Source organism: Coregonus clupeaformis, chromosome 36 (genome assembly GCF_020615455.1).
Source record: "Coregonus clupeaformis isolate EN_2021a chromosome 36, ASM2061545v1, whole genome shotgun sequence".
Lineage (NCBI taxonomy): Eukaryota > Metazoa > Chordata > Actinopteri > Salmoniformes > Salmonidae > Coregonus > Coregonus clupeaformis.
Genome location: NC_059227.1, coordinates 28,789,047 through 28,933,225, shown reverse-complemented (window position 1 = coordinate 28,933,225; position 144,179 = coordinate 28,789,047). Strand labels below are relative to the sequence as shown.

The 144,179-nt window shown below is 44.3% G+C and overlaps 1 protein-coding gene and 1 pseudogene across 6 annotated transcripts in view; one reads left to right on the top strand and one right to left on the bottom strand.

Moving 5' to 3' along the window:
• LOC121552344 (A-kinase anchor protein 7-like) overlaps nucleotides 1-32,177 on the top strand; it is a 49,242-nt gene extending 17,065 nt beyond the window's left edge. For 4 of the 6 annotated variants that reach the window (XM_041865192.2, XM_041865194.2, XM_045211351.1 and 1 more), the window contains 2 exons: nucleotides 30,197-30,232; nucleotides 30,823-31,929. In XM_041865192.2, coding sequence (XP_041721126.1) covers nucleotides 30,197-30,232; nucleotides 30,823-31,040 — 254 coding nt within the window. In that variant the 3' untranslated portion in view covers nucleotides 31,041-31,929. Of the gene's footprint in view, nucleotides 1-30,196; nucleotides 30,233-30,822 lie in introns of all 6 variants that reach the window. The other 2 variants (XM_041865195.2, XM_041865193.2) reach the window with 2 other exon arrangements.
• A 40,664-nt stretch (nucleotides 32,178-72,841) lies between these two features.
• On the bottom strand, nucleotides 72,842-122,071 carry LOC121552154 (annotated as a pseudogene).
• Nucleotides 122,072-144,179: the final 22,108 nt, after the last annotated feature.

Sequence of the window (144,179 nt, the reverse complement as noted above, 5' to 3'; positions counted from 1 at the left end):
GCATTGGAAAACCTCCCTGGTCTTTGTGGTTGAATATTAGTTTTAAATTCACTGCTCGACTGAGGGACCTTACAGATAATCATATGTGTGGGGTACAGCGATGAGGTAGTCATTAAAAAATAATGTTAAACACTATTATTGCACACAGAGTGAGTCCATGAACTTATTATGTGACTTGTTACAGGGTTGGAGAGCCCTGCACTAGAGACTCAGTATGTGTGTTCATCAAAAGAGTTGTCTGAACCAATATTAAGCTCTGTTCCTTTTAACTTTGCTCAGATTGTGGGTTGCCAGTGTGGGCCGTGGAGGCAGCGGTGTTGCTCAAAGGCAATCTGATATTTTAGAGGGCTCAGTCATGCTTACACAGTAATCTTATATTTGAGCGATGCCGCTGTGTTCATATCTACCAGCTGCCTCTCTCTGTGGCCTTTTAAATATTATGTTTATTAGGCCTATTTTATAGTACCATGTAGTGTAGATTACAGATCTTAGATTTTACTGATGTTCGTTTAGTAAGTGTAGACCTGCTTAAGCAATCAATATTTCTTTCTGGTTTTGAAGATGAAATAACCAATACTATCCATCCCCTAGCCCAGTGTTTCCCAATTCCAGTCCTCCAGTACCCCCAACGGCACACATTGTTATTGTAGTCCCGGACAAACTCACCTGATTCAACTCATTGAGGGCTTGATGATGATGATGATGATTTTTTATTTTATTTTATATATATAATAGTAATAATAATAAGCTGTGTGTGTGGACACCCCTTCAAATGAGTGGATTCGGCTATTTCAGTCACACCCGTTGCTGACAGGTGTATAAAATCGAGCACGCAGCCATGCAATCTAGACAAACATTGGCAGTATAATGGCCTTACTGAAGAACTCAGTGACTTTCAACGTGGCACCGTCATAGGATGCCACCTTTCCAACAAGTCAGTTCGTCAAATTTCTGCCGTTAGAGCATCCCCGGTCAACTGTAAGCCCTGTTACTGTGAAGTGGAAACGTCTAGGAGCAACAACGGCTCAGCCGCAAAGTGGTAGGCCACACAAGCTCACAGAACGGGACGGGCGAGTGCTGAAGCGCGTAGTGCGTTAAAATCGTCTGTCGTCGGTTGCAACACTCACTACCGAGTTCCAAACTGCCTCTGGAAGCAACGTCAGCACAATAACTGTTCATCAGGATCTTCGTGAAATGGGTTTCCATGCCTAAGATCACCATGCCAAGCTTCAGCTGGAGTGGTGTAAAGCTCACCATCATTGGACTCTGGAGCAGTGGAAAAGCGTTCTCTGGAGTGATGAATCACGCTTCACCATCTGGCATCATGACAGAATCTGCATTTCGAGTCTTGCTCAATACCCCAAATGCAAAGCATTTTCTTTGTTGACAGAATTTTATCGAATATCTTTAACTGAAAGGCTCTTGAGTATGTATCTATTGATGTTTTGTATGGAAAATGTATGGCCTGCTTCCATGTTATTGGGTTGTCAAATACATCTTCCCAATACGTTTGAAATGTTTATGGAATTGCAGATAGGTTATGGAAATTCAAAGTAAATTGGTATATTTCTGAAGTGATTTTGTCATTTTGTATCCATTTTTTATTTTTTTTTATTTTTTTAAAAGTAGAACGGCATACAGTTAAAATGTGCTTTCCTTTCTTCATCTGAACTTTCCATGTGGGGGCTATAGCAGACACCAATTGAGCATGAGTTGTACAAATATCCCCATATGTTCCAAAATCAAACTTTCCGTCCTTGTCCACAATGTAATTTAGAAAATAAATGTTTTTCAATAAAGGATTGCCAACAAAGAGGTTGTCCATCAATTTCAATATTTGTGTTTTACAAAACAAGTTGCTGAATAATTTCTGGAATAAGTAGGTGTGTCTAAACTTTTGACTGGTACTGTAGTTTCTGTATCCAAGACTCCTTCAAGGTCGCAACCAGGGCCTTTAAATTAGTCAGTCTTAGTCCACCCTCTTGAAATGAGTTATACATGTATTTTCTTTTAATTTCTCTGGTTTATTGTTCCATATAAATTTAAATATTTTCTGTTCATATCGTTTAAAAAAAGTATTATCTGGCGAAGGGAGAGACATTTGAAGATAATTGAATTGAGAGACAGCTAAATAATATATTAATGTGACTTTTCCATGGATGGAAAGATGATTGCCTTTCCATGGCAGCAATATTTTGCCAATCTTTTTACATTTAGCTTCAAAATGTACACTACCGTTCAAAAGTTTGGGGTCACTTAGAAATGTCCTTGTTTTTGAGAGAAAAGCAATTTTTTTGTCCATTTTAAAAGAACATCAAATTGATCAGAAATACAGTGTAGACATTGTTAATGTTGTAAATGGCTATTGTAGCTGGAAACGGCAGATTTTTAATGGAATATCTACATAGGCGTACAGAGGCCCATTATCAGCAACCATCAGTCCTGTGTTCCAATGGCACGTTGTGTTTGCTAATCCAAGTTTATCATTTTAAAAGGCTAATTGATCATTAGAAAACCCTTTTGCAATTATGTTAGCACAGCTGTAAACGGTTGTGCTGATTTAAAGAAGCAATAAAACTGGCCTTCTTGAGACTAGTTGAGTATCTGGAGCATCAGCAATTGTAGGTTCGATTACAGGCTCAAAATGGCCAGAAACAAATAACTTTCTTCTGAAACTCGTCAGTCTATTCTTGTTCTGAGAAATGAAGGCTATTCCATGAAATTGCCAAGAAACTGAAGATCTCGTACAACGCTGAGTACTACTCCCTTCACAGAACAGCGCAAACTGGCTCAAACCAGAATAGAAAGAGTGGGAGGCCCCGGTGCACAACTGAGCAAGAGGACAAATACATTAGTGTCTAGTTTGAGAAACAGACGCCTCACAGGTCCTCAACTGGCAGCTTCATTAAATAGTAACCACAAAACACCAGTCTCAACGTCAACAGTGAAGAGGCGACTCCGGGATGCTGACCTAGGCAGAGTTGCAAAGAAAAAGCCATATCTCAGACTGGCCAATAAAAATAAAAGATTAAGATGGGCAAAAGAACACAGACACTGGACTTTTTCTTTGCAACTCTGTTTATTGCCTAAAATGGATCAATTGAAAGTGTGGGTTCACAGCTCCAATCCAGATGTGTTGGTCATTACTGAGATGTGGTTAAGAAAGAGTGTTTTGAACACTGATGTTAACCTTTCTGGTTATAACCTTTTTCGGCAAGACAGATCTTCCAAAGGTGGTGAAGTGGCAATCTTTACCAAGGAACACCTTAGTGCTCGGCTGTCTCCACCAAGTCTGTCCCCAAACAATTTGATTTACTGGTTTTAAGCATTCAACTTTCAAATAGCTCTTTGTTGATTTGTTGCTGGGTGTTATCGTCCACCATCAGCATCAGCCTGTACCGTACCTGCCCTAAGCTCTCTCCTGGCCCCTTACGCTAAGTCTGAATTTGTCCTGCTAGGTGACCTAAACTGGGACATGCTTAAGCCACCTGACCAAGTCCTAAAGCAATGGGACTCCCTAAATCTTTCTCAGATTATTACCAATCCCACAAGGTATGACTCCAAACACCCAGAAAAGGCTACTCTCCTTGATGTTATCCTCACAAAGAATCATGATAGGTATCAGTCTGGTGTTTTCTGTAATGACCTTAGTGATCACTGTTTTATAGCCTGTGTTCGTAATGGCTGCTCAGTGAAACAACCTGTCCTGATTTGTCATAGACATTTGCTAAAACACTTTAATGAGCAAGCCTTCCTTCATGACCTGGCCTCTGTAAATTGGTATAGAATCAGCTTGATCCCCTCTGTCGAAGATGCTTGGACCTTCTTTTTTGATATTTTCAAGTGGTATTGTTAACACACGACCCCATAAAGAAAATTAGAATTAAAAACTGGTTCAGCCCCTGGTTCAACCTTGATCTGGCAAAGTTACTCCACCTCAAGAATTCCATTTGGCAAAAGGCTCAGCACACGCATACTCAAGTTGACTGACTCTCGTTCAGGCGAATTAGAAATAAGTGCACTTAGGCTATCCGGAAGGCCAAAGTGAGTTACTTTAAGGAGCAGTTCTCTCTCTGGGTCTAAACCCAAGAAGGTCTGGAAAACGGTTAAAGATCTGGAGAATAAACCCTCCTCCTCACAGCTGCCCATGTCCCTTAATGTTGATGATGAGGTTGTTACTGACAAGGAGCACATGGCTGAGCTCTTTAATCACCACTTCATTAAGTCAGGATTCCTATTTGACTCAGCCATGCCTCATTGCCCGTCCAACATTTCCTAATCTCCCACCCCTTCTAATGCGACTAGCCCAGATGCTCCTCCCTCTTTTTCCCCCTGCCCCGCTACAAAGTTTCTCCCTGCAGGCAGTCACTGAGTCTTGAGGTGCTAAAGGAGCTCCTTAAACTCGACCCCAAAAAACCATCTGGGTCAGATGGTTTAGGTCCTTTCTTCTTTAAGGTTGCAGCCCCTGTCATTGCCAAGCCAATCTCTGACCCTTTTAACCTGTCTCTCCTCTCTGGGGATGTTCACATTGCTTGGAAGGCAGCCACGGTGCGTCCTTTATTTAAAGGGGGAGATCAAGCTGATCCTAACTGTTATAGGCCAATTTCTATTTTGCCCTGTTTATCAAAAGTGTTAAACTTGTCAATAGTCAACTGACTGGCTTTCTTGATGTCTAGTATACTCTCTGGCATGCAATCTGGTTTCCGCTCAGGTTATGGATGTGTCACTGCAACCTTAATGGTTCTAAATGATGTCACCATTGCCCTTGATTCTAAGCAATGTTGTGCTTCTATTTTTATTGACTTGGCCAAAGCTTTTGATACGGTAGACCATTCCATTATTGTGGGCCGGCTAAGGAGTATTGGTGTCTCTGAGGGGTCTTTGGCCTGGTTTGCTAACTACCTCAAAGAGTGCAGTGTATAAAGTCAGAACATCTGCTGTTTCAGCCACTGCCTGTCACCAAGGGAGTACCCCATGGCTTGATCCTAGGCCCCGCGCTCTTCTCAATTTACATCAACAACATAGCTCAGGCAGTAGGAAGCGCTCTCATCCATTTATATGCAGATGATAGTCTTGTACTCAGCTGGCCCCTCCCCGGATTTTGTGTTAAACGCTCTACAACAAAGCTTTCTTAGTGTCCAACAAGCTTTCTCTGTCCGTAACCTTGTTCTGAACACCTCCAAAACAAAGGTAATGTGGTTTGGTAAGAAGAATGCCCCTCTCCCAACCAGTGTGATTACTACCTTTTGAGGGTTTAGAGCTTGAGGTAGTCACCTCATACAATTACTTGGGAGTATGGCTAGACGGTACACTGTCCTTCTCTCAGCGCATATCAAAGCTGCAGGCTAAGGTTAAATCTAGACTTGGTTTCCTCTATCCTAATCGCTCCTCTTTCACCCCAGTTGGCAAAGTAACCCAGATTCAGATGACCATCCTACCCATGCTAGATTACAGAGATGTAATTTATAGCTCGGCAGGTAAGGGTGCTCTCGAGCGGCTAGATGTTCTTTACCATTCGGCCATCAGATTTGCCACCAATACGCCTTATAGGACACATCACTGCACTCTATACTCCTCTGTAAACTGGTCATCTCTGTATACCAATAAAATATTGTCCCCAACTAAAACGCTTCCAATCACAGTTTAAGAGTGCAGCTTGGGTTTAAAATTGTCCCATCGATGACAATTACAGTTCAGAGCTGCTTAGGCCCCCATAGGCCGAGAAACAAAGCTCTGATAAGAACCGTCAAACCTCAGCTTTCAGAACTACTGGTATTGACAAGAAAATCCCTGTTGCCTTATCTTGTGTTTTTTATTATAGAGATTGCCATTATAACCCCCCGCTACTAATAGATTTGTATTGATCTGTTCTGGGTAGTGGTAGAAAGGGCCCATATTGGTAAGCAGTAAGTAGTGGAGGAAAGATGCGAGGTGAGTTGGACCCATGCTGATTGCGATAACTTCCCCCTGCACTCAATACATTAACATTTCCATTTTAGTCATTTAGCAGACGCTCTTATCCAGTGCAACTTACAGGAGCAATTAGGGTTAAGTGCCTTGCTCAAGAGCACATCGACAGATGTTTCACCTAGTTGGCTCAGGGATTCAAACCAGCAACCTTTCGATTACTGGCTCAATGCTTTTAACTGCTAGGCTACCTGCCACCCCACAACAATGGCCTCGCCCTACCTGCTCGCTCAGAGACTCTGGATATGAAACATGCTGTTGTATCGATCTGATGCTGTTTGTTGTGGGATTATTAATTCTGTGGATGCTGCCACTCGCTAGCTGCTGTCTAGACACCCCTAATGGCCTTGGTGCCCTTCTCGCACACGAGGAGGGAATTTGTAGTAAACCAGGCTGAAGCCATTTTCTCTCGCCATTTAATCTGATGGTGATGGGCTTTCATCTTGGATATAATACAGTCTGTGTTTAGATAACGATCCAATAAGTGGTCCTCAGTGGCTAAGCTAAAGGCTTCATTCAGGCTAAAGGGTTAAAAGGGGTTTAACAGTAATGGATCTAGTCTACTCTAGGCTAAATCGATATGAAATATGTAGCTTATGTGATATATTTGACTGTTATTTGATGCAGACACATTTCTATGATCTACACTGTAAGGCTCAGTAGTCTCTGCACTGTCTGAATGAATGTATTCATTTCTCACACAAAACAAGTCTCTAATTCATTTAGTATCTGTCAGATTCATGCTGTCCAACATTTAAAAGTAATGCTCGGGTGCATTTTACTTTCAATACACGTCGGTAGATCTGATTTAATCAAAGCTTTTATCTTTCAAATGCAACTAGACCTTGTAAATCGGCATCAGTGGGACAGAACTAATAAACACACCGGCATCCTAGCTAAAAGAGCTCTGATGTTATCAGTGTTTAACAACAATAACAGAGCTATGTCTGATATCAGCACAGTCATCTAGACAAGGTCCACAGACAGCTAGACATACCACTTTTCCCCTTTAGTAGAGACTTCAGGCATCTAGCAGTGCTGACGTCCAGAGAGCAGTTCCATGTCATTAGGCTCTAAGCAGGTGTCACCCTGTCACGGCCGTGTGTGTGAAATCCAGGCTGGCCATAGTGTGCCCACATATCCATCTCTCACTCCTCCACAACCACAGAGGTTTTGAATACCAACAGACTAGTTTGAATTAGCTGCTAATCAGTGGAGGCTGGTGACTTGAAAAAAATGAGGAGGATGAGAGACCCACGGTATAGGCGCGGAACGCACGGAGACGTCAGTGTGTTTCAAAAATCATCCGAGTAATTCATTATTTTTACCTAAAGCATTTAATAAAGACATTTTATAGTACAATATTGTGGTCCTCTGTAGCTCAGCTGGTAGAGCACGGCGCTTGTAACGCCAAGGTAGTGGGTTCGATCCCCGGGACCACCCATACACAAAAATGTATGCACGCATGACTGTAAGTCGCTTTGGATAAAAGTGTCTGCTAAATGGCATATTATTATATTATTATGGGGAATGGGAATTACATTTACATTTTAGTCATTTAGCAGACGCTCTTATCCAGAGCGACTTACATGAGCAATTAGGGTTAAGTGCCTTGCTTAAGGGCACATCGACAGATTTTTCACCTAGTCGGCTCGGGGATTAGAACCAGCGACCTTTCGGTTACTGGCACAACGCTCTTACCCACTAAGCTACCTGCCGCCCATGAGAGGGCTACTTATACCGTGTTGGGAAGGGATCACCGCAGTGATTGAATTAGGGCATGAGTTGAGGTGTTCAGAGGCTTGACTTCAGTGCAGGACAGGATTTGACTGGGAAGACAAAAACAATAACACAACACACTACACAGTTAGACAAAATAGCTAAGAATGAGTTAGTCCAAGCAAGGAGTAAAATCATTGATGTGTAATAATGTGATTGTGTTTGTGTATGTGATTGACTCTACATACAGTAATGAGAGAAAATTGATAGGGGTACTCACCGTGCTTGGAGAGCGGGCACATGAGACGTGGCTTCAGTTTATGTCAGGAGAGAGTTGACAATGGTAGTGGAGTGAAGTTGTCATCACCTCTTAATCAGGGAACAGGAGAGGACTTCGCTATAAATACAAATAGCAGATACATTCCATTACAGCCGCGCCATCGTAGGTTTGAAAAACAAGTTTCTCCATGAAGTTAAACACAGACTGTGCATCTCACCCACTTGACACATCATAGTAGGCCAAGAAACGTTCCTGAATAAAGCCCTGATCATCCACATACCTGTCTAACTGACAACTGCAAGCAGACTGGTGGCACCATAGGTCCTAGATTGGGGGGGGGGATTATACTTCTTTATATTAATTATAATTAGACTAGATTAGGAGGGGGATTTCCTCTACCCAGACACAGACAACAACTGATGGACAATAGAACTCACAGGGCTGAGCTTGCTTTATGCATGTTTGCATCATGCAGGCAACTGTAGGCCTTATAAAAAATCTACTCACATCTGTCATCACTATTATGCTGATTGATTCATTCCAGTTAATAATTTTGGATTGAAAACATATAGGCAGCCTAGCCAGCCCAATTTTGAATATAAACAAAATTTGATCACATTCACTTTTTCTCCTGACACACAAATGGACTATAAATACATAATGTAACCAATGAGTTACCCTGAACAAATGGACAGCGCACATAGGCTGTATGCAGCTGCTCTAATTAGTAGCCTACAGTTGATCAGAATGAAAAACCGTCTCGTTTTCATCTCATACAGCATGTCATATCTCTCATGTTTAGGTGTAGCCTAGGCTGCTGCAACATTTATGTAATGAGTTTTTGCTTTTGTCTGTCCGGAGTGCTTTTTGTTATCATCTTTGCTAAATAAATACCAGAGGAAAGTGGAAAACCTACTTTAGCGTGCGCGAAAACATGCGCTGCGTCAACCTCTCTCTTTAATCTAACTTTTAATGGATGATGCGATGGAAGCTATGAAATCATTCAGAATTTATTTCAACATCCCAGAAAAGACCAGTAGAAAGTTCCATATGTTCCGTAAGTAAAGCATCGTAACGCGCAATTACCGCGGCAAGCTCCTTGTAGTTGCACTTGTTAGCGGGAACTTTCCCTCTCGTCATGTACTCTAAAAGCCAATTATTGCATGCCCAAAAACACAGTGGTGTTGATAAGCCGCTTGAGAACATCCCTGTTTCTTCTTACTTTCTCGTTGTGTTGCGCAGTTTGAATACGCAGACTTTCGTCATGATTGTTGCTGCTTTTTCTGATGTGGGCGTTTTATATGCTCCCTGCTTTTGTTTTGCCGTTTAGCTGAACGATAGATGTTCTTCAGGTCACTGTACCCCTCTTTCGCCCAAGGCTGACTTTCCAAAAAGCAGGCAAGGCCAGCAATACAGGCGGCTTGATGAAAGACTCCCTGTTAACCTCCCGAGTGGCGCAGTGCTAGCTGTGCCACTAGAGATCCTGGTTCGAATCCAGGCTCTGCTGTAGCTGGCTGCAACCGGGAGATCAATGGGGCGGCGCACAATTGGCCCAGCGTCGTCCAGGGAAGGGAGGAGGGAATGGCCGGCAGGGAGGTAGCTCAGTTGGTAGAGCATGGCGTTTGCAACGCCAGGGTTGTGGGTTCGATTCCCTCGGGGGGCCAGTATGAATAAAAAAAATAAAAAAATAATGTATGCACTAACTGTAAGTTGCTCTGGATAAGAGCGTCTGCTAAATGACGTAAATGTAACCAGCTATACTTTTGATACCAATTGGTATTGAATGCCCTCACCTTTTTAATCCTTCTTCATGAAACTGGTCTCAGGCAGAGGTCGACCCTCGGTTTTAATTCGCACCTTTTCCGTGTACCCAGAGAATGAAAGGGGTTCTCAACAAAAAGTATACAAAGTTTGCGGTAGCGTTGGCGGCGAAAACTGCACACCGGACCTGGTAGCTAGCTACTGCTACTTGCTACTGAAGTTAGCAAGGCAAATTTAAATAAATTGCACTAACAGGACACTAAAACCAAGAAAACTATTTATAATCTACCTCCTCCGTCTCCTGTAATTTGAAGAAACTAATTTGAATTGAATAATATCATAAAAAATGCTCAACTATCACTTTTCAATCTCTATCCAATAATGTCACCAACTCACCAAGCTTCTCAACACATAGAACCCCCCACCCATAATGCTCTGTGGCACAACCCCAAAACAACACACTAGGTTCATTTTCTGATCCTTATCTTATGATTGGATGGACAACATCCATACTGCAAAAGCTTTGATTGGTTGGAGGTCGTCCTCCGGAAGTGGTCATAATTACCATGTAGGTCTATGGAAGTGGGTGAGGCCTACGAGCATCCTAGGTTTTATATTTATCAATGTAGACAGAGGAGGACAGGAGCTAGCTGTTCTCCGGCTACGCCATGGTGCTACCCCAGAGAGTGCTGTTGAAGTTACTATAGACCTTCATTGCAAAACAGTGTGTTTTAATCAATTATTTGATGACATATGAATATATTTAGTATAGTTTTAGCTAAAAATGATAACTTTTTTAGTGTTTCACTATTATTTCACTGAGGAGGATGGTCCTCCCCTTCCTCTTCTGAGGAGCCTCCACTGCTGCTAATTTAATATTGTATGTCAAGGGTTAAGTGGAGGAGAGGAGAGGACCGTAGTCACCCTTGCGTAGTATTTCACACAGGCTGCCTTCTGGTGGGCCTTGGATGGTGGATGAGCGATGGTGATAGTGGTGAGTGGGGTCAGAGCAGAGCAGTGTGTCTACTGGGTCATAACATAAACAAGTTCTGCCTCATATCATCATCTATATGCCCTCTCTGGACACTCCTTGCTGCCTTACTCTACTGCTTTAACATGGAGATGTAGTCAGTGGTTCTCTGGCCGTTTTGCTCCATATTTCACTGGCTAGTAGCAAGCTTTGAGGCTGCATCAACATTTTTTCCACTAGCTAATAATGAAGTGGACATCAGAGATGAGATGGTGTTCATTACCTGTAGCTAGGTCTGTATGCCCTGGCTCTCTGCCTGACATGTCATTTTTCTATTCTTAGTTTTTGCTGGAAAAGCCACCTCTAAAAGCAATTACATAGTTCAACTATTGAATTGTATAAAAGGATGAAAGTTCTAATAGAGGAGTCGAATAATGGATCACCCAATACTAGCCATGGTAGGGATTGTAATAATAAATAACATTTATAGTATGTATAGTATTTTATAAAAGGATAAGACGGTATTACAAGAAAAGATAACAAAGCAAAATAATACATCTTCAAATACAACTAATTAGAACACATGTACTCAATCAACATAGTGGAGATAAAAACATAGCGAATAGAAGGCACAGTATGTGTGGATGAATTGTGATGGAAGGTGTGGTGTGCATTTTTGTGTTTGAATAAGTGTGGCGTTAAGTGAGTGAGAAAGGAAATGGTTGCATATCCCAGAACCAACGTGTGTCTGTGAGCAGGGGTTGTGAGAGAGAGCTTTCAATTTTGTGCACTCTGGTACCAGAGTGTTTTTGTCTCAGGTGAAGAGGGTGGATCTGATCTCCATCACCTAGGACTTGACATAGATTAATCAAATCTCACATTGTTATAAATTTTTGATCAATCTTGCATGCTTTCTCAAACAGCTGTAACTGTATATGCATTCGTAAATCAGGTCCTTTCTTGAGTTGGGGTCTGGGATGTAACAACCGTTGAGCATCTGATCTTATGGTTGATTGTGGAGGAAAGGGGTTGAGTGTGTTTAGAGTATGTGCGTGTATGTTTATCCCACATCTGTTGCAAGGGGGTAAGGATGTTAGGGAGAATATAGGATGAACCACAATAATTGTTTGCTAAAATAATAATTGCTTGTCAAAAATGTAATGTAATACAATGGCAATCCGGGTTATAGGTTAAAATCCTACACATGAACTGCAGACATTGTTACGCATATTAATTGCTAATGATGGAAAATAAGATATGCAAGATATTTGAATGGATATATATTTTTTAATAGCTATACAGTGGGGAGAACAAGTATTTGATACACTGCCGATTTTGCAGGTTTGCCTACTTACAAAGCATGTAGAGGTCTGTAATGTTTATCATAGGTACACTTCAACTGTGAGAGACGGAATCTAAAACAAAAATCCAGAAAATCACATTGTATGATTTTAAAAGTAATTAATGTGCATTTTATTGCATGACATAAGTATTTGATACATCAGAAAAGCAGAACTTAATATTTGGTACAGAAACCTTTGTTTGCAATTACAGAGATCATACGTTTCCTGTAGGTCTTGACCAGGTTTGCACACACTGCAGCAGGGATTTTGGCCCACTCCTCCATACAGACCTTCTCCAGATCCTTCAGGTTTCGGGGCTGTCGCTGGGCAATACGGACTTTCAGCTCCCTCCAAAGATTTTCTATTGGGTTCAGGTCTGGAGACTGGCTAGACCACTCCAGGACCTTGAGATGCTTCTTACGGAGCCACTCCTTAGTTGCCCTGGCTGTGTGTTTCGGGTCGTTGTCATGCTGGAAGACCTAGCCACGACCCATCTTCAATGCTCTTACTGAGGGAAGGAGGTTGTTGGCCAAGATCTCGCGATACATGGCCCCATCCATCCTCCCCTCAATACGGTGCAGTCGTCCTGTCCCCTTTGCAGAAAAGCATCCCCAAAGAATGATGTTTCCACCTCCATGCTTCACGGTTGGGATGGTGTTCTTGGGGTTGTACTCATCCTTCTTCTTCCTCCAAACACGACGAGTGGAGTTTAGACCAAAAAGCTCTATTTTTGTCTCATCAGACCACATCACCTTCTCCCATTCCTCCTCTGGATCATCCAGATGGTCATTGGCAAACTTCAGACGGGCCTGGACATGGCTTGAGCAGGGGGACCTTGCGTGCGCTGCAGGATTTTAATCCATGACGGCGTAGTGTGTTACTAATGGTTTTCTTTGAGACTGTGGTCCCAGCTCTCTTCAGGTCATTGACCAGGTCCTGCCGTGTAGTTCTGGGCTGATCCCTAACCTTCCTCATGATCATTGATGCCCCACGAGGTGAGATCTTGCATGGAGCCCCAGACCGAGGGTGATTGACCGTCATCTTGAACTTCTTCAATTTTCTAATAATTGCGCCAACAGTTGTTGCCTTCTCACCAAGCTGCTTGCCTATTGTCCTGTAGCCCATCCCAGCCTTGTGCAGGTCTACAATTTTATCCCTGATGTCCTTACACAGCTCTCTGGTCTTGGCCATTGTGGAGAGGTTGGAGTCTGTTTGATTGAGTGTGTGGACAGGTGTCTTTTATACAGGTAAAGAGTTCAAACAGGTGCAGTTAATACAGGTAATGAGTGGAGAACAGGAGGGCTTCTTAAAGAAAAACTAACAGGTCTGTGAGAGCCGGAATTCTTACTGGTTGGTAGGTGATCAAATACTTATGTCATGCAATAAAATGCAAATGAATTACTTAAAAATCATACAATGTGATTTTCTGAATTTTTGTTTTAGATTCCGTCTCTCACATTTGAAGTGTACCTATGATAAAAATTACAGACCTCTACATGCTTTGTAAGTAGGAAAACCTGCAAAATTGGCAGTGTATCAAATACTTGTTCTCCCCACTGTATATATATTGAGGTGAGAGCATTGGAAATGCTTTTGACGGTTGATCTGCTTCTGTTTTGTGGGTGGCACTGTGTGCTGTTTTCAATGGATGGGTCTTGGCCTCTTGGGGGCCTAGGGATCCGGGGGGACGGGGGTGGTATGCTGATCACTGGGATGACGGCCCAACTTGGGATGGGGAGGGGCTTTAGCGGGGGAATTAGTGGAGAACAATTGGAGGGTTACTTAGTAGCAATGCAAATATCATGCTACAGCTATATGGACACTCAATCACTGTGGTATTTTCTATTGGTAAATTTACAACCATATATAATGATAAATAGATTTGAAACTTGTATCCCATTATGGTATGTGGTGAAATAAGTATAGCCAGATAATAACAAAATAACAATATTTACATGGCTCAAAGAGAAATAATATAATATCTATTGTTTACAGGAAACCCATTCAACAATTCTAGATGAAGTTGTGTGGAAAAAGGAATGGGGGGGCGAAATATACTTCTCACATGGACAAAGAACTCAAAAGGGGTGATGATATTAATGAACAGTAATTTCGATCCGAATGTGCAAATTGTCCAAACAGATATGCAAGGTAGATGGATTATTTTAAATATGTTATTGGACCATAAACAGATATGGCTCATTAACCTTTTCAGACCAAATAATGATGATCCACACTTCTTTGATAATATATATATAATAAATTATCAACACTGCAAGCAATTCAAGACACTATTATTATGGTAGGAGATTATAATACCGTTTTAAATAGCTCAATGGACCATAAAGGAAATCGCACTACAGACAAACACCGTCATGCTCTTAAGGAAATCGTGAATGTCATGGATACATTAGAACTAGTAGATATATGGAGGCTTAAATATCCTGATCTAGTGAGATATACATTTTTACATTTACATTTTACATTTTAGTCATTTAGCAGCCGCTCTTATCCAGTGCATACATTATTTTTATTTTTTTCATACCCCCTGTGGGAATAACCCACAACCCTGGCGTTGCAAACGCCATGCTCTACCAACTGAGCTACATCCCTGCCGGCCATTCCCTCCCCTACCCTGGACGACGCTGGGCCAATTGCGCGCCGCCCCATGGGTCTCCCGGTCGCGGCCGGCTACGACAGAGCCTGGATTCGAACCAGGATCTCTAGTGGCACAGCTAGCACTGCAATGCAGTGCCTTAGACCACTGCGCCACTCGGGAGTGAGTCTATACATGGTGGAGACTCAATCAAGCTAGTCGTCTTGACTTCTTTCTTATGTCATTCTCGTTGGCATCAAAAGTTTAAAAAGGTGTTGATAGGGGACAGAATGCGGTCGGACCATCATATAATTGGAATATACATTACTCTTACTGAATTTCCACGTGGGCGAGGATATTGGACATTTTATCAAAGCCTATTGGATGATAATTTGTTTTTAACTAGGACAGAGGAATTTATAACTGATTCTTTCCGACATAACATAGGTTATTCAAGAAAGATCAAGTGTAATATATTATAAAAATAAAGCAAACTGGATGGAATATGGGGGAAAATGCACCAAATTCATTTTTAATCTTCAACATAGGAATGCTACCAAAAATAATTTACTGAACCTGGTTACAAATGACGGTCACCCATGATTCACCAAATGATATTTTGAAGGTGGAAACAAAGTACTTTAAGCATATGTTTTCGTTTCAGTCGCCTCCATCTCCTCTAACTGAAACAAATTGTAGAGATGTTTTTTCTATTGATAACGTAAAATTAACAGCTATACAGAAAGAATCATGTGAAGGTGAAATTACAGAGGAGGAACTTCTGGATGCAATTAAATACTTTAAGTCCGGGAGAACTCCAGGGTTGGATGACATACCAGTCGAGGTATACCAAACTTTTTTTTGATATACTCAGAGGGCAGTTATTAGCATGTTTTAACCACTCCTATGTAAATGGTAGATTATCAGACACTAAAGAAGAAGGTCTGATTTCATTATTACTGAAACAGGATACAAGTGGAAAATATAAAGATCCAGTTCATTGAAAAAATTGGAGGCCCCTTACACTTCAGTGTTGTGATGCAAAAATTCTAGCAAAATGTATAGCGCATAGAATTAAAAAGATCTGCTCTACCCAAAACTACAACCAAATAATTGCAGCATTACCGCAAAAATGGAAGAGGAAAGTGGAAGGGGGAAAAAGTAAGGAACTTGTCTGTCGGCCTTGCATTAAAGAACTTAATTGGTTAAAGAAAATTGTGATAAATACAAAAGTATACCAGTTTCATTTAAGGACCAAAGGATTGACAGCCGTCCCATATAGATTGCAAAATAGTTGGGAAGAGATTTTTGACGTACCGATTCCATGGCATAGTGTTTATGAACTGATACGCAAAACAACGCTGGATTCAAAACTTTGAATTTTTCAATTTAAATTATTATATAAAATTCTTGCTACCAATAGAATGTTATTTATATGGGGGATACAATCTTCCCAGCTCTGCAGATTTTGCTGCGAAGAGACAGAATCATTAGATCATTTGTTTTGGTACTGTCCATTTGTAGCTTGTTTTTGGACACAGGTCCAGGAATGGCTAAAGGATTGCAATATTTACCTGGAGCTGACCCTGCAGATAGCACTACTGGGTGATCTGAAAAGTCATAGTCAATCGATCAATAACATAATAATACTTTTAGCAAAAATGTTTATTTTCAATTTACAATCTGTAAAAACAATAATAATAGAAAGGTTCAGAACTTTTGTAAAACATCACAGTACAGTTGAAAAATATATGGCAAATAGAAATCCAATATGGATGGTGTTAAGAGATAGATGGGAGGTGTTGAATGGAGCTGAAGGATGGGACTAATAACAACTAACAACAACTAATAACAACAAGATAACTAATGTAAAGCATACTGTGTCCATAATAACTATATAGGTTATAGGTTGAGAGCTTTTGTGAAAGAGCACAGTTAGAAAAATATGGCATATAGAAGCAAACCAGATGGATATCATGAAAATGATCGGAGAAAGTTCAGGAGTAAAAACAAACAAAATTTGACTGTGTCCATAAAATGTATATAGTATGTATAAGCTGGAAGTAGAGGTCTAAGCATTGTTGTTCACTAGTTTATTCCAATTTGGGAAGGGGTGGTGTAGTTGGAAAGAAATGAAGGGAAATATAATTTAAAAAAGGATATGTACAGTTGAAGTCGGAAGTTTACATACACCTAGGTTGGAGTCATTAAAACTCGTTTTTCAACCACTCCACAAATGTCTTGTTAACAAACTATAGTTTTGGCAAGTCGGTTAGGACATCTACTTTGTGCATGACACAAGTCATATTTCAAACAACTGTTTACAGACAGATTATTTCACTTATAATTCACTGTATCACAATTCCATTGGGTCAGAAGTTTACATACACTAAGTTGACTGTGCCTTTAAACAGCTTGGAAAATTCCGGAAAATTATGCCATGGCTTTAGAAGCTTCTGATAGGCTAATTGACATCATTTGAGTCAATTGGAGGTGTACCTGTGGATGTATTTCATGGCCTACCTTCAAACTCAGTGCCTCTTTGCTTGACATCATGGGAAAATCAAAAGAAATCAGCCAAGACCTCAGGAAAAATAATTGTAGACCTCCACAAGTATGGTTCATCCTTGGGAGCAATTTCCAAATACCTGAAGGTACCACATTCATCTGTACAAACAATAGCACGCAAGTATAAACACCATGGGACCACGCAGCCGTCATACCGCTCAGAAAGGAGACGCCTTCTGTCTCCTAGAGATGAACGTACTTTGGTGCAAAAAGTGCAAATCAATCCCAGAACAACAGCAAAGGACCTTGTGAAGATGCTGGAGGAAACAGGTACAAAAGTATCTATATCCACAGTAAAACAAGTCCTATATCGACATAACCTGAAAGGCCGCTCAGCAAGGAAGAAGCCACTGCTCCAAAACCACCATAAAAAAGCCAGACTACGGTTTGCAACTGCACATGGGGACAAAGATCGTACTTTTTGGAGAAATGTCCTCTGGACTGATGAAACAAAAATATAACTGTTTGGCCATAATGACCATCGTTATGTTTGGAGGAAAAAGGGGAAAGCTTGCAAGCCGAAGAACACCATCCCAACCGTGAAGCACGGGGGTGGCAGCATCATGCTGTGGGGGTGCTTTGTTGCAGGAGGGACTGGTGCACTTCACAAAATAGATGGCATCATGAGGTAGGACAATTATGTGGATATAATGAAGCAACATCTCAAGACATCAGTCAGGAAGTTAAAGATTGGTCGGAAATGGGTCTTCCAAATGGACAATGACCCCAAGCATACTTCCAAAGTTGTGGCAAAATGGCTTAAGGACAACAAAGTCAAGGTATTGGAGTGGCCATTACAAATCCCTGACCTCAATCCTATAGAATATTTGTTGGCAGAACTGAAAAAGCGTGTGCGAGCAAGGAGGCCTACAAACCTGACTCAGTTACACCAGCTCTGTCAGGAGGATTGGGCCAAAATTCACCCAACTTATTGTGTGAAGCTTGTGGAAGGCTACCCGAAACGTTTGACCCAAGTTAAACAATTTAAAGGCAATGCTACCAAATACAAATTGAGTGTATGTAAACTTCTGACCTACTGGGAATGTGATGAAAGAAATAAAAGCTGAAATAAATAATTATCTCTACTATTATTCTGACATTTCACATTCTTAAAATAAAGTGGTGATCCTAACTGACCTAAGACAGGGAATTTTTACTAGGATTAAATGTCAGAAATTGTGAAAAACTGAGTTTAAATGTATTTGGCTAAGGTGTATGTAAACTTCCGACTTCAACTTTATGTGTGTATGTATGTATGTATGTATGTATGTATGTATGTATGTATGTATGTATGTATGTATGTATGTATGTGTGTGTGTATATGTATATATATATATATATATATATATATATATATATATATATATATACATACACACACACACACACACACACACACACACACACACACACACACACACACACACACACACACACACAGTGGGGAGAACAAGTATTTGATACACTGCCGATTTTGCAGGTTTTCCTACTTACAAAGCATGTAGAGGTCTGTAATTTTTATCATAGGTACACTTCAACTGTGAGAGACGGAATCTAAAACAGAAATCCAGAAAATCACATTGTATGATTTTTAAGTAATTAATTTGCATTTTATTGCATGACATAAGTATTTGATCACCTACCAACCAGTAAGAATTCCAGCTCTCACAGACCTGTTAGTTTTTCTTTAAGAAGCCCTCCTGTTCTCCACTCATTACCTGTATTAACTGCACCTGTTTGAACTCGTTACCTGTATAAAAGACACCTGTCCACAGACTCAATCAAACAGACTCCAACCTCTGTTGGCGCAATTATTAGAAAATGGAAGAAGTTCAAGATGACGGTCAATCACCCTCGGTCTGGGGCTCCATGCAAGATCTCACCTCGTGGGGCATCAATGATCATGAGGAAGGTGAGGGATCAGCCCAGAACTACATGGCAGGACCTGGTCAATGACCTGAAGAGAGCTGGGACCACAGTCTCAAAGAAAACCATTAGTAACACACTACGCCGTCATTGATTAAAATCCTGCAGCGCACGCAAGGTCCCCCTGGTCAAGCCAGCGCATGTCCAGGCCCGTCTGAAGTTTGCCAATGACCATCTGGATGATCCAGAGGAGTAATGGGAGGTCATGTGGTCTGATGTTACAAAAATATAGCTTTTTGGTCTTAACTCCACTCGCCGTGTTTGGAGGAAGAAGAAGGATGAGTACAACCCCAAGAACACCATCCCAACCGTGAAGCATGGAGGTGGAAACATCATTCTTTGGGGGTGCTTTTCTGCAAAGGGGACAGGACGACTGCACCGTATTGAGGGGAAGATGGATGGGGCCATGTATCGCGAGATCTTGGCCAACAACCTCCTTCCCTCAGTAAGAGCATTGAAGATGGGTCGTGGCTGGGTCTTCCAGCATGACAACTACCCGAAGCACACAGCCAGGGCAACTAAGGAGTGGCTCCGTAAGAAGCATCTCAAGGTCCTGGAGTGGCCTAGCCAGTATCCAGACCTGAACCCAATAGAAAATCTTTGGAGGGAGCTGAATGTCTGTATTGCCCAGCGACAGCCCCGAAACCTGAAGGATCTGGAGAAGGTCTGTATGGAGGAGTGGGCCAAAATCCCTGCTGCAGTGTGTGCAAACCTGGTCAAGACCTACATTAAACGTATGACCTCTGTAATTGCAAACAAAGGTTTCTGTACCAAATATTAAGTTCTGCTTTTCTGATGTATCAAATACTTATGTCATGCAATAAAATGCAAATTAATTACTTAAAAATCATACAAAGTGATTTTCTGGATTTTTGTCGGCAGTGTATCAAATACTTGTTCTCCCCACTGTATCTAGCTAGGAAAAAAGTATTTAGTCAGCCACCAATTGAGCAAGTTCTCCCACTTAAAAAGATGAGAGAGGCCTGTAATTTTCATCATAGGTACACGTCAACTATGACAGACAAAATGAGAAAAAAAATATCCAGAAAATCACATTGTAGGATCTTTAATGAATTTATTTGCAAATTATGGTGGAAAATAAGTATTTGGTCAATAACAAAAGTTTCTCAATACTTTGTTATATACCCTTTGTTGGCAATGACACAGGTCAAACGTTTTCTGTAAGTCTTCAAGGTTTTCACACACTGTTACTGGTATTTTGGCCCATTCCTCCATGCAGATCTCCTCTAGAGCAGTGATGTTTTGGAGCTGTCGCTGGGCAACACGGACTTTCAACTCCTTCCAAAGATTTTCTATGGGGTTGAGATCTGGAGACTGGCTAGGCCACTCCAGGACCTTGAAATGCTTCTTACGAAGCCACTCCTTCGTTGCCCGGGCGGTGTGTTTGGGATCATTGTCATGCTGAAAGACCCAGCCACGTTTCATCTTCAATGCCCTTGCTGATGGAATGAGGTTTTCACTCAAAATCTCACGATACATGGCCCCATTCATTCTTTCCTTTACACGGATCAGTCGTCCTGGTCCCTTTGCAGAAAAAACAGCCCCAAAGCATGATGTTTCCACCCCCATGCTTCACAGTAGGTATGGTGTTCTTTGGATGCAACTCAGCATTCTTTGTCCTCCAAACACGACGAGTTGAGTTTTTACCAAAAAAGTTATATTTTGGTTTCATCTGACCATATGACATTCTCCCAATCCTCTTCTGGATCATCCAAATGTACTCTAGCAAACTTCAGACGGGCCTGGACATGTACTGGTTTAAGCAGGGGGACACGTCTGGCACTGCAGGATTTGAGTCCCTGGCGGCGTAGTGTGTTACTGATGGTAGGCTTTGTTACTTTGGTCCCAGCTCTCTGCAGGTCATTCACTAGGTCCCCCGTGTGGTTCTGGGATTTTTGCTCACCGTTCTTGTGATCATTTTGACCCCACGGGGTGAGATCTTGCGTGGAGCCCCAGATTGAGGGAGATTATCAGTGGTCTTGTATGTCTTCCATTTCCTAATAATTGCTCCCACAGTTGATTTCTTCAAACCAAGCTGCTTACCTATTGCAGATTCAGTCTTCCCAGCCTGGTGCAGGTCTACAATTTTGTTTCTGGTGTCCTTTGACAGCTCTTTGGTCTTGGCCATAGTGGAGTTTGGAGTGTGACTGTTTGAGGTTGTGGACAGGTGTCTTTTATACTGATAAGAAGTTCAAACAGGTGCGATTAATACAGGTAACGAGTGGAGGACAGAGGAGCCTCTTAAAGAAGTTGTTACAGGTCTGTGAGAGCCAGAAATCTTGCTTGTTTGTAGGTGACCAAATACTTATTTTCCACCATAATTTGCAAATAAATTCACAATGTGATTTTCTGGAAAAAAAATTCTCAATTTGTCTGTCATAGTTGATGTGTACCTATGATGAAAATTACAGGCCTCTCTCATCTTTTTAAGTGGGAGAACTTGCACAATTGGTGGCAGACTAAATACTTTTTTTCCCCACTGTATGTATGTGTATATATATATATATATATATTTGCGAGAGAAAAAATTTATATAAATAAAAATAAAAGGATGATTGGATTTTCACTTACAGCATTCTGTTGCACGTTGACATTTTTGATCTGTTGGTGTGATTTTTATTTGATCTTTTGGGTCTGTAGGTTAGCTCATTAAATGTGAATGGCAGTCGTAGTGCTTCAATTTGTTGTTTTTTAAAGCCGATAAATAAAACTGTTGTCGGCCAAAATGACCAAGAGAAGATAAAAAAAGTCCTTTTGCAAAAAGCTTTTTATTCATTGATTGAAATACCAGTCGACGTAATTACGCTTGACCGTCATGCTTATCAGTCTATAGGGTAATTTGCATAGTTTAGTGGCCTTGTATTTTTGTTAGGCATCATGTATCTTATGTATCCAACACAACTATCACACGCCCAGCAAAAAGAGCCTATTTTGAGCAGGATTTCTCCTGCAGCTCCTCAGCTGGTTGCTACTGCAGTAAAACATGGGCCTTTATTATCCCATTAACTGTGCAACAATTCTAAATGCAATCCTGTGTGTAAAACAGTTTTGGTGCACGATTAAAAATAGCTACTATTTTTATTTCTCAACTGGTAATTGAAGCCTGCCTCCCATTCACCATTCAAGTGCAGGCAACAGGCTATCAGCGTGTCACCCACCACTTTACAATGTGAGCTGGAGGCAGTATGCATTTTGAAAACATACAGTGAGGGAAAAAAATATTTGATCCCCTGCTGATTTTGTACGTTTGCCCACTGACACAGAAATGAACAGTCTATAATTTTAATGGTAGGTTTATTTGAACAGTGAGAGACAGAATAACAACAACAAAATCCAGAAAAACGCATGTAAAAAATGTTATAAATTGATTTGCATTTTAATGAGGGAAATAAGTATTTGACCCCTCTGCAAAACATGACTTAGTTCTTGGTGGCAAAACCCTTGTTGGCAATCATCAGACGTTTCTTGTAGTTGGCCACCAGGTTTGCACACATCTCAGGAGGGATTTTGTCCCACTCCTTTAGCTCCCTCCACAGATTTTCTAGTGGATTAAGGTCTGGAGACTGGCTAGGCCACTCCAGGACCTTAATGTGCTTCTTCTTGAGCCACTCCTTTGTTGCCTTGGCCATGTTTTTTGGGTCATTGTCATGCTGGAATACCCAACCACAACCCATTTTCAATGCCCTGGCTGAGGGAAGGAGGTTCTCACCCAAGATTTGACGGTACATGGCCCCGTCCATCGTCCCTTTGATGCGGTGAAGTTGTCCTATCCCCTTAGCAGAAAAACACCCCCAAAGTATAATGTTTCCACCTCCATGTTTGACGGTGGGGATGGTGTTCTTGGGGTCATAGGCAGTATTCTTCCTCCTCCAAACACGGTGAGTTGAGTTGATGCCAAAAAGCTCAATTTTGGTCTCATCTGACCACAACTCTTTCACCCAGTTCTCCTCTGAATCATTCAGATGTTCATTGGCAAACTTCAGACAGGCCTGTATATGTGCTTTCTTGAGCAGGGGGACCTTGCGGGCGCTGCAGGATTTCAGTCCTTCACGGCGTAGTGTGTTACCAATTGTTTTCTTGGGGACTATGGTCCCAGCTGCCTTGAGATCATTGACAAGATCCTCCCGTGTAGTTCTGGGCTGATTCCTCACCATTCTCATGATCATTGCAACTCCACGAGGTGAGATCTTGCATGGAGCCCCAGGCCGAGGGAGATTGACAGTTATTTTGTGTTTCTTCTTTTTGTGAATAATCGCACCAACTGTTGTCACCTTCTCACCAAGCTGCTTGGCGATGGTCTTGTAGCCCATTCCAGCATTGTGTAAGTTTACAATCTTGTCCCTGACATCCTTGGAGAGCTCTTTGGTCTTGGCCATGGTGGAGAGTTTGGATTTGGATTGATTGCTTCTGTGGACAGGTGTATTTTATACAGGTAACAAACTGAGATTAGGAGCACTCCCTTTAAGAGTGTGCTCCTAATCTCAGCTCGTTACCTGTATAACAGACACCTGGGAGCCAGAAATCTTTCTGATTGAGAGAGGGTCAAATACTTATTTCCCTCATTAAAATGCAAATCAATTTATAACATATTTGACATGCGTTTTTCTGGATTTGTTTGTTGTTCTTCTGTCTCTCACTGTTCAAATAAACCTACCATTAAAATTATAGACTGATCATTTCTTTGTCAGTGGGCAAACGTACAAAATCAGCAGGGGATCAAATACTTTTTTCCCTCACTGTACTTCATTGTTTTATTTCATATTATGAGGCATGTCTTACCTATAGGCTAAATCCTACCACGGAAACGTGGAGGCAATTATTTTATAAAGACTTAGGTGGCGCTTGAGTTTCATGTTTGGGGAAGCTTACAATGTATGCTACCATTTCTACCATTCTGCGTGCCAGTTATGATTTTCATGTGCACATTTTTGTGGATGAGTTTAATTTCAATAATAACGTTTTCGTTTCTCAAAATCATTGTCCTTGTGGTTAATCATATATTTCTGAATTTCAACTAATGCGTGATCACCAGCCTCTGCCGTATGGACACATTGATACACCGTGATCCATTGGCGGCTAAAGAAATGAGTGCATTGTAACTCATAGCCTATAGGCCAATGCAGGAGTAGGCCTATAACTTCCATTGCTCTTTCACACAGAGGATTGGTGATTATCGAGGGGGAGATTGTTGGAAAGATTTTTCAAATGGCTTACTGTGAGGAACTATAGTTTTGATATACACTGAGTGTACAAAACATTAGGCACATAATGCACACATACACAATCCATGTCTCAATTGTCAAAAGGCTTAAATCCTTCTTTAACCTGTCTCCTCCCCTTCATCTACACTAATTGAAGTGGATTTAACAAGTGACATCAATAAGGGATCATAGCGTTCACCTGGATTCACCTGGTCAGTCTATATCATGGCAAGAACGGGTGTTCTTAATGTTTTGTACACTCAGTGTATGTAATGGGAAATTGATTTTTTTTTAAAAATGTAAAGGGCGAACAATTCACACAATGAAACAATAAATTTGCAAGAATTGGCGGGAGACGTTTGAGCCATGCGCGCTGCCCAGATTGCGGGCTTCACATTTGAAACAATCCACAGCTATTTTTTTAAAGAAGCTAATGATCCTCAATTCCTCTGTGGCTAAGTCAGGCTTTCTGGTGAAGTGTTTTGAATGACTGAATTTATTTCTGTATAGACAGGAGTAATTGTATGTATTTTCAGTTGCTTCCCTATTGGACCCACCGCTATGCCATTTCTCTCCTGTTCTATTGGTTTTCATATCAACTGTCTTTCGTAGTCCAGAGCCAAAGGCACAATTTTCATCACTGCGCTGTTTAGAATGGTGTTTTCCCGCTAATTGCATTTTGGCAAATGTTTGAAAATTACATTTTATTGGCTGCTTCATTACATGAGTTGCATGTTCTGTTAAGATGCATTACCATAATCTAAATGTGATTTCTTTAATTCAGAGAACCGTGGGTGGATGCCCTAATGGGTTACTCACCCAATGCATATGGGTCTGATACATTTCTCAAATTGTCGGTAAATTAAAATCTTCCCAGTCACGTTGTCCGGTGCCACATTTTCCTAACGGAAACCCTGACTCACACACCCCTCCCCTCTCTATCACAGAGCGAGCGCAGCGTTCAGCCTCTCGTTCACTCCTTCATTCACTCACTACATCTCAGGCGGTGTGGAAGCTGTGCTGGATTTGACCACTCATCCGTTTGCAGTGGAATACAGTAGGGATTGATAGAGAGGGGAAAAGAAAGAGAGAGAGAGGTGCGGCCATGGGGCAGTTGTGTTGCTTTCCCTTCTCCCGAGCGGAGGAGAAGATCAGTAAGTGTATGTCTGTCTGTCTGTCTTATGGTTTGCATGTGGCTGGGACTCTAAATCAGATCTATAGGAGAAATAAACGGGCTCATCATTAAATTGTGTGTACCTGTGAGTGTGTGTGTCTGTGTTTCTATCGGAGTGTCCATAATTGTGTTTGTAGTGTGTGTGTGTGTGTGTGTGTGTGTGTGTATGTGTGTGTACTTGTATTTGCACTTTAGGTCTTATCTTGGCATTGCGGAGGAGTTTATAGTCCAACGACGTGCACATGCCATAAACGTGCGTGCTCCTGTCTCTGTAACTAGTGTGTAGATGTGGAATTGGGGCTGTCTGTCAAAGTGCCAGTTTCTCTTTCTAAAGCTGCTGTGCGCTAACAGCCTCTCCAACAATGGGCATTGCAGCACTCTTAGCGCTGGCAGCTCCCATGCTGCCAACCAATTCATTTTTCATTTCTCAAGACATTTTTATGAATTGGTCCAAAGGTCTTTCCAGTCTGGCAAAGCTAGGTTAAATTGGGATGTCTTTTTTGATTTGGCAGGATTTTCTGTCTGCATTCTTTCTCTGTCTCCAACTCTATGCAGCCCTTTCTCTCTGAAACACTGCAATCAGAGAGCTTGCCTTGTTCTGAGAACCTGTTTGCCCTACTTCTAGCTAGAGAGAGGGGGAGTGAGAGAGGGGGCTTCTAGCTAGACAGAGGGGGAGTGAGAGAGGGAAAGTAGAGGGATGGTAAAGGGAGAGAGAGTGAGAGGGGTGAATAGGTTTGTTGTAAGAGGTCAGATGCTTGTTGGGTGATGTGACTGTGATGTCGCCACACCTCGTGAGCACAGCTGGATGCGAGAAGCATGTGCTTGTTTGGCCGCTGGCTGTCCGTGTGGATACTGTGAAAGGGTGTCTGTATTTTCCCACAGAAAAAGGGGGCTGTCTTTTGTTCCACCGGCACAAACTGTGAGCCCTGAGCCTCTGACAACCCCGACAGGGCGACATAATGGCTTTGGGATTTTAAAAGGCATCATGGCGGGGAGGAGTTGGGGGTAGGAGGGGATGGGGGAGATGTACCCAGCTAGAGCTGATCGGTATGCCTGGTTTCACACTGCAGTTAGTAGCCACTGGAGGAGAAAAGAGAAAAGCCGGGGGAGTGACTCAGAACACAGACACACAGAAAATCACAGTGCTAGTTGCCTTATTTGTATCTGTGATACAATTCTTGTTTCCGTGTGTTCTACACTGCATCCATATTGGGAGAGAACCCTTGATTGGTTTCTTGCTATGGCCTAATGGCATTATGTTGTCCTGATTTGTTGCTGCCTGTCTGCATTCCTCTCTGTCTTTCTGACTGCTTTAATGCGTCCACTGTGGCCTTGGTGAAGAGGGCACTCCTTTTCTCTCCTGCCATTTGTTTTTTTTACTCCCTCTCATACTGGCTGTCTCTCTTATGACATACATAGCCTTTGCTAACCTCGTTAGGACAGATTGGAGTTGGGACCCAATGACAACCTTGTCATGCCACCAGGTCCCCTGTCGCGTCATTTCCCTCAGATGACCTGGTGGTTTAGGAGGAACTCTCCTCTCAGGATCTCCCTAATGGAGCTGCCGTTTCCTCAGGAAATACCTCTAGGCAGGCTCCACCGCACCGCTCCCCCTCCCAGGGATGGAGAAAAACAACTTACATTTCTGGCATTTCTAATGAAATGTCTGGCCACAAGAGTGGAGGAGAGAGGGCAACGGAGAGACGGGCTGAGAGAGTGGTGTTCGATACCTGCATAGTACAATACTCTCAAACTCATTCTAATGCTATCGCCATGATTACGAGCCTAGGACAGTCTGGGTTTGGGCTTCCCTCCTCTCAGTCCAAATGAAAAGGTGAACCACTTCTCTCTCTGATATGCCCTGCTGGCCAGCTCTTAATCTGTCAGCCTTATCTCTCACACTATTATGGGTGCTGAGGGAGCATTTACTGCTCTCATAATGTTGTGCAGCAGCTAATGGAATAGAGTTTAGCCTCTCAGGCTGCTCAATATTCTGGTTAGATTAGAAGAGAAAAAGTCCGTAGTCTACAGTAGTTCTATGGATGTATCAGTGCATTCGGAAAGTATTCAGACCCCTTCACTTTTTCCACATTTTGTTACGTTACAGCCTTATTCGAAAATGGATTTTTTTTAAATCTCATTAATCTACAGACAATGTTTGCAAATGTATTACAAATGAAAAACTGAAATACCTTATTTGCTTAAGTATTCAGACCCATTGCTATGAGACTTGAAATTGAGGTCAGTTGCATCCTGTTTCCATTGATCATCCTTGAGATGTTTCTACAACTTGATTGGAGTCCACCTGTGGTAAATTCAATTGATTGGACATGATTTGGAAAGGCACGCACCTGTCTATATAAGATCCCACAGTTGACAGTGCATGTCAGAGCAAAAACCAAGCCGTGAGGTCGAAATAATTGTCCATAGAGCTCCGAGACTGTATAGTGTCGAGGCACAGATCTGGGGAACGGTACCAAAACATTTCTGCAGCATTGAAGGTCCCCAAGAACACAGTGGCCTCCATCATTCTTAAATGGAAGAAGTTTGGAACCACCAAGACTCTTACTAGAGCTTGCCGCCCGGGCCAAACTGAGCAATCGGGGTAGAAGGGCCTTGGTCAGGGAGGTGACCAAGAACCCGATGGTCACTCTGACAGAGCTCCAGAGTTCCTCTGTGGAGATGGGATAACTTTCCAGAAGGACAACCATCTCTGCAGCACTCCACCAATCAGGCCTTTATGGTAGAGTGGCCAGACGGAAGCTACTCCTCAGTAAAAGGCACATGACAGCCCGCTTGGAGTTTGCAAAAAGGCACCTAAAGACTCTCAGACCATGAGAAACAAGATTCTCTGGTCTGATGAAACTAAGATTGAACTCTTTGGCCTGAATGCCAAGAGTCACGTCTGGAGGAAACCTGGCACCATCCCTACGGTGAAGCATGGTGGTGGCAGCATCATGCTGTGGGGATGTTCTTCAGCGACAGGGAGACTAGTCAGGATCGAGAGAAAGATGGACGGAGCAAAGTACAGAGAGATCCTTGATGAAAACCTGCTCCAGAGCGCTCAGGACCTCAGACTGGGGGCGAAGGATCACCTTCCAACAGGACAATGATCCTAAGCACACAGCCCAGAAAAAGCAAAAGTGGCTTCAGGATAAGTCTCTGGACTTGAACCCGATCGAACATCTCTGGAGAGACCTGTAAATAGCTGTGCAGCGACGCTCCCCATCCAACCTGACAGAGCTTGAGAGGATCTGCAGAGAAGAATGGGAGAAACTCCCCAAATACAGGTGTGCCAAGCTTGTAGCGTCATACCCAAGAAGACTCAAGACTGTAATCGCTGCCAAAGGTGCTTCAACAAAGTGCTGAGTAAAGAGTCTGAATACTTATGTAAATGTGTTATTTCAGTTTTTATTAACTAAATAAGGGGTCTGAATACTTTCTGAATGTGCTGTATGCATACCTAGAGATAGAATGACTAGTATATAGTTCTATTGATGTATGCATACCTAGAAATAGAATGACTAGGATATAGTTCTATGGATGTATGCATACTTGAACCATGGAAGTCCACAGAACAGAGAGACAGTGTACAATACATATATGCACGACCTATGTATTGTACACTGTCTCTCTGTTCTGTGGACTTCCATGGTTCAACGTGTACTCTCCTGCCTTGATTGAGTTGATATGTTTTTCTTCACACTTCTCATAACTAACTTCTCCTCGTGTCACTAATATAACAGCACACTCTTTATTCTAATCTTCACACTGTAGGTAAAAAAAAAAAAGGTCATTACTTTGCGGTTTAAAGAAAGCGAATTATTTATCCACCTTTGCTGTAAGTATTTAATTAAATGTCTTTGGAGATGGAGACTCATCCCTATGTGACGACCCTCCCACTCTGTCTGCCGAATTCGCTCTATGTTCTTGTTTTCCTTAATAGGATGTCGGTGGGCGGAGCCGGGAGGGTCGTCAGAGAAATGGGAAATGAGAAATGATAAATACACATTTCCCCTGTTCATTGTGGAGACTCTCTCCATGCAGACACACTGTTTGATTTTGGTTGTGGCATTTGTGTGGCTGTATTGTTTGTGGCATTTGTGTGGCTGTATTGTTTGTGGCATTTGTGTGGCTGTATTGTTTGTTTGGTTGTTTGCTTTGGCACCTTTCAACACTCCTCATTATCACATCTATGCACGCATCCACTCACTTACACTACTGATTACTGACTACACACACCATTGTTAATTGTATAAGTTTGCTTTAGTTAATAAATATATTTTGTTATTCCTTATCTCCACGTTGTCTCCCTATTTGTTATGCGCTACGAGCCGGTTCGTGACACTAAGAGAAAAGAATATGCTTAACCTTTCTTAATCTGACAGTGGTCCTCTGTGTACAAGACCATAAAACACCACATAAATCAAATGTGTGAAGTATTATGAGTACTTTGAAGTACTATTTCAAAATGAGTGTTGACATTTCTCAAACTTATCATTCAATGCTGCAATAAAGGTATGTTCTGTCAATCAATCAAAATGTGTATAGCCAATAAAAAATAATAATAGGCTAATTGCCACACAAACTCCTCTGATTGTAAGAATTGGAGTCTGATTTGAGTTGAGGAGTGCTATTCTGTTGCTAAATGGCTATTGTTTGTCTTGCAGATCTTTTTCAGAGTGGGCCTCTGGCTGCTCGGACAAGTACGTGTCTCTCTGTCTCTCAGTGGGCTCTCTGAGGCCCAAAGCACCATTTCATTTAATGCACTGTATTCTCCTTGACTCCCTCCCTTGACATGTTATTGTGTAACTAGCTGACTGACTCACAAACCCTACTGGAGCAACAGCATGAAAGGATGACACCAGTGTTTGTCCTGCTTTAGTCTCAGCTATCTTCTCAGTGCTCTCACTGTCAATACCAAATCCCCTGTCACTCTAATGCACCATCCCAACACGAATACACTCTAACACTGGCAGACTGTCACTGATACAATAGCTAACAAGAGAACATTACTGCAGGTACGAAATATCTCATGCAACTATAGCCACAATAAATTCACAGATTCCCTTAATCACAGATCGCTTAATTGCACAAATGTACTTCCCAGTCTCTTTGTGAATGTGCTTTGATACTGTATGATCTTACCATCACTACTAACTGATCAACTTTGACAGAAGTTGACACTGAGCTGGAATAGAGCAAGGGTAATATAGCCTAGAGCAGCTGTGCATGGTGTGAGTATTAACAGGGTGTGGGAGTGACGCTAGCTGTTGTGGTGTCGTTGGTTGTGTAGGTGTCAAGAGGGGTCCGGAGCCTGACGATGAGGAGCTTGTGAGCCTGAGTAAGAGGCTGGTGGAAGACGCCGTGCTGCTGGCCGTGCAGCAGTTCATGGACGAGACTCCGCACAACGGGGCCGCGTCATCCGACCCGGCGCGGCCCTCAGACAACCTCAACACTAACGCTGTCAACACTACCATCACCACCACCGACACCACTGCCAGCAGCAAGTGACCACAGCCAATTCCCCCAGGCAGCACTGGATCCTAACCAGTCAGGCAGGCAGTCACCCAGACAGCGAACCGGCCCAGTAGCCAATGGGCAGTACTGTTACTGGATCAAGCCCAGTTGAGGTGTTTTACTAGACAAGGAAGAAAGGTTTTGGGGACAAAACTCTTGATTGAGTGTGGAATCCATATGTTGTTTTTTGTGTACCTTAACATCTGGTTGTCACCCGCTGCTCAAGGTAGCCTCCCTCCACACAATCCCTCCTGTCATGTCTATCTGTCCATCTGTCTAGTGTGGACCTTTGTTCATTCTTGTTTTATCAGTGCCCTGGGAGAAAGAATTGGCCTTCTGAAGGAAATTTCTGTTCTGATTAATGTGCTGCGTGGGGTGTGGGTCGTCCCAACGCTTAGAGTGGAGCTGACATGACATGACACGACACACACTACAGACTGATCTTGGTAAGGTGAGGCTATACCTCGGCCCTCCACGAGGTGCAGTCAGTACAAAGACATTCAGTCTTTCTACAAAGCTAAAACAAAACATCACTACAAAATGAACTGCAACTCAAAAACCTGAGACCAGGGAAAATGAGCTGGACTATGCAGCTGGACAATATTCTGTGAACTATGTTTACATGATCCTGTCTCATCTGTGCTGTATGTGGCTAAACCTTGAAGGATAAATGAAGAGTGGGTCCCATGTGCTACCTGTGGTAAAATATGCTTTAAAAAATGTAATTACAAAAAGGTTGACCTACCAGCGATGAGGATCATGTTGGGTTTGTGTTTGTTTGTTTGTCCCCTGTAGGAGAGGCTGGTGATGCAGCAGGCCTGGTTAGGAAGGCCCGGTGCACACAGAACCAGTCTCTATCTCAGAAACTACAGGACATAAAGGAGCTTCTATCCCAGTCGGCTGTCCGAGCTAGCATCCGCCGGGAGATCTCTGGCACACAGAGGAGTCCCTCTGCACCTGACTGACTGACAACACTCCCAGCTCCCACCAGCATGGCGGAGACAGCACCAAGGAACTAGAGATACTGTAGTGGGCTACTGTACTACACACAGTAGATCGATACAGTGCATTCGGAAAGTATTCAGACCCCTTGACTTTTTTCACATTTTGTTACATTACAGCCTTATTCTAAAATGGATTAAATTGTTTTTTTTTACCTCATCAATCTACACACGATACCCCATAATAACAAATCAAAAACAGGTTTTTCAAAATGTGTGCAATTTTATTAAAAAAACAACAACTGAAATATCATATTTACATAAGTATTCAGTACTTTGTTGAAGCACCTTTGGCAGCGATTACTGCCTCGAGTATTCTTGGGTATTACGCTACATGCTTGGCACACCTGTATTTGGGGAGTTTCTCCCATTCTTCTCTGCAGATCCTCTCAAGCTCTGTCAGGTTGGATGGGGAGCGTCGCTGCACAGCTATTTTTAGGTCTCTCCAGAGATGTTCGATCTGGTTCAAGTCTGGGCTCTGGCTGGGCCACTCAAGGACATTCAGAGACTTGTCCCGAAGCCACTCCTGCGTTGTCTTGGAGCGCTCTGGAGCAGGTTTTTATGAAGGATCTCTCTGTACTTTGCTCCGTTCATCTTTCCCTCGATCCTGACTAGTCTACCAGTCCCTGCCGCTGAAAAACATCCCCACAGCATGATGCTGCCACCACCATGCTTCACCGTAGGGATGGTGCCAGGTTTCCTCCAGACGTGACGCTTGGTATTCAGGCCAAAGAGTTCAATCTTGGTTTCACCAGACCAGAGAATCTTGTTTCTCATGGTCTGAGAGTCCTTTAGGTGCCTTTTGGCAAACTCCAAGCGGGCTGTCATGTGTCTTTTACTGAGGAGTGGCTTCCGTCTGGCCACTCTACCATAAAGGCCTGATTGGTGGAGTGCTGCAGAGATGGCTGTCCTTCTGGAAGGATTATCCCATCTCCACAGAGGAACTCTGGACCTCTGTCAGAGTGACCATCGGGTTCTTGGTCACCTCTTTGACCAAGGCCCTTCTCCCTTGATTGCTCAGTTTGGTCGGGCGGCCAGCTCTAGGAAGAGTCTTGGTGGTTCCAAACTTCTTCCATTTAAGAATGATCTATCATTCTGTTATGACCACTGTGTTCTGTGATCAGCCACTGTGTTCTTGGGGACCTTCAATGCTGCAGACATTGTTTTATACCCTTCCCCAGATCAATGCCTCGACACAATCCTGTCTCTGCGCTCTACGAAAAATTCCTCGACTTCAGGGCTTGGTTTTTGCTCTGACATGCACTGTCAACTGTGGGACCTTATATAGACAGGTGTGTGCCTTTCCAAATCATGTCCAATCAATTGAATTTACCACAGGTGGACTCCAATGCTCGGTGCTGGTGCCCCCTGTATATTCACATTTACATTTTAGTCATTTAGCAGACGCTATATAGCTTCGTTGTTGTTATTTTATTGTTTGTTTGGTGAATATTTTCTGAACTATTTCTTGAACTGCATTGTTGGTTAAGGGCTTGTAAGTAAGCATATCACGGTAAGGTCTACACTTGTTGTATTCGGCGCGTGTGACAAATATAATTTGATTTGATTTTGAATCAAGTTGTAGAAACATCTCAAGGATGATCAATGGAAACAGGATGCACCTGAGCTCAATTTTTGAGTCTCATAGCAAAGGGTCTGAATACTTATGTAAATAAGGTATTTCTGTTTTTTATATTTAATACATTTGCAAAAAAATCAACCTGTTTTGTCTTTTGTCATTATGGGGTATTCTGTGTAGATTGATGAGGAAAAAACATTATTTTATCAATTTTAGAATAAGGCTGTAACGTAACAAAATGTGGAAAAGGGAAAGGGTCTGAATACTTTCCGAATGCACTGTACAACAGTACAAACACAACAGGAAGTACATAGTGGAAGTTTTTCTGTATGATTCATTTTACATATTTTAAAAGAATGTGTTTAATTTTGAAAAGAGTAGAAAGAAACTAGTAGGCAAAAAAAAAGCACAAATTATTAATTTCAGTTTTTTTGTGTTTTTTTGGGGGAGTTTTTTATACATACTTTTAGCAAAGGATATGCTTAAAATACCACTTCCAAAGTGGCCTTAATAAAGACTGGGGCTAATCATTTTGAGGCTTGTTTTTGTTTATCTTTTACATAATTTCACCAGAACCTTAATATATGCTTTGTGTCACAGATGTGTCATGGGATGCTACAACATTGTCTGCTGCCTTGCTCATGGTCTCCACAGTCGAGATGTTGTTCTGTATAACAGGTCTGCTGGATGTCAACTACAGTTTGTGTATCATGTCTAGCCACAAAGAACCATAACAAATCAGGATATGAAGATTGATTTAACAGTTTGTTTCCTATGTTGTTCAGTGAGTCTGAAGCCATGGGGATGTGGGTTTTAGATGAAGATTTGTTTTTATTTAACCAGGAAAAGACTTGAGGTTAGAAACCACTTTCTCGAGGGGGACCTGGAATCTATGGTGTCTATCTTGGGCGATGGGAAAGTTAAAGGCAAAGATCTCTCCCTCTTAGGTGCTGTGATGAAGAGCCTTGTAATGCACACTGCACCCTCATATTGGGATTTCCTCACAACAGATGGGTCATTGACTTCTTCCTGTATTTTAAAAGCATCTGCCTCAAGCTGCGTTCTTCAGTTTTTTTACTGATATACTTATATTTTTGGCCTTCGCCCTCAAAGCTCCCTTTCGCCTCAGCTCTGGCACCATCTGCCAAAGCAGGGGGAAAAGACAAAGGAGTGCACAGAGTGAGCGGAGCAGGATTGGCAGGCTGTGGGCTGAAACTATACTTTTATGAATCTTTGGTGCTGCCTGCTCCGATCGATACACACTCCCTGCCAGAGCCACTACACTCTTCATAAAAAAGGTGCTATCTAGTGCCTAAAAGGGTTCTTCGGCTATCCCCATAGGAGAACCCTTTGAAGAACCCTATTTGGTTCCAGGTAGAAACCTTTTGGGTTCCATGTAGAACCCTTTCCACAGAGGGTTTTACATGGAACCAAAAAGGGTTCTACCTGGAACCAAAAAGGGTTCTCCTATGGGGACAGCCGAAGAACCATTTGGGACCCCTTTTTCTACGAGTGTAGTCTTCAGATCAGTCTTTATCGTCATAAACTCCCCTTTACTCAATAGCTCTCAGTATGATATGACCACTGCATTGAAGCCACTGGGTCATTCTTGAATTGTTGTTGGCATTTGCGTCCCTTGGCTTTGCAATCATAAAAAAAACCCAACAAAGACAGTTACACATCATACATGTTTTTGTTTATTTTACACTGTTTATCAATGATAAAACATAATGCAAGTCCTTTATACCGCAAAACTATGTTTATGCATTGTTTAAAGTACTTAGGGTAAGCAAATTGTCTTGTCCCACTCCCAGTAATGATGTGTATAGTTGTAGTGACATGTTTTGGGGATTTAGAGATATCTATCTATTATTTTGAATTCTAGAAAGTGAACAAAAGTATTTAAGATGTTGTATAGATCAATAAAAACAAAAGGCTATTAAAATATATATTTTTTGCTAGTATAATGTCTGTCCCTCAGTTTTATGTAATTGGTGTTACCATCTTGAATATCACTCACTACAACGATTCCCTCCAGTGGAAAACTGTGTCGGGGGAGGGGTCTATATTAAATAAAATTATTAGCTAATCACACCCTTTTAGTGTGTGTAATAAATTCTATTGATAATTTTGTGTCTACAGTGCATTCGGAAAGTATTCAGACCCCTTGACGTTTTCCACATTTGTTACGTTACAGCCTTATTCTAAAATGGATTTAATAGTTTTTTCCCCTCATCAATCTACGCACAATACCCCATAATAACAAAGCAAAAACAGGTTTTTAGAAATGTTTGCACATAATTATTCAGACCGTTAACTCAGTACTTTGTTGAAGCACCTTTGGCAGCGATTACAGCCTCGACTCTTCTTGGATGTGACGCTACAAGCTTGGCACACCTGTATTTGGGGAGTTTCTCCCATTCTTCTTTGCAGATCCTTTCAAGCTTTGTCAGGTTGGATGGGGAGCGTCGCTGCACAGCTATTTTCAAGTCCGGGCTCTGGCTCGGCCACTCAAGGACATTCAGAGACTTGTCCCGTAGGCACTCCTGCGTTGTCTTGGCTGTGTGCTTAGGGTCGTTGTCCTGTTGTAAGGTGAACCTTCACCCCAGTCTGAGGTCCTGAGCACTCTGGAGCAGGTTTTCATCAATGATCTCTCTGTACTTTGCTCCGGTGCCAGGTTTCCTCCAGACGTGATGCTTGGCATTCAGGCCAAGAGTTCAATCTTGGTTTCATCAGACGATAGCATCTTGTTTCTCATGGTCTGAGTCCTTTTAGGTGCCTTTTGGAAAACTCGAAGCGGGCTGTCATGTGTCTTTTACTGAGGAGTGGCTTCCGTCTGGCCACTCTACCATAAAGGCCTGATTGGTGGAGTGCTGCAGAGGTGGTTGTCCTTCTGGAAGGTTCTCCCATCTCCACAGAGGAACTCTGGAGCTCTGTCAGAGTGACCATCAGGTTCTTGGTCACCTCCCTGACCAAGTCCCTTCTCTCCCGATTGCTCAGTTTGGCCGGGCAGCCAGCTCTAGGAAGAGTCTTGGTGGTTCCAAACTTCTTCCATTTAAGAGTGATGGAGGCCACTGTGTTCTTGGGGACCTTTAATGCTGCAGACATTTTTTGGTACCCTTCCCCAGATCTGTGCCTCGACACAATCCTGTATCGGAGCTCTACGGACAATTCCTTCGACTTTATGGCTTGGTTTTGGCTCTGACATGCACTGTCAACTGTAGTACCTTATATAAACAGGTGTGTGCCTTTCCAAATCATGTCCAATCAATTTAATTTACCACAGGTGGACTCCAAGTTGTAGAAACATCTCAAGGATGATCAATGGAAATAGGATGCACCTGAGCTCAATTTCGAGTCTCATAGCAAAGGGTCTGAATACTTATGTAAATAAGGTATTTCAGTTTTTTACTTTTAATATATTTGTACAATTTTCTCAACCTATTTTTGCTTTGTCATTATGGGGTATTGTGTGTAGATTAATGAGATACATTTTAGAATAAGGCTGTAACGTAACAAAATGTGGAAAAAGTAAAGGTGTCTGAATACTTTCCGAAGGCACTGTAAATCCAAAGTGTCACTTGGTGTTAATTTAAATGAAAGGAGATAACATTGAGCAAAATTATTCATCATATCACTTTAGTAAAGGATTTTTAAAGGGTTCATCACCTTAGATTTGAGCGTCCGTGGGCTCCATTTAAGAAAATCCTCAACTTTAAAATGTCTCATTGGTCTTACTACTGATACTTTAAGTCATTAAAGTGTGATAGCGTTTTAACTACTTTGCAGATATTAAACAAACAGTCAAAAATATCAAATTCCCAGTTTATGCTACAAAACCAACTTCATAAGAGGTTTTAAAAATAGGTTATATTTGCCTCAACATTCCATGACGTACACTAAGGCATTGTTGGCTAAATATATTGATTCAACTCAATACATGATTAATATAATTCACCAATACATTTCTTGGTAGTCCAAAAAAATATTCCTATCAGGTTGTAAATCACAGCTGGCCTGGTACATTGTTTGCTGCCTCCATTCGGGATGCACGGTTTCAATTTCAATGGCTCAATATTTTGGACCAAAATGGACGAACGTAACAAAGGCTGGGAATGACAATACAATCAAACTAGCAAGGCCAATGATCACATGTCAGTCATAATGTGGCTAATAGGCTAGCATATCTATTTATGTAGAAGCTAAAAACATTGAGCCTAACGTTAGCTAGATTGGAGGAGTGGGTGAGTGACTGACTTTTTCCCCCATATCGTTTTTCCTTGGCTATACACAGCTAGAGATGCAGGTGTCATTTGGTTAGCTAGCAAGAACTTGAACTACTGTTATCCAGTTAGCGTATCTCTTGTGTTGGCAAATTCACTCTGGCTATCTACTCCAATTTCAGAGCACTCTCGTCTGAGTGTGCCAGAGCGCAGAATAACTGATGAATTTACGAACGAATATGACCAGTGTCAGTAAACGTAGGCAAAGAAAGTAATAGTTAGTCACAAACGCTCTAGATAACATGTAAACAGCCTAACCAGCTCTGCTAGGGTGAGTAAAATGGTCAGAGTAAGGTCTTCTCTCATTTGTGTCTGGAAGTAGCTAGCTAGCAAGCTGGCCAACTTTAGACAGTTATCTTTGGGTGCTTGGTTGGGACAAGCATGTATTTTTGGCAGGCAAGCTGCAGAAGGACGAGTAGGCAACAATTCCCCATAGTTTATCAGTGCTATTTTGACTACCAACTAGCTGAAAATGTTTGAGAGGGTTTATCTAATGTTCCTTCATTAATGTCTTTCTCCGGCTAGCATTAGTTGTGGATCTTGTTGATGTGAATAACTGTGGGAGAGAGCCTACTTTTTCATGGTTGTTTGATCAATAGGACTGTAAAGTTCCCAAATGTAAGAGGACTCCCAAGTGGTATTGACATATTTGCAGAAATCCATTCAGGTGTATTTTTTGGCGAATGCGTTCTAATGATCTAAAGTCGCACTGTAGCAACTGCCTGTAAACACACAGTCCAGTTCAAAGTGAATGATGGGAGGCCTGTGTGCAAATGGCTTGTTTGCATAAAGGCCTACTGTAGCTCTGATTGGCTATGGCGCACCGGTCTGCGTAGACTGGTCCTGGATGAGACAAGATGTTTTCATTAGGTTTTATTTACTACTGTGTCTATTAATTGTCCAAAAGCACGGCCGCTATTGCTATAGAATTTTCACAAATGCCTTAGTATACAGTACGTAACAAACATTCTAAGAATTTATGAAAACATGAAAATTACCATATCTAAGTGCTCGCTTGTCAGAAAATGTTTAAAAAAGTGTCATATTCAGGGCCTCCCGAGGGGCGCAGTGGTTGAAAGCACTGCATCTCAGTGCTAGAGGCGCCACTACAGATCCGGGTTCGATCCCGGGCTGTGTCGCAGCCGGCCGCGATCGGGAGACCCATGAGGCAGCGCACAATTGGCCCAGCGTCGTCTGCGTTAGGGGACGGTTTGGCCGGCCGGGATGTCCTTGTCCCATCGCACTCTAGCAACTCCTTGTGGCGGCTGAGCGCATGCACGCTGACTTCAGTCGCCAGCTGTACAGTGTTTCCTCCGACACATTGGTGCGGCTGGCTTCCGGGTTAAGCGAGCAGTGTGTCAAGAAGCAGTGCGTCTTGGCGGGGTCGTGTTTCGGAGGACGCATGGCTCTCGACCTTCGCCCCTCCTGAGTCCATATGGGAGTTGCAGCGATTGGACAAGACTGTAACTACCAATTGGGGAGAAAGAAGGGGTAAAAAGTACTTGCATTCGCCAAGTCTTATTCTTCCTAGGGGTGTATATGGAAGAATTATTCCGATCTAATGTTGCTAAAATGCTGTCAGTCCCACTTTAAGCTGTCATATTAGTTGATTTAGAAGGGGAAGATGTACCTAAATACATTTAAATAAATGTTTGTATTTTATTTTAAAAAATATGCCATGCCCAAATGCCACTGCAATTCAAGAACAACCCCACTGTCTGTCATGGTGAAGGCATAACAGCCACACAAAAGTTAAATGTGTCATGTTATGATACCAGTCCCAAATCAATTTATTTCAGTATATTTGTAATCCATGTTTATGAGTGAAGTCAGAGTTGAGTGTTTCATTGTTATCTGGTGGCTGAATTCTACTGTCGATACTGGGGTCATATAGCAGACATTTGCTCTTTACTCTCTACCTTTTCTCTAAGGTTGTGTTTTATGATGCACTAGCTGGCTGCTTTACAGCCCTGTGTAGAAGAGACCTTGTGCAGCTAACCCTGTGAGCAATTTATTTTAATGCTTTTAAAATTACCTCCATCCTCACCACTATTATATCTCTACTTATAAGACTCTGAAATTACTGATAGTCCTGATTTGAATCGTGAATAATGATTGAGAAAGTTAGAGGGTCAAAGATCATACCCCCAAGACATGCTAACCTCCCCTGTTATTGTTAACGGTGAGATATTAGCATGTCTTGGGGGTATGATCTTGGACCCTCTAACTTTCTCACTCATTGTTATTCACGATTCATTCAGGATTATCCATTATCATGGTAGCATCCAAATTAATTTGGAAGTGTTTAGAAACATATTATATTCTTATTTATAATAAAAGTGACTCTAAAATGACACTACATTATTTATCATTGATTTCTTTTGGGCACAAAGTAATCTGAAACACAACCTAAACAAACTGCAAATGCATCCAACAAGTTTGTAAAGTCACAACCTTGATGTAGTCATTGCGTGCTACGAATATGGGACCAAATACTACATTTCTCACTACTTTATTAATAAGAAACTTTAGGGGTGTCAATAATTTTGACCCCTACCTTTTTGAGAAAAAAAGTATTACTTGTTTCTCTGAGCAATTCTATTAATATAAAATAATATAATTTCCCAATTTTTGTAGAGCATACAATATAGCTCAGTATTTTAATTATTTATTTTATACAGTCATTATTGGCAGGTCTGTGATTTCCACCTCATTCAACTGCATGTTGTTAGGTTAGGTAGCGCCTTGTGAATATTTCTGCTCTCTGGAACATATTTTAACTTTTTCTCATATCCCCAATGTTTGTATTCCATTCATTACATATTCATAAACAGAACTTTCCTGTTTTTGTTAATTATTAGTTAATTATTAAAACAATCTCTGTCAGATCTATTCTGAACTAATGGACCTAAAGCAGGAAGAGCTAGATTAGAGCTTTTGGTTTTACAGTGATGGGTAACAGATAGAAATAGCCCCAGAATAATCACCCCTCATTAGATGTACAAACAATAATGTAGCATTTTTCTTTTCATGGCATGGACAAGGAAGCCATTAGTGGCACCCCTACCCCATAGATAATGAAGGCCACTTCCCAGCAGTTTCATTGAGAGTTGAGTTACTGCTGTTTTGACAACAAAGACAAAGATCTATAAATTGATTGTGCAGAGATGATTTTCTCAGGAACAAAACATAACATATACATACACATACTGTCAGTGAATAATTAACCTGCATGAGGCTGTTTGATTTGTGTTAAATGAGGGGAGAGCTGATATTTTTCTCGCTTCATCAATTTCTTATTGCTACTAAGGATTTTGGCGATGCACCAAATAGAACTATCACATTTACGATCCATACGATCCTCTCTTTCATTAGAAAAATAAAAGCTGGTAATCCTGGGTTAGCATGTGTTTATTGTGTTAGTGTATTTTCCCTGTTCCAGTCAGGCCCCCTCCAGGCTGTGCATGCTTCTGCCTCATGATGCCATGTGGAAACTTTAGGACTGGAGAAACAGGCACACAGCAGGACACGACATACTGTACACACAGAGATGGTGCTTTTTCCTTTCACCACCATCCAAGCCTTGGAAATAAAGATTGAACAGCAAGTTTTCTGCATTTGTTTTAATTCCCCACATTCCAAACATTGTTGTCTGTCCTTTTGTTGATGCTTTCTGACCACAGAGAGAGGGGTTACTGTCAGCGAGCTGCTGGCTTCAGTGCACACAGCAGGCAGAATAAAGGCTGAAAACATTGTGTGTTGAAGTGCCTAGATCAATTAAATAGCTTTCTGTATTAATATCCTTGAAATACCATGCCTGATAGTAGCAAAATGATCAACAACAACAAAAATACATTCAATACATTAGTGTGAGAATTCTTCCCCTTCAATTCAACAGTTGAAGAAGTCTGCTATATCCTACATTACTCTTGCAGACACCCTCTCCAACTCTCTTCACAAAGCTCTGGTTCATGGGAACTCCAGAATTAACACACAATGAAACCCTCATCTCTCACATCTCTGGGAACACTTCAGCGCTCCACCCATCCATTCTGACCTGTGGTGTACCACATCCTTGGGCTGCAGTGGTGGACGAGAGAGAAAAGAAAAGCCTTTTTTTTCTCTAATGTTATTACCTCTACTCCGACAGGAAAATTAGCCTTGTCACCAGCCACTGCCTCCACAGCCTGACGAACATGAGAAGATAGAGGAACACCGAACCCTCCCGCTCCGTTTCCCGCTCCCGCTTATCTCCACCCAGCCCAGTAAGGACACTGGGAAGCCCAGATTTAAAGTAGGGATAGAGCCAGTAGGGAGAGAGAGGAGATCGAGAGGCAGCAGCCCTGCCACAGCAGACTGTCATATCCCTGTGATCTCAACTAGCCTAGTGGCTCCTGCGGCAGTGAAATTCCATCAAGAGAGCTGATCTTTCTTAGGTGATAAACTGTACTGCTGTTGTAGACTACTGCGTAGTGATGGAACGATGTGATAGCCTGATACGGTATGCTTGTTTTGATAGATGTATTTACTACAGGTAGCCAGGTAGGTAGATCCCTGACATTGAGGAGTACTTAATTCCCTCTGCCTCCATTACTGACACATGACTCACAACCCTACTGCTACCAGTAGAGTAGGTTCATGCATCACAGAACTGCTAAAGCACTCTTTGTGACGGTGTTCACATATATTTGACGAGTGTTCAGATAGTGGGTCTGGTTAAAGTCTTGATTTAATCCAGCACTTAAATCGCTGTGTCTGTGCTCACAAAGCCATTTATTCCAGTAAATCAGCTTAGCCTTACAATGGTCAGTGGGTATGAAGGCCACTAATGGCTCAACATTACTTTCATCATCCCTGCCTTAGGGAGAGAGAGGGAGGGAGAGGTGATGATAGAGCACGAGAAGCCCCCATAGCTATAATGCCATTTATTTTCGATTTCAGCCCACTATTATCCCTGACCATGAAAGCAAATATTTTCAAGTCTCTTCATAGCAAAGTCAGGCAGACTGAAAGGGTTGAAACCATCACCAGTCTAAAGTGGATAAAGATGTTATTCCTGAGTGAGTGAACCTAGCTACTTAAACTACCTGTAGTAAACAAAGCTATCGCAACAAGCATGCTATATCACACTATCACATTGTTCCATTACTACGCAGTAGTCTAAAACAGCCGTACAGTTTATCACCTATGGTCAGCTCCTCTGTTGATGCAATATCACTTCCACAGAAGCCACTAGGCTAGCTGAGATCACAGGGCAGCCCACATGACTTACTACAGAATTATGTAGTAAATTGTAGAATACTTAAGCAATAAGGCCTGAGGGGGTGTGGTATATGGCCAATATACCACGACTAAGGGCTGTTCTTATGCACTACTCAATGCGAAGTGCCTGGACACAGCCATTAGCCGTGGAAAATTGGCCATATAGCACAAACCCCGGAGGTGCCTTATTGCTATTATAAACTGTTTACCAACATAATTAGAGCAGTAAAAATAAGTATTTTGTCATACCCGTGGTATACAGTCTGATATACCACGGCTGTCAGCCAATCAGCATTCAGGGCTCGAACCACCCAGTTTATAATGTAGAATACTATACTAAACACTGTAATATCCCTTGATCATGTGTAGTGCTTACTATAGAATGTTGTAGTATACTGTAGAATACTATAGTAAATACTACAGTATTAACCACAAAAAATCTCTGTAGTAAATACTACAGTAATGTCCTCAAAAACACTACAGTCCGCAAAAACACTACACCTTTTTTAACTATAGTAAATACTACAGTATGTAATTAGCATATACCCTGCCCATTCCCATTCCCCATATCCCAATTTGTGCCACCCATGAGTGAGAAACCTACATGCCAAGTATAGACCACATAGTGTGTTCAATACACAGTCCTACCTACCTACAGGTTATGCTATTTTAGTATTTCTCCAGTAGGTTTCCTCAACGAGAAAGCATCCACTTCTTTGTCACAGATAATAAAACAAAAACACTAAATACTACAGTATATTACAGTCCGCAAAAACACTACAGTAAATACTACACTATACTATAGTCCGCAAAAACTACAGTAAATACTACAGTATACTACAATCCGCAAAACACGACATTAATTACTATAGTATATACTATAGTTTTCTTTTACTACAGTATTTATACTATAGTTAACTGTAAATACTACAGTATACTACAGTAAATACTACAGTATTACAGTATTAACTGTAAAGCCCACAAAAACACTACAGTGAATACTTTAGTATTTATACCATAGTATACTATAGTATTTTTTCATTTCGTAGGGCTGTTGCCTCTCTATCCCTCCTTTAAATCTGGGCTTCCCAGTCTCATTACTGGCCTGGGTAGAGATAAGAGGGAGTGGGAAACGGAGCAGGAGGGTTCGGTGTTGCTATATCTTCTCAGGGTTGTGCATCCACGGATATCATAAAGTGCAGCTGCAGCACCATTTTAGAGCGACACCTCCATTGACTATAGAATTTGTCTTCCTCCTTTCTCTCTCTCTTTCTCTTTCTCTCTGTTTCTCGCTCTCTCTCTCCATCCATTTATCTCTCCGTCTGCAATAAAGCCAATTAGTGCCCAGCTAATGAAGTGGAGGCTGTGATGACTTCCTGTGGAACATGTCTCTTCATCCTCCCTGGCTCCCCTCCATCCTCCCCTCCATCCTCCCCGGCTCCCCTCCATCCTCCCCAGGCTCCTCTCCATCCTCCCCTGGCTCCCCTCCATCCTCCCTGGCTCCCTTCCGGGGTGAGATCTAAAGCTCCAGCCCTGATAGAGACCCCTAGTCAGAGTTGTGATAGATCTTTATCACTCCCTATTACACAGCCAAGGCTGGGGAGCGAGATTTGTTGCCATCCTCGCAATGTGACAACATGGCTGTGGGAGAGAAGAGGCCGTCCAGATTATAATTACATTTTAGTCATTTAGCAGACGCTCTTATCCAGAGCGACTTACAGTTAGTGAGTGCATACATTTTCATACTGGTCCCCCATGGGAATCGAACCCACAACCCTGGCGTTGCAAGCGCCATGCTCTACCAACTGAGCTACACGGGACTACATGAAGGGAGAGCTGTTGTGAGGGAATAACATTCATTAGAATAATATTGTTGAGGAGATCATGTGAGGCCCACGCGGCTCTAGCTGCTGCCTCCCTCCACTGTGTTGCTCTAACACACCGCAAGCTCAGTAATACATGCACTCATCTTGTGTGCCTCATCAAACCGCTTGAAGATGTGTATTTCATCATCCTACCGCATAACTAATCTCCACAGCACAGCACCGCTCCAACAGGGGAACACAACACAGGCAGCCAGATATCTAGAAGGCACAGTGTGCTGCACATGAGCATGGTGTGGTATCTCACTGTGTGTGTAGGGATGGGGGACGATATCTATTCAGTAGCTCAGGGAACCCTAATTCGAATCAGTACTCTTCCTGTGGGATTGTGCTTCTGGAAGAGCTGTGATATCCATGTAACATTACCTCACAAATTAGAGTTCAGACACTTAACCTTAAAGCTGTGAGGATACACAAAACCATCATGATGACACATAGGTTTACGAATAAAATAGTTTACAGTTTGTTCATGATTAATCAAGCTAATGAAAATAGATTTTATCTTCAGACTTTATTGATATGAAGATGGTGTTACTTGTCTAATAAATAATTACATGAAGCCTGCCAGTAGCAGAGTTTACTTTCTCCCTCACAACCAAGATGCCAGAACAAATATCTTAATCTGCAGAGAATGTCTTGGCTTGGTTACTGTGGGAGATCGGGCCAAGTCTTCAGTTTCCCCTCTGAGGCAATGCCTAAACCCAGTCTGCAGTCTGAGGGAGTGCAATGAACAGAAAAGCACAGAGACATATACTAGCGCATGTATTTATATTTCTCTGGAAAATAATCGCTTTTAACAAACAATAACGCAACCTTGAGCTGTACTTGGAACCAAGCATGTGGATTCCAGATCCACCTACACAAAAGTATGTGGACACACCTTCAAATTAGTGGATTCTGCTATTTCAGCCACACCCGTTGCTGACAGGTGTATAAAATTGAGCACACAGCCATTCAATCTCCATAGACAAACATTGGCAGTAGAATGGCCCGTACAGAAGAGCTCAGTGACTTTCAACGTAGCACCGTCATAGGATGCCACCTTTCCAACAAGTCAGTTCATCAAATTTCTGCCCTGCTAGAGCTGCCCCAGTCAACTGTAAGTGCTGTTATTGTGAAGTGGAAACGTCTAGGAGCAACAACGGCTCAGTGGTAGGCCACACAAGCTCACAGAACAGGACTGCCGAGTGCTGAAGCCTGTCCTCGGTTGCAACACTCACTACCAAGTTCCAAACTGCCCCTGGAAGCAACGTCAGCACAATAATTGTTAGTCGGGAGCTTCATGAAATGGATTTCCATGGCCGAGCAGCCGCACACAAGTCTAAGATCATTGGACTCTGGAGCAGTGGAAACGCGTTCTCTGGAGTGATGAATCACGCTTCACCATCTGGCAGTCTGACGGACGAATCTGGGTTTGGCGGATGCCAGGAGAACGCTACCTGCCCGAATGCATAGTGCCAACTGTAAAGTTTGGTGGAAAAATGGTCTGGGGCTGTTTTTCATGGTTCGGGTTAGGCCCCTTAGTTCCAATGAAGGGAAATCTTAACGCTACAGCATACAATGACATTCTAGATTATTCTGTGCTTCCAACTTTGTGGCAACAGTTTGGGGAAGTCCCTTTCCTGTTTCAGCATGACAATGCCCCCATGCACAAAGTGAGGTCCATACAGAAATAGTTTGTTGAGATCAGTGTGGAATAACTTGACTGGCCTGCACAGAGCCCTGGCCTAATCGCCCAACATCAGTGCCCGACCTCTTTTATTTTTTATTTATTTAACCTTTATTTAACCAGGTAAGCCAGTTGAGAACAAGTTCTCATTTACAACTGCGACCTGGCCAAGATAAAGCAAAGCAGTGCGATAAAAACAACAACACAGAGTTACATATTGGGTAAACAAAACATAAAGTCAAAAATACAAACAGAAAATATATATACAGTGTGTGCGAATGTAGTTATGGAGGTAAGGCAATAAATAGGCCAAAGTGCAAAATAGTTACAATTTAGTATTAACACTGGAATGATAGATGTGCAAAAGATGATGTGCAAATAGAGATACTGGGGTGCAAATTAGCAAAATAAATAACAATATGGGGATGAGGTAGTTGGGTGGGCTAATTTCAGAATGGCTGTGTACAGGTGCAGTGATCGGTAAGCTGCTCTGACAACTGACGCTTAAAGTTAGTGAGGGAGATAAGAGTCTCCAGCTTCAGAGATTTTTGCAGTTCGTTCCAGTCATTGGCAGCAGAGAACTGGAAGGAATGGCGGCCAAAGGAGGTGTTGGCTTTGGGGATGACCAATGAGATATACCTGCTGGAGCGCAGACTACGGGTGGGTGTTGCTATGGTGACCAGTGAGCTAAGGTAAGACGGGGATTTGCCTAGCAGTGATTTATAGATGACCTGGAGCCAGTGGGTTTGGCGACGAATATGTAGTGAGGGCCAGCCAACAAGAGCGTACAGGTCACAATGGTGGGTAGTATATGGGGCTTTGGTGACAAAACGGATGGCACTGTGATAGACTACATCCAATTTGCTGAGTGTTGGAGGCTATTTTGTAAATGACATCGCCGAAGTCTAGGATCGGTAGGATAGTCAGTTTTACGAGGGCATGTTTGGCAGCATGAGTGAAGGAGGCTTTGTTGCGAAATAGGAAGCCGATTCTAGATCTAACTTTTGATTGGAGATGCTTAATGTGAGTCTGGAAGGCGAGTTTACAGTCTAACCAGACACCTAGGTATTTGTAGTTGTCCACATACTCTAGGTCAGACCCACCGAAAGTAGTGATTCTAGTCGGGTGGGCGGGTGCAAGCAGCGTTCGGTTGAAGAGCATGCATTTAGTTTTACTAGTGTTTAAGAGCAGTTGGAGGCTACGGAAGGAGTGTTGTATGGCGTTGAAGCTCGTTTGGAGGTTTGTTAACACAGTGTCCAATGAAGGGCCAGATGTATACAAAATGGTGTCATCCGCATAGAGGTGGATCCGAGCTTCACCAGCAGCAAGAGCAACATCATTGATATACACCGAGAATAGAGTCGGCCCCGAGAATTGAACCCTGTGGCACCCCCATAGAGACGGCCAGAGGTCCAGACAACAGGCCCTCCGATTTGACACATTGAACTCTATCTGAGAAGTAGTTGGTGAACCAGGTGAGGCAGTCATTAGAGAAACCAAGGCTATTTAGTCTGCCAATAAGAATGCGGTGGTTGACAGAGTCGAAAGCCTTGGCCAGGTCGATGAAGACGGTTGCGCAGTACTGTCTATTATCGATCGCGGTTATAATATCGTTTAGGACCTTGAGTGTGGCTGAGATGCACCAATGACCAGCTCGGAAACCGGATTGCATAGCGTAGAAGGTACGGTGGGATTCGAAATGGTCGGTGATCTGTTTGTTAACTTGGCTTTCAAATACTTTCGAAAGGCAGGGCGGGATGGATATAGGTCTGTAACAGTTTGGATCTAGAGTGTCACTCCCTTTGAAGAGGGGGATGACCGCGGCAGCTTTCCAATCTCTGGGGATCTCAGACCTTACGAAAGAGAGGTTGAACAGGCTAGAAATAGGGGTTACGACAATTTCGGCAGCTAATTTTAGAAAGAAAGGGTCCAGATTTTTCAGCTCTTTCAGAACATCAGATGTCTGAATTTGTGTGAAGGAGAAGCGGGGGGGGGGCATGGGCAAGTTGCAGCGGAGGATGCAGAGCTGGTGGCCGGGGTAGTGGTAGCCAGGTGGAAAGCATGGCCAGCCATGGCAAAATGTTTGTTGAAATTCTCAATTATTGTAGATTTATCGGTGGTGACAGTGTTTCCTAGCCTCAGTGCAGTGGGCAGTTGGGAGGAGGTGACTTTACAGAGTCCCAAAACATTTTGGAGTTAGTGCTACATGATGCAAATTTCTGTTTGAAAAAGCTAGCCTTTGCTTTCCTAACTGATTGTGTATATTGGTTCCTGACTTCCCTGAAAAGTTGCATATCGCGGGGGCTGTTCGATGCTAATGCAGTACGCCACAGGATGTTTTTGTGCTGGTCAAGGGCAGTCAAGTCTGAGGAGAACCAGGGGCTATATCTGTTCTTAGTTCTGAATTCTTTGAATGGGGCATGCTTATTTAAGATTGAGAGGAAAGCACTTTTAAAGAACAACCAGGCATCCTCTACTGATGGAATGTGGTCAATATCCATCCAGGATACCCGGGCCAGGTCAATTAGAAAGGCCTGCTCGCTAAAGTGTTTTAGGGAGTGTTTGACAGTGATGAGGGGTGGTCGTTTGACCGCGTACCCATTACGGACGCAGGCAATAAGGCAGTGATCGCTGAGATCCTGGTTGAAGACAGCGGAGGTGTATTTAGAGGGTAAATTTGTCAGGATGATATCTATGAGGGTGCCCATGTTTACAGATTTACCTGGTAGGTTCGTTGATAATTTGTGTGAGATTGAGGGCATCTAGTTTAGATTGTAGGATGGCCGGGGTGTTAAGCATATCCCAGTTTAGGTCTCCAAGCAGTACGAACTCTGAGGAAAGATGGGGGGCAATCAGTTCACATATGGTGTCCAGGGCACAGCTCGGGGCTGAGGGGGGTCTGTAGCAAGCGGCAACAGTGAGAGACTTATTTCTGGAAAGGTGAATTTTTAGAAGTAGAAGCTCAAACAGTTTGGGCACAGACCTGGATAGTACGATAGAGCTCTGCAGGCTATCTCTACAGTAGATTGCAACCCCACCCCCTTTGGCAGGTCTATTGAGACGGAAAATGTTGTAGTTGGGGATGGACATTTCTGAATTTTTGGTGGCCTTCCTAAGCCAGGATTCAGACACTGCTAGGACATCAGGGTTGGCGGAGTGTGCTAACGCAGTGAATAACTCAAACTTAGGGAGGATGCTTCGGATGTTAACGTGCAAGAAACCAATGCTTTTACGGTTACAGAAGTCAACAAATGATAATGCCTGGGGAGTAGGAGTGATACTGGGGGCTACAGGGCCTGGGTTAACCTTTACATCACCAGAGGAACAGAGGAGGAGTAGAATAAGGATACGGCTAAAAGCTTTAAGTACTGGTCTTCTAGTGCGTTGGGTACAGAGAAAAAAAAGGGCAGGTTTCCGGGCGTTGTAGAATAGATTCAGGGCATTATGTACAGAAAAGGATATGGAAGGATATGAGTACAGTGGAGGTAAACCTAAGCGTTGGGTAACGATGAAAAAGAGAGCATCACTGGAGGCACCGATTGAGTCGGTCTCCGCGTGTATGGGGGGTGGGACAAAGGAGCTGTCTAAGGCAGGTTGAGCTGGGCAGGGGGATCTACAGTGAAATAGTACAATAAGAAATAACCGAAACAGCAATAAGCAAGGCATATTGAAATGGGAGAGAGGCATAAAGCAATCACAGGTGTTATTCGAGAGCTAAGACAACAGCTCTCGAATAACACCTAATGGCGACAAAGTTTGGGCTGAGGCTAAACATAAACAGGATGCGGTACCGTATAAAGGAACAGTCCAGCAGGCATCAGCTGTATAGCTGAGTTATCATAAGGTCCGGTGAACAGCAATAGGAGAGTTCGGAGGTAGTTCGGGGGCTCCTATAGCACTAGCGAGCAAGAGGCCACGGCTAGCGTGTGCTAGCGGGCCGGGTCTAGCAGATGGATCTTCGTGGTCGACGTCGTAACGGGAAACTTGTTGTAATTAGATCAGACGATTTCGTCGGCAGACTAGTCGTGTTGGATCGGCGGGGCTCTGTGTCAACACTAGAGAGGTAGATAGCCGGGAGAAGGGCCTGGCTCGCGGTTAGCTTGAGGCTGATTACCCAACAACAACGTCCATTTGATTGCAGCTACAGTGTGGAGAACAAGTATTTGATACACTGCCGATTTTGCAGGTTTTCCTACTTACAAAGCATGTAGAGGTCTGTAATTTTTATCATAGGTACACTTCAACTGTGAGAGACGGAATCTAAAACAAAAATCCAGAAAATCACATTGTATGATTTTAAAGTAATTAATTTGCATTTTATTGCATGACATAAGTATTTGATACATCAGAAAAGCATAACTTAATATTTGGTACAGAAACCTTTGTTTGCAATTACAGAGATCATACATTTCCTGTAGGTCTTGACCAGGTTTGCACACACTGCAGCAGGGATTTGATCACCTACCAACCAGTAAGAATTCCGGCTCTCACAGACCTGTTAGTTTTTCTTTAAGAAGCCCTCTTGTTCTCCACTCATTACCTGTATTAACTGCACCTGTTTGAACTCGTTACCTGTATAAAAGACACCTGTCCACACACTCAATCAAACAGACTCCAACCTCTCCATAATGGCCAAGACCAGAGAGCTGTGTAAGGACATCAGGGATAATATTGTAGACCTGCACAAGGCTGGGATGGGCTACAGGACAATAGGCAAGCAGCTCGGTGAGAAGGCAACAACTGTTGGCGCAATTATTAGAAAATTGAAGAAGTTCAAGATGACGGTCAATCACCCTCGGTCTGGGGCTCCATGCAAGATCTCACCTCGTGGGGCATCAATGATCATGAGGAAGGTGAGGGATCAGCCCAGAACTACACGGCAGGACCTGGTCAATGACCTGAAGAGAACTGGGACCACAGTCTCAAAGAAAACCATTAGTAACACACTACGCCGTCATGGATTAAAATCCTGCAGCGCACGCAAGGTCCCCCTGCTCAAGCCAGCACATGTCCAGGCCCGTCTGAAGTTTGCCAATGACCATCTGGATGATCCAGAGGAGGAATGGGAGAAGGTCATGTGGTCTGATGAGACAAAAATAGAGCTTTTTGGTCTAAACTCCACTTGCCGTGTTTGGAGGAAGAAGAAGGATGAGTACAACCCCAAGAACACCATCCCAACCGTGAAGCATGGAGGTGGAAACATCATTCTTTGGGGATGCTTTTCTGCAAAGGGGACAGGACGACTGCACCGTATTGAGGGGAGGATGGATGGGGCCATGTATCGTGAGATCTTGGCCAACAACCTCCTTCCCTCAGTAAGAGCATTGAAGATGGGTCGAGGCTGGGTCTTCCAGCATGACAACGACCCGAAACACACAGCCAGGGCAACTAAGGAGTGGCTCCCTAAGAAGCATCTCAAGGTCCTGGAGTGGCCTAGCCAGTCTCCAGACCTGCACCCAATAGAAAATCTTTGGAGGGAGCTGAAAGTCCATATTGCCCAGAGACAGCCCCGAAACCTGAAGGATCTGGAGAAGGTCTGTATGGAGGAGTGGGCCAAAATCCCTGCTGCAGTGTGTGCAAACCTGGTCAAGACCTACAGGAAACGTATGATCTCTGTATTTGCAAACAAAGGTTTCTGTACCAAATATTAAGTTCTGCTTTTCTGATGTATTAAATACTTACAGTGCTCTGAAAAAGTATTTGCCCCCTTTCTAATTTCGATAACGCGTTGTGCAGACAGTGCAGACTGGCGGATAATAGTCCAGGCTAGAGCTGGCTGGTAGGTAGTGCAGGCCACGGACAATGGTGAGAAACCGCTAGCGGTGGCTAATGGCAAGTGGCTAGTTAGCTGGCTACTCCCGTCCGGTAGACAGAGAGGTAGATAGCCGGGATATGGGCCTGGCTCAAGGCTAACTGGTGCTTGCTTCAGGGGCAGTGGTGATTAGCCAAACAGCAACATCCAATTCGGTTGCGGCTAGCTAGTTGCGATCCGGTGTTAATGTCCAGTGATTCAGTTATTCCGGCAGAAAATCCGATGTTCTGGGTGAAAACTGCTAACTGTGGCTAATAGCAAGTAGGTAGTTAGCTGGCTAGCTGGTATCAACTGGAGATTCTAGATAAAAGGTAAGTCAATAATAGAATCCGTTCCACATTGAGTGAGGCGGGTTGCAGGAAAGTATATTTTGTAGAAGGATGAAAAGTGTGATAGGGAAATATGTACGAAAAATACAAAAAATACAAAAAACAGGCTATTTACACAGACACACAAAAAAGAACACGACCGCACTGCTATGCCATCTTGGAAGTGGATGCATGGGAAAACACAGGACCTCACTAATGCTGTTGTGGCTGAATGGAAGTCCCCACAGCAATATTCCTACATCTAGTAGAAAGCCTTCCCAGAAGAGTGGAGGCTGTTATAGCAGCAAAGGGGGGACCAACTCCATATTAATGCCCATGATTTTGAAATGAGATGTTCGACGAGCAGGTGACCACAAACTTTAGTGTATTTTTGGTGGCTGTTCTGTTCTCGAGAGGGGCACATGCCTTTCAGACAGCCTTGCCTTCGATGCCTCTCTGTCTCGATTAGGGCAGTTGTGTGTGGGTAGACTGGGCACTATTCATCAAGTGTGATTACCAAAATGAGTGCTTGTCATCTTGAACGCTCCCCCAAAACTCCTCTCTTCCTGATTATAATTCCCTCATAAACACTCCAGAACTGCCTGAGGGCTGGCCTGCCTAATTACCTGATGCCTATTTCATTGTGAAAAAATGACTAAGTCCCCGGTAGCGATGATGGATGCCACACTGTGTACAAGTTGGAGGAGTATTACTTTAACAGATCCACCATGTAATCATAATGGTATTCAGTCTACAGACCTACAGTATGTCATTATACTACAGTGTGCCTGCCTGGTATATAACTGCATCTGCCAGCTAGAAACAATAGGAAGCAAAGTCAAGAATTGTCCCTCGGGGACAATAAAGATCTATTGAATTAAATTGAATGTCTGTTGAATCCCTGTAACACTGCTTTGTGCTCAAGTAGCCTTGACCGTGTTAGCTAGTCAATGGTGACCGCATGACTCTTGTATGACCATCCTGAAGGCTCCTCTGAACTCTGTTTGCTCTGGCTTTGTTTCTGTCTCTTGTTCACATTACACTGTCATCACTGTAGATTAAACTCTACCATTGTTCATGAGACACTGCATTATCTCCCTCCCTCCTTCCCTATCTTTCTCTCTCAGACACACACACAAGCACTCAAGCGTGGATAAATACACACTCCTGTACACTATCTCTGGACAGTAGCCCACATCTCCAGGCAAAGGCTGCTCTTTGGGGAGTGAGGGAGGGAGGCTGGGAGAGCTAGAGGCTCATCTCTGGACTGAACAAGCCTGCAGCCGGAGAGAGGGGGTCTGGTCTGCCTCCCTCTAGTCCTCTGGAGGCTTATGTGAGTGCTTGTAGCAGAAGTAATGAATAGCAAGTTTAACAAGGCACACGGTGCAGGCAGATTACATGCCAGCCATGAGGGGGGCAATGACAGACAGACAGGCAAACACCAGGTTGACACAAATCCTCCTTGATGCACCCTGTTACCATGGAAACCCTGGCTGGCGGTGAAAAAATAGAGACTAAGGATGGAGGGGGAAATATGCAGTTTTCCATTCCGCTGCAAATGACTGGAGTTCACTAGAGGCCAGAGACCACGGCCTAAAATGAATACCTGCCAAATGCGGGTAGATTTTGGCATTGGCAGGTAAAATGTATATTTCACCAGCCACATTGGTGTGTGGTCAGGGCTCCACTGCGAGCATTTCACTCGCATTTGTGAATAAAAAATATTCTAGTATGATAACATTAATAGTCAAATAAATGCTCGCTTTTTGTTTTATAGCTGGTAAATTAATCGATGAAAAAAAAAAAAAGATGAATCCTATATAGCCTATTCCACCTCGCGCTGGAACACTGCCTGGCTGGGGGCTGTGTGCACGTGAAGAGCTGAGTGAAATATTCATTTTTAGAAGCGCTGCGCACAGGCATAAAAGTGTATCTTATTTACTTGAAACGAAAGTCTACTGAAGTGAGACTTTGTCCATCTGTTTCTTGCCTAGTTCCATTATTTTGTTCACAAGCTAGGTTGTTTCTCTATGTTTTAGTTTCAACTGCTAGGGAAGAGAAGACAACGCTTCTACTAGTCAGACTCAATTTCACATGCACAAACATGACTCTAGTCGCGTTAGCGCAGTAAACTCCCGCCCTTAAGGAGGGAGATACATTTTTTTGTCTCTGTGATATTTTGGTTAAAAGACTCAGGTCACAAAAAATGAAATGAAACAATATACTGATAGATTAATTATTAATGACTAATTATTACACCCTGAAACTGTGTATAATGTCTTAGAAATGTGTGAGTGTAGGACCAGTAAAGGCTATGGCATTGAGCCACTATTTAGCAATGTGAGTAAGAGTTAGGCCAGACAACAAAGACAACTGAGAAACTAAGATAAAGAGGCCTCCCAATTTAGGGAGGGGAGAAACTGTTATGAAAACATGGTGCAGAATATTGTGAGAACGGCAATAACTGAGTAAAGCAGGGAGTAGGATATGTGTGTGTGTGTGTGTGTGTATGTATGTGTGTATGCATGTGTGTATATGTGTGTGTGTGTGTGTGTGAACTGAAGGTCAGTAGAGCAGTTTTAGAGTGGAAAACTACAGCCCACCTACAGAGGGGAGGGATTTCTTTTTGTATGACGTATGAGTATAAAAGATGGACTCTGAAATTGTGATGGCAGAATTCTCAATGAATAAATATCTCTGACTATGCAGACCGGGACTCTGGCCGTTACTTAAATCCCAAAAGACTTACAACCTTTTGGGAGACGCACAGAGACACTAAAATAGTTTGTTAAATAATTCACATAACAGCTTGGTCCTTCTGAGCCGGACTCCAATACCCTGTTTCTGTCATTCCAGGTAACTCTGAAAACCGTCGACGGGCGAATGATACATTCGTAAATAGAAAGTCCTGCCCTTTGACATTAAGGGTTAAAACAGGCCAGAGGACACCTGATTAATGACAGAGACGGTGATGGAATCCAAACCTACATTGAATCTCGGCTGCAAGGATAAGGTCAGTAGTCTTTATTCATTACTTGGTGAAATTGATTTGAGAACTTGCTAAAATATTGAAAAGTAGCAAATTGATCAATGCGTAGCCATTTTAAGTGAAATGTAGGGGACTGTCAGGAATTATCAAGATTACATTGTGAGGATAGACTCCTCCGTAGAGTAGGAGATAATTCTGGGGGACTAGTCAACCTGTTGGTGGGTCCGTAACGATTCACGGTAATAGGCCATTACCAAAAGAAACTACCCGGTGTTGAAATAGAAGGAACTATTAAAAGTACACCTATGGGATGGAACCTGTAAGAGATTATTGAACAGTCAACAAATAATCCGGGTTAAACAAATACAAAAAGTACACCAGAAGGAATTAAAATAGCATGTGTGTGAGAAATAGAATATTAGTAAAGTCAAAAGTCACAAACAACTGTAGATTTTGCTGTACCTCTATCCGTTCTGGAGCCTTATAAACTCCAGGTTACCGATATAACACCAATAATCATGTAAGGTTGTATACGTGTGAGACCTAATGTTTGCTCAAAAGTCACATGAATAATTCCAGGTGGTTGTATAGAGGAGGGAGAACCCATTCCTGTTGTATGAGACTGTTAGGAATTATCAAGATTACATTGTGGGGATAAATCCCTCTGTAAAAGTATGAGATAATTCTGGGGGACTAGTCAAGATTACATATACATATTACATATACATTCAAGGTGTTGTTGTGTGAAGCTATTTTGAATTACTTGTTAAATTGACTTGTTATATAGAAGAGGTGGCTAAGGGATTTTTAACAGTACCAACCATGGGGGGGGCAAATCCTCACAAGAGGTCCCAGAATTTACTGGGGACGAGAAATACTTGATGTACAGTGGGGGAAAAAAGTATTTAGTCAGCCACCAATTGTGCAGGTTCTCCCACTTAAAAAGATGAGAGAGGCCTGTAATTTTCATCATAGGTACACGTCAACTATGACAGACAAATTGAGAAAAATTATCCACAAAATCACATTGTAGGATTTTTAATGAATTTATTTGCAAATTATGGTGGAAAATAAGTATTTGGTCACCTACAAACAAGCAAGATTTCTGGCTCTCACAGATCTGTAACTTCTTCTTTAAGAGGCTCCTCTGTCCTCCACTCGTTACCTGTATTAATGGCACCTGTTTGAACTTGTTATCAGTATAAAAGACACCAGTCCACAATCTCAAACAGTCACACTCCAAACTCCACTATGGCCAAGACCAAAGAGCTGTCAAAGGACACCAGAAACAAAATTGTAGACCTGCACCAGGCTGGGAAGACTGAATCTGCAATAGGTAAGCAGCTTGGTTTGAAGAAATCAACTGTGGGAGCAATTATTAGGAAATGGAAGACATACAAGACCACTGATAATCTCCCTCGATCTGGGGCTCCACGCAAGATCTCACCCCGTGGGGTCAAAATGATCACAAGAACGGTGAGCAAAAATCCCAGAACCACACGGGGGACCTAGTGAATGACCTGCAGAGAGCTGGGACCAAAGTAACAAAGCCTACCATCAGTAACACACTACGCCGCCAGGGGACTCAAATCCTGCAGTGCCAGACGTGTCCCCCTGCTTAAGCCAGTACATGTCCAGGCCCGTCTGAAGTTTGCTAGAGTGCATTTGGATGATCCAGAAGAGGATTGGGAGAATGTCATATGGTCAGATGAAACCAAAATAGAACTTTTTGGTAAAAACTCAACTCGTCGTGTTTGGAGGACAAAGAATGCTGAGTTGCATCCAAAGAACACCATACCTACTGTGAAGCATGGGGGTGGAAACATCATGCTTTGGGGCTGTTTTTCTGCAAAGGGACCAGGACGACTGATCCGTGTAAAGGAAAGAATGAATGGGGCCATGTATCGTGAGATTTTGAGTGAAAACCTCCTTCCATCAGCAAGGGCATTGAAGATGAAACGTGGCTGGGTCTTTCAGCATGACAATGATCCCAAACACACCGCCCGGGCAACGAAGGAGTGGCTTCGTAAGAAGCATTTCAAGGTCCTGGAGTGGCCTAGCCAGTCTCCAGATCTCAACCCCATAGAAAATCTTTGGAGGGGAGTTGAAAGTCCGTGTTGCCCAGCGACAGCCTCAAAACATCACTGCTCTAGAGGAGATCTGCATGGAGGAATGGGCCAAAATACCAGCAACAGTGTGTGAAAACCTTGTGAAGACATACAGAAAACGTTTGACCTGTGTCATTGCCAACAAAGGGTATATAACAAAGTATTGAGAAACTTTTGTTATTGACCAAATACTTATTTTCCACCATCATTTGCAAATAAATTCATTAAAAATCCTACAATGTGATTTTCTGGATTTTTTTTTCTCATTTTGTCTGTCATAGTTGACGTGTACCTATGATGAAAATTACAGGCCTCTCTCATCTTTTTAAGTGGGAGAACTTGCACAATTGGTGGCTGACTAAATACTTTTTTTCCCCACTGTAATTAAAATGGAATCCAGGGATAGAAGAAATCTCCATTATGTAACCAGGTGGAGGGAGAGGTATGGTTTTGAGGGACGTCTAGACGCAGATAAACTCAAATCCATGCTTAAACAGATACATAAGGTGTGTAAAGGAGAAAGAAGCAGTGAGAGAGAGAGAGAGTAGGAGGGGGCCAGTACCCCCAGAGAGAGAATAGGGGCTTTAACTGTAACAAGGGAGGGCACTTCGCCAAAGAATGTGAGGCCCCGTGTAAATACTGTGGCAAGATAGGCCATAACTTTTCCCGCTGCAAACATAAAGGAGAGGGCAAGAAGGGAAACCGGGGAGAGAAAAGAGAGAAAAGAGAGAAGAGCGAGAGAGAAGTCCATCCCCCAGCTTTGAGCGTGAGGAAGAGGAAGATAAGGCGTGACTAGTCCTTGAGGGAGAAATAGTAGACTCTAGTGAGGGGAAGACTAAGGAACCCTTTGATCCAAATTGTGAGGTGTTTGAATTGGCTACTATTGACTTAGCACTTCAACAGGAACAGAAACCTTATTTGACATTGACAGTAATGGGTAAGAAAATTCAATTCCTTTGTGATACGGGAGCCTGCAGGACAGCAATCTGTGCAACAGACAAGCCAGATGGAGTCAGGATTGATGGGGAGAAAATTCTGCCTCTGGTCATCAATTTATTGAAAGGTTATCAGCCCCAATAACTCTAAAACATGACCAATCAGGATGAGAGGCAACCATACCCATCCTGATATCTAAGCTGTGTCGGGTAAATTTACTAGGACGTGATGTAATGACTAAATTGAATGTGGCCGTCATTTCTACTGAGAGGGGAATGAAAGTACACATAGTCAGAGACAATATGGTGGTCTGTGGGGAAGGGGAGCCATGTTATTGGTATAGGCAAGATTTGTTAAGGGGGGGAATAACTGATAATCCCCGAACCTTGATGGAACTTGCTGATGATGTAGTACCAGGCCCCACTAAAATGTCCCCCGATGACCTACACTGTACTCTCTGGTATAGCAAACACCCAGGTCCAGATGCAATCTATGAGGAAGCATTATTTAAAACCACAGAAAGGACTATAGCCTTGAAATGGTTTCACTATGACAACACCCACGCAGCAGTGGAGGTGGAACTAGGGCCCCAAAGTTCAGGGAAAGATGGAGCCCACATGTGTCCCTAGCAAAGGAGCCAGCAGAGTACTGGAAAGACATGGGCCAGTGGGTATCCAAGGGTAAGAGGATCACTGATTGGGTCAATATTGTGAGTGGCGATCAACACAGCCCATCCACAGATAGTACATTTAGATGAGAATGGCAGATGCTGAGGAGAGGAATACCTGTTGACAGAACAACAGGAGTCAGACTTAAAATAAGTTCAAGAGCATTTGTGGTCCCGGGGTCCAGCAGACGTAGGATTAATAAAAGGGGTAATTCCAGTACAGGTGATACCCAAATCTAATCATAGGCCATATCAGAAGCAATACCCTATGAAATCAGAAGCAATAAAAGGTTTGCAGTTTACCAAGAGCAGATTGGGAGGGACCTTGAGGGAGGGCCAATTCCCGGGGAGATAGTGAGGCCAGAAACAAAGGTGCAGTGTCCTGGAAATCACAGTCTGTTTAGTTTTTTTCAGTTCTGCTGGGAGTACATTTGATGATGGGGTTTTGTGTTGAATTAGAGACAGTGAGACTATTAGTCAATACCTAGGAGAGAAGAGAGGTTACGGTAGCAAAGACAGACAAGAAGGAAATGGTAATAGTGGAGACAGGAGTGAGTGGAAGTATTACAATTGTGACAAAACGGGACATTTTGCTAGAGAATGTGAGGAACCGTGTAGTTACTGTGCAAGGAAAGGGCACCAGTTAAGAAACTGTAGGCAGAAGGGGAAGAGAGAAATCAGGAGTCCTCATGACCTGGCTGTTTGGTTGTTGTTTTTTAATTGGGGTTTTCAAATAAAAAACAACACACCTAGTATGATGTTTATAAAGGGTTGTTGTTTCAATTTTGGGGGGTTTTCAGCAGGTCAAGGGTGATAGGTCTTGGAGGAGCACGCACAGTGAATTTTATGGAGTTTTTCGGTTTTGGCTGAGTTTGGGGTATATATGATTTCTTATGAGAATGAATGTCATGAGGACTTAATGAACACTTGGGATAAGTAACATTTATTAAATAAAAATAATAATGGTAATGTTTGGTATACTATGGGATGGAATTTCAATTGCCTCTGAACTCTGTTTTAACTTTCTGGTGTTAATTAATCATCCACACTGGTAAATTCTAAAGGCATGAGAGGAGGACTTTAAGATAGTTTATTTTACCAATAAATAAAAATAAGGGATGGCAATTGGATGATAAATTACCAATATTACCTAAGTGATTGTTTAGATAGGTGGTAATATTGACACATGGGCAGTGACATGTGTCAAAATGAGGGATGGATGGTAGAACAGATTAGACAACACTTTGTTGCACATGGGATTACTAATTATAAAAAAAAAAAAAAAAAAAAAAAAATTGTTCAAGATGTGTTATCTGTGCTCAAAATAATCACCAGGGCAGACAAAGGGCACCTCATGGTGAGTATCCTCCGGCTAAGTACCCTTTCCAGCAATTGGAAATTGATTTTATAGAGTTATCACGGAGTGAAGGAAATAAATTTAGAGTAACCCCAGATAAAGATGGGTTATCCCCCTTTGAGAAAGTGTTTGGAAGACCTTACAGAATGCCACAGTTGGCAGGACCAGACAGGCAGACATAGAACTAGAGAGCACCCTAGCAGAACACGTGAGAAGATAATTTATTAACCACACCCGTATGTCAGAGGTTTTGTGCCCCACAGGTGAACTAAAGGAGAAGGTGACCCACTCTATCTAACCAGGAGACTGGGTGTGGATCCAGTCCCTAAAGAAGAAAAACTGGAAGCAGCCCCGTTGGGAAGGTCTATATCAGGTCCTGTTGGTGACGGCCTTCGCTGTAAGAATCGCCGAAAGATCCACCTTGGTGCATGTTACTCACTGCAAAAAGGTAAACCCAGTTACACCTGACGAACAAACACAGAGTTAGGAGAAAGAACCGATCACCACTAGGGCTCAGGGGTTGGCTCCTTAACGAAGATTCCCTTACCCTGTCTGATCATCCCTGTGTGAGTTCGATAGAAGGTAAAGCAATGGGTTGGCCTCTGGGGTCTGACATGTTCTCAGGGCGAGGGTGGGGATTCACAGGTCTCCTGACGGTAGGTAGCTGTCTGATTGTGGGGGCCATATTCCTAACACACTCAAACCCTCCTGATCCGCCAGAAGTAGTAGTTAACCTAACAACAAGTTGATAAAATAATACCTTAACACAGTCTATGAAGGCATAGGAGACAACTAGACGTAGGGAAAGGGGAAGTACTAGGTACTGTAGGGAAGGACATCACCATATGTATGTCACCATGTATATCCTGGGACTATGTAGTTGCTCATACCGGGGGGGATATGTCAATCTCCATACACAGTTTAAGGACAGGTGTAGTATTGTGAAAGTAGGGAATTACCAGAAATGGCAGTGCGACCCATATAAGGGTAGGTACTGTCTGAAAGTCTGAATTACGCTAAAACAGGTTACAGACCTGAACAAGTGAGATATCCTCTTCAACTGGGGCACCCTATATTGTAAACCTCTCTGAGGGAGGTAGTCAGACCGGGGCTGTGGTGAAGGTGTCTTGTAGTAACTTGCACTATCTGTATCCCCCGATAACAAAGTCACCCCGACCTAGGTTGCCTCTGTTTGAAGTCTCAGGGGATTCTTATTGTTTTTCTAGGACTAGTAAGATAGGATACAGGGTTGGGCATCTTAGCTCCTGCTCCCACACAGAGAATGTCACAACTAAAGAGACCATGACTAATCTCTCCTCTTTGTTGCAGCCAGAGGATTTTAGGAACCAAAACCAGGCCCGTGCTGACATCTGATGGTTGTGTGGTGATAACAGATTGTGAACTCACCTACATACGCAAACAATCAAACGTGTCAGAGACTGGTGAGTTGTCACGTAGAAAGTGGGACCTCCTCCCGGGATCCTTTGATGAAAGGATATATATTGATGGGATAGGAGTACCTCGAGGGGTTCCAGAAGAATTCAAAGCTAGGAATCAAATCGCAGCTGGGTTTGAATCAAGTATTTTCTGGTGGTCAACAATTAATAAAAGCGTAGGTTGGATAAATTATATGTACTATAACCAGCAAAGATTTATAAACCACACTCGTGATGCAATAAAGGGATTAGCTGAGCAGACAGCGGCAATTAGCTTAATGACATGGCAGAATAGAATAGCTTTAGATATGCTTTTGGCTGAGCGGGATGGAGTTTGTGTTCTGTTTGGATCTATGTGCTGTACTTTCATCCCCAACAATACAGCACCGGACGGGTCCGTGACCAAAGCGCTTCAGGGACTCACCACGCTGGCGAACGAACTGGCTGAGAACTCTGGTATTGATAGCTCCCTAAACGGTTAGTTTGATAACATATTTGGTAAATGGAAAACTATTGTTGTAACTATTCTGGGTGAAGTTATAGCTTCTATGGGTATACTTGTTCTTTGTGGAGGTTGTCTTATTCCCTGTGTCTGAGGGTTGGTGAGCAAGGCGGTTTCCCAACAGATGGTGAGATACGGCCCAATCCCGGACTCCGACCTAAGGAATGAAGGATATGACCTATCAGGCTTGGTGGAGGACGACGACGATCCAGATAATTTGAGACTGGATGTTTTCCTAGAACTATAAATCTCTAGTTTAAAAGTTATTGTAATGATCTTTTGTGTATTAAAGTCTCGTTTTAAGTATGATGTACTAGTTACCATTGCTAAAAAGTAACGTTACGCTTTTAATCATGGGGTAACCCTGATGAACCTGTAATGTTTTTATATGCAAACCAACTTATATACTTCAATGAGTGTGATTCATTTCTATAACAACATATATTTTGTATGTGTGTAATATTTATTCAAAGGGTGGAATTGATAGATTAATTATTAATGACTAATTATTACACCCTGAAACTGTGTATAATGTGTTAGAAATGTGTGAGTGTAGGACCAGTAAAGGCTATGGCATTGAGCCACTATTTAGCAATGTGAGTAAGAGTTAGGCCAGACAACAAAGACAACTGAGAAACTAAGATAAAGAGGCCTCCCAATTTAGGGAGGGGAGAAACTGTTATGAAAACATGGTGCAGAATATTGTGAGAACGGCAATAACTGAGTAAAGCAGGGAGTAGGATATGTGTGTGTGTGTGTGTATGTATGTGTGTATGCATGTGTGTATATGTGTGTGTGTGTGTGAACTGAAGGTCAGTAGAGCAGTTTTAGAGTGGAAAACTACAGCCCACCTACAGAGGGGAGGGATTTCTTTTTGTATGACGTATGAGTATAAAAGATGGACTCTCAATGAATAAATATCTCTGACTATGCAGACCGGGACTCTGGCCGTTACTTAAATCCCAAAAGACTTACAACCTTTTGGGAGACGCACAGAGACACTAAAATAGTTTGTTAAATAATTCACATAACATATACCACATTACTTCCTACTAGTAATACATGTATTGTTTTGGAAACATTCCAAAGCATGCTCATCCGTTTTTTTGTGTTTTGTTGGTGTAATTTTAGCAGGAAAGAATATTGGGGCTGGTAAAAAATCTGAGTGGCTGGTAGATTTTGTAATCTACCTGCCACAGTGGCTGGTGGACCAAAAAGTAAAAGTTATGCCCTGCCAGAGACACATACATCTCAATAAAATAATGAACTGTGTTTGGTACTGGATCCGGGGAAAATACAAACACATGCTTTGTCTGTGGGGGAAGAGAAATGTTCCATCAGGTTAAGGGTTACCTCAGTTCATATTATGGAAAAGAGGATGAGTTTGCTCTAAAACATAAGGTAGAATAGCAGTTCCTACTCCCTATCTTAAGTCCCTATCCCCAGCAGGAAGGAAATGGTTATATAGTCACAAGGCCAAGGGAGATGGAGATGAGATCAGGCAGAAGGCTCAATCACAGATAGAACAATGACGCAGATATTTCACTGGATGTATAAATGTGAAGCTTCCGCTTGGCGTTTCCACTCACTACCAAATATGGTTGTGAGAGGAAGCCCAGTGGCCGGCAGTGGGAGAAGATGGAAGGAGATGGATTTTGGCTGACATTCTGCAAATGTTCTCATTGATGAAACATTTGATCAAATCAAATTACATTTTATTTGTCACATGCACCGAATACAACAGGTGTAGAATACAACAGGTGTAGACCTTAGCGTGAAGCTGTTAAGAAGCCTTTTGGACCTAGACTTGGCGCTCCGGTACCACTTGCCGTGCGGTAGCAGAGAGAACAGTCTATGACTAGGGTGGTTGGAGTCTTTGGAAATTTTTTGGGCCTTCCTCTGACACCGCCTGGTATAGAGGTCCTGGATGGCAGGAAGCTTGGCCACAGTGATGTACTGGGCCGTACGCACTACCCTCTGTAGCGGCTTGCGGTCGGAGGCCGAGCAGTTGCCATACCAGGCTGTGATGCAACCAGTCAGGATGCTCTCGATGGTGCAGCTGTATAACTTTTTGAGGATCTGAGGACCCATGCCAAATCTTTTCGGTCTCCTGAGGGGGAATAGGCGTTGTCGTGCCCTCTTCACGACTGTCTTGGTGTGTTTGGACCATGATAGTTTGTTGGTGATGTGGACACCAAGGAACTTGAAGCTCTCAACCTGCTCCATTACAGCCCTGTCGATGAGAATGGGGGCGTGCTCGGCCCTCCTTTTCCTGTAGTCCACGATCATCTCCTTTGTCTTGATCACATTGAGGGAGAGGTTGTTGACCTGGCACCACACTGCCAGGTCTCTGACCTCCTCTCTATAGGCTGTCTCATCGTTGTCGGTGATCAGGCCTACCACCGTCGTGTTGTCGGCAAACTTAATGATGGTGTTGGAGTCATGCTTGGCCATGCAGTCGTGGGTGAACAGGGAGTACAGGAGGGGACTAAGCACGCACCCCTGAGGGGCCCCCGTGTTGAGTATCAGCGTGGCAGATGTGTTGTTGCCTACCCTTACTACCTGGGGACGGCCCGTTAGGAAGTCCAGGATCCAGTTGCAGAGGGAGGTGTTTAGTCACATGGTCCTTAGCTTAGTGATGAGCTTTGAGGGCACTATGGTGTTGAACGCTGAGCTGTAGTCAATGAACAGCATTCTCATGTAGGTGTTCCTTTTGTCCAGATGGGAAAGGGCAGTGTGGAGTGCAATAGAGATTGTGTAATCTGTGGATCTGTTGGGGCGGTATGCAAATTGGAGTGGGTCTAGGGTTTCCGGGATGATGCTGTTGATGTGAGCCATGACCAGCCTTTCAAAGCACTTCATGGCTACCAACGTGAGTGCTACAGGGCGGTAATCATTTAGGCAGGTTACCTTCGCTTCCTTGGGCACAGGGACTATGGTGGTCTGCTTGAAACATGTAGGTATTACAGACTCGGTCAGGAAGAGGTTGAAAATATCAGTGAAGACACTTGCCAGTTGGTCCGCGCATGCATTGAGTACACGTCCTGGTAATCTGTCTGGCCCCGCGTCATTGTGAATGTCATCAGCAGGGTAGATTATAAGGCATCAGTTTAGGAAATGACAACTGTGCCTCTCTCTTGCAGAGGCTTAACAATTTCCTATTTCAAATTGTGACTGCAAATCAACTATCTACACTGATTGTACTAAACATTAGGATCACCTTTTGTCCTCAGAACAGCCTCAATTCGTCGGGGCACTCTACAAGGTGTCGAAAGCGTTCCACAGGGATGCTGGCCCATGTTGACTCCAATGCTTCCCACAGTTGTGTCAAGTTGTCTGGATGTCCCTTGGGTGGGAGACCATTGTTGATACACACAGGAAACTGATGAGCATGAAAAATCCAGCAGCGCTGCAGTTCTTGACACAAACTGGTGCACCTGGCACCTGCTACCATACCCCGTTCAAAGGCACTTACATTTTCTGTCTTGCCCATTCCCCCTCTGAATAGCACACATACACAATCCATGTCTCAGTTGTCTTAAGGCTTAAAAATCCTTCTTTAACCTGTTTCCTCCCCTTCATCTACTCTGATTGAAGTGGATTTAACAAGTAACATAATTAAGGGATAATAGCTTTCACCAGGATTCACCCGGTTAGTCTATGTCATGTTAATGTTTTGTATACTCAGTGTACATCAACTCAACTCATTGTCAACTTGTTACGTGCGTGCACTTCTTACATGCAGTGAGAGTGGTATGGCCGGAAAGAAAACATGAAGAATGTGGAAATAGCATTGATTGAACACAGCAGGAAAAAGCCATAGCCATTAAACATCGACGTCTGGTGACGCACTCTGGAATACATTTCATGCATATTTCCTGGCGTCCATCTCACATCCGCGGCTCGTTGATTTGTGCCATTTGTGACTGTGTCACGTAGTTAATGGCCGTCCTGTCATCCAGAGCAGGGCTGGCTGTCTCTCCAGTCTTAATGACAGCTCTGGCCTGATTACTCTTCATCAGGAGTCCCAGGGGCAGAATGCAAGGCAGCAGATGGAGGGGATGGAGCTGGGGAAAGGTTAGGGTGCTGAGGCTGAGCGTCTGAGAGACTGGAGGGCTGAGATGTTGGTCCAGCCCAACCTTTTGATTGTCAAATCAAGTCTTATGAGTTTCCATGACCATGCATCACTTGCACTATGCAGAATAAAACAACAAATGTTTTACTGACACATTTTAATGACAAAAATAAACAATACAATATCCTGCACTAGGCAGTAGCAGGCACTGCAAGAAGCCCCTGGAGTGATGTGGTGCCTGCTGTGATTGGTTGAGATTTCACAATGCTCACGTTGCAGTGTAACGCTCACGTCCCTTGACCCCTTCCCCACCCCTACAGCACCAGTTAGATGTCAATGACATCACTCAGCAAAACGTCTGTCACTCAGTCAGTCTGCGTGTCTATAAGAATCCTAGGGCATGGAAATTAATTACTAAGGTTAAGTAAATACATGATACAGTGAGGGAAACAAGTATTTGATGAAGTGTACCACTGACAAAGAAATGATCAGTCTATAATTTTAATGGTAGGTTTATTTGAACAGTGAGAGACAGAATAACAACAAAAAAATCCAGAAAAATGCATGTCAAAAATTTTATAAATTGATTTGCATTTTAATGAGGGAAAGTATTTGACCCCCTCTCAATCAGAAAGATTTCTGGCTCCCAGGTGTCTTTTATACAGGTAATGAGCTGAGATTAGGAGCACACTCTTAAAGGGAGTGCTCCTAATCTCAGTTTGTTACCTGTATAAAAGACAACTGTCCACAGAAGCAATCAATCAATCAGATTCCAAACTCTCCACCATGGCCAAGACCAAAGAGCTCTCCAAGGATGTCAGGGACAAGATTGTAGAGCTACACAAGGCTGGAATGGGCTACAAGACCATCACCAAGCAGCTTGGTGAGAAGGTGACAACAGTTGGTGCGATTATTCGCAAATGGAAGAAACACAAAATAACTGTCAATCTCCCTCGGCCTGGGGCTCCATGCAAGATCTCACCTTGTGGAGTTGCAATGATCATGAGAACGGTGAGGAATCAGCCCAGAACTACACGGGAGGATCTTGTCAATTATCTCAAGGCAGCTGGGACCATAGTCATCAAGAAAACAATTGGTAACACACTACGCCGTGAAGGACTGAAATCCTGCAGCGCCCGCAAGGTCCCCCTGCTCAAGAAAGCACATATACAGGCCCGTCTGAAGTTTGCCAATGAATCTGAATGATTCAGAGGAGAACTGGGTGAAAGTGTTGTGGTCAGATGAGACCAAAATGGAGCTCTTTGGCATCAACTCAACTAGTTGTGTTTGGAGGAGGAGGAATGCTGCCTATGACCCCAAGAACACCATCCCCACCGTCAAACATGGAGGTGGAAACATTATGCTTTGGGGGTGTTTTTCTGCTAAAGGGACAGAACAACTTCACCGCATCAAAGGGACAATGGACGGGGCCATGTACCGTCAAATCTTGGGTGAGAACCTCCTTCCCTCAGCCAGGGCATTGAAAATGGGTTGTGGATGGGTATTCCAGCATGACAATGACCCAAAAAACACGGCCAAGGTAACAAAGGAGTGGCTCAAGAAGAAGCACATTAAGGTCCTGGAGTGGCCTAGCCAGTCTCCAGACCTTAATCCCATAGAACATCTGTGGAGGGAGCTAAAGGTTCGTGTTGCCAAACGTCAGGCTCAAAACCTTAATGACTTGGAGAAGATCTGCAAAGAGGAGTGGGACAAAATCCCTCCTGAGATGTGTGCAAACCTGGTGGCCAACTACAAGAAACGTCTGACCTCTGTGATTGCCAACAAGGGTTTTGCCACCAACTACTAAGTCATGTTTTGCAGAGGGGTCAAATACTTATTTCCCTAATTAAAATGCAAATCAATTTATAACATTTTTGACATGCGTTTTTCTGGATTTTTTTGTTGTTATTCTGTCTCTCACTGTTCAAATAAACCTACCATTAAAATTATAGACTGATCATGTCTTTGTCAGTGGGCAAACGTACAAAATCAGCAGGGGATCAAATACCTTTTTCCCTCACTGTAGATGATTACCCTAATCCTCTCCTCTATGAGTTAATTTCCTATTCCAATGTGACATTAGTGTCCTTGGAAGGTGAAAGGCTCCTTTAGGAGAGAGTAGCCTTGTGCGTCTGAATGAACACTGGACTCATTCCCAAGAAGTTGCTTTCATATACTCTTTCTGAAAGAAGTACCACTCATACATTACTGTGCATAGTATCCACCTCAAATTACTTACATTCCAGTTAGCACAGGGCTTGCATCAGTGCCGACATGAAATCACACATTCCCCCACTGACTGCTAGTGCTGTCATGCTGTTTGCCAGAGCCCCATCTCCAACTTGGTAATATCTTAAGAGACTGCTTTAGCAGCAACACCTAATTTACTGTCGATGTCTGAAAAATAATTGAAAAAATCTACTGGCACTGAAGGTAGCAGGCAGGCAGTGATAAGGCACGATTGACCCAAATTATACATTAATTTATGGGAGATATGAAGGAAGTGCTTGGCATAATAACACAAATTACATATCTAAAGGACTTTACTGACATATCACAACTGGTAAATCAAATAAACACAGGCACAGTCAGCCCCTAAAAAAACCACTAGCAACACTGTAGTTTTTTCTATTTATAAGAGAATACTATATGAAACACCCTCAAAGGACTAGACAAGGGAATCCACAAGAGGTTAATTATGATAATTCAATCAAATCCACTTGACTACTTCTTACTCTGCTTGAGGAGTTCCAGAGCATCCTCAGAGCCACTTTCAATCAATCCTCATTCAAATCCATTCTCATGTTTTCACACATCTCACTATGAGTGGATTGACTCACTCTAACCATGTGGAGATAGTGTTGTTAACACACTAAGCCTCTCCAGTCAGTTTGTGTTTAAAGAACAGTGATAAGTGTTGTTGACCCTGTTCTGACCTTAGTGCTTGTGCATCGACATACAGATGCAGGATCTTAATTTGAGACAGTTTGATACAGCAGGAAAATAATCCTGCAACAAAAGGAAATGTGAAATATGCGAATTATAATTAATGGAAATTTTTCACAAGAAAAAATCTAGTCTGAAATTTCTACGTGAAATTACAAACTTCAGAAGCCTTTTTAAACCTCAAATACACTTCAAAGTTATCCTGCAACAGGGTGATCAAATTAAGATCCTATATCTGTACAGACATCTGGCAGAGGTCCTGAGCTGACAGAATACAGATCCTCTACAGAGCTCAGCACAGAATTACACAGAGGATCAGACAAACAACCATCCAACACAGACTACAGAGTACTAAGACATTTTATTGTTTTTTATTTCATGTGAAAAATACAACATAAATCACCTCTTTCATGATTAAGTGGGGAGTCACAAGGCACTGGACCATCTCATGTTATTACAAAGGAATAGCAATAACAGAGCGAGAAGCAGTCATCAACTGTCATCTTTTATATACACACTCTAGGAGACCAATGTTTGCAGAGGAAACACTTGTCTTTTTCCAATACACTCCTCAACAAGACCTATAAAAAAAGCACTATAAAGCTAAAGGTTATAAAAAGTGAATGTCTGTGATGTGTAACAGTTAATGTCCTTATCTGGTTGTGCTCTGTTGTGTTTGGACTGACTGGCTGTTTAAACTTTGGAACATACCACATCACTGGGTTGTTGCATGGTCAGTCACACTCCATGAATGTGTAGGTCAGGGTTGCAGACAGACAAGATGACCAGACTCTCGAGGTCATCTTGTCTGTCTACAACCCTGACCTACACATTCATGGTGTGTGTCCATCTCAATACTTCAGCTGGTGACAGTGGGAGCATGGCCATGGGGCTGCCCGTGCCACTGGGGGTGTGTCGTCACCGGGCTCTGCCGTCAGAACGCTGCGGCGCCCTTTGAGATCTCCCACGTCTCACGCTCCCCCTCCCACACTGATGGCATTTCCATCTGCTTCACAGTAACATAATCTCAGCAGGCCATAGCTCTGCTGTCATTTCACATGACAGTCCGTCAGTGGCACAGGAGCAGGACAGGCACTTGCTGACACTTTAGGGAGCACATCTATTTGGGCTTGAAGTCCAGCGAGGCCTATAGGTACACTTCAACTGTGAGAGACGGAATCTAAAACAAAAATCCAGAAAATCACATTGTATGATTTTTAAGTAATTAATTTGCATTTTATTGCATGACATAAGTATTTGATCACCTACCAACCAGTAAGAATTCCGGCTCTCACAGACCTGTTAGTTTTTCTTTAAGAAGCCCTCCTGTTCTCCACTCATTACCTGTATTAACTGCACCTGTTTGAACTCGTTACCTGTATAAAAGACACCTGTCCACACACTCAATCAAACAGACTCCAACCTCTCCACAATGGCCAAGACCAGAGAGCTGTGTAAGGACATCAGGGATAAAATTGTAGACCTGCACAAGGCTGGGATGGGCTACAGGACAATAGGCAAGTTGCTTGGTGAGAAGGCAACAACTGTTGGCGCAATTATTAGAAAATGGAAGAAGTTCAAGATGACGGTCAATCACCCTCGGTCTGGGGCTCCATGCAAGATCTCACCTCGTGGGGCATCAATGATCATGAGGAAGGTGAGGGATCAGCCCAGAACTACACGGCAGGACCTGGTCAATGACCTGAAGAGAGCTGGGACCACAGTCTCAAAGAAAACCATTAGTAACACACTACGCCGTCATGGATTAAAATCATGCAGCGCACGCAAGGTCCCCCTGCTCAAGCCAGCGCATGTCCAGGCCCGTCTGAAGTTTGCCAATGACCATCTGGATGATCCAGAGGAGGAATGGGAGAAGGTCATGTGGTCTGATGAGACAAAAATAGAGCTTTTTGGTCTAAACTCCACTCGCCGTGTTTGGAGGAAGAAGAAGGATGAGTACAACCCCAAGACACCATCCCAACCGTGAAGCATGGAGGTGGAAACATCATTCTTTGGGGATGCTTTTCTGCAAAGGGGACAGGACGACTGCACCGTATTGAGGGGAGGATGGATGGGGCCATGTATCGCGAGATCTTGGCCAACAACCTTCCCTCAGTAAGAGCATTGAAGATGGGTCGTGGCTGGGTCTTCCAGCATGACAACGACCCGAAACACACAGCCAGGGCAACTAAGGAGTGGCTCCGTAAGAAGCATCTCAAGGTCCTGGAGTGGCCTAGCCAGTCTCCAGACCTGAACCCAATAGAAAATCTTTGGAGGGAGCTGAAAGTCCGTATTGCCTAGCGACAACCCCGAAACCTGAAGGATCTGGAGAAGGTCTGTATGGAGGAGTGGGCCAAAATCCCTGCTGCAGTGTGTGCAAACCTGGTCAAGACCTACAGGAAACGTATGATCTCTGTAATTGCAAACAAAGGTTTCTGTACCAAATATTAAGTTCTGCTTTTCTGATGTATCAAATACTTATGTCATGCAATAAAATGCAAATGAATTACTTAAAAATCATACAATGTGATTTTCTGGATTTTTGTTTTAGATTCCGTCTCTCACAGTTGAAGTGTACCTATGATAAAAATTATGCTTTGTACGCTTTTACATGCTTTGTAAGTAGGAAAACCTGCAAAATCGGCAGTGTATCAAATACTTGTTCTCCCCACTGTAATTGGGACGTACCTCATGACTGGAGGACAGTTAATCCAGGCTGGGCTGCTGGTGGGCCTGACTTCGTGAGGAGAGTTAGGAGCAGACCTAGTGGTGAGAGACAGGACCAGGCTGGAGGGGTAGAGGACAGTTGGGCTGAGAGTTCAGAGAGCTGCTGGTACCAGGATTAGAGGGGTGGAGAACAGCTAATCAGGGGGCTGCTGGTGGACCAGGACTAGAGGGGTGGAGAACAGCTAATCAGGGGGCTGCTGGTGGACCAGGACTAGAGGGGTGGAGAACATTTAATCAGGGGGCTACTGGTGAGTCTTACTTGGGAATGAGGGAGAGCTGTCCGATGCTGGAGTGGTGCCAGATGGCGTGGACCAGGGCCAGCACGTAGCTGCAGTACATCTCAGAGTAGGACTGGTAGCAGGCGGTGAAGTCCAGCAGTGCGAAGGAGTACCCCACCCACTCAGTCTCTGATGTGAGGCACGGGCTGCCCAGCACACTCACGATACGGTCCTGCTCGACCACCCTGTAAGGCTCCTAGAGAGGAAAACACACATACACACAACGTTAAGCTCACTTTTCAGACTTTAGAGACGCTTCCAGACAGAAGTCTGGAGGACGGATGAAGTAGATGTTTATTTGGGTAAAGCTGTCACTCTTGTCTAGCTGCCCAGAATTTCACTGTGAGCCCTAAAAGATCACAATTTATGGACCTTGTCTTTCATGGATAGTCGAAACTTGATCGTGCGAATGGGAAAAACAAGTTTGCTGTATGCCGTGAACTACAGATTCCTGGCGCAATATTTTGATGATCTGTAACAAAGCCTTTATGCTAGTGTGTGTGTGTGTGTGTGCGGACAGAGAATAATATTACAGGCAAGGCGGTGATCATCAGGCCGATAGCGTTCATCCAGGCAGTTATATTCTCCCGAGGCACCAGCGGTTGGCTGTTAGAGGGCACATGACATCAGAAGGCCAATCAACACACAACATAACACCAAACAGACACCAAACAGATAAAAACACTGTCATCTAGAGGGGCACACAGGTCTAATTAAGCTCTGCAGAAAACTAACACACTGCAGTGACTCAGCAACACTTCAAGATGACTCATCATCCATTCCTCACACAAGGGCTTCTGCATAATAATACAGACTTTACACATGCATCAACAGGGCAGTGCAGTCAGAATATATATATATTATTTTTTTGTTGATTTTTTTATATAGCCTAGAGCCCGTTCTCAGACTTCTCCCACTCTCAATGGTTGGTTAGCGGCCCCTGTTTGACCTACGAGCCTTGACCCCATGCTGACCTCTTGAGGACGACGCTGAGCAGGGCATTGCCAACGTCCTTGCGGGGCACTGCCAGGGCCATCAGCTCTACACAGGTGGTGTGCAGGGCGTGGGCGGCCGGGTTGGGGAACTCATTGAAACCTCCAGTCACAGTTCAGGAACGGCCCGGGGGACTTGCCAGCCATCGGTGAGATGGGTCAAGGCCTATACTGAACATTGGGACTGCAGTGCACTCTACACAACATTCTCTACACAACATAATGTGCTAAGACATAGCACATTAACACATTAATGATTGCAGATTTCACAAGTCTCTCACTCCTTCATAAATCTCAACAGAAGCTCAGAGACAGAAAACAATGACCGATGATGATTTGGACATAATATTCATTAATTTAAATGTTACATTTTAGTCATTTAGCAGACGCTCGTTATTTTTTTTCTACCCCTTTTTTCTCCCAATTTCGTGATATCCAATTGGTAGTTACAGTCTTGTCCCATTGCTGCAACTCCCATACAGACTCGGGAGAGGCGAAGGTCGAGAGCCATGCGTCCTCCGAAACACGACCCTGCCAAGCCGCACTGCTTCTTGACACACTGCTGCTTAACCCGGAAACCAGACGAACCAATGTGTTGGAGGAAACACCGTACAACTGGAACACGATGGGACATGAACATCCCGGCCGGCCAAACCCTCCCCTAACCCGGACGACGCTGGGCCAATTGTGCGCCGCCTCATGGGTCTCCCGGTCGCGACACAGCCCGGGATCGAACCCGGGTCTGTATTGATTCCTCTATCCGTGCTCTTTTGAGATGTTACTATTACTATACAGAGATTATTCTGCCTTTGAAATCCTTGGGTGGGCTGCCTAAGCGTTTTCCTAATTCCAAAGTGTACATTTAATTTAAAATAATTATATACAGTGGGGGAAAAAAGTATTTAGTCAGCCACCAATTGTGCAAGTTCTCCCACTTAAAAAGATGAGAGAGGCCTGTAATTTTCATCATAGGTACACGTCAACTATGACAGACAAAATGAGAAAAAAAATCCAGAAAATCACATTGTAGGATTTTTAATGAATTTATTTGCAAATTATGGTGGAAAATAAGTATTTGGTCAATAACAAAAGTTTCTCAATACTTTGTTATATACCCTTTGTTGGCAATGACACAGGTCAAACGTTTTCTGTAAGTCTTCACAAGGTTTTAACACACTGTTGCTGGTATTTTGGCCCATTCCTCCATGCAGATCTCCTCTAGAGCAGTGATGTTTTGGGGCTGTCAATGGGCAACACGGACTTTCAACTCCCTCCAAAGATTTTCTATGGGGTTGAGATCTGGAGACTGGCTAGGCCACTCCAGGACCTTGAAATGCTTCTTACGAAGCCACTCCTTCGTTGCCCGGGTGGTGTGTTTGCGATCATTGTCATGCTGAAAGACCCAGCCAAGTTTCATCTTCAATGCCCTTGCTGATGGAAAGAGGTTTTCACTCAAAATCTCACGATACATGGCCCCATTCATTCTTTCCTTTACACAGATCAGTCGTCCTGGTCCCTTTGCAGAAAAACAGCCCCAAAGCATGATGTTTCCACCCCCATGCTTCACAGTAGGTATGGTGTTCTTTGGATGCAACTCAGCATTCTTTGTCCTCCAAACACGACGAGTTGAGTTTTTACCAAAAAGTTATATTTTGGTTTCATCTGACCATATGACATTCTCCCAATCCTCTTCTGGATCATCCAAATGCACTCTAGCAAACCTCAGACGGGCCTGGACATGTACTGGCTTAAGCAGGGGGACACGTCTGGCACTGCAGGATTTGAGTCCCTGGCGGCGTAGTGTGTTACTGATGGTTGTTATGTGGGCAGCTTGTCTCTCCCTTTTCTGTTTCCCTTCCTCCTTGTTTTGTCCCCTCTTTTTCTGTTGTATCTGTATGTGTGTTTGTCCCCTTTATGTGGGTGTGTCTGGAGTGGATCAGGGGGCGTGCTCAGGATCTGCCTCTCCTGTGCAGCTGCGGGTTGTTTCCAGTGATTCCTGCCTACGCAGCTGCATCCTATTCTCTCATCAACCTGCACTACTTATTCCTGGGCATGGCTCTCCACCGGCGCCAGATCGTTGTTCTTACCAGAGCGGTAACTTGGCTCACCAGTAAAGTTATTTTGTCTTTGTCTTCAGCCTGGCTCTCCACTCTCCTTAACCTGTCGTTTGTTTTGTCTTTAGTTTCGGACATATCTCCCAACCTGCCTGCCTTCCTGCCTGTCGGTCTGCCTGCCTGCCTGCCTGCCTGCCTGCCTCAGCCTCTCCTTCCTCCGGAGCCGACTAGCTCACTCTGTTCCTTTACTTCAGTTGTTTTTGGACTAAGACAATTTTAACTTTGATTAAATATTTTTGTTTCTTCCACTCCCTTTGTCGTGTTGTTTCTCTGAGTGCTGGGTTGAACCATAGCCTAACAGAACGATCTGGCCATGGACCCAACAGAGAAACAGCACGGGGCAAACAAAGACAGCTTCCAACAAGCTATCCAGGCTCAAGGAACGTTGCTAGGACAGCATGACCAGTTGATTCGGACTCTTGTGGAAGATAATCATCAACTGCTGAACCAGGTGACTCAGTTAACTACACACGTCTCTAAATTGTCTGTTATCAGTTCTCCATCTCTCTCTGACCCCCAGTTTGATGCACCCCAAGTTGTTTCCTCGGACACTAGGCAGGCTTCGTTCCGTCGGGAACCCCCTGTCACGTCGCCTGAACCGTTCAATGGAGAATTGGACAAGTGCCGGGGATTTTTGCTTCAGTGTGACTTGATTTTTCGGCAGAGACCACTGTCGTTTTCTACTGATTCATCTAAGGTACATTATGTTCTGGGGCTGTTAAGAGGGAAAGCTCTGGTTTGGGCTGAGGCTGTGTGCTCAGATCAAACTTTGACTGGATGGACTTTTGCTGATTTCTCTGCTAAATTGAAGACTGTTTTTGACCATCCTGACCATGTGGGTAATTCCTCCAAGATACTTTTTAATTTGAGGCAGGGTTCTAACAGTGTGGCAGAGTACTCTATTGAGTTCTGGACATTGGCAGCGGACTCCAAGTGGAACAATGTGGCACTTCAAGGAGCATTTCTAAACGGTTTGAATGAAGCCATTAAGGATGAACTGGCTGCTCGTGATGAGCCACATGATTTACATTCTCTCGTTTCCCTGTCCATCAAGCTAGACAATCGGTTGCGGGAGAGGCGTCGGGAGAGAGGCGATCGGCCACATCTAGGAGGACGAGTTCCCCAGCCTTCAACCACTCGAGTCTCGCCTCTCCGGAGTCGGCAGCTTCTTGTTCCTGATTCCATCCCGAGCACAGAGGAGGAACCTATGCAAGTGGGTCGAGCTCGACTACCTCCAGCAGAGCGGCAACGGCGCCTCCAGGCGGGTGAGTGCCTGTACTGTGGAGACGCCACACACATTCTGGCTACATGCCCTAAGCGGCCAAAAGACAAGGCTCGCTCGTAACGGTGGGTCTACTTGCGAGCCCAGAGTTAGATCCTGAACCCATCATTCCCCGATTACAAGTACCTGTAACCTTACGTTTCCAGAGTCATTCCCTGCCACTCTCAGCTCTCATAGACTCAGGTGCAGAAGATAACTTTATTAGCCACCAGTTCGTTACACAAGCTCGTATCCCCATGGAGCCACTACCTACCCCCATTCGGGTCACAGCCCTTGATGGGCGCCTCCTCGCGGAGATAACTCATCAAACCACCCCCGTTTCCCTAGTGATTTCTGGCAATCATTGTGAAAGCATTCAGCTAAGAGTTATGTCTGGCTCAGCTACCTCCCTAATCCTTGGCTTCCCCTGGTTGGCTCTTCACAACCCACAAATTGATTGGACACGTCACACCATTCTCAGTTGGAGCACTAACTGCCATTCCGAGTGCCTGAGGTCAGCGGTTCCCCCCACTAAGTGTAACCCAACTCCTCCCTCAGCTCCTCTTGATCTGTCATCTGTCCCCAAAGAATACCATGACTTAGCGGAGGTTTTCAGTAAGGACAAGGCTCTGTCTCTACCACCACATAGGCCTTATGATTGCCCTATTGAACTGCTTCCTGGTGCTCCCTTGCCCTCTAGTCGGTTATACAATCTGTCCCGACCGGAAAGAGAGGCAATGGAGCAGTACATTGGTGATTCTCTGGTCTCGGGCATAATCCGTCCCTCGACGTCTCCTTTGGGTGCAGGTTTCTTTTTCGTGGAAAAGAAGGACAAGTCGTTACGCCCCTGTATCGATTTCAGGGGTTTAAACAACATAACTGTTAAAAACAAGTATCCCCTTCCACTCATCAACTCAGCTTTTGAACCTCTGCATGGCGCCACAGTGTTTTCCAAGCTCGACCTCAGGAATGCTTATCACCTTGTCCGAATCCGAAAGGGAGATGAGTGGAAAACCGCTTTCAACACTCCACTGGGACATTTTGAGTATTTGGTCATGCCCTTTGGGCTTTCAAATGCCCCTGCGGTTTTCAAGCCATGGTGAACGATGTTCTTAGGGATTTTTGAACCGTTTTGTCTTTGTATACCTGGATGATATTCTTGTTTTTTCCAAGTCACCCGAGGAGCATGAGTCACACGTCCGTCAAGTCCTTCAACGGCTCTTGGAGAACAAGCTGTACGTCAAAGCAGAGAAGTGTGAGTTCCACAAACAGTCTACATCGTTCCTTGGATTCATAATTGAGAGCGGGCAGGTGAAGGCAGACCCCGAGAAGATCCGGGCAGTGACGGAATGGCCCACACCCACCACCCGTAAGCAACTTCAACGATTTTTGGGCTTTGCTAACTTCTACCGTAGATTCATTAAGGGTTTTAGTAGAGTGGTGGCACCCCTTACAAGACTCACATCTCCTAAAGTCCCTTTTCGGTGGTCCCCTGAGGCGGAGCAGGCGGTAGGGGTTTTGAAGGAACTGTTTTCCACCTCCCCGTGTTGATACACCCCAATACCTCTCTGCAGTTTGTTGTGGAGGTGGACGCGTCGGACTCAGGTGTGGGAGCAGTCCTCTCCCAGCGCTCCCCACTGACCAAAAGCTTCACCCCTGTGCTTTTTTCTCCAAGAAATTGTCACCCACAGAACGGAATTACGACGTTGGAAACCGGGAACTGCTGGCGGTCAAGCTTGCACTGGAAGAATGGCGGCACTGGCTGGATGGAGCAGAACTGCCGTTTGTGGTCTGGACTGACCACAAAAACTTGGCTTACATCCAAGCCACTAAGAGACTCAACTCACGCCAAGCCAGATGGGCCCTGTTTTTTAGTAGGTTTAACTTTATTCTTACATACAGACCGGGGTCAAGAAATGTTAAACCAGATGCTTTGTCCCGCCAGTTTGCTGACCCTTCGGAGACCAGCGAGCCTGAGGCAGTCCTGCCTTCCTCATGCGTCGTGGCGGCTGTTCAGTGGGAGATCGAGTCTCTTGTGAAGACTGCACTTGCCACGGACCCGGGACCGGGTGATGGACCTCCCAACCTACTCTTTGTTCCCGAGACGGTCCGGTCTCAGGTGTTGCAGTGGATTCACACCTCCCGTTTGCTGGTCACCCTGGGATGAGACGCACGTTGACGCTGCTTAGGAGACATTTTTGGTGGCCTTCAATGGAAACTGACGTTCGGGCTTTTGTGGCAGCCTGTTCAACCTGTGCTCGGGGCAAAGCCTCCCATCAGTCCCCGCCGGGGCTGCTGCTACCCCTCCCAGTTCCCAGCCGTCCCTGGTCCCACATTGCCATGGATTTTGTCACCGGCCTACCCAAGTCTGAAGGTAATGATACTATACTTACCATTGTGGACAGATTCTCTAAATCTGTCCACTATATAGCATTACCAAAATTACAGTCTGCCAGTGAGACAGCGGACCTCCTAGTCCAACATGTATTCCGTCCCCATGGAATACCTGTGGACATCGTATCTGATAGAGGCCCACAGTTTACTTCCCGTGTTTGGAAGGTTTTCTGTTCTGCTTTGGGTGCTTCCGTTAGTCTGTCCTCAGGGTTTCATCCCCAGACCAACGGTCAAACAGAAAGAGCCAACCAAAACCTCGAAGCAACCCTTCGTTGTGTGGCTGCTCAACATCCATCATCCTGGGCCAAACATCTGCCCTGGATAGAGTACGCCCACAACTCCCCTCACCGCCTCTGCCACCGGTCTTTCACCCTTCGAGGTTACCATGGGTTATCAACCCCCTCTGTTTCCTGCTCAGGAGAAGGAATTGGCTGTTCCTTCGGTTCAGGAGAACCTCCGCCGCTGCCAGAGAGTGTGGAGCGACGCTCGGGAAGCATTGCTTCCGGACCACCGACAGGAACAAGACAACAGCGGATAGGAGCAGGACTCCCGCACCTGTGTTTCATCCTGGTCAAGAGGTTTGGCTGTCATCTAAGAACGTACCTCTTCGTACCAAATCACGCAAGCTGTCTCCTCGGTACCTGGGTCCGTTTGTGGTGGAGTCCATCATTAACCCCGCTACGGTTCGTTTGAAGTTGCCTTCAGCCATGAAGATACACCCTACTTTCCACGTCTCCCAACTGAAACCTGTGTCCTCCAGCCTTTTGTGTCCGCTCGGCTGATCCACCTCCACCTGTTCGCCTCATTGACGACCATCCGGCCTACACCGTCAGTAGGCTCCTGGACTCTCGGAGGCGGGGTAGGGGTCTCCAATACCTAGTCGATTGGGAAGGTTATGGACCAGAGGAGAGGTCTTGGGTCCCTAAGCGTTTTTGTGTTGGATCCTCAGCTGATCACGGACTTCCATCACGACAACCCTGACAGGCCTGGTGGGTCGCCAGGTGGCGACCATTGAGGGGGTACTGTTATGTGGGCAGCTTGTCTCTCCCTTTTCTGTTTCCCTTCCTCCTTGTTTTGTCCCCTCTTTTTCTGTTGTATCTGTATGTGTGTTTGTCCCCTTTATGTGGGTGTGTCTGGAGTGGATCAGGGGGCGTGCTCAGGATCTGCCTCTCCTGTGCAGCTGCGGGTTGTTTCCAGTGATTCCTGCCTACGCAGCTGCATCCTATTCTCTCATCAACCTGCACTACTTATTCCTGGGCATGGCTCTCCACCGGCGCCAGATCGTTGTTCTTACCAGAGCGGTACCTATGATGAAAATTACAGGCCTCTCTCATCTTTTTAAGTGGGAGAACTTGCACAATTGGTGGCTGACTAAATACTTTTTTCCCCACTGTATATTCATTAATTTTTGGGGTGGAAAAACACTTTCAGTGTAAACTTAAAACTGCAATATGTAACCTTTTGGGCAACCCAACCAAATTAACATAGAAATGTGAGTTATAGGTCTGTCATTCTTATTTAAAGCAGTTATAAGAAGCAGTAGATCTGTTCTATTGTACTATTTCTATGCTTCCCGTTCTTAAGTTTCGTTTTTGTGTCTTTTACTTTTGGTTTTGTACACCAGCTTCAAACAGATGAAAATACAATATCTTTGGTTATTGAAAATACATTTCACAGCGGTTCACATGTTACTGTGATGCGTGTGATAGAAGGAGTCAGGCGCAGGAGAGTAATACGCATCCAAAGAGTTTATTCCGTCGATAAACAGTTGCGCAAGCATGCGACAACAAAACTCAGGCACAGGGGAAATATCTACCCTGGCAACAACAAGGTAAGGTTAGCTCAACCGAGCTACACACAGCTCACTACAAACAATCACCCACACAGACAAGGAAGCAGAGGGAACACTTATACAATGACTAATTGGGGATAAGGACCAGGTGTGTGTGATTAATTAGACATGACAAGTGGAGTGATGATAAATGGATCGGCAGCAGCTAGAAAGCCGGTGACGACAAACGCCGAAACCTGCTCGAACAAGGAGGGGAGGCAGCCTTGGCGGAAGTCGTGACAGTACCCCCCCCTTGACATGCGGCTCCAGCAGCGCGCCGCCCCCTGCCTCGGAGACGGCCAGGAGGACGCGGAGCAGGGCGAGCCGGATGGCGACGGTGGAAATCCCGTAACATGGAGGGATCGAGGACATCCCTCACCGGGACCCAGCACCGTTCCTCCGGACCGTACCCCTTCCACTCCACGAGGTACTGAAGGCCCCCCACCTGACGCCTCGAATCCAGGATGGAACGGACCGAGTACGCCGGGGCCCCCTCGATGACCAGAGGAGGTGGAGAGACCTCCCGCTCCTCAGACTCCTGGAGCGGACCAGCTACCACCGGCCTGAGGAGAGACACATGAAACGAGGGGTTAATATATGTGACCTCGTTGACTCTCCTCAGGACTTTGAACGGCCCCACAAACCGCGGGCTCACCTTCCGGCAAGGCAGGCGGAGGGGCAGATTCCAGGTCGAGAGCCAGACACGATCCCCCGGTACAAAGACGGGGGCCTCACTGCGTTGGCGGTCAGCGTTGGCCTTCTGACGACGCACGGCGCGTTGGAGGTGAACGTGGGCAGCATCCCACGTCTCCTCCGCGCGCCGAAACCAGTCATCCACCGCAGGAGCCTCGGTCTGGCTCTGGGGCCACGGTGCCAGAACCAGTTGGTAACCTAGAACACACTGGAAAGGAGTTGGGTTAGTGGAGGAGTGGCGGAGAGAGTTCTGGGCATATTCTGCCCATGGCAAGAACACCGACCACTCCCCCGGCCGGTCCTGGCAGTAGGACCGCAGGAACCTACCCACGTCCTGATTTACCTGTTCCACCTGCCCATTACTCTCGGGGTGGAACCCAGATGTCAGGCTGACCGAGACCCCCAGACGTTCCATGAACTGGGGACCTCGGTCAGACACTATATCCTCTGGTACCCCGTAGTGCCGGAAGACGTGAGTAAACAGGGCCTCCGCAGTCTGCAGGGCTGTGGGGAGACCGGGCAGTGGAAGGAGGCGGCAGGACTTTGAGAAGCGGTCCACAGCGACCAGGATGGTGGTGTTACCTTGGGAGAGGGGAAGATCAGTCAGAAAATCAATGCTAAGGTGAGACCATGGTCGTTGTGGAACTGGTAACGGTTGTAGCTTACCCGCTGGGAGGTGCCTAGGTGCCTTACTCTGGGCACACACCGAGCAGGAGTACACCCTCACGTCCTTAGCCAAGGTAGGCCACCAGTACATTCCGCTCAGGCAGTGCACTGTACGACCGATACCTGGGTGACCAGAGGAGGGTGACGTGTGTGTCCAGAAGATCAGACGATCACGGATAAGAGCAGGCACGTACTGCAGCCCAGCTGGACACTGCGGTGGAGATGGATCTGTGCGTAATGCCTACTCTATATCCGCGTCCATCGCCCATACTACCGGGGCCACAATGCAGGAGGCCAGGAGTATGGGGGTGTTGTCTCTGGGCCTCTCCTCTGTGTCATACAGCCGGGACAGTGCGTATGCCTTCACGTTCTTCGTACCCGGAATGTATGACAATGTAAAATCAAACCGGGTGAAGAATAGGGCCCACGTGGCCTGGCGAGGATTCAGCCTCCTCGCTGCCTGGATGTACTCCAGGTTACGGTGGTCCGTCCAGACGAGGAAAGGGTGTTTTGCCGCTTCGAGCCAATGCCTCCACACGATCAAGGCTCGGACAACAGCCAACACCTCCCGATCACCAACGCTGTAGAATGCACAGGGGCGGAGCTTGGGTGGCGTACCCAAGCATTGAGACAGGACAGCTCCTATCCCAACCTCGGACGCATCCACCTCCACTACGAATGGTAGTGATGAATCAGGGTGGGCCAGTACTGGGGCTGAGGTGAACAGACCCCGCAGTTTGCTGAAGGCCAGGTCAGCCTCAGCAGACCAGCGGAGCCGGGACGGTTCACCCTTCAACAGGTAGGTAATGGGAGCTGTGACCTTGCCAAAGCCCCGGATAAACCTCCGATAGTAGTTGGCAAAGCCAAGGAAGCGCTGCACCCCCTTAACTGTGGTTGGAGTCGGCCATTTACACACGGCTGAAATGCAATCTCCCTCCATCTCCACACCTGAGGTGGAAATGCGGTATCCAAGGAAGGAGACGGACTGCTGGAAAAACATACACTTCTCTGCCTTAGCATAAAGGTCATTTTCCAACAGTCGGGCCAGCACCTTGCGAACCAGGGACACATGCTTGGCGCATGTAGCGGAATACACCAGGATGTCATCAATGTAGACCACTACACCGCGACCAAGCATGTCCTGAAACACCTCGTTCACAAAGGACTGGAAAACTGAGGGAGCATTCATCAAACCATAGGGCATCACCAGGTATTCATAATGCCCCGTGGTTGTGCAGAATGCTGTCTTCCACTCATCCCCCTCTCGGATACGCACCAGGTTGTACGCACTCCTGAGATCTAATTTGATGAAGAAGCGCGCCCCATGCATTGATTCAATCACTGAAGGAATGAGGGGGAGAGGATAACTAAATCTTATCGTCTCCCTGTTCAGTGGTCGATAATCAATGCACGGGTGCAGACCTCCGTCCTTCTTCTTCACAGAGAAGAAACTCGAGGAGGCAGGTGAAGTGGAGGGACGTATATACCCCTGACGCAGGGACTCGGTGACATATGTCTCCATAGCCACCGTTTCCGCCTGTGACAGGGGGTATATATGACTCCTGGGAGGTACAGCGTCTACCCTGAGGTTTATCGCGCAATCCCCCGCATGGTGAGTTAGTAACTTAGTCGCCTGCGTTTTAGAGAACGCTTGCGCCAGATCACGGTATTCGGGGGGAATGCGCACGGTGGAGGTACTATCTGGACTTGGTTGCACCATCGGAAACATCTAGACACCTACCCTGACACTCACACGACCACCCCGTGAGAGCCCTCTGTGGCCATGAGAAGGTGGGGTTGTGGAGTGCTAACCAAGGGATACCTAATACCACAGGGAAAGCAGGAGATTCAATAATCGAAAAAAAATCACCTGCTCAAAATGATTCTCCTGGGTGATCATGGTGAGTGCTATAGTGACTTCCGTAACAAATCCGGACCCTAATGGTCGACTATCGAGTGCTCTGAGGGGACGTGGAATGGAGAGGGGAACCAATGAAATGCCTTGACGGCGTGCGAATGCCCTATCCAAAAAGTTCCCAGCTGCGCCTGAATCGACTAGCGCCTTACACTGGGGAACTACCATGTGATCGGGAAAGTGAATAGGTAGGGTACAGAGCGCAACAGAGGGCTCTGAACAAGTGTGGGTGTTCGATACATGGGGTGATGCGTGAGTGTCCTGCCTGCCGCCTCCAGGCCCAAAAGAACGTTGACTACGACGTGTGGTGGATTGTCCCTTCGTGCCACCAGAGTGGCACTGTCGCTGTCCTCCTCCACTTTCTCGGCCGGCGGCTCCACCCAGCTCCATCGGCTTGAGGTCCGAGTCTTCCGGGGTGGAAACAGGCAGACCCCTACCAGGACGTCCTCTGGCTGCCAGCAGGTTGTCCGACCGAATGGCCATGTCCACCAGTTTATCGAAGGACAACATGGTGTCCCGGCAGGCTAGCTCCCGTCGGACGTCCTCCCGCAGATGGCACCGGAAATGGTCGATCAGGGCCCGCTCGTTCCACCCGGACCCCGCTGCCAGGTCCTGCGTGGTCCTCGTCTCCTGCCTCAGGTGGACCAGTCGCTCACCCGCCTCTCGACCCTCGGGTGGTCGAATACCGCCCCGAAAGAGGCGAGCGAACTCCCTGTAGTCCTCCAACACGGCTCCTCCTTCGTTCCACACCGCGTTGGCCCACTCCAGGGCTTTCCCACAGAGGCAGGAAACGAGGACGGACACCTTCTCCCGCTCCGATGGTGCTGGCCTGATGCTGGCGAAGTTAAGCTCCAATTGGAGGAGGAATCCCTGGCACAGCGCAGCTGTCCCCTCAAACGCCCGTGGTCGGGATATCTGGATCCCTCCTGGTGCTGGGGTGTAGGTGGCTGGATCCGGTTGGCCAGCTGGTCTCGACAGATCGGGTCTGCTCCTCTCCAGGCGTTGGACGACCTGAAGAACCCGATCCATCGCTTCCCCCAAGCTGGCCAGCATCGTGGAGTGCTCCTGGACCCGTGCCACGACTCCAGGCATGCGCTCTTCTCCCGCTGACTCCATAGCGGGTGGGTGATTCTGTGATGTGTGTGATAGGAGTCAGGCGCAGGAGAGTAATACATCTCCAAATAGTTTATTCTGTCGATAAACAGTTGCGCAAGCATGCGACAACAAAAGTCAGGCACAGGGGAAATATCTACCCTGGCAACAACAAGGTAAGGTTAGCTCAACCGAGCTACACACAGCTCACTACAAACAATCACCCACACAGACAAGGAAGCAGAGGGAACACTTATACAATGACTAATTGGGGATAAGGACCAGGTGTGTGTGATTAATTAGACAAGACAAGTGGAGTGATGATAAATGGATCGGCAGTAGCTAGTAAGCTGACGAACGCCAAAACCTGCTCGAACAAGGAGGGGAGGCAGCCTCGGCGGAAGTCGTGACAGTTACAATGATTCTCTACATTATACATCGCTTGTTTTGTCACATAAACTGAGATCAGGCAAACTATTTGAATTTTTTCAACCAGGAAATGGAGGAGTGATTTCTGCATAATAACGGACCTACAGTACCAATCAAAAGTTTGAACACACCTTCTCATTCCAGGGTTTTTCTTTATTTTTTACTATTTTCTACATTGCAGAATAATAGTGAAGATATCAAAACATTGAAATAACACATATGGAATCATGTAGTAACCAAAAAAGTGTTAAAAAAATCAAAATATATTTTATATTTGAGATTCTTCAAATAGCCACCCTTTGCCTTGTTGACAGCTTTGCACACTCTTGGCATTCTCTAAACCAGCTTCACCTGGAATGCTTTTCCAACATTCCTAATGTTTGGTATACAGTGCCTTTGGAAAGTATTCAGACCCCTTTACTTTTTCCACATTTTGTTACGTTACAGCCTTATTCTAAAATGGATTACAGAAATCTACACACAATACCCCATAATGACAAAGCGAAATCAGGTTTTTAGAAATGTTTGCAAATTTATTAAAAATTAAAAACAGAAATACCTTATTTACATAAGTATTCAGACCCATTGCTATGAGACTCGAAATTGAGCTCAGGTGAATCCTGTTTCCATTGATCATCCTTGATGTGTCTACAACCTGATTGGAGTCCACCTGTGGTAAATTCAATTAATTGGACATGATTTGGAAAGACACACACTTGTCTATATAAGGTCCCACAGTTGACAGTGTATGTCAGAGCAAAAACCAAGCCATGAGGTCGAAGGAATTGTCCGTAGAGCGCAGATCCGGGAAGGGTACCAAAAAATGTCTGCAGCACTGAAGGTCCCCAAGAAAACAGTGGCCTCCATCATTCTTAAATGGAAGAAGTTTGGAACCACCAAGACTCTTCCTAGAGCTGGCCGCCCGGCCAAACTGAGCAATCGGGGGAGAACAGCCTTGGTCAGGGAGGTGGCCAAGAAACCGATGGTAACTCTGACAGAGCTCCAGAGTTCCGCTGTGGAGATGGGATAACTTTCCAGAAGAACAACCATCTCTGCAGCACTCCAACAATCAGGTCTTTATGGTAGAGTGGCCAGACGGAAGCCACTCCTCAGTAAAAGGCACATAACAGCCCGCTTGGAGTTTGCCAAAAGGCACCTAAAGACTCTCAGACCATGAGAAACAAGATTCTCTGGTCTGATGAAACTAAGATTGAACTCTTTGGCCTGTCTGCCAAGTGTCACATCTGGAGGAAACCTGGACCCATCCCTACGGTGAAGCATGGTGGTGGCAGAATCATGCTGTGGGGATGTTTTTCAGTGGCAGGGACTGGGAGACTAGTCAGGATCGAGGCAAAGATGAACAGAGCAAAGTACAGAGCGATCCTTGATGAAAACCTGCTCCAGAACGCTCAGGAGCTCAGACTGGAGCGAAGGTTCACCTTCCAATAGGACAACGACCCTAAGCACACAGCCAAGACAACACAGGAGTGGCTTCCGGACAAGTCTCTGAATGTCCTTGAGTGGCCCAGCCAGAGCCTGGACTTAAACCTGATCGAACATCTCTGGAGAGACCTGAAAATAACTGTGCAGCAACGCTCCCAATCCAACCAGAGAAGAATGGGACAAACTCCCCAAATACATTTTACATTTTACATTATTTAGCAGACGCTCTTATCCAGAGCGACTTACAGGAGCATTTAGGGTTAAGTGCCTTGCTTAAGGGCACATCGACAGATTTTTCACCTAGTCGGCTCAGGGATTAGAACCAGCGACCTTTCGGTTACTGGCACAACGCTCTTACCCACTAAGCTACCTGCCGCTACCTAAGCACAAAGTCAAGACAACGCAGGAGTGGCTGTATGTCCTTCAGTGGCCCAGCCAGAGCCGGGACATGAACCTGATCAAACATCTCTGGAGAGACCTGAAAATAGCTTTGCAGCAACGTTCCCCATCCAACCTGACAGAGCTTTAGAGGATCTACAGAGAAGAATGGGAGAAACTCCCCAAATACAGGTGTGCCAAGCTTGTAGCGTCATACCCAATAAGACTCGAGGCTGTAATTGCTGCCAAAGGTGCTTCAACAAAGTACTGAGTAAAGGGTCTGAATACTTATGTAAATGTAATATTCCAGTTTTTTATTTGTAATAAATTAGCCCAAAAAAAAAAAAAAAGGTTTTTGCTTTGTCATTATGGGGTATTGTGTGTAGATGAATAAGGGTGAAAAAAACAATTAAATCAATTTTTGAATAAGGCTGTAACCTAACAAAATCTGGAAAATGTCAAGGGGTCTGAATACTTTCCGAAGGCACTATTTATCGATGTTTGCCCGATGCTGCCTTTCATCTCTCATTCTCTGCTGGGCTCGCAATATCAAGTGCGCCTATAGTGTGGTCTCAATCAAGTGATCCATAGCCTATAGGCTATAGGCTACGAAATGCATGCTCGGAGATGGACAAAGCAAAGTTATATTTCTAAGATAGTGTAGTGTATTAAGATTATGACTTTGTTAATGTTTTCAAGTGGAACCTGAGGGGATGTTTATTTAGGTTCAAAGAGAGCCGTTTTTAGGGTGACGCCCCATACAAGACAGGGGATTGGACAGTAGAGGGAGCCACCCATATTTTTGTATATCTTATAAGTATAGGCTAGAGAGAGAGAACGTTAGAGCAGACATTGCAATTTGGGAACCACTGCTCTCCGGGTGGTCATGACATCCGTAAACGTATGCTGAAATCTTGTGATATGAATAAACCTTATGATCAAAGTTCAGTATGAGCGGACTCCTTTGTTACAGCAATAACTAGCGACACTTTAACTCAACACTACAATAGCTCCTGGGATATTCCAACCCTGAGCCCCCGCCTGCTCTGCTCTTGCTGATCAAAAACGTTTTTGTCTGCTGCCTAACCAATGCTGTGCTGTGTAGGCCTACGGTGGCAGTTCAGGAGGAGAGTCAAAGGCTTCTTCCACTCTCTTGCGTGCGGACTAGCCTATAGCCTATGTTCTGTTCAGTTTGAGAAGGAGAGCACAAGAGATGAGAAGGAGGACCGGAGGTCAACTTTGATAGCTTGCTACTACTATAATTGATTTTTTTTAAAAATTTAAACTATGTTTCTTGCCCATTATGTATTTATCAGAGTTATTGACCTCACAATAAGCCAGATTAGAGTAATTTACATTGTGGTGCTGAAACTTGAAGCAGCAGCCGTGGCACAATCAATCAGAAATGGACACCTCATGGTGCTGTAAGTAGGCAAATTCTAGTAGACATCATTAATTTAAACACCCTTCATTTTAATGAGACTTTACTAACAACAAGAGGGCTTTGTATTGTAGCCTATTTCTTCCCATTTCATAAATAAGGGGTAGGCCTACCTGTTTGACAAACGAAATTAGGCTATAGGCTGTCGGTCAATCCCTCCACCCACCATGCACTCTTTAAATAGCCTACCTCCGAGTTAGTGAAAGGCTGTTAAGTTAAAACCAGGACTCGAATTGAGGGGGTTTGAGAGGGTTTGAGAGGGTTTCTTCTTAAAGAAAATGGCAAAAAGCACAGGCCTACCCCTTATTAGCTTAAGATATTTAAGAAAATAAAACAAATCTGATGATATAAAGTGATCTATAACAGCGCTTTGGTCCGCGATGCTTTATGCTAAAAACAAGCTGTAAAATACCTGGGAAAGACGTGTCTCCGAGGCATATGGGAATATCATCGTTTAGTTTCTTTGACATTCAGAGGCTGAGCTACAACCTTCTATAGCCGAGGAGACATAACATTTACTTTGCTTGGGAAGTAATCTAATTCTGTCACTATCAATTGATTAAGCTATTCACTTTCTGTACTATAGAAGATGTTTAAACCCAGACAGCTTTTAGGGAAACACTTGTGGCCTTCTCTCGTTGGGTTAAGCCACGGAAGAAGAGTAGCCAGCAGTTAAAGCTTACATTTTTCTGCGCCGGTAGGCCTACTCTATCTCGGGTGGAAATGTAGGCCTAACTTTTGAAAGTACCTTGCTCAGATTCCTAATGTCATCTCGGATGTAATTATTTGCAAACAGGGACAGTTTTGTTGCAAACAAGACACACTGATTTGGCATTGGAGAAATATGAAAGGATGAACACATTGGTCTATCTCTCTGTCCATTCTTAGCTTGTAATTTCAGTAATTTGTGTGGTATTAAAAAATATTCTGCTAATATGTAAAATGATGTAGAATTGCATTAAATGTTTATAAAATTCATTTTTTTCTCGGACCTGCAAATACGAAGATAGATTCATGCAAGACTTTTACTATAAAGGAGATCTTTCCAACCCTACTCTTGTTCACGGTGTGCTATCAAAATTCCTGCGTTGCCATGTAATTCTCACAGGATGAAGAACAGTTTCTAAAACTGCATATCTAAGGCTCTGGTCTTTCAAAGACGTGAGGGTTAACAGTAGATATGTTCTCTGCTATCCACTTTGTTTAAAATAATTATTTTAGGTATAGGGGAGGATCACTTTTCCAAGCGTTAAGACAGGGTTTAGTTAAAATATATTTTGCTAAAGGGAGGGCCATCCATTTTCATTTCAGAGAAGTCTGATTTTCTCCATGTAACCCTTATTATAAATAATGTTCACTCCCTTACCAGACACAAGATGAGTCTGTCCAGCGTGACAATGTTGTACTTCCACACCATGTCATTGAGGATCTCGATACACTTGTTGAGCTGCTGGCCACCGGCTGACGTGGAGAACTCATAGACCAGGAAGTCTGCAAACGTCCTGACATGGGCCACCAGAGCCCGCGCTCCGATCCTCTCCAGAACCCTGGGGCAAGACAGGACACACTGCCTGGTCAGGAGGATGGCCTCACCTCACAACGAACGCACGCACGCACGCAAGCACACATGTCAAATGGACATAATGCACCATAACATGGCTCATTGTTTACCATGAGTCATCATTACTAGTGAGTGTTCCTCTGAATTCAAAAGGCCATCTATCAATAACATGATTATCTCATGATTCAATGCAAAGCTGTTATCTCAAACACTATCAGCGCCCTTAAACAATCAACACAAACAACCACCAAACAGCTTTCCGACACCATCTGCCTCTAGTGCATGAGTGTGTGTGTGTGTTCCCCTCAACAGCATCCAGAGACAGGGCGCCTGGGGCCCACAGCAGCCCCTTCCTCTTCCCAGTGGTAGTGCCCCCTGGGGACCCCTTCCTACCACCACACCTGGCCCTACCACAACCACCACCACTGGCATCTCCCAATCCCCCAGGCTCCAGCTTCCTGGTAGACAGGCCCTATTTAGAGAACAGGAGGATAACAGTTTTACTGTACCAGCTCTGCTGCATTACAAGACAGTCATTAGCAGACTTCCAGTCACTGGAGGAGCGAGAGCACTTTCCCCTCCAAAGCCCTTTTGAAAAATACCTGAGGCTTTCACTGGCGGTAAATGATATTACAAATGGCGGCGTGCGGCACTCAACACAATGCTCCAAAAAGCCCCCCATGATTGCCTTCTTGAGGAAAGCCATCACTCTCTGCAGGGTAGTGACATAAAGAGCAGGTTTACAATAGAAAAGGCTTTATTCATTCCTCACACTCAAACTCTGTGGGGTGGGGGGGAGAGGGTGCAGATTCTTTCCTACAGATGAGAGATGGAGAGAGAGAGGGAGAATTGGAGAGAAAGTGCCAAGGAGGGAGAGAGAAAGAAAGATAAAGAGCGAGAGAGAGAAAGAGGGAGAGAAATATAGAAAAAGAGAGGGAGGGATAGAGAGAGGGATAGAAAGTGCTAGGGAGGGAGTCAGAGCGTTTAATAACTTTCGCAGAAACTCTGTCCGGAGGGTTACACAAATAACAGCTCTTCACAGCCACATTTTCACTCCTCCTGCCTGGTGATAAGCAGAAGGGCTCTGCTCTCCAAACCCCTCAAACCCCTGGCCTGCAGAGAGAGCAGACATCAGATAGCACATAGCCTCTGTTGAACAGTAGCACTCAGCACATGTCCTGCCATGTGGCTCCAGTGATTGGTTGTGAGGCTGTGCTGATTTTCACACTGAGAGGGAATCCACAACAGCACTTTAGCGGCACGGCGCTGGCTGCAGGTTGTCAGTCAGACTCCACGACTTATGCTTCAGAAAGCACTTTAAAACTGCCTCGCTAGTACAGACTGGGCCTGTGGAAAAAATTTAAAAGATGATGGTAGCGGCAGGAAAGCTGTATCGGTGCTGTCAGAGATAGTGGAGAGTAGAGATTCACATTTAGCCAAGTGTAGTTCTCTTTCAGCGCTCGTGATTAGAATGACTAGTGGGATGTTGAGGAGAGGGGTATGTGTGTGTATGGTCAGGCTGTTTCCATCCACACAACGTACAGTTATAAACATGGGTGTGCCGATCTCGTCAAACTAGTATTCGTATCCGTCACACTTGATACTCATAATCGGATTTACTCGTGATCGGAAAACCCAGAAGTGTGCTTTAAATGCCTGTAAAGCCTATACTTCAAGTGCACATTAATGCACTATCACTCAGCTCAGAGGGTTTCCATTAGTTACCACAGCCACAGAGTAGAAATGGGCTATATCGTAAATATTAATGAAAACTAAATTTGCATTTGGGTCTTAATTTAAGGTTAGGGTTAGGCATAAGGTTAGCAGTGTGGTTAAGGTTAGGGTTAGGCATAAGGTTAGCAGTGTGGTTAAGGTTAAGGTTTAAAATTAGATCTTAAGAAGAGAAATGGTAGAAATAGGCAGGGTTTATGAGTTTGTGGATGTGGTAACTAGTGAAAATGCACATGATTCACTTACTTCAGGACTGCCCAACCCTGTTCCTGGAGCGCTACCATCCTGTAGGTTTTTGCTCCAACCCTAATCTAGCACACATTATTCTAATAATTAGCAGGTTGATAAGATTAATCAGGTTAGTAACACCTGGGGTTGGAGCGAAAACCTACAGGAGGGTAGCTCTCCAGGAACATGGTTGGGCAACCCTGACTTACTTAGTTCTATTCAATTATCAATGAAATAGGCTAATAAATAGCCTAATGCATGTCTGGCTACTCCTGCCTGCATTTATTCCAGACACAGATTTAGATGAAGGTAGGCTAATTCGCTTGCCCCATATATTGTTTCACTTTCTAGAGGAGCAAAACTTCTCTCCCTACACTTAGCCTATGCCACAACATTTGTACAATCAAAATGAACTATATTTTTACATTTACATCATTTAGCAAACGCTCTTATCCAGAGCGACTTACAAATTGGTGCATTCAACTTATGATAGCCAGTGGGACAACCACTTTTTTTTTTAATGGGGGGTGGGGGAAGAAGAATTACTTTATACTATTCCAGGTATTCCTTAAAGAGGTAGGGTTTCAAGTGTCTCCGGAAGGTGGTCAGTGACTCCGCTGTCCTGGCGTCGTGGGGGAGCTTGTTCCACCATTGGGGTGCCAGAGCAGCGAATAGCTTTGACTGGACTGAGCGGGAACTGTGCTTCCGTAGAGGTAGGGGAGCTAGCAGGCCAGAGGTGGATGAACGTAGTGCACTCGTTTGGGTGTAGGATCAGAGCCTGAAGGTAAGGAGGTGCCGTTCCCCTCACAGCTCCGTAGGCAAGCACCATGGTCTTGTAGTAGATGCGAGCCTCAACTGGAAGCCAGTGGAGTGTGCGGAGGAGCGGGGTGATATGAGAGAACTTGGGAAGGTTGAACACCAGACGGGCTGCAGCGTTCTGGATGAGTTGTAGTGGTTTAATGGCACAGGCAGGAAGCCCAGCCAACAGCGAGTTGCAGTAATCCAGACGGGAGATGACAAGTGCCTGGATTAGGACCTGTGCCGCTTTCTGTATAAGGTAGGGTCGTACTCTGCGAATGTTGTAGAGCATGAACCTGCAGGATCGGGTCACCGCTTTGATGTTAGCGGAGAACGACAGGGTGTTGTCCAGGGTCACGCCAAGGTTCTTTGCACTCTGGGAGGAGGACACAATGGAGTTGTCAACCGTGATGGCGAGATCATGGAGCGGGCAGTCCTTCCCCGGGAGGAAGAGCAGCTCCGTCTTGCCAAGGTTCAGCTTGAGGTGGTGATCCGACATCCACACTGATATGTTTGCCAGACATGCAGAGATGCGATTCGCCACCTGGTTATCAGAAGGGTCTGTTGCAGAATGATCAGAATGATCTGTTGCTCGGTAAACATGCCTGGGCGAAAATAAATAACAATAGCAAGCAAGCATGGGGTTGGATCACAACATAACGACAGACATCAGCAATGGAATAATTATACGGACAGACAAAGTAGGCCTACTGCCAAGTAGACAGACAAAAACAACCATATGGGCTCAGCAAAGTCAACAGGAAATAACTAGATTGAACAACAATGACTAGCTACGGATTCTGATTCATACACAATGTTTGGAGAATGGGAGACTTGTGCCCTGAGATGAGTGACTGAGTGAAACAGAGCCACACGTGTGTCTGTCTGGGGAAATGAGAGCAGAGGGAGACTGACTTGTTCTAATCCAATCGTTGCAGCAGGCTCAACCGATACCCCACCCTGTTTCTTTACAGACAGAAGAACTAGCCAATAGTTGTTTAGAGCACACAGCGCTTCACACTGTTTGAGTGAAAGAGAGATGCGTGCTGACAGCTGAACATTTATTTTTTACGATCACAGATCATTAAAAAAAATACCTCCTTCATATACGTTACGATATTCGTTTTGTCCGAGTACTCGGCACACCCCTTGTTATGAATATAACTACTGTTCCCTGAAGGACGGACTGAGGTATAACATACTATGGTGAGTCAATGACCAATCCTATTCACCTGAAGCAAACTGAAATCATGCCTAACGGGCCAAAGCCCCGCCTTCCTGGCTATAATACAGGGCCTCACATCCGTTTCCTCAATTCAGTACCGCTCTTCAGCGAACCCAAACCCCCTGACGGCGCGGGGCCAAAAAAATGTATACCTCGTTCCCTCCTTCAGAGAACGTACAGTTATATTCATAAATTTACTTTCCCTTTCAGTTGGTCACTCAGTACTACGGGGACATACATTCACGCCCCAAGCCGGCTCAGAGGGTACCAAATTAGGAGACCCACGGCAGCCCAAGCTCACACACAGGTTCCACCAGCTCCAAAAAAGGGTTACAGAAGCCACCTTTTTCCCCAGTACTTACCCGAGAAGCCTGAACTGTCATAACCTCATGAGGCCTGAACATTCAGAGCCCCATATAGGGAACCAGAACCTATAGGGAACCACAACTTGCCTATGCACACTGACATGCTGCCACTGTAGTCCCTAGACCCCACGGTTCCAAGAACAATACTCACCTTGCGAGCCTGAAATGTCAGAACTCGTACAAGGAACCGCAGGTCCAAAACAACAGAACACCTGTCGTAACTTGGTAAAGCGCGCATGCGCGCTGCATAGCATCGACCAGAGTCGATGAACCACAGCAGCCCGAGTCTCAAACCCACAGGAAACCTGCAGTAACATGGAAACTGTGTGCTTGCGCGCTGCCACATCAGTGCAAGGCTCAAACCCACAGGGCACTGTGGTAACCTGGATAAATGCGCAACCTGCACGCTGCCAAACACCCACTCCCGGACCCAGCCATAAGAACACTATGAGCCACACAGGGAGCAGTTACATCCAAGCATAAAACCTCAAAGGTATGTGGAGAACCCTAACTCGCTGCAGCACAGATATCACCAATCCTCATGCCCCTGAACACTGCCCAAGAAGCCGCCACACCCCTATTAGAGTAAGCACACACACTGCTAGGCAACCCTTGTCCTTTGCCGTCATATGCCAGGGAGATATGCCTCCACAATCCAATGAGAAAGACGCTGCTTAGAGCTGGATTAGCGAGACATACAAAAAGCTGGTCACAAATGCGGATATCCTTGGTCCTATCTATATAAATGTATGTGCATAAAGCGCGCCCTGGACACTAGGGGTGTGACATTTAAACGAATTTGGCATTGTTAACGTTTAGAAAAATTACTAACCACAGTGCAGTTATCACAAAACTACCACTAACAGGTCCCGATGATAATCATCATAAAGGTAAACATTTAAATTAAACAAATACCTAACGCAACAATGCTGTAAGTAGGAGAAATGCATCTTTCAAATTATTTGCCATGGATATAAAGAGCTCCGAACATCATCATCGGCTGCCACAGGAAAAATGGCAGAGAGTGAGAGAGAGAAGCGACAGCAGCAAAGTCTTGAATGACAATACTTTGAGAAGTTAAATGAGAAGGTGATGAAATGCAAACTTTGCGAGGTGAAATTGGGCTACAGTGGCAGTACAGGTGCAATGCTGAAAGGGAGGCACCGTGAGACCCAGCCCGTTGCTGGCAGCAGTGCGATAAGGGACAGAGTGAGAAAATCACAGTGCTGATTACAGAAATGATTGCAGTTGATATGCAGCCATCAATGGTAGAGGATGTCGGCGTCACTGCCCAGACTACAAGATGTCATGTCGAAAAACCGTGACAGTCCTGGTGGAGAAACTTTACAGCAGTAAGGTGAGCGCCGTCTGGTAGGTAGCCAGGACCGTGGTGGATTGAACTGCATTGCCCCCTAGCGGTCATACGCAGAACCATATCTGATTTGTGAATTCCCGTCACATCCATCACTCTTGACAACTGTGTTTCTGAACATGTGGAAAGAACTGTGTGTTCTGATACCTGGCCCACACCGGGTTTGAGACCTCAGCAACCAGTAACTTGCCCCCATTGACCAAGCCACTTGGGAGCACTGTTACCACAGTAAATGCTTGGGGAGGAGGGCCCCGAGTCAAACAACCTTGTTGGCGAAACTGGTTCATTCAAATACATCCGCCTGTCCCTCTCAGGAATCCAGAGAACCGGCGCTGTTTATTCGGAAGCACCGTGCTAGGATTAGCCCCTTGTTAGTCTCTGGAGCGAAGTAACTCGCCACTCATCTGCGAAATCTTTAAACCGGGGTAAGCGACGCTTCACCGCTGCAGGGACAGGAGGTAAAATAACTTCATCCAAACCTGGAGGAACTCCGCTTCGAAGGTGCATTCACCACCAATTGTTCACTCTCCTCCGCCAAATCCAAAGATGACTGATGTCATCCGATTCACACTTTGAAAACCCTCCAGAGCCAATCAGGGATAGTGCATCATCCTCGGAATCCAGACTCTGAACACTGCCAGAGAAACCGGAATGAGCTTCACTTGACTGGGATGACACCTCTATCAACTCCGACCACCAATCTTCCTCACAAAGTCAACCCGACTTCCAATGGAAGTTGAAGCCAGCCGGAGACAATGGTCACACAAACTGGTCCCAGCCAAGGCCTCCTGAGCGTGTGTCCACCCCAGACAACAGGATAGCACTCGTGAGTATCTATTTTTATTGTGAAACCACATGCCCTAGGGCACGGTCGGACGTTCAAACTTGGCTGGTTAGTCTTACTCAAGCCTGAAAGCACTTTTTACACAAGCAGAGCAGAAAGTAGTTCGCTTTTAGCAAACAAAAAAACCTATACCAAGACCCAAAACTCACAACATCTAGGGGAACAACTACTCTCTCCCCACTAACAGACACCTAAGTCGGAGCTGAATCTCGTAGCCTTCATGATTGGTCGTTGACTCCCCATAGTATGTTATACCGAGTGACTGACTGAAAGGGAACTGTCCTTTGTCTGGAGAGGGAGCAGCTGCACCACAGGGAGACCATGCCCTCTATTCCCCAATCACTTAAAATTAACAGAGCTCATCCAATCACAATCATATTATCAAAAATGTTAACCTTATTACAATGGTCCCAGATTACCTCATACTATTTATTAATGATATGTATAGATTGAAATAAATTGATTAGGCCCTAATCTATGGATTTCACATGACTGGGAATACAGATATGCATCTGTTGGTCACAGATACCTTTTAAAAAGTAGGGGCGTGGATCAGAAAACCAGTCAGTATCTGGTGTGAACACCATTTGCCTCATGCAGCGCAACACATCTCCTTCACGTAGAGTTGATCAGGCTGTTGATTGTGGGCTGTGGAATGTTGTCCCAGTCCTCTTCAATGGCTGTGTGAAGTTGCTGGATATTGGCGGGAACTGGAACACGCTATTGTACACGTCGATCCAGAGCATCCCAAACATGTTCAATGGGTGACATGTCTGGTAAGTATGCAGGCCATGGAAGAACTGGGACATTTTCAGCTTCCAGGAATTGTGTACAGATCCTTGCGACATGGGGCTGTGCATTATGTTGAAACATGAAGTGATGGCGGCTGATGAATGGCACGACAATGGGCCTCAAGATTTAATTTCCACAGTATCTATGTGCATTAAAATCGCCATCGATAAAATGCAATTGTGTTTGTTGTCCGTAGCTTATGCCTGCCCATACCATAACCCCACCGCCACCATGGGGCACTCTGTTCACAACGTTACCACACAACACCCTTTCACATGGTTTGCGGTTGTGAGGCCGGTTGGACGTACTGCCAAATTCTCTAAAACAAGGTTAGAGGGGGCTTATGGTAGATACATTAACATTAAATTATCTGGCAACAGCTCTTTTTGACATTCCTGCAGTAGGCATGCCAATTGCACGCTCCCTCAAAACTTGAGACATCTGTGGCATTTTGTTGTGTGACAAAACTGCACAATTTAGAGTGGCCTTTCATCGTCCCCAGCACAAGGTGTAATGATGTAATGATCATGCTGTTTAATCAGCTTCTTGATATACCACAGCTGTCAGGTGGATGGATTATCTTGGCAAAGGAGAAATGCTCACTAACAGGGATGAAAACAAATTTGTGCAAAGAAATTGGGAGAAATAAGCTTTTTGTGCATATGGAACATTTCTGGGACTTTTTATTTCAGCTCATGAAACATGGGACCCACACGTGCCGTTTATATTTTTGTTCAGTATATATACAGATATTCTATCTATCTATCTATCTTATCTATAGTGCATTCGGAAAGTATTCAGACCCCTTGATTTTTTCACATTTTGTTACGTTACAGCCTTATTCTAAAATGGATTAAACATAACATTTCCCTCATCAATCTACACACAATACCCCATAATGACAAAGTGAAAACAGGTTTTTAGAAATTTTAGCAAATGTATACAAAAAAACAGAAATACCTTATTTACATAAGTATTCAGACCCTTTGCTATGAGACTCGAAATTGAACTCAGGTGCATCCTGTTTCCATTGATAATCCTTGAGATGTTTCTACAACTTGATTGGAGTCCACCTGTGGTAAATTCAATTGATTGGACATGATTTGGAAAGGCACACACCTGTCTATATAAGGTCCCACAGTTGACAGTGCATGTCAGAGCAAAAATCAAGCCATGAGGTCGAAGGAATTGTCTGTAGAGCTCCGAGACAGGATTGTGTCGAGGCACAGTGGCCTCCATCATTCTTAAATGGAAGAAGTTTGGAACCACCAATACTCTTCCTAGAGCTGGCCGCCCGGCCAAACTTAGCAATTGGGGGTGAAGGGCCTTGGTCAGGGAGGTAACCAAGAACCCGATGGTCACTCTGACAGAGCTCTAGAGTTCCTCTGTGGAGATGGGAGAACCTTCCAGAAGGACAGCCATCTCTATAGCACTCCACCAATTAGGCCTTTATGGTAGAGTGTCCAGACGGAAGCACTCCTCAGTAAAAGGTGTCGTAGAAATATTTAACTCAAAAGTAATTAACTCAAAAATATCTCTCAAGAAACAGGAGCTTGTGAATCCAATAATCAGACCTTTATTATCTAATAACAAATGCCGAGATGTTCCATGGAACAACTGTCTCTCTCTGGCTTAGACATCCCTTTTATACACACACACAAATGCACAAACAAGCGTACATGGCATATACAGTTACCCCCTTATGGCAAATTCCTAACTTATTTTAGTTCTACACCATCCTTATTTTTCAACGTCCAGCTGCCACACAATGTCCACTCCAAAAGGTCATGAATGCTTTTTTCTAAATGAAGCCTCTCATTCTATCATTCTATTGGATGTGTGGCTTAGGCCTCTTCTTAAAAAAGAACTAACGTAACGCATACTGTTGAGAGCTTTTGTGAAAGAACACATACATTCATTTGAAACACAGCATATACTACATGGCTATATTCCTTATTTAAGCATGTATCTGGATTATAAAATATTACATTTTAGTCATTTAGCAGACGCTCTTATCCAGAGCGACTTACAGTTAGTGAATACATATATATTTTTTTTATACTTGCCCCCCCGTGGGAATCGAACCCACAACCCTGGCGTTGCAAACGCCATGCTCTATCAACTGAGCTACATCCCTGCCGGCCATTCCCTCCCCTACCCTGGACGATGCTGGGCCAATTGTGCGCCGCCCCATGGGTCTCCCGGTCGCGGCCGGCTGCGACAGAGCCTGGATTCGAACCAGGATCTCTAGTGGCACAGTTTGCACTGCGATGCAGTGCCTTAGACCACTGCGCCACTCAGGAGCATGTTTATTATATTTTACCTTTGGCATCTCCCTACATTTGCCTTAATGATACATAAAATACTCCTATATAATCCCCCCTTTTGGGACTTCCAACAATGTCCCAAAAATACAAAGATTAATTTTTTTAATGAATGTAAGCATGTGCATTTACTTATTCTTAGCCTTGCCATATGTGGTTACATTTTACATGCATATATTTAAACCAATATATATTCCTCATTACTTAACCCATCCTGATGAGGACCCAAAGCCCAGTCAGGAATTGGTTACAATAAAGTCTGGAAGGTTTTCCTCTAGATTAACCTCCACATTTTTCTATTGGGCTTTGTAACCATGGCAAGCCCACCCACCCCCAGGAACAACTCCATACAAACATTCAGGATTCCCAAATGGACAGTCCATTGGTCCTCCTTTAACATTACAAAACTTCCCATATTCATTTACATACTGTCCTGGAGCTCCCTGAACTGGGTGTATTTCTTTGGCTGAACTAGTAACAATGGTCTGTACAGTCATTTGTTTTACTGTGGTTTGAATCAAAAGTGATTTTAACAGAGGTAGTATACAACAAAATACTACTCCCATCACTACAAGTGATATTCCTATCATTATTGCCATTTTTGTAAACATTGCACCCCATTTTCCCAAAGTTAATTCCATCCAGTCCCAAACATGAGCATCATACCCAGCATTATCCTTAACCTCTTTTCGTAGTCCTTTGAGCTTAGTCATTGCTTCAGTGAAAGAACCATCCGGGGCAGTATTATTGGGGATAAAAGTACAACATTCATCTCCAAACATAACACAAACTCCACCTTTTTCCGCTAATAGCCAGTTTAGAGCCTGCCTATTCTGCCATGCCATTCTACTAGTAGCCTGTACTTGCTCTCCTAGAGCTGATAATGCAGAGTCTGTGTAATTAATAAACCTTTGTTGATTATAATAAATATAATTGATCCACTCAAGGTTTTTGTTGGTTGAAATCCAGACAAATATTGATTCAAATCCTGCTTTAATTTAATATTTTGCCTTATATTCATTTGGAATTCCTCTGGGTTGACCTATTGCATCTAAATATACATTGGGGTCATGTTCATATGATCTTTTTACCCTTTTATTATTATTCTGTGCATCCCTATTTGTTGTTTTGTCTACCTCCCACTCTGATATAACCACCTCCTGAAGCATTTGTACTCTAGAACATACTCCCTTCCATCTTTTAGGCAAAGTAGCTCTAATCTTTTGTTCTCCACATACCCAAAAGAAATCTGCCACTGCCACCGATTGATCCTCATAAGGAAAAATCAATGGCATTGCCAGTGTTTGCTTTTCACATTCCCCAGGGTCACCCGGCCCTCCAGTTGTAGCTATTACCCCAGTACTTGATCCTGCTGCCTGATAAACCGCTCTGTGGGGGGTATCTGCATTCCAGGACATATCTTTATTTAGGTGCCATGTGGTCTCACACTTTCCCTTAAATTTTCCCAAATCGTGCTCCCCATCCGTTTTATTGTAGCATTCATAATTTTGATTGTAATCTATACAGTATTTTTCCGGTGCTTCCATTTTTCTGGGCTCTATCCTGATATCAATTTTTTTACACCACTCTCCCCATCCTACTTGATTATAGAATCTGTAATGATAGGGATTTCCCAAAAATTATAAACATTCTGCAGGACAGTAGGGCCTTTCTCCTCTTTTAAGATGACAGTAGCTTCGTTTAAAGTTAGCACAGTCCTTGTAACTGTGTGGACTTGGTATTACTATTAATTATTTTAACGGAGAAGGAGCATATACTAAACAATTCGTTTTTCTATTAATTATTTTAGCTGAATATTGTGCCCATTTGTACCAATCATTTTGCATGGCTCCCTCCCATAGCCTTTCTATTTTTGTTGATGCTTTCATTACTTTCGGTATTACTGTTGGGGCTGAAGTAGATTGTCTATTTTCCTGATTTCCCCAATTAGTTAAAGAATCCCATACATTTGGAAAAAACCCAGTTGTTTCTATTTTTTCTAATCCTGTCTTTGTTGGTTCTACTACTATAGTAATTAGTGGTCCTTGGGTAACGATCATACAGTGGGGAAAAAAAGTATTTAGTCAGCCACCAATTGTGCAAGTTCTCCCACTTAAAAAGATGAGAGAGGCCTGTAATTCATCATAGGTACACGTCAACTATGACAGACAAATGGAGAAAAAAAAATCCAGAAAATCACATTGTAGGATTTTTAATGAATTTATTTGCAAATTATGGTGGAAAATAAGTATTTGGTCACCTACAAACAAGCAAGATTTCTGGCTCTCACAGACCTGTAACTTCTTCTTTAAGAGGCTCCTCTGTCCTCCACTCGTTACCTGTATTAATGGCACCTGTTTGAACTTGTTATCAGTATAAAAGACACCTGTCCACAACCTCAAACAGTCACACTCCAAACTCCACTATGGCCAAGACCAAAGAGCTGTCAAAGGACACCAGAAACAAAATTGTAGACCTGCACCAGGCTGGGAAGACTGAATCTGCAATAGGTAAGCAGCTTTGTTTGAAGAAATCAACTGTGGGAGCAATTATTAGGAAATGGAAGACATACAAGACCACTGATAATCTCCCTCGATCTGGGGCTCCACGCAAGATCTCACCCCGTGGGGTCAAAATGATCACAAGAACGGTGAGCAAAAATCCCAGAACCTCACGGGGGGACCTAGTGAATGACCTGCAGAGAGCTGGGACCAAAGTAACAAAGCCTACCATCAGTAACACACTACGCCGCCAGGGACTCAAATCCTGCAATGCCAGACGTGTCCCCTTGCTTAAGCCAGTACATGTCCAGGCCCGTCTGATGTTTGCTAGAGTGCATTTGGATGATCCAGAAGAGGATTGGGAGAATGTCATATGGTCAGATGAAACCAAAATATAACTTTTTGGTAAAAACTCAACTCGTCGTGTTTGGAGGACAAAGAATGCTGAGTTGCATCCAAAGAACACCATACCTACTGTGAAGCATGGGGGTGGAAACATCATGCTTTGGGGCTGTTTTTCTGCAAAGGGACCAGGACGACTGATCTGTGTAAAGGAAAGAATGAATGGGGCCATGTATCGTGGAGATTTTGAGTGAAAACCTCCTTCCATCAGCAAGGGCATTGAAGATGAAACGTGGCTGGGTCTTTCAGCATGACAATGATCCCAAACACACCGCCCGGGCAACGAAGGAGTGGCTTCGTAAGAAGCATTTCAAGGTCCTGGAGTGGCCTAGCCAGTCTCCAGATCTCAACCCCATAGAAAATCTTTGGAGGGAGTTGAAAGTCCGTGTTGCCCAGCGACAGCCCCAAAACATCACTGCTCTAGAGGAGATCTGCATGGAGGAATGAGCCAAAATACCAGCAACAGTGTGTGAAAACCTTGTGAAGACTTACAGAAAACGTTTGACCTGTGTCATTGCCAACAAAGTGTATAGAACAAAGTATTGAGAAACTTTTGTTATTGACCAAATACTTATTTTCCACCATAATTTGCAAATAAATTCATTAAAAATCCTACAATGTGATTTTCTGGAAATTTTCTTCTCATTTTGTCTGTCATAGTTGACGTGTACCTATGATGAAAATTACAGGCCTCTCTCATCTTTTTAAGTGGGAGAACATGCACAATTGGTGGCTGACTAAATACTTTTTTCCCTCACTGTAGTTACATTAACTATTTCAGGTTCTTCTTCCTGTCTAGATTGGTGTTTGGAAATAGGATCAATGTCCATTGTTGTTACACTATTCCCTTCTAACCCTTTAATGCTAACTATTTCCAATATGTACTTTGCATTATTTTCTTGAATCAATTCCTTAAAAGTAATTTCCCAACTAGTGTCTCCTTTGTTAACTTCTATTTGGCAGCCATATTCATCCCAGATTGCTTCTCCTCTTGTTTGATAATTAGCCCACCCACAAAGTGATTCCTCCGGCAGAGGTTTTATCCTACGTATTGAAAAGGATTTTTGAGTTTCCATCGCTGTCAGTACTTGGGCTGGAATAGAAATACTGTTTCGAGCTATTTCCAAAGGTACGTGCTTTTTTATTATATTTCTTATTTTAGCTTCCGGAACCAATTTCTTAAGTACTGATGAAATCATGAGATGTTTGGCTTGTTTTATATCCGTTATTTTTCCATGTCCATTCCCTTTTAGCTCTACTTCTACACAATGATTTTTTAGGCATTTTATTCTAAACATTGCATATCCTTCAATCTGACATTTCCCCAAGCTAGGCCATCCTGTATACGATACTTGTTCTTTATTCACAACAACAATTCTTCCTGGCCCAGTAAGACTATTTCTGGAATATTGTATAGTTGTAGGCAGACTCATCACCATCTCTCCCAGGTTAACTGCTATTACCGTTAGAGCAATTCCACAGTTCTTAAATTGTCGGAGACCATGTGAGGGCAGAGAAGTCAATTGTGGGAAAGTCCCTTTCCTCAACAGCAGAGGAGGTCAATAGAGTCATCTATTCTAAAGTTCTAGCATTGGTAAGGACAAACTTCCCTTGTTCTATTAGTTCCACTATTTTATGGTGTGTATGTATTGTTACCGGGTATCCCATAGTAATTGTGGACGCTTTGTCATATGCATATTGTAATGCAGCTAGACCTTGATAACAGGGTGGATATCCCTGGGCAACAGAATCTAGTTTAGAACTATAATACGCAATAGGTTGTTTTCGTCTTCCACTACATGTCTCTTGCATAAGTACCGCTGTTGCATACCTATCACATCTGTTTGCCACATACAACAAGAATGGTTTTGTGTAATCTGGGGCTGCTAGAGCCGGAGCTGACTGCATCTCCTTCTTCATTGTTTCAAACGCAGTCAATGCATCACTGTTCCATTCCAGGCTTGCTCTGAGGTCTAGTTGTCCTGCTTCTTTCATGATTTCTCGCAGAGGAGCAGTTTTAATCGCATACTCCTCTATCCAGAGTATATGTGTATTGCTTACCTTTGTAGGTAAATGCAAACAAGTGTCTGCACTCTTCTGCCAGGGGCACACTAAAAAATGCTCCACATAGGTCAATCACTGTGAAGTACTTGGCTTCTGGGGGAACATTGGTGAGTAGCGTATGAGGGTTTGGAACATCAGCAGGCCAATCTTGTACTATATCATTTATGGCCCTTAAGTCATGTACCAGCCTCCACTTTTTCCCATCTGCTTTAAGGACTGGCAACAAAGGTGTGTTACAACAACTTTGCGTTTCTATCAGTACTCCTGCTTTTATCAGTCCCTCAATTGTGGCACTGATGCCCTCTTCTGCTTCAGGTTTCATATGATATTGAGCCCTCCAAGGGGGCTTAACATCTGGCTTTGTTTTGACAAACACAGGACTTGCTGATTTTACCAATCCAACATCTGTATTATGTTGTGACCATACCTCATGAGGTATGTTTTTCTCAATTTCCTGTTTTTGCCGGTCCTCAAATTCTGTTGCTTCCCCTAGCTGTGTTAGCTGTTGGCATGTAACTTCCTCTTCTCTTGGGTCCCCAGTCATTATTGTAGTATGGTGTATCTTGATTAAGGCTTTATCTTTTGAGTGATAAATCAGTGAATTTTCTGTCTTGTTCCATTGAATTGTTTTTGCTCGCTTCATCATGGGGCCCAAATCCTTGGCCTCCATTCCCTTGTTAACCAGCAAGGTAATGTGTGGGGTAGCTTCAGAAATATTGTACCATTTCTCCACAAAGTCTGAGCCATCCATGTTCGTCACCTCCATTGCTGCTCCTTGTTTTCCTATAATTATGTACTGAGACATTATAGGTACTGATTTCCCATTTGCATTTAACAACCACAGTTGCTCTAAAAGATCATCACGATAGGGATCATATTGCATGGTGCAGTGAAATTCTGACTTTCCTCTTTCTGCTTCTGGTATCTGAGCCTGAATAAACCTACCCCATTTCTTGACTACCCTATCTACTTCTGTCTCAATATCCCCTAACCAATAGACATTTGCTGTATCCTGTTTCATTACCATTTGTAAGTTTAACCCTGCCCTGTCTATTAATACCCCTTCAGAGGAACATCGAATTTGTATACCCATTTTGCATAGGGCATCTCTTCCCAATAGATTGACAGGGGTGTGTTCTGATACAAGTATAGGGAGGGTTGCGGATTTGTCATCCGCTGTCAGGCGAACTGGAGGTGTCATTGAAATGAACTGCGTTTGTCCCGAGAATCCTATAGTTTTGGCATATTTGCCAGACATGGGGAGGTGTGAGGCATAATTTGGACTTACACAGGTGTAAGTGGCTCCAGTGTCAACCATCATGGGTGTGCCTCTGTTCTCTATTTGAACCTGCAACATAGGTTCTTGATCAGCTCGTGTAGTTAGTACTGGAAACTGACCCTCCCCGGTAGGATTCTCTGGGCACCCCTAGTACCCCTGATTGGGCCCTGCCCATGGATTCACAGGACCTTGGATTTGTTGCTGATTTTGTTGCCAGCCGTTAGGTTGCTTTGGTTGCCAGCCGTCAGGTTGCTTCCAATTATTTTGGTTTTTGTTCCCCTGTTGTTGCCAGGGGTTTGTGGGGCAGTTTCGTCTGGTATGCCCTGGCTGCTGGCATCCCCAGCAAATTCCAGTTGGCCCTTGTGGGCCCCGATTTCCTCCTTTCTGATTATTTTGCTGAAATCTTAGCTGTTTATTGTTATTATTCCATTGCCGGGGTTGTTGTGCATACACATTCACTACTGGTGCTGTGGGTTGTACTTGGGCCTGTGGCGCAGGAGGCAGATATGGCCCTTCTGGAGTGACTGCAGCCATCATTCCTGTTTCATTCGCAGGTGCTGTTACTGGGGCCTGGATTTTCTTCTTCCCTCTGTTTGTCAGTTCTTCCAATTGGAGTTGAGTCAGTTTCCTCTGACTGTCTCTCCCCTGCTCCATAAGTCTCTGTTCATCCTTTCTGTGTTTTTCTACTGCATGAATCACATGGTCACAGAATTCTTTGTGTGTCTTTGAGGTCAGTCCCACCACATCCTCCAGCCTGCTCCTTACTGATTGGGGCATGGCCTCTATTATTGAGTTTCAGAATAGAGTTGTCATCAGTGGGTCCCCTTCTGGATCTCGTTCTGTTTCCAGTCTCCATCGTTTCATCTGTTCATGTAGATAGGCAGCTGGATTCTCAGTTTCTCCCAGTGTCCCCCCTTTCAGTGACTTGGGGTCAATTCTCGCCGGGTATTCCAGTCTTAGTGCTTGCCAGACTTCAGGGCGGTGTGAATCAAAGTCCATCCCATCTCCTTGTGGGTCACTCACTTCTCTACTCAGGTCACTGTTCCCCAGTATATCCTCCATTTTTGCCTTTCCAACCACCCTTGCCAACAGTGCCTTCAGATCCCCCACAGCCAGCAGTTTCCCCATGGTTTGTTCCTCAAAAGTCCTAATCCATTTTCCTGCCCCATCATGCAAATCTGGCAGACGGGCAACCAATCCTTCCAGGTCCTGTGATCCCCACGGAACTAGTGAGCCTGGGTACCTTTTATTAGAATTGGATATTGTCCCTTGTATTTTTCAGGTCTTCTTAATGTTCTCCTATTCCACAATCTTTCTTCCCTTACACCTTGATTGCAACCTCCCCATATTTCAGCTGCTGCTCCTTCTTCCTCCTCCATCACTCTGCCTGTCCGCTGTCTTACCTCACTTTGCTCCCTCTCTTTTTCTTCCTTTTCTCTCAACATTCTCCTCATCCTGTCCATTTCTTTCTCTATTAGTTTGTTTGTTACTTCAATATCTGCCATTTCTTCATCTGAGAGTTCTCCATCATCTCTCTTCGTCATTTTCATTCTTCCCAATGCTTCCCTCAGCTCTCCATAGCAATCCAATCTGTTTGGCTTGATTTCTGCCCTTCGCTTGATTCCTTCTGTTTTCTTTTGAGTCTTTTCCCATCCTTTGGGAGGATGTAAACAAAGGTCTTTCTTCTTCCATTTCTATTTCTCCTTTTATTGATATTACTCCGGACACCTGGGGATATTGTCCACAAACATATGGTGGAGGTCCCACAGACCAATCTGCTTCTTTTTGTTTGTTTTCTCATAATCTTTTCTCAACATGTTTCTGGCTTCTTGCATGTTCTTTAGCAATCCTTCTCCTTCTATTTTGAACATGATGAGTACTTATTTTTCTCTTTCTCTTTTGGCGCTTCTCTTCTTTCCTGTGTTTTTTGCTTTATGTTTTTTTATTATCAGTGTTTCCATTTCCTCACACACTGTGACATCAAATGTTCCTCCTTCTGGCCATTTGGTGCCCATTTTCCTGGTGCGTTTCTCCCATTTTTCAGATGTTTTTGCTATTTCTCCCTTACCTAAGGGATACCTAGCACTCAGTATTTCTACTGCCGTTTTATTCATATTTATGACCTATATATATCATATATATATATATATCTATATACATATATTACTATTTATTATTATTATTTATTTATTTTTTACTTCCTTTTTAATCTATTTTTGTATTTGTCCTATTTATTTATTTTATTTCTCCTTCTTAATTATTTTTATATTAGTATTCGCTTTTATTGTTAAACTATTTGTGCTTCCTTGATTATTGTTTGGTCAGAACTTATTTATTATTAATGGGTATTCGACAATCTCTTTATATAATAATAATAACTCCTATTGTCCACTTTACCTTTGTGTGGACACCTCATAAATCTTCCCCTTGCTATTGTGTTATCTTAGCATTAAATCACTCAGCTATATTCTTTCTGTAATAATAAAATAATATTTCTGATGTCCACTTTTCCTTTGTGTGGACACCTCATAAATCTTCCCCTTGCTAATGTTTTATCTTAGCTTTAAATCACTCAGCTATGTTCTTTATGTAATAATAAAAGAATGTCTTCTGATGTCCACTTTTCATTTGTGTGGACACCTCATAAATCTTCCCCTTGCTAGTGTTTTATCTTAGTTTTAAATCACTCAGCTATGTGTGTTCCTACCTCTATGAGCATCCACACACCATTCACTCTTTCTCTCCTGGTGCGAGACCGGGTGTGTCCTTCCTATCAGGTTACACTTAAGTAACGGTCCAGGAAAGGTGCGTCAACCTTTCCCCACCAAGGACAGAGATTTTCACACTCACTTGCACTCTCACTCTTTCACACACTTTTCTAAGTTACCTGTAAACTTAACCCCTTCTTGATACACTTCCTCGACACAAGAAAACAGTTTTATACAGGATTTATATTTATTTAGCCCCCTAGGTGATACACTTCCTCGACACACCCGGACTTATACCTATCCTACGCTTTCCTAAGCGACCTGTATATTCTACCCTTCCTCTCTGATTCACTTCCTCGACACAGAGAAAAAGCGATATTTCCACAGGATTTCACCTACCTAAGCAGTCCTAAAAAACAATTCACTTCCCCGACACGTTTTAAAGCGTTATTCGTAAGGCTTTCTAACATGTTATTCTCTAATCGCTCAACCAGATGGACAGCCACCCGTGCTGAAATGACCCAGACAAATTGATCAGCAAGATGAATCAAATGAATCGACCGAATCGAACAGACGCATCAGATGAGCAGCCAAGTGACCCCGATGATTGAATGCACGAATTGAGCAATAGAATGAAACAGATCGATCAGACTGTCCAGTTGAGCAACCCGAATGAGACAGATGAATCATCCAACTTGACCACAACCAATCAAATCACAATGGATTAAACAGAATGACCAGCAGGACGAACAACTGAATCAAATGACTTGAACAAGCGGTTCAGACGAACAACCGAATGACACCGACGAGTACAAGACGCGTCAAAACAGTCGGTTTGTCAAACAGATGCAATCATACTGACCAAATGATCAACTCAAACGAGACAGATAACCCACCCCACTCAACCACAATGACTGACTCACACCAACTCAAGCAGACCATCCATCCATCTACCGAGCTGATCTATTTAAACTATTTTCTACTTATTGTAACCCTCGAGGCTTTTCATCATTTAACATGCATTTTAAATCCAAAAGCTCCCAGTCTCTAATTTTCTGGTTCTTACATTTGGAGAGACCTACTTAAAATAAAAATAAAAATAAATATGCCATTTAGCAGACGCTTTTATCCAAAGCGACTTACAGTCGTGCGTGCATAAATTTTTGTGTATGGGTGGTCCCGGGGATCGAACCCACTACCTTGGCGTTACAAGCGCCGTGCTCTACCAGCTGAGCAGAGGACCAGTGCAGCTGAGGCCGGGCCCGGGAACAAACCACACAAACTTTATACTATATAAGTAAGAACTTGGCTTACCTTTTTTTTTTTTTAAGCGGACGCTTTTGTTTGTATGGTCCGTCCAAGCCGTTTCACAACCGCAGATTCACCGTCTCTGACCCCTGTTTTGACTCCTGGCAAGCTCGCCATTTATGTCGTAGAAATATTTAACTCAAAAGTAATTAACTCAAAAATATCACTCAAGAAACGGGAGCTTGTGAATCCAAAAATCAGACCTTTATTGTCTAATAACAAATGCCGAGATGTTCCATGGAACAACTGTCTCTCTCTGGCTTAGACATCCCTTTTATACACACACACAAATGCACAAACATGCGTACATGGCATATACAGTTACCCCCTTATGGCAAATTCCTAACTTATTTTAGTTCTACACCATCCTTATTTTTCAACGTCCAGCTGTCACACAATGTCCACTCCAAAAGGTCATGAATGCTTTTTTCTATATGAAGCCTCTCATTCTATCATTCTATTGGCTGCGTGGCTTTTAAAACACAGCATATACTACATGGCTATATTCCTTATTTAAGCATGTATCTGGATTATAAAATATCAAACATGTTTATTATATTTTACCTTTGGCATCTCCCTACATTTGCCTTAATGATACATAAAATACTCCTATAAAGGCACATGACAACTTGCTTGGAGTTTGCCAAAAGGCACCTAAAGGACTCAGACCATTAGAAACAAGATTTTCTGGTCTGATTTAACCAAGATTGAACTCTTTGGCCTGAATGCCAAGCGTCACGTCTGGAGGAAACCTGGCACCATCCCTACGGTGAAGCATGGTGGTGTCAGTATCATGCTGTGGGGATATTTTTCAGCGGCAGGAACTGGGAGACTAGTCAGGGAAAGATGAACGGAGCAATGTACAGAGAGATCCTTGATGAAAACCTACTCCAGAGTGCTCAGGACCTCAGACTGGGGTGTAGGTTCACCTTCCAACAGGACAACGACCCTAAGAACACAGCCAAGACAACGCAGGAGTGGCTTCGGGACAAGTCTCTGAATGTCCTTGAGTGGCCCAGCCAGAGCCCAGACTTGAATCCGACCGAACAGCTCTGGAGAGACCTGAAAATAGCTGTGCAGCGACACTCCCCATCCATCCTGACAGAGCTTGAGAGGATCTGCAGAGAAGAATGGGAGAAACTCCCCAACTACAGGTGTGCCAAGCTTGTAGCTTCATACCCAAGAAGACTAGAGGCTGTAATCGCTCCCAAAGGTGCTTCAACAATGTACTGAGTAAAGGGTCTGAACACGTATGTAAATGTGATAAACCTGTTTTTGCTTTTTCATTATGGGGTATTGTGTGTAGATTAATGAGGAACCCCCCCAATTTAATCAATTTTAGAATAAGGCTGTAACGTAACAAAATGTGGAAAAAGTCAAGGGGTCTGAACACTTTCCGAATGCACTGTGTCAATCAGCAAAAAATATAATAAGAACAAATCAACAGCATATGGTCCTGCTACGGTAAGATCATCATAGTTGAAGAGATGTTGAACCTGAAATGTTGATGAATGTCCATAGTCAAATTAATTAATTAACAAATAAAATTGTTAAGTCTTGTGCCACCAGTGTGTGATAATGTGTCAAATAGAATAGAATAGAAAATAAGTGAATACTTTGTGGTGTACCTGAAGCAGATCTGGTTGATGTGGTCAGTCTCCAGCAGCATCTTCCACAGCAGACACAGGAAGAGGGGTGGCGATCCCTGCATGGAGAAGTGGGTGATGATGTCGTTCTCGTTGGTCATGCTCTTCCTGTACTCCTCCTCCACGTTCTTCTTCAGGTTGAAGCGGCTCTCCTTGGGAACTTTGTTCTGCTTGAAGAACGCCTGGGGGAATACACACAGAAATGTATTTTTCTTTCGTTCTGTGAAGACAGATACTAATACGTTCCACTGAGACTTTATGTCTGTCTGGCATCCGAAAAATATGAATGGACTCCGTTTGTGTAGTAGTACCATTATTAATATAACATATTCACTTAAGCCTCCGGGTTGGGATTTACTGTTGTGATTAGGGTTGCAAAATTCCAGGCACGTTCAATAAATTCCCTGGTTTTCCAGAAATCCTGGTTGAAGGATTCTGGATTTCCTGTTTATTCACGGGGTTTCAGGAAAACCAAGGAATTTATTGAAAGTTCCCAGAATTTTGCAACCCTAGTTGTGATATGATTCTCTGAGTCAATAATTCTTTATGGCCGCCTATGTAGACATAAACCCTAAACCCAGTCAGGTGACTATCTCTCTGTACCTGAAGAGGAGCAGGGAAGCAGCGGAGGGTGTGAGAGGCCCAGTTGTGAGGAGTGAAGTTCAAAATGGTCTGCAGGATGTCCTTACACCACGTACCCTGGATGGAGTCAGAGCCTGTGAAGAAATCTGGGACACAGAAAGCAGAGGAAGGAAAATTAGTCTTGGGTTAGGAGAAGGTTTTCTTAATGCTAACCTACTAATTAGCATTAAACACTGACCTATAATGAGTTTTACAGCCATTATATGAGGGCACGGTTGAGCTCCTCAGATTCAGCTGACAGCACTGTTTTGGGGTCACTGAGGAAGCGGGTGAACTGAGGCTGAACCTCTGAACTCCCTAACGCTGTGATCAACCTCAGGGCTGTGCTCTCAACACTGAGGACACAGAAACAGACAGACAAAAAGGTTACTTTTATGTGACTGTAAAAGCTAGTGGTTATGTTGCAGAAAGTTGCGCATTTGCAAAGAGCTGACCCATTTCGGTGTTTCTATGGAACGTTCTTATTGAATTGGCAAAGATTGAATTACTTCGGCTCAATCCTTCCCAGCCTGAAGTATCTGGTCGGCATGATTGTAATGAGCTATGGTCAGAAAAACTACTGGCCCTTACAAACCTGGTCATAAAAACTCCTGTCCCTACAAACATGGTCAGAAAGACTCCTGGCCCTTACAAACCTGGTCAGAAAAACTCCTGGCACTAAAAACCTGGTCAGAAAAACTCCTGGCCCTACAAATAGCGGATGACTGTGCCTGATCCTGTGGTTACTGACCAAGGGTGAAGCTGGTTCTGGTTGGTCTGGGGCACGGCGGCCAGCGAGTGCGGGTGGCTGAGCAGCTGGACGCGGTAGTGGGGCTGGATATGCTGCATACGGTAGCTGAACATCTCCAGCAGAGTGTGAAGGATGCCCCGGGCATGGGACTTGAACACATTGGGCAGGAGCTGGCCTGGTAAAACAGGACATCATGTTATTATAGTTAGAACCTCATATTGAGCCATCTGTTATTCATACAGTGCCTTCAGAAAGTATTCATACCCCTTGACTTATTCCACATTTTGTTGTGTTACAGCCTGAATTCTAAATGGATGAAATATATTTTTTTCCTTACCGATCTACACAAAATATCCCATAATGACAAAGTGAAAACATGTTTTTAGAAATTTTTGCTAATTTCTTGAAAATTAAATACAGATATATCTCATTTACATAAGCATTCACACCCCTGAGTCAATCAATACATGTTAGAATCACCTTTGGCAGCTAGTCTTTCTGGGCAAGTCTAAGAGCTTTGCACACATGTATTATTATTTTTCAAATTCTTCAAGCTTTGTCAAGTTGGTTGTTGATCATTGCTAGACAGCCATTTCCAAGCAACTAAGCCACTGTAACTAGGCCATTCAATGTTGTTTTGGTAAGCAACTCCAGTGTATATGTGGCCTTGTGTTTTAGATTGTCCTGCTGAAAGGTGAATTTGTCTCCCAGTGTCTGTTGGAAAGCAGACAACCAGATTTTCCTCTAGGATTTTGCCTGCGCTTAGCTCTATTCCGTTTCTTTTTATCCTAAAAGAAACTCCCTTGTCCTTGCCGATGACAAGCATACCCATAACATGATGCAGCCACTACCATGCTTGAAAATATGAAGAGTGGTACTCAGTGATGTGTTGTGTTGGATTTACCTCAAACATAAAGCTTTTTATTCAGGCCATAATGTTAATTTCTTTGCCCCATTTTTTGCAGTTTTACTTTAGTGCCTTTTTATTTATATTCAGGCTTCCTTCTTTTCACTCATCATTTAGGTTAGTATTGTGGAGTAACTACAATGTTGTTGATCCACCCCCAGTTATCTCCTATCACAGCCATTAAACTCTGTAACTGTTTTAAAGTCACCATTGGCCTCATGGTGAAATCCATGAGCGGTTTCCTTCCTCTCCGGCAAATGGATGCCTGTATCTTTGTAGTGACTGGGTGTTTTCATACACTATCCAAACTGTAATTAATAACTTCACCATGCTCAAAGGGATATTCAATATCTGCTTTAATGTCTACCCTTCTTTGCGAGGCATTGGAAATGCTTTTCCAACAGTCTTGAAGGAGTTCCCACATATGCTGAGCACTTGTTGGCTGCTTTTCCTTCACTCTGGGGTCCAACTCATCCCAAACCATCTCAATTGGGTTGAGGTCGGGTGATTGTGGTGGCCAGGTCATCTGATGCAGCACTCCATCACTCTCCTTCTTGGTCAAATAGCCCTTGCACAGCCTGGAGGTGTGTTGGGTCATTGTCATTTTGAAAAACAAATGATAGTTCCACTAAGCCCAAACCAGATGGGATGTCGTATCGCTGCAGAATGCTGTGGTAGCCATGCTGGTTAAGTGTGCCTTGAATTCTAAATAAATCACTGACAGTGTCACCAGCAAAGCACCCCCACACCATCACACCTCCTCCTCCATGCTTCACGGTGGGAACCACACATCCGTTCACCTACTCTGTGTCTCACAAAGACATGGCGGTTGAAACCAAAAATCTCCAATTTGGACTCACTAAAGGACAGATTTCCAGCGGTCTAATGTCCATTGCTCGTGTTTCTTGGCCCAAGCAAGTCTCTTCTTATTATTGGTGTCCTTTAGTAGTGGTTTCTTTGCAGCAATTCGACCATGAAGGCCTGATTCACGCAGTCTCCTCTGAACAGTTGATGTTGAGATGTGTCTGTTACTTGAACTCTGTGAAGCATTTATTTGGGCTGCAATTTCTGAGGCTGGTAACTCTAATGAACGTATACTCTGCAGCAGAGGTAATTCTGGGTCTTCCATTCCTGTGGCGGTCCTCATGAGAGCCAGTTTCATCATAGTGCTTGATGGTTTTTGCGACTGCACTTGAAGAAACTTTAAAAGTTCTTGAAATGTTCCAGATTCATGTCTTAAAGTAATGATGGATTGTCATTTCTCTTTGCTTATTTGATCTGTTCTTATCATAATATGGACTTGGTCTTTTACCAAATAGGGCTATCTTCTGTATACCCCCCCTACCTTGTCACAACACAACTGATTGGCTCAAATGCATTAAGAAGGAAATAAATTCCACAAATTAACTTTTATCAAGGCACAGCTGCTAATTGAAATGAATTCCAGGTGACTACCTCATGAAGCTGGTTGAGAGAATGCCAAGAGTGTGCAAAGCTGTCATCAAGGCAAAGGGTGGCTACTTTGAAGAATCTCAAATATAAAATATATTTTGATTTGTTTAACACTTTTTTGGTTACTACATGATTCCATATGTGTTATTTCATAGTTTTGATGTCTTCACTATAATTCTACAATGTAGAAAATAGTAAAAATAAAGAAAAAACCATTAATGAGTAGGTGTGTCCAAACTTTTGACTGTATATATATATATATATATACAGTGGGGGAAAAAAGTATTTAGTCAGCCACCAATTGTGCAAGTTCTCCCACTTAAAAAGATGAGAGAGGCCTGTAATTTTTATCATAGGTACACGTCAACTATGACAGACGAAATGAGAGAAAAAAAATCGAGAAAATCACATTGTAGGATTTTTAATGAATTTATTTGCAAATTATGGTGGAAAATAAGTATTTGGTCAATAACAAAAGTTTCTCAATACTTTGTTATATACCCTTTGTTGGCAATGACACAGGTCAAACGTTTTCTGTAAGTCTTCACAAGGTTTTCACACACTGTTGCTGGTATTTTGGCCCATTCCTCCATGCAGATCTCCTCTAGAGCAGTGATGTTTTGGGGCTGTCGCTGGGCAACACAGACTTTCAACTCCCTCCAAAGATTTTCTATGGGGTTGAGATCTGGAGACTGGCTAGGCCACTCCAGGACCTTGAAATGCTTCTTACGAAGCCACTCCTTCGTTGCCCGGGCGGTGTGTTTGGGATCATTGTCATGCTGAAAGACCCAGCCACGTTTCATCTTCAATGCCCTTGCTGATGGAAGGAGGTTTTCACTCAAAATCTCACGATACATGGCCCCATTCATTCTTTCCTTTACACGGATCAGTCGTCCTGGTCCCTTTGCAGAAAAACAGCCCCAAAGTATGATGTTTCCACCCCCATGCTTCACAGTAGGTATGGTGTTCTTTGGATGCAACTCAGCATTCTTTGTCCTCCAAACACGACGAGTTGAGTTTTTACCAAAAAGTTCTATTTTGGTTTCATCTGACCATATGACATTCTCCCAATCCTCTTCTGGATCATCCAAATGCACTCTAGCAAACTTCAGACGGGCCTGGACATGTACTGGCTTAAGCAGGGGGACACGTCTGGCACTGCAGGATTTGAGTCCCTGGCGGCGTAGTGTGTTACTGATGGTAGGCTTTGTTACTTTGGTCCCAGCTCTCTGCAGGTCATTGACAAGATCCCCCCGTGTGGTTCTGGGATTTTTGCTCACCGTTCTTGTGATCATTTTGACCCCACGGGGTGAGATCTTGCATGGAGCCCCAGGCCGAGGGAGATTGACAGGTCTTTTGTGTTTCTTCCATTTGCGAATAATCGCACCAACTGTTGTCACCTTCTCACCAAGCTGCTTGGCAATGGTCTTGTAGCCCATTCCAGCGTTGTGTAGCTCTACAATCTTGTCACTGACATCCTTGGAGAGCTCTTTGGTCTTGGCCATGGTGGAGAGTTTGGAATCTGATTGATTGATTGCTTCTGTGTACAGGTGTCTTTTATACAGGTAACAAGCTGAGATTAGGAGCACTCCCTTTAAGAGTGTGCTCCTAATCTCAGCTCGTTACTTGTATAAAAGACACCTGGGAGCCAGAAATCTTTCTGATTGAGAGGGGTATCAAATACTTATTTCCCTCATTAAAATGCAAATCAATTTATAACATTTTTGACATGCGTTTTTCTGGATCTTTTTGTTGTTATTCTGTCTCTCACTGTTCAAATATCCTACCATTCAAATTATAGACTGATCATTTCTTTGTCAGTGTGCAAACATACAAAATCAGCAGGGGATGAAATACTTTTTTCCCTCACTGTAACTGGTTGTGCCACCTGTAGCTGCAATGACTGTAACCAAATGCTTCCTGTAGTTGTTGATCAGTCTCTCACAGCTCTGTGGAGGAATTTTGGCCCACTCTTGCATGCAGAACTGCTTTAACTCAGCGACATTTGTGGTTTTTCAAGCATGAACTGCTCGTTTCAAGTCCTGCCACATCTCAATTGGGATTAGGTTGGACTTTGACTAGGCCATTCCAAAACTTCAAATGTGTTGCTTTTTATAACCATTTTCATGTAGATTTGATTGTGTGTTTTGGATCATTGTCTTGCTGCATGACCCAGCTGCACTTCAGCTTCAGCATACAGACAGATGGATGGCCTGACATTCTCCTGTAGAATTATCTGATACAGAGCAGAATTCATGGTTCCTTCTATTAAGGCAAGTTGTCCAGGTCCTGAGGCAGCAAAGCATCCCCAAACCATCACCATGATTAACCGTTGGTATGAGGTTCTTACTGTGGAATGCAGTGTTTGGTTTTCGCCAGACATAATGGGACCCATCTTGTCCAAAAAGTTAACTCAAGTTTGCCAAAAAGCACCTGCAAGTACCTGGATGGTCATCAAGAGTCTTGGAAGAATGTTCTATGGACAGATAAGTCAAAAGTATAACTTTTTGGACTGTGGACATATTTAAAAGAGATCTTAAAACATTTTTAGCTTTGCTTTTCCTTTGAATGCTTTTTAGTCATTCAGTTTGTGTCATTCTTTTGTTTTGTATCTTAGGTGTGTTGTGTAATAAATATTTCAGCTTTTATCTTAATTGTTTTGTGTTTGTTTTTTCCTGTAAAGCACATTGCGTTAGATTCCATGTCTGAAATGTGCTGTAAAAATGAAGCTTGATTTGATTTGGAACATAGCAGACCCAAATGTCCGCAATAGAGCTGACGTGACTCCTTTTTCAACAGTGAAAGGCATGTTTGTTCTACATTATGTTTTATTTGAACATTCCACAATGTTGTGCACTGCTGAACACAGCCCAGGACTTACTGATGAATCCCTTGATGCACAGGGACTCTATCTCCATGTAGACCAGCAGTCTGCTGTAGGTCTCCACCAGGGCTGTGGCCAGCGCGATGCTGGACTTGGCGTGGACCAACTTGATCACCCGCGTGGCGATGCTGTGGATGAGGCTGGAGAGAAACAGGACATTTAGTCAGATTTTATTTATTTATTGAGTTATCGCTCACCTTTTTTATTAGGCTTTGATCACTAAACTGTCAGAATACTGCATATGCAAGTGTTGATCTTTTTATTGTAAAATCAATGAGCACTGAATCCTCTGCGAAGCCGGCAGAGCATATTTTTCATGGCTTAAAAAAGATGAGCCCACTCATCTCTGTAAAAATAGCTTTTAGGTTGAAATGGATAGATGCTGTTTACACTCATCACCACCACTCTCTATCCTTAGTTCTAAATGGCAACTAACAGCAGGGAAAATACAACAGTCATCAACAAGAGAGGGAGGAAGACTTCACGCTTTAACATGCTCATCTGTTATTTGTGATGTAGCACAGAGTAATTTCCTTTCATACACACTGGGCTACACTGAACTGAGTGAGGGGAAATGACGACAATGTTTAAATGTTATGTTTAAATATAGACTCATTATCTAAAACTCATTCCGTTTTAAATAGGGCAGTATAAATGTGAATAAAATTGACATGGCATGTCCTTAAAAAACCACGACAGGGATCCAAAGTACTGTATTTTTAAGTAGATTATTTTTAGCACAGCATTTCAAGCAGGGTGTTTTTTTACTTAATTAAAAACATCATAGGACGCATCCTCAAGTCTTCCTGTAAGCCTCTCGTAGGCTGAGGATATTCCATTTTTACTTCAATAACCCCTAATAAGAGCTCTAACTACACTGATCACAAATAAACGCAATATGCAATAATTTCACAGAGTTACAGTTCATAAGGAAAACAGTGAATTTAAAGAAATTCAGTAGGCCCTAATCTATGGATTTCACATGGCTGGGAATACAGATATTCATCTCAAAGGAGAAATGCTCACTAACAGGGATGTAAACAGAATTGAGATAAATACACTTTTTGTGGGTATGGAACATTTCTGGGATATTTTATTTCAGCTCAAGAAACATAGGACCAACACTTTACATGTTGTGTTTATATTTTTGTTCAGTGTAAATGAAGTATGACGTTACGACACCGAACTGCAGTCAGGTCAAGACCCTTTTGAGGAAGACGAGCACGCAGATGAGCTTCCCTGAGACGGTTTCTGACAGTTTGTACAGAAATTCTTTGGTTGTGCAAACCCCCAGTTTCATCAGCTGTCTGGGTGGCTGGTCTCAGACAATCCCGCAGGTGAAGAAACCCGATGTGGAGGTCCTGGACTGGTGTGGTTACATGTGGTCTGTGGTTGTACCTACTGTCAAATTCTCTAAAACGACGTTGGAGGCGGCTTATGGTAGAGAAATTAACATTCAATTCTCTGGCAACATCTCTGGTGGACATTCCTGCAATCAGCATGCCAATTGTACGCTCCCTCAAAACTTGAGACATCTGTGGCATTGTGTTGTGTGACAAAACTGCACATTTTAGTGGCCTTTTATTGTCCCCAGCACAAGGTGCACCTGTGTAATGAGCATGCTGTTTAATCAGCTTCTTGATATGCCACACATGTCAGGTGGATGGATTATCTTGGCAAAGGATAACATCTGACTAACAGGGATGTAAACAAACTTGTTAGTGCAGCGTTAGTACACAGATCCAATATTTGCATGCTAATGGCAGATTTGGCTGGGAGTTGATTGATGGAGATGGGGCCGCAGATGCCTTAATTGCGTCCCCTTGGAGATGGCAGCTCCAGATGTAGCTAGGCTCAGAGTGGAGCATCCTGGTTCCTGTGGGGCTGCTCAGACAGATGGAGGAGACTGAAATAACAGGCCCTCAGAGCTCTGATAGGCAGCACACCGAGAATGGATGTGTGGTAGTCAGTCCCTTCTTACTTGGGCTACCACACAGATACACAGGGGGCAATGCTACTGTATAGTCCTACTCCATGATCTCCCCTCTAGATACAGTGAGCATGCCAACCTCTACACCTATAGATGTACACACACCAGGGGAGAACGACTGCCCCCTCTCATTGAAGCCATGGAAGTTGAAGGCCAACCGCGGTACTGCAGGCATTGTTTGCATCGTGTTACAAAAATATTTTTTAGAGGACAATAATTGGTACCAATAATTGATTCTAATACACCAGATGTATGACTTTGAACCAATTCTTTTTTTAAATCGCACACAGAAGAAGTAAGGACAATTTAGTTGCTTATGGCAGCCTGCAGTACCCCGGTCGGCCTTCAACTTGAGTTACTTAATGAGAGGTGGCAGCACTGAGCTAGCCTTCATCGTCACTTCCTGGAGTAGCTCAAACTGCTATGTTATGTCTCCATGAGTTGCCATCTTAATCTTAACCGACTTTATTTGGCTTCAATGCGCAATTGATTCTTCAAATAGGAATGGAAGGTGTCACGTGATCCATGGCTTTGTCCATTGATATATACAGTCATTGACACACACACACCTCTTTCTCTGGGTAGAGCAGGTCAACAGGGAGGAAGTCTGCCAGGGCTTTGAACCAGTTCTTCTGGATGCTGCCAGAGATGAACTGGAGGAGGACCCACATCAGGTGGTCTCTGCCTTTGATCTCGATCGGCCAGCTGAGGAGCAACATACACAAGACAGACATTTTAGACACTGTCTGTATAACGGTCTCTCTGTCTCACACACTTACTGTGTGGAACAGAAGTGCTTATTCATCCGCTAATGGTAAAAATGAAGCAAGAACAAGCATTAAAGATAATAGGACAAATGACTGTGTCCACATCTACAGTGGGGAAAAAAAGTATTTAGTCAGCCACCAATTGTGCAAGTTCTCCCACTTAAAAAGATGAAATGAGAAAAAAAAATCCAGAAAATCACATTGTTGGATTTTTAATGAATTTATTTGCAAATTATGGTGGAAAATAAGTATTTGGTCAATAACAAAAGTTTCTCAATACTTTGTTATATACCCTTTTTGGCAATGACACAGGTCAAACGTTTTCTGTAAGTCTTCACAAGGTTTTCACACACTGTTGCTGGTATTTTGGCCCATTCCTCCATGCAGATCTCCTCTAGAGCAGTGATGTTTTGGGGCTGTCGCTGGGCAACACGGACTTTCAACTCCCTCCAAAGATTTTCTATGGGGTTGAGATCTGGAGACTGGCTAGGCCACTACAGGACCTTGAAATGCTTCTTACGAAGCCACTCCTTCGTTGCCCGGGCGGTGTGTTTGGGATCATTGTCATGCTGAAAGACCCAGCCACGTTTCATCTTCAATGCCCTTGCTGATGGAAGGAGGTTTTCACTCAAAATCTCACGATACATGGCCCCATTCATTCTTTCCTTTACACAGATCAGTCGTCCTGGTCCCTTTGCAGAAAAACAGCCCCAAAGCATGATGTTTCCACCCCCATGCTTCACAGTAGGTATGGTGTTCTTTGGATGCAACTCAGCATTCTTTGTCCTCCAAACACGACGAGTTGAGTTTTTACCAAAAAGTTCTATTTTGGTTTCATCTGACCATATGACATTCTCCCAATCCTCTTCTGGATCATCCAAATGCACTCTAGCAAACTTCAGACGGGCCTGGACATGTACTGGCTTAAGCAGGGGGACACGTCTGGCACTGCAGGAGTCCCTGGCGGCGTAGTGTGTTACTGATGGTAGGCTTTGTTACTTTGGTTCCAGCTCTCTGCAGGTCATTCACTAGGTCCCCCCGTGTGGTTCTGGGATTTTTGCTCACCGTTCTTGTGATCATTTTGACCCCACGGGGTGAGATCTTGCGTGGAGCCCCAGATCGAGGGAGATTATCAGTGGTCTTGTATGTCTTCCATTTCCTAATAATTGCTCCCACAGTTGATTTCTTCAAACCTGTCAAGCCCTGGCTCTGGGGACTCTTAAATGTTGAGCCAGGGTGTGGATTTTTCTATGTTTTTTATGTTTTTTGTTCTAGATCGTTTAGATCTATGTTGGCCAGGGTGGTTCCCAATCAGAGGCAGCTGTAGCTCGTTGTCTCTGATTGGGGACAATACTTAGGCAGCCTGTTGGCACCAGTTAGTTTGTGTGATCTTGATCCGTAAAGGTTTGGTGTGTGTAACCTCAGGACTTCACGTATCGTTGGTTTGTTGTTTTGGTTTTGTTTGTGTGTTAAGTACTAATTAAAGATGTACGCTTATCACGCTGCGCCTTGGTTCCACGAGTCATCAGTCAACGTGCGTGACAGAAGATCCCACCAAAAAAGGACCAAGCAGCGTGTCCAGGAACAGACAGCCTGGACTTGGGAGGAGATCCTGGAAGGGAAGGGATCCTGGACTTGGGAAGAGATTCAGGCCGGAATGGATCGCCGTCCTTGGGAGGAGACTGTGGAGGCGCGCTACAGAGAGGAGCAGCGGCATCGCAGAGGGTACCGGCCGAGGAGGAAGCCCTAGAGACAGCCCCAATAAAACAATTTGGGGGAGCTAAAAGGGTGGTTGGCGGAGCCTAGAGTTAGAGCAGAGCTAACTCCCCGTACTCAGGCTAGGAAGCGTGAGACTAGGCAGGCTCCGTGTTATGCGGAGCCACGTACTGTGCCGCGAGTGTTCCGGCACAGTCCTGTACGTCCGGTGCTAGCACCACGCACGTGTCGTGCTAAGATGGGCATGCAGCCAGGACGGGGTGTGCCGGCTCAACGCTCGTGGCCTCCAGTACGCCTCCTCGGTCCCGTATATCTTGCGCCAGTGCCACGTGCTGTAGCGCCAGTACGAGTGCACAGCCCTGTACATCCTGTGCTGATGCCTCACACATATTGTGTGGAAATAGGCATTTAGCCAGGACGGGTTGTGTCAGCTCTCCGCTCCAGACCGCCAGTCCGCCTCCACAGTCCGGCCCGGCCCATTCCGGCTCCCGCACCAAGCCAGTGGTGCGCGTTGCCAGCCCGGTCCGGCCTGTTCCTGCTCCCCGCACCAAGCCAGTGGTGCGCGTTGCCAGCCCGGTCCGGCCTGTTCCTGCTCCCCGCACCAAGCCAGTGGTGCGCGTCGCCAGCCAGGTCCGGCCTGTTCCTGCTCCCCGCACCAAGCTGTGGGACGGGTTGTGTCAGCTCTCCGCTCCAGACCTCCAGTCCGCCTCCACAGCCCGGTCCGGCCCGTACCTGCTCCCCGCACCAAGCCAGTGGTGCGCGTTGTCAGCTCGGTCCGGCCCGTTCCTGCTCCCCGCGCCAAGCCAGTGGTGCGCGTCGTCAGCTCGGTCCGGCCCGTTCCTGCTCCCCGCGCCAAGCCAGTGGTGCGTGTGTCCAGTCCGGCACGGCCCGTGCCTGTTACACCGGTGCCTGGTCCGGCACCGGTCAGCTGCTCCACTCCAGAGTCAGAGCAATCCGCTCCACCGGGGTCCGGTCCAACTCCAGTCAGCGGATCCACTCCGGAGCCAGAGCAATCCGCTCCACCGGTGTCCAGTCCAGCTCCGGCCAGCGGCTCCAGTCCGGAGCCGGTAAGGTTTGGTCCACCGTCGTCGGGTCCAGCTCCAGTCAGCGGGACCAGACCAGGGGCGCAACGGGGAGGTGGAGAAAAGGTGGTGGTCACGCCCGGAGCCGGATCCGCCCACCCGGCCCCTACACTCTTGTGTTTGTGTGGCGTGGTCGCAGTCCGCGCCTTTGGGGGGGGTACTGTCACGCCCTGGCTCTGGGGACTCTTAAATGTTGAGCCAGGGTGTGGATTTTTCTATGTTTAGTTTTCTATGTTTTTTGTTCTAGATCGTTTAGATCTATGTTGGCCAGGGTGGTTCCCGATCAGAGGCAGCTGTAGCTCGTTGTCTCTGATTGGGGACCATACTTAGGCAGCCTGTTGGCACCAGTTAGTTTGTGGGATCTTGATCCGTAAAGGTTTGGTGTGTGTAACCTCAGGACTTCACGTATCGTTGGTTTGTTGTTTTGGTTTTGTTCGTGTGTTAAGTACTAATTAAAGATGTACGCTTATCACGCTGCGCCTTGGTTCCACGAGTCATCAGTCAACGTGCGTGACAAAACCAAGCTGCTTACCTATTGCAGATTCAGTCTTCCCAGCCTGGTGCAGGTCTACAATTTTGTTTCTGGTGTCCTTTGACAGCTCTTTGGTCTTGGCCATAGTGGAGTTTGGAGTGTGACTGTTTGAGGTTGTGGAAAGGTGTCTTTTATACTGATAACAAGTTCAAACAGGTGCCATTAATACAGGTAACGAGTGGAGGTGTCAAAGGCTGATGTGTATGCGGTGGTGGAGTCAGGCGCAGGACACAGAGGATAAGTAAAGACGACTTTACTAGAACACGAAGTACGCACGAAAATAAACGTCTCCAACACTGGAGGGAAAAAACACCATATGCGTAAAATGACACAATGAGTATAACACCGACACAAGGCATCCAAGACACGCGGACAATAACATACAAAGACAAAACATAAAACAGGTGAACTTATACGTGACATAATCAATACAGAATACGCAACAGGTGTACCCACTAGACATGACAAAACAAACATCGAAAACATCAAGCGGTAGTAGCTAGTACTCCGGGGACGATGAACGCCGAAGCCTGCCCGAGCAAGGAGGAGGAGCAGCCTCGGCGGCATCCGTGACAGTACCCACCCCTTGACGCGTGGCTCCAGCCGTGCGCCGACCCCGGCCTCGGGGACGGCCAGGAGGACGCGGAGCAGGGCGCGTGGGGTGACTCCGGTGGAACTCCGTCAGGAGGGAGGGATCTAAAATGTCCCTCCTAGGCACCCAGCACCGTTCCTCCGGACCGTACCCCTCCCACTCCACGAGATACTGCAGACCCCCCATCCGACGTCTCGAGTCCACGATGGACCGGACTGAGTGCGCCGGAGCCCCCTCGATGTCCAGTGGGGGCGGAGGAGTCTCCTGTATCTCACTGTCCTGGAGTGGACCAGCTACCCCCGGCCTGAGGAGAGACACATGGAACGAGGAGTTAATGTGATAATCATTAGGCAGTTGTAACCTGTAACATACCTCGTTCAATCTCCTCAGGACTTTAAATGGCCCCACAAACCGCTGACCCATCTTCCGGCAGGGCAGGCGAAGGAGCAGGTTTCGAGTCGAGAGCCAGACTCGATCTCCAGGTGCGTACACTGGACCCTCACTGTGGTGGAGATCGGCGCTCGCCTTCTGCCTACGGATAGCCCGCTGCAGATGTACATGCGCAGCGTTCCATGTCTCCTCCGAGCGCCGAAACGACTCATCCACCGCAGGAGCCTCGATCTGGCTCTGATGCCATGGTGCCAGAACCGGCTGATACCCCAACACACACTGGAAAGGGGTCAGATTCGTAGAGGAATGGCGTAGAGAGTTCTGGGCAATCTCTGCCCAGGGGATATACCCCGACCACTCCTCCTGCCGGTCCTGGCAATAAGATCTCAGAAACCTACCCACATCCTTGTTCACTCTCTCCACCTGCCCATTACTCTCAGGGTGGAAACCCGAGGTAAGGCTAACCGAGACCCCAAGCGTTCCATGAACGCCCTCCAGACTCTAGAGGTGAATTGGGGACCCCGATCAGACACTATATCCTCGGGTACCCCGTAGTGCCGGAAGACGTGGGTAAACAAAGCCTCAGCAGTCTGTAGGGCAGTAGGGAGACCCGGCATTGGGATGAGACGACAGGCCTTAGAGAACCGATCCACAACGACCAGAATAGTGGTATTCCCCTGGGAAGGGGGAAGGTCCGTGACAAAGTCTACCGAGAGGTGAGACCACGGCCGTTGTGGAACGGGTAGGGGTTGTAACTTCCCCCTGGAAAGGTGTCTAGGCGCCTTACACTGAGCGCACACCGAGCAGGAGGAGACATAAACCCTCACGTCCTTAGCCAATGTTGGCCACCAATACTTTTCACTAAGGCAGTGCACTGTCCGGCCAATACCAGGATGTCCAGAGGAGGGTGACGTATGAGCCCAATATATGAGACGATCACGAATCTCGAGCAGAACGTACGTCCGCCCCACTGGACACTCTGGAGGAGTAGGGTCGGTGCGTAACGCCCGCTCGATTTCCGCATCGACCTCCCACACCACCGGTGCCACCAGACAAGACTCCGGCAGTATGGGAGTGGGCTCAATGGACCTCTCCTCTGTGTCATATCGCCGGGACAGGGCATCTGCCTTACCGTTCTGGGACCCTGGGATGTAAGTGAGCTTAAAAACAAACCGGGCCAGAAACATGGTCCACCTAGCCTGACGAGGGTTCAGTCTCCTAGCTGCCCGGATGTACTCCAGGTTACGATGGTCAGTCAGAATGAGAAAAGGGTGTTGAGCCCCCTCACGCCAATGCCTCCACACCTTTAGGGCTTGAACCACGGCTAGCAGCTCCCTGTCCCCCACGTCATAATTACGTTCCGCCGGGCTGAGCTTCTTAGAGTAAAAAGCGCAGGGCCGGAGTTTAGGAGGCGTGCCTGAGCGTTGAGACAGTACAGCCCCAATACCGGCCTCTGACGCGTCCACCTCCACCTGGAACGCTAAAGCGGGGTCCGGATGCGCCAGCACCGGAGCTGAGGTGAACAGGTCCTTCAGTTTACCAAACGCCCTGTCCGCCTCAGCCAACCACTGCAAACGCACCGGGCCCCCCTTCAGCAGGGAGGTGATGGTAGCTGCTACCTGTCCAAAACCCCGGATAAACCTCCGGTAGTAATTGGCAAAACCCAAAAACCGCTGCACTTCCTTAACCGTGGTTGGAGTCTGCCAATTTCTCACAGCTGAAACGCGGTCAATCTCCATCTCCACCCCTGACGCGGACAGTCGATGGCCCAGGAAGGAGATGGACTCCTGGAAAAACAGACATTTCTCTGCCTTGACATACAAGTCATGCTCCAACAGCGTACCCAACACTCGACGCACCAGGGCTACATGCTCGGCTCGTGTAGAAGAGTAAACTAGAATGTCGTCAATATACACCACTACACCCTGCCCATGCAAATCCTGCAAGATCTCGTCCACAAAGGATTGGAAGACTGAAGGAGCATTCATTAACCCGTATGGCATGACGAGATACTCATAGTGACCCGAGGTGGTACTAAATGCTGTCTTCCATTCATCTCCTTCCCTAATGCGCACCAAGTTGTAGGCGCTCCTGAGATCCAGTTTTGTGAAGAACCGCGCTCCGTGTAATGATTCCGTCATACTCGCAATCAGCGGGAGAGGATAACTGTATTTAACAGTGATCTGATTGAGACTACGGTAATCAATACATGGGCGCAACCCTCCATCCTTCTTCTTCACAAAAAAGAAATTTGAGGACGCAGGAGAAGTGGAGGGCCGTATGTATCCCTGTCTCAGAGACTCGGCTATGTATGTCTCCACAGCCGCCGTCTCCTCTTGAGACAGAGGATACACATGACTACGCGGAAGTGCAGCACCTGCCTGGAGGTCTATCGCACAATCCCCCTGTCTATGAGGTGGCAATCGCGTCGCCCTAGTCTTGCTGAACACGAGTGCCAAATCATCATACTCAGGAGGAACCGTGGTCGCCCCTACGGAAACAACTAGACACCGCCCGACACACTGGTCAGACCACTCCTTGAGAGCCCTCTGTTGCCACGAAATGGTGGGGTCATGGGCGATTAACCAAGGAAGCCCCAGCACCACGGGATACGCAGGAGAGTCGATCAGATACAACTGAATGATCTCCTCATGACCCCCCTGCGTCTTCATCTTTAGTGGCGCTGTGACCTCCCTAATCAACCCAGATCCCAACGGACGGCTATCTAGGGCATGGATAGGAAAGGGCATATCTACTGGTAGGAGGGGAATCCCTAACTTAACACAAAAATTACGATCAATAAAATTCCCAGCTGCGCCTGAATCGACTAGCGCCTTATGCTGGGAATGAGATGCAACCTGGGGAAACACTGCGTGACCTGTTGCCTCGATCCCCTGGAGGCCCTCCCCAGCACCTAACCGCAGTGTGTCCTCCACGGCCACAGTTGGTGCAGAGGACGGCCTGCCTCCGGATCTCTCTCCTCCTCTCTCTAGCGCCAGCACCCCCGAGCTCCATTGGGCTCGGCTCGGAGGTGCTGGGGGATGGAATGGACGGCCCCAACTCCGGACGTCCGCGGGTAGCCAGCAGGGTATCCAGACGGATTGACATGTCCACCAACTGATCGAAGTTTAGATTGGTGTCCCTGCAAGGCCAACTCTCGTCGAACGTCCTCTCGCAGGCTGCACCGATAGTGGTCGATGAGGGCCCTCTCATTCCACCCCGCATCCGCTGCTAGAGTCCGGAAGTCCAGGGCGAACTCCTGTGCGCTCCTCTTCCCCTGTCGGAGGTGGAACAGACGCTCCCCCGCCGCTTTACCCTCTGGGGGATGATCGAAAACAGCCCTGAAGCGGCGGGAGAACTCAGCGTAGCTGATGGTGGCGGCGTCTATTCCCCTCCATTCGGCATTGGCCCACTTCAAAGCCTTGCCGGATAGACAGGAGATGAGGGCGGAAACGCCAGGTAGAGTTCCACTTGAGTTCCATTTGAAGTAGGAACCCCTGACACCCGGCTGCGGTGCCATCATATGCCCTCGGGAGCGAGAGCCGAATCCCACTGGACTCCGGCGATGGTATGATGGGGCTGGCCGATGGTGGTGGTAATGTAGGAGGAGGTGTGGGCAAACCTCCTCTTTCCCATCGGCGCAGGGTGTCCATCACGTCTTGCATGGCGGAGCCGAGTCGATGGATCATGGCGTCCTGGCTGCTGACCCGATCCTCCAGTGACTCGGGCACCGCCGCTGCTCCTGCTGACTCCATGGGTTGGTATGTTATTCTGTCAAAGGCTGATGTGTATGCGGTGGTGGAGTCAGGCGCAGGACACAGAGGATAAGTAAAGACGACTTTACTAGAACACGAAATACGCACAAAAATAAACGTCTCCAACACTGGAGGGAAAAAACTCCATATTCGTAAAATGACACAATGAGTATAACACCGACACAAGGCATCCAAGACACGTGGACAATAACATACAAAGACAAAACATAAAACAGGTGAATTTATACGTGACATAATCAATACAGAATACGCAACAGGTGTACCCACTAGACATGACAAAACAAACATCGAAAACATCAAGCGGTAGTAGCTAGTACTCCGGGGACGATGAACGCTGAAGCCTGCCCGAGCAAGGAGGAGGAGCAGCCTCGGCGGCATCCGTGACAGGAGGACAGAGGAGCCTCTTAAAGAAGAAGTTACAGGTCTGTGAGAGCCAGAAATCTTGCTTGTTTGTAGGTGACCAAATACTTATTTTCCACTATGATTTGCAAATAAATTCATTAAAAATCCCACAATGTGATTTCTGGAAATGTTTTTCTCAATTTGTCTGTCATAGTTGACGTGTACCTATGATGAAAATTACAGGTCTCTCTCATCTTTTTAAGTGGGAGAACTTGCACAATTGGTGGCTGACTAAATACTTTTTTTCCCCACTGTACCAACAGTTGAATTACACTCAGAAACCCAGATTTGTTTACTCAATGCCATTGAAATGACTTAGTAATCCCACAAATAGCCCAATTACACTGGTTTATCATATTACCATCTGATACAAAATGAAATTCCTTCACTTCACCACCTTAGCTCCGCAATGATAATTAGTTTAATGGAAACCCTAAATTGGCTTTGTACTATGTTAAAAGTTACGTCTATAACTTCCACTCCTTATGGGCAGTTAATTTCTTAAAACGTATCTCTATCAAAGGATCTAACAATGGTACAAACTTAGAAAACCCGTATTCATCATTTCTCACCCATGACGTACGTCTACGTTTGGGTGAGCAAGTTAATACATACATAGCACCCTAATTATGATTTTCTCACTTCTCTAGTAATCAATTACACACATAAACTTCATCCTATTTTCACATCGTCTCAAACTCCATATAGAACGTTAGAAACTTCTAGGTACTCACATCAAAGAATACTTTTGTGGTTTTTTAACCAATTCTCAATTGACACAAATCAACTTCTTCAAACATACTCCCAGTGGAACCAAAAAAACAGACTTTAGTTTCCAGGATTGCCCTGCCTGTCATGGAATCCACCCAGAAAATACAGACTTTTCCACTACTCATACGCCTCTTTCATATAATCTAAATCCCATTTCGTGATGCTTACAGCAATATTGTCAATGATATCTTTTCACACTATCTGTAATTTATCCCTTTTTAAAAATACCTTCTTGAGGATACTCATTATCTGTCCATGCTGATAAATCACTAAGATATGGTTCCACATTGTTTTGTATTATTAGTTCATGCAATGTTAGTAAATCAAATACTTGAATCAAATCCCCAACTTGATCTTTATTAAAATTCTGTTTGCCACTTTTGTCATTGGTGCTATGATTCAATATGTTACATTGTATCTGCTCGTCTCTCTCTCCTGACCATTTTGAGTAACTCACAAAGGACTAACTCTGTACTTCTTTTATGATGATTTACCACATCAAAGACCCATAACCTATTCCTTTTATATTGCCTTACACACTACGGGAATAAAACCCAATCTCTTTACAATGTACTTTAAACATTAAGGGAATCCTGCGCACATTCTCTTTTATAATGTACTTCAAACATTATAGGACTAACACCCACTCTCTTTATAATGTATTATCATTAAGGGAATCCTGCACCCACTCGTTTGTCCTCTGTTGCTTTTACTCATTACTTCAAACACACCCTATTTTGAATCATAGCACCATGTCATTGCCTAATATGATATTCTCCTTACATCCATTTACGTACTCAAATACCACTAATTTGTTCCCCTCAAAAAAATATTTAAATTCTAAACGTTCGTTACAGCTCAGCTTCATCACAGATAAGCAGAATTTGACATAATCAGAAAAATGAACGTCTGCTTACCTGTTAGTTCGGCTGTAAACTGCATCCTGTTACCTCAGACGTCAATCTGTTATGATGAGTTTCTCGGGTATCAAGTAATTCAGGATGCAAGAATATACTTAACACTTAGATGGAGAGTTCATACAAATATTTTATACATTCGGTACCAGGTTCGTCTAACAAAAGTCACGTGCTTCGCCTCTTGTCATCCGAACCACTGAACAAAGAAAATATCTCAGTTTATATACCTCATGTTACACGTTTCTTTAACAACATCTGTTAACCCTCAGTGGGCACTCCCTTCTTTGATGTTATTACCTTGTACCCCAAGTCAGTATATCATGTCCATCAATCATTCTAAGATAAACCTCAGTAAGCTCCCTCGACATAATGGAATCCTTGGTATTCAGACTGTGCGGCACCCAGAATCACTCATCTAATAAATGTAATCTTGTTCCCACAACACCATGAAAATACATCATAACAGTGGGCAAATTTTGTCATCAAAGAAAGAGAAAGAGGCCGGATTTACAAATCCGAGTTGGATGACTGTTCAAAACATATTTTCCCAGTCGGAGCAGGTTTATTCCCGACTTCCCAGTTGTCTTGAACTCACTGGTCAAGTTTTCGCAGTTTTGAGTTAACAGTTGTTTTGAGCGCGGCACAAATCATGCTTCATTGACAGCATGGCCAATGTTGAATGTTTATCATTTTAAATTTGGAAAAGTGCTTGGGACCACACAGCCACTCCACTGAATATCAGGCTGGTGATTGCTTTGCAATGATTGCAGTTAGCCCCTGTCACCGATTCCTTCCAAACCACTCATTTGTTGAATTTGCAATTTCCAACTTGTTGTGTAATGTTTATGTCCAATGGCCGATGAGCACAGATACATTTTATCTATAATTTCTCTTCATTATTCCTCTTCATATGACAAGGATTAAAAAGGATTTACCAGTAGATTGTCAACTTGATTCATGATGATGACTACTAGCTAAGATTTTGAAAGTGTGATGTTGACATGATCAGTCCAATCAAAGCTACTGTACATATAGTTGAAGTCGGAAGTTTACATACACTTAGGTTGGAGTCATTAAAACTCGTTTTTCAACCACTCCACAAATTTCTTGTTAACAAACTATCATTTTGGCAAGTCGGTTAGGACATCTACTTTGCGCATTACACAAGTAATTTTTCCAACAATTGTTTGCAGACAGATTATTTCACTTATAATTCACTGTATCACAATTCCAGTGGGTCAGAAGTTTACATACACTAAGTTGACTGTGCCTTTAAACAGATTGAAAAATTCCAGAAAATGATGTCATGGCTTTAGAAGCTTCTGATAGGCTAATTGACATCATTTGAGTCAATTGGAGGTGTACCTGTGGATGTATTTCAAGGCCTACCTTCAAACAGTGCCTCTTTGCTTGACATCATGGGAAAATCAAAAGAAATCAGCCAAGACCTCAGAAAAAAATGTGTAGACCTCCACAAGTCTGGTTCATCCTTGGGAGCAATTTCCAAACGCCTGAAGGTACCACGTTCATCTGTACAAAAAATAGTATGCAAGTATAAACACCATGCGACCACGCAGCCGTCATACTGCTCAGGAAGGAGACGCCTTCTGTCTTCTAGAGATGAACTTACTTTGGTGTGAAAAGTGCAAATCAATCCCAGAACAACAGCAAAGGACCTTGTGAAGATGCTGGAGGAAACAGGTACAAAAGTATCTATATCCACAGTAAAACGAGTCCTATATCGACATAACCTGAAAGGCCGCTCAGCTAGGAAGAAGCCACTGCTCCAAAACCGCCATAAAAAAGACAGACTACGGTTTGCAACTGCACATGGGGACAAAGATCGTACTTTTTGGAGAAATGTCCTCTGGTCTGATTAAACTAAAATAGAACTGTTTGGCCATAATGACCATCGTTATGTTTGGAGGAAAAATGGGGCAGCTTGCAAGCCGAAGAACACCATCCCAACCGTGAAGCACGGGGGTGGCAGCATCATGCTGTGGGGGTGCTTTGCTGCAGGAGGGACTGGTGCACTTCACAAAATAGATAGCATCATAAGGAAGGAAAATGATGTAGATATATTGAAGCAACATCTCAAGACATCAGTCAGGAAGTTAAAGCTTGGTCACAAATGGGTCTTCCAAATGGACAATGACCCCAAGCATACTTCCAAAGTTGTGGCAAAATGGCTTAAGAACAACAAAGTTAAGGTATTGGAGTGGCCATCACAAAGCCCTGACCTCAATCCTATAGAAAATGTGTATCAGTAGTATCTAAGAATCATCCATTTGTTCCCATGTCCTTACCCAAACTGGGTGCAGCACCTGTTACAACTCTGTAATATCCCTCAAAACACAGGGGTGACGATTCACACAGGATAAGTATTATCAGAGGACTTGTGAGTTTGCTGAAAAACTGTAGGTTTTTAGGGCTGGGATAATAACCTTCCTGCCAAATAAAAATGACTTACCTGAGCTCCCCAATAAAACATATACAGTCCAAACAGGGCTAACGGTTGCATTAAATAGGCGCTCTTTTTTAAAATGATGCATTTGGCGATGTTCAATTCATTCGCACAAAACGTATAAACAAAAGCATTCACTGTGGAAGTTGATACATTGTGCAGCTTCTGCCAAACACTTTGCACACTAGTTTGCTTATTAGCCTGTAATACACAATTCATTGGTATATACAGCCTGAGACATTTGTGTAAATATTCCTTAGAGGCCAGAATGTTGAATAAAATTACATTTAAACTTGTTCTACCTGTTGTCTGTGCGTTTTGTCCTTCTGCTGCTTGGAAATTTAGACAAAATATCCAAGAGCGGTGTTATTAACCCGACTTTCAGTACCCTGGTATGCATTCGGAAATAATTCAGACCCCCCCCTTCCCTTTTTCCACATTTCGTTACATTACAGCATTATTCTAAAATTGATTAAATAACCAAACCCCCCTCAACAATCTACACATAATACCCCATAATGACAAAGCGAAAACAGGTTTTTAGACATTTTTGCTAATTTATTAAAAATAAAAAACAGAAATACCTTATTTACATAAGTATTCAGATCATCTGCTATGAGACTAAAAATTGAGCTCAGGTGCATCCTGTTTCCATTGATCATCCTTGAGATGTTTGTGGTAAATTCAATTGATTGGACATGATTTGGAAAGGCACACATCTGTCTATATAAGGTCCCTCAGTTGACAATGCGTGTCAGAGCAAAAGCCAAGCCATGAGGAGGAAGGAATTGTCCATAGAGCTCCGAGACAGGATTGTGTCGAGGCACAGCTCTGGGGAAGGGTACCAAAACATTTCTGCAGCATTTTAGGTCCCCAAGAACACCGTGGCCTCCATCATTCTTAAATGGAAGAAGTTTGGAACCACCAAGACTCTTCCTAGAGCTGGCCGCCCGGCCAAACTGAGTAATTAGGGGAGAAGGGCCTTGGTCAGGGAGGGGAGCAAGAACCTGATGGCCACTCTGACAAAGCTCCAGAGTTCCTCTGTGGAGATAGGAGAACCTTCCAGAAGGACTCCAATCAGGCCTTTATGGTAGAGTGGCCAGACGGAAGCCACTCCTCAGTTAAAGGCACATGACAGCCCGCTTGGAGTTTGCCAAATGTCTAAACCTGTCTGATGTTTAGGCAATTTTTAGACTATTCAGATTGGAATGGCAACAGTTGAAGCCATTCAATTAAAATGAACTACAACTTCTGTTTAAGAACCCAAGTTTAAAAACCCCCAGAAAAAACAATGTATTGTCACATACACCAGATAGGTGCAGTATGATGTTTTACAGGGTCAGTCATAGTAGTACTGTGCCCCTGGAGTAAATTAGTGTTAAGTGCCTTGCTCAAGTGCAAATCGACAGATTTTTCACGGTGTCGGCTCGGGTATTGAACCAGAGACCTTTCGGTTACTGGTCTAACAGCTAGGCTACCTGACGCCCTACGTCACGTTGAAGAGCATTTGGAGTTAACGGTTTCTGTTGCAAAACGTTTTGCAACAGAATCGGCGAAAGTAGAAAAATCTATGGCGGTGTTTTCCATTAGCCAAGGAGTAACTCCGACTATGGAAGCATCACATATCAGGGTTACTAGCATTAGCTAGCTAAGTATGGTTAACGTTAGCCATATGGCTCATTTTGCAGAACGTTAACTAGCTAACAGGTTTTGGCATTCGTATCTACATGCACCATTACCTTTGTGAATGAGACAGCATATTAAGTATAATGCATACTGAGATAGTTGTAAAATGTGGCTAACCACAAACTTACTACTGTAGGCCATAGTGCAGTGGGTGAGAAATCAGAAAGCTGGGTTTCCATTGAAATCGCCATGTTTCAACGATGGAAAGTAACGTTTACGAAATCATGTCAGAAATCGCAAAAGCACTCTGCTCCATTCACTGAGCATGGATTGCTTTTGGATGCTACGGCCACGGAGTTTCTAAACTGTACTGTCTTTGGTATTTTGGTATTTTATTAGGATCCCCATTACCTGCTGCAAAAGGAGCAGCTAATCTTCCTGGGGTCCACACAAAACATGAAACATGACATAATACAGAACATTAATAGACAAGAACAGCTCAAGGACAGAACTATATCAACTTATTAAAAATAAATAATTAAAGGCACATGTAGCCTACATATTAATACCAATACATTCACAAACTATCTAGGTCAAATAGGGGAGCGTCGTTGTGCCATGAGGTGTTGCTTTATCTGTTTTTTGAAAACAGGTTTGCTGTCCATTTGAGCAATATGAGATGGAACGGAGTTCCATGTAATAATGGCTCTACATAATAATATACGCTTTCTTGAATTTGTTCTGGATTTGGGGACTGTGAAAAGACCCCCGGTGGCATGTCTGGTGGGGTAAGTGTGAGTGTCAGAGCTGTGTGTAAGTTGACTATGCAAGCTATTTGGGATTTTCAACACATTTAGTGTTTCTTATAAAAAGAAGAAGTGATGCAGTCAGTCTCTCCTCAACTCTTAGCTAAGAGAGACTGGCATGCATAGTATTTCTATCAGCCCTCTGATTACAATGAAGAGCAAGACGTGCCGCTCTGTTCTGGGCCAGCTGCAGCTTAACTAGGTCTCTCCTTGCAGCACTCGACCACACGACTGGACAATAATCAAGATAAGAGAAAACTAGAGCCTGCAGGACTTGCTTTTTGGAATGTGGTGTCAAAAAAGCAGAGCATCTCTTTATTATGGACAGACCTCTACCCATCTTTACAACCATTTAATCTATATGTTTTGACCATGACAGTTTACAATCGAAGGTAACGCCAAGTAATTTAGTCTCCTCAACAGGTTCAACAGGTAAACAACAACGAGTCCCAGACAGTTAGAACATACCGGAGGGGGGCAGCGTTTACTAGGCTACCTACATTATTGGGGACATCTGGTTACCAGCAGTGTTTGGAATACATTGAGTTCGTTGACAAAACAGACCAGGGGACGCCTTTTCACACAGAGATTTATTTATAGCAGCCATATCAGCCAGGGAAACTAATTGTTCAAACTTTGATAGAACATTCAGATTTTTCTGCCTGACTGTGGCGCTCTTTACCTGAAATGTTAGGATTTTCTTGTGATCACAACAACTACTTATTTTGCTCAAATATAGATTTAATTCAATTGTTTTCTTTGTAAAGATGGGCCTGGCTGAGAAAAATACATTCCTCTTTCTGCCTGAGTGTGGGGCTGTTTACCGCAATTTTCTGGATTATTTTGTAACCAGAACAAAACTACTTTTAATTAAAATTGTATTTCTTTGAAAACATAGGCCTGGCTGAAATTTCAAAATACAATAAGGGGAAAGGATCCACAGACACAGAGACTGATTATCTGTCTGCACATCTCTTTATTTACAATGCTGGCTGCCATGGTTAACACAAACGCAGGAAATTGAATGCTACCTGAATTGAATCAGAAAAGTAACATAAATAGGCCTACAGTATCACAGTGAGGTCAAACAGGTGTGTGTGTTAGTCAGATTATCCAGTGTCCACAGCAACACTTGAATATTCTCTACCCCAAGTGCATGTGGTGTTACCATGGTCTTAGCCATGCTCTCACTAACTCTTAACTTTTCTCTTTCTCTGTCTCTCTTTCCGGAGGGCCTGTGGCGCTGACAAAATACCTCAGCCATAGAAAATCATTAGGGAAAGAAGTCACACCTCCAGTTTGCAATACACTTTATTTGATTTGCTGTAATACAAAGATACAGACCGTATAAAAGCATACATTCAAGACCCTATGGTCAGATTGCTTTTCATAAAGACGTCATGGTAACAGACAGGTAGCAGGTAGAGTGTGGCCAGCTTGGATTGGGCCAGGCACGTCGAGGTGTCAGCCCAGGGTGTCCTCAGTCGTGGTCCTAGAGCCTCAGGCCCTCCAGAAGGGGAGACAGAGAAAAGATTAGGGTTAGTGAGAGCATGCACTGGGGGTAGAGAATTATCAATAGTGTTGCTGTGGACCCTGGATAATCTAACTAGCACACACCTGTTTGACCACGCTCTGATACTGTAGGCCTACTTATGTTACTTTTCTGATTCAATTCAGGTAGCATTCAATATCCTGCTTTTGTGTTAACCATGGCAGTCAGCATGGTAAATAAAGAGATGTTCAGGAAGATAATCAGCCTCTGTGTCTGTGGATCCTTTCCCTTTAATGTATTTTTTTATGTCAGCCAGGCCCATCTTTAATTTTATTTCAATCTCTAGTTAAGTAAAATAAGGAGTCTATTGCTTCAGTCCTTGTTTCGTTTTCACTTCTTGTTACCTGGTAAATAACCAACAACCATGGATAACCACAAGGAGAATAAGGTGAGAAAACAGTTCTTCAAAGAAACACCATTTATTTTCATCTCTAGTTGAGTAAAATAGGTAGTTTTGTTCTGGTCACGAGATAATCCAGAATATTGCTGTAAACAGCGCCACACTCAGGCAAAAAACTGAATGTTATTTTCTCAGCCAGGCCCATCTTTTCAAAGAATATTTAATTATATCTCAATTTGAGGCCAATAAGTAGTTTTATTGTGATCACAAGAAAATCCTAACAATTCAGGTAGGCTAAAGAGTGCCACAGTCAGGCTAAAACATCTGAATGTTCTATCAAAGTGTGAACAATTAGTTTCCCTGGCTGATATGGCTGCTACTTAGAAATACATGACATTCACTGCTATAAATAAATCTCTGTGTGAAAAGGCGTCCCCTGGTCTGTTTGGTTAACGAACTCAATGTATTCCAAACACTGCTGGTAACCAGATGTCCCCAATAATGTAGGTTGCCTAGTAAACGATGCCCCCCTCCGGTATGTTCTATTGCAAACTGTCTGGGACTCGTTGTTGTTTACCTGTTTACTACTCAAATACACTCAAAGATATTTTACTTATTAGCTCAAAGACTAAATTAACTGCAATAGATTGGTCTCACATAGCCTATATTAGCATAACTAGGCTACACAGAACCAAGGCGGACCCATTGTAAAATGAGATATTTTATCTTATTAAAACCTATGGAAAGAGGAGACTCTTACGAACATGATGGTGTTCTCCGTTTTGCTCTTCACCCCAGGGTACTCATCTGAAGGTAACCGGTACCGGTTTTAAAAAAGGAATGGAAGATTGAAGGTAGTTTTGCGCCTACCCCCAAAAAGGGGCTAATTATGTGTAATTTGTTTTAATACAAGATAATCTCCTAGATTTAGGACAGACACTTCAAAACCTTGTTTCTTATTATTTTATTTTTTATTGTACTTATTGATACCTAAAGGGGTCCTAAAATAAATAAAATAGCTAAATGATCCATAGTATGACCATCTTTAAACAATTCCATATGTCAGTTTAGCGCCCCCCAATGTCTTACTCTAAATAATTAAAATGTGACCCAGTCCAACATGACTAGCTCTGGGATTTTCTGATTGCAGCGAGTGCGAGGTCAGACGGAAAAGGTGTGGCGGAAGCGGATTATGAAGTGGATTCTGAATCTAATGGCGGTAGAATCAAGGATAATTGGAATATTATTAAAAGAAAGGAAAACAGAGCAAAGTAGAGTACAGTGATGAGAATGTCACTTCGTATCTTGTAGGAGTACAGTTTGTAAATGAGGAGCAGCTGATCGAATTACCAATCTTGAGGAATCCATTTGAGATATCCAAACTGGTGGAGAGAGTGCTGGGTAGAGTGAAGACTGTGAGGATCACGAGAGTTGGACTGGTTTAGATTTTTTGTGCTTCTGAGGATCAGAAGAAACGTGTGTTGTGTCTCAACCTTTTTGATAAGTTTGAAGTGTCGTGTGTGTCTCTTAGGAACAGGGCACCCCTCAAGGGGGTTATGTCTGGAGTCTCGTGGGAAGTACATGTTGAAGAGATGAAAAATATTCCTGGAGTGATTGATGCACGTCGAATGAATCGTATGGTGAATGAAGAAAAGGTGAAGTCTATCTGTTCTTTTGTTTTTTGATTTGGAGTCTCTCCCTACTCAAGTGCAGTTAGGGTATATTACCTACAGAGTCAGAGCATTTATCCCAAGACCAATGCAGTGTGATCATTGTAAAGCTTTTGGACATGTTTCAAGTGTTTGCAGAAGGGAGAAGCCGAGATATCCAAGTTGTGGAAAAGATCATATTATGTGTTATAAAAGTGATGAAAATGTGAGAGTTTTCATCTATATTTTTCATAGCTGTCTATTTACCACCACAAACCAATGCTGGCATTAAAGATTGCACTGAATGAGCTGTATAAGGCCATAAGTCAACAGGAAAACGCTCATCCAGAGGCAGCGCTCCTAGTGGTCGGGGACTTTAATGCAGGGAAATTTAAATCCGTTCTACCTAATTTCTACCAGCATGTTAAATGTGCAACCAGAGGAAAAAAAAACTCTAGTCCACCTTTACTCCACACACAGAGACGCATACAAAGCTCTCCCTCGCCCTCCATTTGGCAAATCTGACCATAACTCTATCCTCCTTAATCCTGCTTATAAGCAAAAACTAAAGCAGGAAGCACCAGTGACTCTGTTAATAAAAAAGTGGTCAGATGACGCAGATGCTAAGCTACAGGACTGTTTTGCCAGCACAGACTGGAACATGTTCCGGGATTCTTCAGATAGCATTGAGGAGTACACCACATCAGTCACTGGCTTCATCAATAAGTGCATCGATGATGTCGTCCCCACAGTGACCGTACGTACATACCCCAACCAGAAGCCATGGATTACAGGAAACATCTGCACTGAGCTAAAGGGTAGAGCTGCCGCTTTCAAGGAGCGGGACTCTAACCCGGACGCTTATAAGAAATCCCGCTATGCCCTCCGACGAACCATCAAACAGGCAAAGAGTCAATACAGGACTAAGATTGAATCGTACTGCACCGGCTCTGACGCTCGTCGGATGTGGCAGGGCTTGAAAACTATTACAGACTACAAAGGGAAGCACAGCCGCGAGCTGCCCAGTGACACAAGACTTCCAGACGAGCTAAACCACTTCTATGCTCGCTTCGAGGTAAGCAAAACTGAAGCATGCATGAGAGCACCAGCTGTTCCGGATGACTATGTGATCACGCTCTCTGTAGCCGATGTGAGTAAGACTTTTAAACAGGTCAACATTCACAAGGCCGCAGGGCCAGACGGATTACCAGGACGTGTACTCCGAGCATGTGCTGACCAACTGGCAAGTGTCTTCACTGACATTTTCAACATGTCCCTGACTGAGTCTGTAATACCAACATGTTTCAAGCAGACCACCATAGTCCCCATGCCCAAGGACTCTAAGATAACCTGCCTAAATGACTACAGACCCGTAGCACTGACGTCTGTAGCCATGAAGTGCTTTGAAAGGCTGGTCATGGCTCACATCAACACCATTATTCCAGAAACCCTAGACCTACTCCAATTTGCATACCGCCCCAACAGATCCACAGATGATGCAATCTCTATTGCACTCCACACTGCCCTTTCCCACCTGGACAAGAGGAACACCTACGTGAGAATGCTATTCATTGACTATAGCTCAGCATTCAACACCATTGTGCCCTCAAAGCTCATCACTAAGCGAAGGATCCTGGGACTAAACACCTCCCTCTGCAACTGGATCCTGGACTTCCTGACGGGCTGCCCCCAGGTGGTAAGGGTAGGTAACAACAAATCTGCCACACTGATCCTTAACACGGGGGCCCCTCAGGGGTGCGTGCTCAGTCCCCTCCTGTACTCCCTGTTCACCCATGACTGCATGGCCAGGCACGACTCCAACACCATCATTAAGTTTGCCGACGACACAACAGTGGTAGGCCTGATCACCGACAATGATGAGACAGCCTATAGGGAGGAGGTCAGAGACCTGGCCGTGTGGTGCCAGGATAACAATCTCTCCCTCAACGTGACCAAGACAAAGGAGATGATTGTGGACTACAGGAAAAAAAAAAGGACTGAGCACGCCCCCATTCTCATCGACGGGGCTGTAGTGGAACAGGTTGAGAGCTTCAAGTTCCTTGGTGTCCACATCACCAACGAACTATCATGGTCCAAACACACCAAGACAGTCGTGAAGAGGGCATGACAAAGCCTATTCCCCCTCAGGAGACTGAAAAGATTTGGCATGGGTCCTCAGATCCTCAAAAAATTATACAGCTGCACCATCGAGAGCATCCTGACTGGTTGCATCATCGCCTGGTATGGCAACTGCTTGGCCTCCGACCGCAAAGCACTACAGAGGGTAGAGCGTACGGCCCAGTACATCACTGGCGCCAAGCTTCCTGCAATCCAGGACCTCTATACCAGGCGGTGTCAGAGGAAGGCCCTCAAAATTGTAAAAGACTCCAGCCACCCGTCATAGACTGTTCTCTCTGCTACCGCACGGCAAGCGGTACCGGAATGCCAAGTCTAGGTCCAAAAGACTTATAATATAAAAAAATAATATGCCATTTAGCAGACGCTTTTATCCAAAGCGACTTACAGTCGTGCGTGCATACATTTTTGTGTATGGGTGGTCCCGGGGATCGAACCCACTACCTTGGCGTTACAAGCGCCGTGCTCTACCAGCTGAGCTACAGAGGACTTCTCAACAGCTTCTACCACCAAGCCATAAGACTCCTGAACAGCTAATCATGGCTACCCGGACTAATTGCACTGCCCCCCCACCCCATCTTTTTACGCTGCTGCTACTCTGTTAACTATTTATGCATAGTCACTTAAACTCTACCCACATGTACATATTACTTCAACAACCTCAACTAGCCGCTGCCCCCGCACATTGACTCTGCACTGGTACCCCCTTGTATATATAGCCTCCCTACTGTTATTTTATTTTACTTCTGCTCTTTTTTTCTCAACACTTTTTTGTTGTTTTATTCTACTTTTTTATTAAAAATAAATGCACTGTTGGTTAAGGGCTGTAAGTAAGCATTTCACTGTAATGTCTGCAGCTGTTGTATTCGGCGCATGTGGCCAATAAAATTTGATTTGATTTGATTTGACATGTTGCAATTGTGGTGGGAATCATGAAGCCATCATCTTTCGAATGCCCCACAAGGGTGAAGGAGAATGACGTGGCCAAAGTCAGGGCTATCCAGAGCATATCATATACAGCAGCTGTTAAAAAGGTTGAGGGTTTGAATCGTGCTCTTGAAGAGTCCAGGGTGGTGGATAGGTCTTCACTGCAGGCTGCAAGGGTTGCCTTTCACCAGCAGGATCCTGACATTTTAAAGGTTAAGAAGGTGGAATTTGTGGCCTTTATAGCTATGGTGATAAATGGCACTGCCAAGGTGGAGAGAAGGTCCAGGAAGATAGAAATCATTGTGGAAGCGGCGGAGCGGTTCCTGGGGCTGAAAGATTTCTTGGTGTTACATGGAATATTGTCACAAGCCGTACCACCCTCTCTTTCCCTAGAGCCTGAGAAGGGAGATATGGAGAATTGAAAGAAGAAAGAAGTGGGAGTTTTTTTTTGTCAATATATAATTTTAT